General features: G+C 44.5%; 2 protein-coding genes across 5 annotated transcripts; one reads left to right on the top strand and one right to left on the bottom strand.

Annotated features, from left to right (window-relative positions):
* Positions 1 to 38,550: 38,550 nt before the first annotated feature.
* RCL1 (RNA terminal phosphate cyclase like 1) lies at positions 38,551 to 92,388 on the bottom strand. 4 transcript variants are annotated; one of them, XM_040357437.1, is made up of 10 exons: positions 92,144 to 92,387; positions 80,193 to 80,264; positions 63,966 to 64,141; positions 61,739 to 61,813; positions 56,830 to 56,954; positions 53,362 to 53,487; positions 52,895 to 53,051; positions 43,527 to 43,630; positions 42,812 to 42,988; positions 38,551 to 39,030 (listed from the first exon to the last, which is right to left on the bottom strand). In XM_040357437.1, exons 1-9 carry the CDS (start codon positions 92,277 to 92,279, stop codon positions 42,841 to 42,843), a joined length of 1,119 nt encoding a protein of 372 aa, XP_040213371.1. In that variant the 5' UTR covers positions 92,280 to 92,387; the 3' UTR covers positions 38,551 to 39,030; positions 42,812 to 42,840. The 4 variants fall into 4 exon arrangements, with proteins under 4 accessions (XP_040213371.1, XP_040213380.1, XP_040213360.1 ...); XM_040357446.1 differs by lacking the exon at positions 38,551 to 39,030 and adding an exon at positions 41,742 to 41,951 and having other exon boundaries at positions 92,144 to 92,388; XM_040357426.1 differs by lacking the exon at positions 38,551 to 39,030 and having other exon boundaries at positions 41,744 to 42,988.
* Positions 92,389 to 120,389: 28,001 nt separating this feature from the next.
* On the top strand, positions 120,390 to 140,943 carry AK3 (adenylate kinase 3). The gene is made up of 5 exons (XM_040357414.1): positions 120,390 to 120,714; positions 133,792 to 133,911; positions 136,581 to 136,753; positions 138,547 to 138,665; positions 139,687 to 140,943. The coding sequence occupies exons 1-5, from the start codon at positions 120,567 to 120,569 to the stop codon at positions 139,787 to 139,789; spliced, it is 663 nt and encodes a 220-aa protein (XP_040213348.1). The 5' UTR covers positions 120,390 to 120,566; the 3' UTR covers positions 139,790 to 140,943.
* Positions 140,944 to 144,179: the final 3,236 nt, after the last annotated feature.

The raw sequence follows: 144,179 nt of genomic DNA, 5'->3' as shown, positions 1-144,179 counted from the left end.
GCTAAGCACTGATGGGGTAATCTGTTATTAGTATTGGCGGTAACATTGGCAGGTTTCTCTAGTGCTTACTAAGGCCCAATAAAGATGCAAAGGGCCAGGAAACCTGCCGACTGCTGAAATGTTGCTTTAAAGCTTTGCGATTTATTATGAAATAAAGGATACTGGAACCACACACAAAGGACTTATGTGTGGCTGTTGATAGATCATGTTGGTGACATGTTTAAGACAATTTTGAAAGTCTTTAAGGCCGCATTCGCATAATAATTATATTATATTGTGGGAACACACACAATCCTGTTCGGGTTGCCACAAGGTAAGGGCATAGCACACTTCTTGCAATAGTACGATTTGGTGCTATTCATTCTTAATGACACATCGGTCTAGGCGTTCCCTGATGCTGGATCCAGACGACAGCTGTCGATGGGTCAGCTGAAAGAATGATCTCATATCAATTGTGACCAAGACATCTTCAAACCGCCCTCTTCTTGCAGGCGCTGTTGGATTGGTACCCAAAACTGTTTCTTTGTGAGTGGAAATTCCTCTGCCAGCGGATGCAAAAGCAGAATGCAGCATTTCTCGAAGCAAGGCCTGGAAGTGCTGCATTCTGATAGCCCTCTGTGATGGTGGTAACATTTCCGCCATGTTTTGTTTGTACCGGGGGTCCAAGTACGCTGCCAGATGGCCGCCAGATCAGGTCTATTTATAAGGTAGGGGGTCCATGTCCATGTGCTGAAATGTCTCAATTGGCTGTCCTGCACCACCTGCCACCCAGTACTGGTCCTTGCCCTTTATGCTTTTTATATGGGGGTCCCTCTTAAAACACTTGAGCATGAAGGCCCCCATTTGCACCAAACTGGAAGCGCTGTACTGGCCTAGCTCCTGCTCATCATCCAGGATAATGTTGTCCTCGTTCTCCTCCCCCCATCCACGGACAACACCAGGGATCCCAGAAATGTTTAAAGCATGCTCTTCTTGATCCTCCTCCTCCGCCCCGACACCATCCTCCTCTGACTCCTCTTCAGACTCCCGTTGTTGACTTGTCTCAGGTGGAGAATCACGGTGCTCCAACCTCACCCTACACTGACAAAAAGTATATGAATGTATTACACACTATCATGTACTGCAGAGCAAGTAGCACACCTATACCAGTGCTTGAAAGAACTTTTGTGGACCGGTTAGGGAGCGATTTGTGTCGCTAAACTCTGTCCCTGCTGGAAACGCCAACCTCGCCCTACACTGACAAAAAGTATATGAATGTATTACACACTATCATGTACTGCAGAGCAAGTAGCACACCTATACCAGTGCTTGAAAGGACTTTTGTGGACCTGTTAGGGAGCGATTTGTGTCGCTAAACTCTGTCCCTGCTGGAAACGCCAACCTTGCCCTACACTGACAAAAAGTATATGAATGTATTCGACACCAATATACTAGAGCAAGTAGCACACCTATACCAGTCCTTAAAAGGACTTTTGTGGACCTTTTAGATAGCTATTTGATAGAAATGACCGTGTGTAGGCTAAAACGACGTTTAAAACAACGTTTTTAAACCCGCGCATGCTCAGAAGCAAGTTATGACGCAAGCTTGAATGGAACAGAGTGCCGCCATACACGCCGAACATAACCGCGCTTTGCTAGAGCATTTTGAAAAAACGATGGTGTGTAGGCAACGGCGTTTTTTAGAATAAAGTTTGAAAAACTGTGTTTTTTTCGTGAGAAAAAAAAACGTTTTTTTAACAAGACAAAAAACGACCGTGTGTACGCGGCATAACAGCGGCACAGACAGCAATAAAGACCTGACAGGTGTTTTAAAGCGGAGTTCCACCCAAAAGTGGAACTTCCGCTTAATCCACTCCTTGCCCCCTTACATGCCCACAGTAACAATGAGGATGACGGCGCGTCGCTGGACCGTGGAGCAGGTGAGTGCATGTTTATTAAAAGCCAGCAGCTACACTTTAATCCACCTGCTACTACAAAAAAAATCAATCTACTCTAAACAAAACTAAGAAGTTTTGCCTTCAGTCATACTTTAAAGCGGAGTTCCACCCTCATTTTGTATTCCTCACCATCCAGCACTAAACTGTACACTTGTAACTAATTGATATATATATTTTTGGTGGATCACTTAGTGTATTTGAGGTTTCCCTTTAGAAGTCTTGCCAGAATTAATACTTAAAGCGGATGTGCCACTAAAAAAAAATATTAAAAGCCAGCAGCTACAAATACTGCAGCTGCTAACTTTTAATATCAGGACACTTACCTGTCCTGGAGTCCAGCGCCGTCCGCAGCAGAGGACGAGCGATCGCTCGTCACTCTGCTGCTCCCCCCGCCATCCTCAGTGAGGGAACCAGGAAGTGAAGCACTTCGGCTTCACTACCCGGTTCCCTACGGCGCATGTGCGAGTTGCACTGCGCCGCTGATTGGCTCCCGCTGTGCTCTGGGAGCCGAGTGTTCCCAGAGCACAATGGGGGGAGGACGGGAGGTGACGTTCTGCCCGCAGTAAACCCGAAACTGTGTGGCCGGAAGTGGGTGCAAATACCTGTCTTTAGACAGGTATCTGCACCCCCCTCCCCCTGAAAGGTGTCAAATGTGACACCGGAGGGGAGAGGGTTCCGATCAGCGTGAGTTCCACTTTAGGGTGGAGCTCCGCTTTAACTCTTGCTTATCCTTTCAGGTCATGTTCAAGTGGTATTATATTGTACATATATGTATATAATATACTGTTACTGCCAAATTGTCTTAACTTGTATTGTTGTGGAGGAATTCTTCTGCTGAGTCAGGACTGTTATCAAAAGCTCAGTTGATCTACAGTATTACCTCCTCTTTGCAACAAGATATTCTTTGAGTTATTCCAGTAAACATTAATAGAATATAAATTCACCGATTTGTTTGACTTATTACTTTAAGGTGGTGCAAAGATGTCTGAACCCAGAGTGTCAGGTGGGTTAGAATGTTCACAGGGTCATGGTGGTGCAGATGAGCAGGTAAATCTAAGCAGTCCTCAAGGGGGTTGTGCTACATCAGCTTTAAAGTATAACTAAAGGCAATTTTTGTTTTGTTTTAGATTGGAGAGGGATTAGAACACCTGTCAAGCTATGGGACAGGAAGCGATAGGAAATCTCCAAAATGGGAGACAGATGCCAAAAAAAACCTCCTCACTCTATCCATAATTAAAAAGTTTTGCCTCTCATGCCGCGTACACACAATCATTTTTCGGCATGTAAAAAACAAAGTTTTTCAGCTTCTAGAAAAAACGAAGTTTTTTCCAACTTCGTCATTGAAACGACATTGCCCACTCGCGATCATTAAAAAAAATGCTCTAGCAAAGCGCGGTGACGTACAACACGTACGACGGCACTATAAAGGGGAAATTCCACTCAGATGACGCCACCATTTGGGCTGCTTTAGCTGATTTCGTGTTGGTAAAATACGATACGTGCTTTTCTGTCTGTTACAGCGTGATGAATGTGCTTACTCCATTACGAACGGTAGTTTTACCAGAACGAGCGCTTCCGTCTCATAGCTTCTGAGCATGCGCGGGTTTTTAACGTCGTTTTAGCCCACACACGATCATTTTATACAACCCGAAAAACTACATTGTTTTAAACATCGTTAAAAAACGCAGCATGTTCGAATATTTTTTTTTTAGTTTTTCAGAACCCGAAAAATTATGTGAAGCCCACACACGATCATTTTAAATGACATTTTTAAAAAAATGAGTTTTTTACATGCTGAAAAATGATCGTGTGTATGTGGCATTAGGTCTTTGCCTTTAACCACTTAAGCCCCGGACCAATATGCTGGCTAAAGACCCAAGGGGTTTTTACAGTTCGGGACTGCGTCGCTTTAACAGACAATTGCGCGGTCATGCGACGTGGCTCCCAAACAAAATTGGCGTCCTTTTTTCCCCACAAATAGAGCTTTCTTTTGGTGGTATTTGATCACCTCTGCGGTTTTTATTTTTTGCGCTATAAACAAAAATAGAGCGACAATTTAAAAAAAATGCAATATTTTTTACTTTTTGCTGTAATAAATATCCCCCAAAAACATATATACATTTTTTTTTCCTCAGTTTAGGCCGATACGTATTCTTCTACCTATTTTTGGTAAAAAAAAATCGCAATAATCATTTATCGGTTGGTTTGCGCAAAATTTATAGCATTTACAAAATAGGGGATAGTTTTTTTGCATTTTTATTTTATTTTTTTACTAGTAATGGCGGCGATCAGCGATTTTTTTCGTGACTGCGACATTATGGCGGACACTTCGGACAATTTTGACACATTTTTGGGACCATTGTCATTTTCACAGCAAAAAATGCATTTAAATTGCATTCTTTATTGTGAAAATTACAGTTGCAGTTTGGGAGTTAAACACAGGGGGCGCTGTAACATTTAGGGATCACCTAGTGTGTGTTTACTAGTGTAGGGGGGTGTGGCTGTAGGACTGACACCATCGATCGAGTCTTCCCTATATAAGGGATCACTCGATCGATGCGCCGCCAACAGTGAAGCACGGGGAAGCCGTGTTTACACACGGCTCTCCCCGTTCTTCAGCTCCGGGGAGCGATCGCGACGGAGCGGCTAAAAACAAATAGCCGCGCCGTCGTCCCGGATCGCTCCCCGAGCGGACCCGACCTCCGCATGTACCGGGGGGGGTCCCGATCGGACCCCCCACCCACGTCTAGCAGAGGACGTACAGGTACGTGGATGTGCCTGTCCGTGCCATTCTGCTGACGTAAATGTACATGAGGAGGTCGGGAACTGGTTAAGGAAAGACAACTGGAGCTCTGGAAGTGGACTGGTTTTAATGGAGATGTCATAAATGTATTCCTACACATTTACTCCAAGGTCAATTTCAAATTCTTTGTAAATTCTTTTTCCCTTTTCTATCTAAAGCGAAGCATGCATTGTTCTAGAAACAAACATTTGAAAATTCAGCAGAAAATTTGGCAGAAGCTGACTGTGCTGGCCAATGAACATTTTTGTAATTGTTTTGCAAAAATATGTTTTTTTCTTTAAACCAAAATGTGACCTCTGATGATGGAGGCACAATCTAATAAAAGAAGCAGATTCAGAATTAAAAACTGTAATATAATATAATAACAGCTTCCATAAGGTTTAGGACATTTTATCATGCAGTTGTGCCCTACTCTTAGTTAATAAAATAGAAAGTGAAAATAAAGCAAGAGAATGCAGGTTTTTAAGGCTGTTTAATGTTTGAATAATCAAATGTGTAAGCACGACTAACAAATGTTCTTTTCTTTCTTTTTCCATGTTGCATATTCAAAGCATTTATGCATCTGTACACTTAGGAATAGTTGTCACAGGCTCCTTCAACCAACAACTGCTTTCCAAGCCTGTTATCTTTGAAATCCAGGGTTGAGTGTGTGTAAGGAGATAGGAGGACCTTCTAAGTGCATTGTGCACTATTTGAAGTTGCCTCATTATTCATATCTTTAAGCAGTCATAGTACAAGACCTGTTCAAGACACTGCAAGAAAATAAAAAACAGAATCCGAAAGGAAAAGTAACCAAGCATATGAGACTGCACAAACTCTAAATTAAAAAGAAAGAGAAAGAAACCCCACAAAACTAAGGCTTAAAGGAGTTGTATGGGTTAGTCTTTTTTAAAATAACAAACATGTTATACTTCTCTCCATGACGCAGCTCGTTTACCGCTTCTGGTAACCCCCCTCGGAAGCGCTCTCCCAAGGGGGTTACCTTGCAGGCGCACTCCTGAGTCCTGTATCCGGCGTCTATAGCTGCCGACTACAGGACTCACCCTCGCTTCATTGTAGTTGATTGACAGCAGCGTGAGCCAATGGCTGCACTGCTATCAATCTATCCAATGAAGAGCAGGCTGAGAAGAGCCAAGAGCAGGACTTTTGAAGGCTCAGGTAAGTAAACGGGGGGGGGGGGGTTAAGGTGAAAAAACATGAATGTTTACAACCCCCTTAATGTACACAGGATGCTTTACAAAGTCTTTAAGGCCGCATTCGCATATTAATTATATTACATTGTGGGAACACACACAATCTTGTTCGGGTTGCCACAATGTGAGGCATCGCACACTTGCAATAGTACGATTTGGTGATACATTCTTATTGACACATTAACACACCCTGACAACAATGGTGCACTTACAGAGCACCGCAACATGTGGTAATGCACTAATGTATGTGTAGCATTACCCCCGGAGGAGCTGCTGGTTTGTTTTGGGTGGCACATTTACCTCATGGCTCTTCCGAATTCCTAGGGGTGAATGGTGCATATAGCAGTAGTAAAGGAATGTCCGCAACAAGTGTCTTTTCTGTGCTCTTTATTACCCAGCCGGGTAAAAACAATGAACTGGTGATGAAAGGATAGAGTTTGAAGGAAGAAGGAGAACAGCAGATTCAGGCGTAGTATTTGGAACAGTCCTGCTCCCATACGTAACACTTTCCGTACCACTCCTGCCTGAGTGGGCTTAGCGTACCCGGACAGGCCTCTCTCACTGACCTGGCAGCCGGAGTATCACTCAAACCTTTTTAGGATAAAGTCTCTGCCACAGACCATCCTGAAATGGACGTCAGGGAGACACCTCTGCCACAGGTCCTCTCTGATTGCAGTTACAGAGGCAATCCTCCTTAGGTGAATTACGTCTGGATCTCCTTCTTAACATCGCCCAGGTACCGACTGACAGGTGATCAATCCTTCAGTGTCTGGCTACCTTGATCCCCGGGGGTTTGTCTAAATTCTTTTGGACCGCCAGCCTCTCATTGGCGCTCCTCAGACGGACTCCCCACCGAACAGCTATACCACCTGGGATCCTCAAAAGTGGGAACCCAGTCGATCACTGGGTCCCCGTTGCTGCTCAAATGTTCCGGACCAACATGGTCCAGGAACACTGCGTGGCACGCACGCACGCACGCCCCAGCCAGGTAGGCGGTAACGCCGGGGCGCCGTGATGTGGTCACCCTAAAGGTGGGTGCCACACTGGAAAAAGAAGACCTAGACTCAATGGCGTCTGTTCCATAAGTACCCTCTCCCAGCATGCCCAGCGAGGACACTCCCTCCTGATTGGCTGCTGGTAAAGGACACCCAAGCCTAAACTCCACTGCTGTCACCTGTCGTCCTGGGGTGGGATAACACCCCAGCAACAACAGAATGAGCCCAAAGCTGAAACAGAGACCCTATTCAAACCTTGTAATTGGAATCAGAGTCAATAGCACTCTGATCACCCTCTAAATTTCAATAGCACCGCTACTTGGAAGTAACCAGGCGCTACACATGCAATGTCAGAAAAGTTGCAGGTCCACTTTCTGGGAAGCTGAGGTTCATGCCATTTCATTAATTTTTGAATGGAAAAAAAATCCACAAACCAGTCCAGCACACTAATAGTCCCAGCTTTCCGGCGCACTAATAGTCCCAGCTTTCAATGTCCAATGCACCACCAATGTTTTGGATGTATAACTCAGAGCTACACAAAACAGAGGATCCTGCAGCTACCAGGAGAGATCTGGGAAGATCTAACGCAGCTCAAGAGACAAAAAACAGTAGTTCGAAATACTCATTAACAATGTAGTAAAAATGTATTGAATAAAATGAAATAGCACACTTATATGTAAAGCTCTTCACAATCAGCACAGACAGTGAACTCACCAGGATTGAGTTAGCCATCAGGCTAAATGAAGCATTGTCTTCTTCTGCTTCCTGGCCGTCATGAGAGGGAACTCGGATCTCACAGATGTAAAAATCATGCCCTCATGGGAGCCTCTACCTACTAATGTAATGGGCAGTAACACGTATCAAAGGAACACTTTTCACATTTGAGGTGTCCTGCACTGGGGGGAATTTACTAAAGCTGGAAAAGACAGGATTTGGAGCAGCCGTGCATAACAACCAATCTGCTTCTAGCTTCAGCTTGTTCAGCTAAGGCAAAATTAAAAGAAAAACTTGTTTTTCATTTTGGATAGAGTAAGGGAAGGTTATAACCAGGGCAGGACTTAGGGGTGGCGGGGGCCCCTGGGCTTGAGTGTTGAAGGGGCCCCCTGGAGCAGAGAATTGGGGGGGGATCGAAGTTGTCCCTTCCGCAGCCACAGTCCTCCACACACCGCTCCGGTTCCTCCTGCTTCCGTGCTGCCTCCTCTTGCAGTGCGGGAAAATTAACCCTTTTGCGGGACTGCGGGAAGAAGCTGTCTGTGCGGGAAAGTCCCGCAGAATCCGTGCATGTTGGGAGGTATGCGCAGGGCCGCCATCAGGAATTTTGGGGCCCCTTACACAGCTTAAGGCATGGGCCCCCTGGAGCAGAGAACCGGGGCAGGGGGGTGCTGCTGCCTGAAATTGAGAAGCGGGGGGGCTGCCGTAAAATGGGAAGCGGGGGGGGGGGGGGGGCCTTTACAAAAAAAAGAAGGGGGCAGCCATGGGGACCTCTGGGCCCTTCCTTTAATAAAAATAAAAAAATAAACCTCTGGGCCCTTTAATAAAAAAAAAAAACATTTATAAAAAAATACATAAAAAAAGGGAGGTTGCCTCTGGGCCCCTGGGGACCTCTGGGCCTTTTAATAAAAAATAAAAAATATAAACAAAAATAAAAAAATAAACATTTTAAAAAAAAAAATAAAAAAAAAGGGGGGGGTTGCCACATGGGGCCCTGGGGACCTCTGAGCCCTTTAATACAAAATATATATATACATATATATATATATATATATATATATATATATATATATATATATATATATATATATATAAAAATGTAAACATTTTTATAAAAAAAAAAAAAAAATGGTGGGTTGCCATCCGGGGGCCCTGGAAACCCCTGGGCCCTTTAATAATAATAATACAAAATATATACATTTTTTTTAAAGGGGGCCCCCTATTGGGCAGGGTCCATGGACTTGAGCCCAGTCAAGCCCAATGGCAAGTCCGGCCCTGGTTATAACCCCTGTCAGTTTTTGTACGTTTTTCAGCATTTATGCATCTGTACACTTAGGAATAGTTGTCACAGGCTCCTTCAACCAGCAACTGCTTTCCAAGCCTGTTATCTTTGAAATCCAGGGTTAAGTGTGTGTATGGAGATAGGAGGACCTTCTACATGCATTGTGCACTATTTGAAGTTGCTTCATTATACATATCTTTAATTTAAATACAAACAGATTAGGCTGTCATAGTACAAGACCTGTTCGGGACACAGCAAGAAAATAAAAACAGAATCCGAAAGGAAAAGTAACAAAGCATATGAGATGGCACAAACTCTAAATTAAAAAGAGAAAGAAACCCCACAAAACTAAGGCTTAAAGGAGTTGTATGGGTTTGTTTTTTTTGTTTTTAAATAACAAACATGTTATACTTATCTCCACTGTGCAGCTGATTTACCGCTTCTGGTAACCCCCCCTGGGAAGCGCTCTCCCAAGGGGGTTACCTCGCGGGCGCGCTCCCGAGTCCTGTATCCAGCGTCCATAGCCGGCGACTACAGGACTCCCCCCAACCTAAGCTTCATTGGAGTTGATTGACAGCAGCGCAAGCAAATGCAAATGGCTGTGCTGCTATCAATCTATCCAATGAAGAGCGGGCCGAGAAGAGCCAAGAAGCAAGTGCATTCTCGACGCAGGACCTTCGAGGGCTCAGGTAAGTAAACGGGGGGGGGGGGGGTAAGTAATGGATGTTTTTTCACCTTAATGCATAGGATGTTTACAAGCTGTTACAGGTATTTGGCGTTTCAAATGCCTCTAAACATCTTTCCTGAACACATTTTTTTTGCTGGGAGCTGTGTCCGTCCATGGACGTCAGAGAAAAGGATTTTACGGTGAGTACAAAAAATCCTATTTTCTCTTATCGTCCATGGACGGACACAGCTCCTTAAGTCTTGACAAGTGGGACGTCCCCAAGCAGTGTCAAAACGAGGGGTGGGAAATATATCAGTAAAACCAATTTTAACTTCACCCCAAAACAAGCAGAGCTCCTGAAACGGAGGAGATGCAACTTCAAACGGCCACCTGCAAACACTAGCGGGCGAAAGAAAGCATCAGAAGATGCACTCACAGCAACTATGTAAATTCTGGAAAGGCTGTGAACGGACGACCAAGTCGCCGCCTCACACACCTGAGACCGACGCATGTTGTCGGACCGGAAAAGGGGGGCCCGCCCCTTAAGAACACAGGCCTGTATGACAGCCTACCTGATCCACTGAGAAATGGTGGGCAACGAGATTGTCAGTCCCCTTTTGTGGACCAGACACCGACACAAAAGAGTCAGATCTTCCGAAACGGAGCCGTAGCAGGCTAGTATACCCGCAAAGTGCGTACCACGCCTAAAGTATGAAAGGCAACCTCCGTAGGATGCGGCTGCCGAGGACAGAAGGATGTGAGAAACAATGTCCTTATTCTGGCGAAGAAGCCGAAACCACCTTCGGAAGCAGGGAAGGTCGCTGACGCACCACCACCTAAGGCTATGATGGATCAAACATGGCGGCTTGCAAGACAAGAGCGCCAACTCAGAAACCCCTCTAACAGAGGTAAAAGCCACTTAAAGGGGCCACTTCTGAGATAGTGTCAAGAGAAAATCTCTCTGATGTTTCCAAAAGGAAGATTCCCGAAGAACCGAGAGCGCCAGAGTCAAAACTCATGGGGGAAAAGATGGGCCAAGGGGGAAAGGTATAGGACAAGCCTCCTCCACAAAAAAGGTACCCACCAGGGAACGCCGCAAAAAGGCCACTGAAAGAACACAGCCAAGGCTGAAATCTGCCCCCAAACGGTGCTCTAAGCTAATTTTTTGATCCACCAAGCTGTAAAAACAGCAGGCCGATGGACCCCGAGTACGTCCGTGGACGTCACTCCATCTCTTCGCACCCAGAGATGTAGGTCCGCCAGACGCGACGGTAGGTTCACCGGAAGAAGACTACTGTGCCCTCAGCATTGTTGAGGTGACCGAGTCGGACAGACCCCGGTCCCTTAAAGTCTGGCTTCCAATAGCCCTGTTGAGCAAGTCAGTGACTGTACAACAGGAGGAAGTATGGGACCTCGAGACAGAAGGACCTCCTGCCCTGGCAACCGCCAGTGTACCTCCGCTACCAGGCGGCTGAAATCGGGATCTGGAGCTATTAAAATCATCAGGATTCCTCAGCCTCCACTCTGTGGAGCAGCCGGGGAAGCCACTACAATGGGGAAAGGCATAAAGTCGCAGAGACAGACCCCACAGGGCCACCAGCGCAACTTGCGCGTCTGTACCAGATCGCTAGATCTGGCCACTAACCTTGATACCCCTGTGGCTGAGACGAGTGGCTAGGAGATCCATGCCCTGCGAGGCTCACCTCCTGCCAGGGAGTTGACTCCATGTGCCAAGACCAGTTGTCCTGGTTCAACATCGGGCGACTCCAGTAGCCCGCCTGCCGGCATACCTGATGGTAGCCCGAAGCCACCGGTGTGGCCTTGTCAGGTTGAATCAAGATCGGACGACCTTGCAACCCCTTCGACCACGAGGAGAGGCATAGCATGACCGCCCACAGTACTAGGGCAAATAACGGTAGACAAGGTCTACGGCACCTGGTATTTCCAGGCGGACTCCCACCCAGGTGCTAACCAGGCCCGAGCTTGGGAAGTTACCGAGATCCGACGAGAATGGGCGCCTATAGGTCTGTGTGGCCGTAGGTCCACTCAAGTCCAGCGACTCTCGGCCGACCGGACCCCCCAGGCGCCCTCACAACCCTAGAGGTTGGCGTCCGTTGTAATCTCCACAGAAAGGAAGAAACCACCTCCCGGACCGAAAAGTCAGGGATACCAGCCACCAATTCAGAGACCAGAGATTCGTACCACTCGGACAGCATTTCCCTCTGGAAAAAAACACGAGCGTGGAACTGGGCATAAGGTACCGCCTCGGAGGAGGCTACCCACAGACCTAGAATTTGCTTGCAAACGGAGAGACCAATTGCGTGATGTCAATAATCACCACCGACTGAAGAGTCTGCAAGTTCTCCAGGGAGAAAAAAGACCTTCGCCACTGAGGAGTCCGGAAGTCGTAGGCACTCCAAACTGAGTCGGAACCAGGGCCGACTCCAAATGTTTAACACCCACCCGAATTCCCGGAGGGTCCGAAAACCCACAGACACAACCTCTGAGTCAGGAAGTTGTCTAAGTAGCCACGACGGCAAAGCCTCGCTGTCCCAACAAGGATAGGATAAGTGCAAAACTCCTTGGTGAAAATCATTGGTGCTGGCGCCAGTTCAAAAGGAAGGACCACAACTGACCGTGGGCATCCCCATGGCGAGGCACAGAAAACCTCTATGACTTGCGCAAAGTGGAACAAGCATGTATGCGTCCTTATGTCCAAGGACACCAGAAAGTCCCCCGGATGGAGTGCAGCTAAAAGCTATATAGGTAGCAGCCCCATGGTGGGTCGTACCTATGACCTTCTGCACCGAAGTGCAAGTGGCTACCCCACTGAACGAATGGAATCCGAGCGGACCTACCCATCATTCACAACGGCCTTTAGGTCCTTGAAGCCCAAAATCGGATGGACCATGCCCATCCTTGGGACCGAGAGCGGATTTGGATAGAGTCCCTCAAAACACTAGTCCTGCGGAAAAGATAAAATCACACCGCAGCTTAGCAAGTCCCATGCTGCTCAAAGGCAGACCGAGCCGGGAGAGGGAGACACGAGGGAAGAAAACTGTTCGGTGGATCGGAAGGGACCCTATCTAGTACCCCGAAGATACCACCTCGCAGACCCACTGTCGGAGAGCAGGGAGGTTTACGAGCTGTTAACAGCAAAGGCGACCCCCCACTTCAGAGACAGGCAGGGGAAGCTACATACATTGGCGGGTTCGGGTGCCGGCGCAATTGGCTTACGCACCCAGGGATGGATCAGCCCCCCAGCTGAGCCCTTGTCGGCCCAGGAGGTTCGCCCGTGGCCCCTGACTGACGGAAAAAGACCGCTTTGGTGTGGAAAAAGAAGGACCCGGCCCACGGCGGGGCCCCTTCCCCCTGGAGGCCTGAGGGAGGAGAGCGCTCTTCCCTCCAGTGACATTCTTGATAATGTCAACCAGCGAGGACCCAAAGGTCTCCCACCCAAAAAGGGTAAATCAGTCAGGGCGTATGTTAGAGGCCTGGCCAGCATTCCAACCAGAGAAGGCGCCATCTCAGAAACCAAAGCCCTGGATATCAAGGGCGCGGCATTCAATGAAACATCACAGACATATACAGGGCCCTGGACCCGTAGGTCGGTTAGCCTAACAACTTCGGGAGAGAGTCGGCGCTCCTTTACTGTATGGTGCAAAATGCTCACTCAGTGAGCGACTGGGATCCAGAGTAGTGGCCACAATAGGCCGCAAGACAGACCCCAGCATGATAGACATGGAACGGGTCAGAACTTCGGATCTTCTCAGTCAAATCCATACAAGCCGGGGTGTCCCGAAATAGGGGGGGTGGTCACCTATACATGACCCCCGAAGGGTCCACCACTGGAGGAGAAGCCCACTCTCTTAAAAGGCTCCCCTCAAGGGGCACTGAGCCGCCAGGCGGTGAGGGACTACAAAAGCCAGTGGCTTTTCTCATTCCGCGTTTTAAAAATTAGCAAGGAAGGGCACAGAAGGAAAACCTACACAGAGCGGTCTGATTTGTGTGATCCCAAAAAAGACAGAGCCCTCAGCGGAAACCCAGCTGCACTATCCAGCTACAGGGAGTCTCGTACAGCAGTGAGAAGCGCACCTCTAAGTGCCTTATCCTGCACCCCCAGGTATCTGGTCCATGGCTCCATCTGTGACAGAGCATTCCCCAGGGGATAAGAGGGGGCGGGGGGGGACACTCCTTTGACCCCTGCCCGTCCGCAGTCCCCCACCCTGGCACCAAGGTGTCCAGGACAAACAGCAAAAAAACATCTGTGGGATCCCAGGTGGGGAAGGACCAGATACTGACCCCAATAGAGCAACCCATACACATAGTGTGTATGTATAAAATGTTATTGATTTACAGAAGCTCCAATGCCCTATGTAGGGCAACTCACCCTTCGCTGCGCTGGTCGGGGGTATCCCAGGGGACTCACCGAGGAGGAGACTGCCCAGCGCGCCATCCGCCCACAGCACACGGCGTGTGGGGAGGTAAAAATACTGTGAGGAGACTGCGGCATCCGAGGGACCTGTGTGTATCGTAGGATTCAGCACTAGGGGTCAGCCAAGATGGCCGCCGAACGTCCTCGGAGCGCGGCTACGGCAAAATGGCCGCCAATGGGAGTTTTCAATAAAATTGAAAACCACCCGAAAAATGGTGCCAGAGCCGGCCAAATGGCGGCAAAACGCAGCATTTAAACAGCAAAAGCCTCTAAGGCTTTTAAAAGTGAAAAAAAAAAAAAAAAAAAAAAAAAAAGAAGAGTACACACAGAAACCTCACAGAAAAACTCAGGCCAGACACAGTCCCCTCAGGGAGGCCCCCCCCCCCCCGACAGCGGCAAATGTTTGCAATGCAGCAGAGGGAAAGGAGCAGGGAAGGGAGGAGAAAAGGCCCCCCAAACCCCGGGAATGCCCAGCCGTACCAACCCACCTAAGCGGGAGGGACTGTACTTACCTCAGAGCGAGCATTCGCTGACGCATTCCTGACAGACCTACAACCGCACTGGAGGTAGCTGTCGGCCCGGTCCACTGTGAGTGAGACAACACCACAGCCCAGTCATATGTGGCCACCTCAGGAGTCATGAGGTATGGCGTGGCAGACCAAGCCTCTTTGCAAAGGTGTGCCCACGCATGCTGGTCAGACTGAGAAGACTACAAGGATCTATAATATCCAGCCTGTCTCTCAGCCGACAGTTGAAAGAAGATTCTTTAAGAAAAAATTAAAATAAAATAAAATTTCTCCTCAAGGCGCTGGGCCAACAAGGGAGCCATACGTCCATCTCCTTTGCTATGCAGAACGAAACTGAGGCTGCATGCTGCAGTGAGGAGGGTTATGTCTGGAGGAACCACCCCCTGGGCGGGGCTGTTCAACTCTGTTAATGTAACATGTATTTAACCATTTAACAGGTTTCTGCCTAGTCCTCTCCTGTAAACAGGGAACATAACCCACTTGTCAAGACTTAAGGAGCTGTGTCCGTCCATGGACGATAAGAGAAATCATGTAACATACTATTAAATTTATCCTCAAGTTCTTCACATGCCAGATCATATGAGAGTGTTTTGTTAATAGTAAGCCCTTTGGGAATAATGTTGCACTTTTAGAACTTTTGCAGATTATCTATAAATTCCTTGAGGGGGGGGTTATCAAAACTTGAACTGCAGTGTATACTGCAACCAATAAGCGTCTTCCATTTTCAAAATGTAACTGAAAGCTGAAGATAGAAGCCGATTGGTTACCATGCACAGCAGTTCCAGATTTTGTCTGCCCCGGTTTTATTTCCAACTAGCTGAATACCCGGCGTTGCCCGGTCTTCCTATCTTAACCTTTTGGGGAGGAAAATCATAGTAATATAAATATACCCATCTTTTATATAAGGGTGTAGGTAAGGGTTAATTTAACTGTCATATATTTTTATTTGGCATAGAAGTAATGTGTACCAGGCATTATTGAAATATCTCCAGGCGTACAGAAGTTATGTGCGAACATACATTTCCCATTGATTTGCATGGGACTTTAAACAAAAACCCCGACCCTCACAAATGGGGGTAGTTAAGGGATAAATTAACTATCCTATAGTTTAAGTGGACATATAAGTAACATGTGACCAAGTGTTATCGAAATATGTACAGCCGTTTGGAAGTTATGAAGTAACATGTATTTCCCATAGAGTTGAATGGGACTTTAAAGAAAAACCCCAACCATGGCAAATGGGGGTGGGTAAGGGTTAAACCACCTATCCTATGTTTGTTGCTGACATAAAAGTAACATGTGTGCCAAGTTTCATGTTAATATCTTTAGCCGTTTGGACGTGATGCTGGAACATACATACACACGTTGAGTTTTATATATATAGATAGTTTTTATTGAAAGAAAAAGAATATTACAACAATACAGAAGCATCGTCTGCCCTGGTTTTAAACGTATTCCCTTGTTTCTTAAATTAGGAGTCTTTCAAATTTTCTATAGTTTAGGATTAGTTCACCTTTACAACAAATCTTCCTGTGCAGGTCAGGGATGTTTATGAATAAAAAAACAAACTGTGCAGCTCTGACCAAGTTGAACAATGCCCTTGCTATGGGTATAGGCCAGGGGTCTCAAACTGGCAGCCTGTCAAGTCTCTGGTGTGAGGCTGGGTTGCTGAGAGGGCGCCCCCCTGGGAGTGATACTGGGGATTCAGTGCCCAAAGGTGCATGGGTTGCCAGTAATGCTGCAGACTGACTGGTTAGCAAAAGGTGGCTGGGACGTGCTGGGTAGTGATGTTGGCAGCCGTGCAAGAAGTCCTGAGTAAGCGGTAGCAGGGTAAAACAGGAGCACGATTAGCAGCCAAGCCACGGGTCATATACCGGGAGACAGTCCGAGATGAATACAGTAACAAGCCGGGTCAAAGACAGTGGGCAGTGGATCGAGGAATAGTCAGCCAAGCCAAGGTCGGAGTGAGGAGATAGACAGGAACACAGGTCAAGCCAAATGCAGGGGTAAAGCCAGGGGTTTCAAGGTATACAAGGCACAGGAACTCAGGAAGCTGGCGATAATCCAGCAAAGTGTCAGTGGCAGGTTTAAATAGCTTGGGCAATGTTCCAAAAAAATGTATAATAAATATATTGCGCTAAACCTAAAAAAGAATATATATGTGTAGGCAGCCAGCACAACAAGGAAAATTGTAAAAGTGAATGTGAAAATAAGTGTAGCGCCAAAATGAAAGACCCACTTGTGAAGTGGATCTACTAGGACAGGAAACCCTAGGGCAATGTGTTCCTCCAAGTGGACCTCTTCCACTGAGGATGGACAGATTAACCACAACCGGGTGACCCGTAAGTGATGAAAATAAAATTATATATATTTATCCACAATATCTACAAGTGATATCAACCTTATACGTGAAAAGTAAATATAGTGACTGTAGTACAATAACTCATACCAAAAAGGAAAAAGAAACCAGTGAGTAATTATCACAGCATAGGTATAAAAAATATAGTTCTTAGGTGAATCAACACCATCAAAGTACTTCAGGTGTCCCAAAATTGGCAACCAGAAAACACTTTCACTATGTTAGCTTGTGAAATTACAACGCATAGAATAAGACTCCCAAATGATGATAGTACCCCTCTGCGATCATGGGTATACCCAAACAAACTGGCCTGAAGCCCAGAAGTTGGTGTATTATTGATGGATTGAACAATAAATAATCACAGTATATTTGGATGATACAATATACCAATCATATACATTGATAAGGAAGCCTCATGCACTTGGAGGATGCAGTTGAACCACCCCAGCTAAAATAGCTGTAATGTAAAGTCACAAAAGAAGATTGTATCATGAGTCCATCCACCCTGATGGTGGCGTAAATATGATCCTCCCTCCTTGTAGACTTCGATGGATCTGTTTACTTCAAGGAACACAATCCAATATGTTTGAAGACATAGGTTAAATGAGGTACTCTTACCAGATCCGGTGGACCCCCAACCCACCGTACGATGGGGGGGTCTTAAGGGCTTGTGTGGGCCGATTGCCCTCTCTGATCACAGTCAAAATGGTATCCTCTGGTCGATTATCCTTGGCGTGATGGATGCCCAATAGGCGCAGATTGCACCTACAGCCAGGTGTTCCGGATACTCCAGTTAGCCAAAATAATGTTGTTCAATCAATCTCAGCAGTGAGGTAGAAAGGAGAAAAGGAAAAAACTCCTCATAGTGTAAAAATGGATAAAATGTTTAATAAAATCGCTTTCAAAAATCACATCAGTGACAAAAACTCCAAAAAATCCAGAACATTCCATAAAAATTATTCAATAGAACATGCACACTTGAAAAATAGCAAACACAGCAACTCCACCACCCTGGATAGATGGACAGGAGTATTTCAGTATTGTGCAAAGATAGGGGTGGTAGGACCAGCGTATCCTAGGGTTTCCTGTCCTAGTAGATCCACTTCACAAGTGGATCTTTCATTTTGGCGCTACACTTATTTTCACATTAGCTTGGGCAATGTGCCTACAATTGTCAAGGCGTGCGCGCGTGTCCACGCGCCATTGCACATCTGCGTGTGCACAGGAACACGTCTGGCTTGACCATGATGGTTACTGGCGGAATTGCCCACACCACGGCCATTTCCCTGACACGGCCCTCTAGCTGTTGCGAAACTACAAGTCATATGAGGCTTTGTAAGGCTGACAGTTACAAACATGACTCCCACAAGCAGAGGCATGATGGGACTTGTAGTTTTGCAACAGCTGGAAGGCCGCCAGTTTGAGACCTGGTGTAGGTCATTTACATACCTCCCAAAGCCTGACTGGATTACTCTTAGGAGATTGCCAAGTGCGGCCTAGTCATTACTGTTCACCTCCTCCATCATAGGAGCACGTTCTTTCTTTGATTCAACCCTCCTCACTTGTGCTTTCTCTCCCCTGATATAATAGTTCTGAGCTTAGCATTTAAAAGCTTGATCCTGTGATGGAGGAGGTGAACTGTAAAGACTAGGCAACGTCTTGGGAGTATTACAGTCAGTATATAAATGGCCTACACCCAGGCCTGCTGTTAGAAATAACACCTCTCCTGCTCAGCAGGTGCCCTGGCCCAGTACAGGAGGGCTGGCTGTACTGCCTTATCAGGGGCCCTGCCTACACCTATAGCGGCCATCACTAAATGGCAGACTGCAGTCCGAACACGGACCAAGCGACGCTCTCCTGTCTGAACTGTCAGGCCGCCAGTGTACAGTGGCACATCCCACTTCTCCACTCAGCAGTCATTGGTTGCTGGGACCGCAAGCATCCCCGCAACCAATGATGTCACGTGTGCGCCCTGCTTCCTGCTGCTTACTATTTCGTAACTCTCGGCCGGGTGGGACGATATGCCCGGACATCACGCCCCCGCCCCATGCTGTTTTTCATCTCACGGCTCTTACTCTGTCTATTAGGTCCTACTGAAAAAGCCTATCACGTGGTTATACGCATCTAGGGGAGGAGTAAAGCATTGTGATGTTTTACCGGAGTTGCACCTAGCAAGTTGGAGAGCCGGATGTGTTATCACATACGTGTTTTTTATATTTATCTCTTGTAAGTGTAATTTAAGTGGGGTTTAATAATAAAGATTGCATATGGAAGTACACTATGTCTGTCCTTATACATAATCAGAGGAGACCCGCGAGAACAGGATCCCATATCCCATTGAGGAGGAGAGGAGGAGTGGAGCCATTTACCCGGGTTGTGAGGAGACAAAGCTGTTTTTTATATACACGGAGGTGAGCAGGCACTTTGCTTGTTGAAGGATTATAACAGTACAGTATTTTAAGATCAGTCATTGGATATATTGAAGGAGAACATTATTGATTCATAGAGGACATTTTACATTTATTTATATTCATTTTGTGTATCAAATTTTCACATTGTATTGTTTGCATGTAATCACATATTAATTTTGCTGCACTACGTGGAATTTTATTCACATTTATCATTTGAGGTGTTGTAAAATCACTTACACAGTGTTTGGCGGGTCAGCACTATATATATTTTTTTTAATTCTTTATTTTATTTTATCAATATATAAATACAGGTTTCAACATTTCACTTCACGTATAAAGAAATAAAATATATATCATATGTTGATCCTGAATATCCCCTCCTCCTCCCACTCCAAAACCTCCCCCCTCCTCTAGTTAAACATTCCTATTTTTTCAATGTTTTTTATTTGATTCTATATGTATACTGTTCCCGTTATGGTTTTAGACTCTTTGGCCTCGTACACCTGATAGGATAGCCAGAGGACAACGGTCTGAAGGACCGTTGTCTTAGGTTAACCGATGAAGCTGACTGATGGTCCGTCGTGCGTACACACCATAAGTTAAAAAACCGATCGTGTCAGAACGCGGTGACGTAAAACACAACGACGTGCTGAAAAAAACGAAGTTCAATGCTTCCAAGCATGCGTCGACTTGATTCTGAGCATGCGCAGGTTTTTAACCGATGCTTTTGCATACTAACGATCGGTTTCGACCTATTGGTTAGGCGTCCATCGGTTCAATTTTAAAGCAAGTTCTCATTTTTTTGACCGAAGGTTAAAATAACCTATAGGGCCTACACACGATAGTTTTGGACTGATGAAAACGGTCCTTCAGACCGTTGTCCTCTCCTATCGTGTGTACGAGGCCTTAGATTCTCAGCATAGCTCCATGTTTTTTTTTAAACTCTTTCCCAACAGTTTAATTTATCGTTAGACCATATGTTTTTCTTCTCTATACTATATTTTAAGCCTTCCATGGTGTAGGTTTCTTCTACCGAATCAATCCATTCCCAGATTGAGGGGATTTCAATCTCTTCATTCTCAAGTGTGGTATCAATGACTTTTTGTATTGTTTTACCACTCCCTCCCCTCCATGGAATAAAACTACCCATGGGTCTTTTGTTATTTTTTTTTTGGTGATATTCTTTATTAGGTGTAATACTTTCTCCCAATATTTTTTAATTTTGGGACAATCCCACCACAGTTGGGCCATCGTTCCTACTGCTTTACAACCCCTCCAACAGTCCACCGATTTGCCCAATTTAAATTTACTAGTTTTATCGGGGTTGATTACCACCCTATTAGACATTTGTAGTTCATTTCGGCAGTTCTGATATCTACAGCAGAGGTGTGGGTCAATTTCAGAATTTTTCCTATAGTGGTTTTATCCCTTTGTGACCCCAATTCCCTTTCCCATTTTTTTTATGTATGGAGAGGTATCCAGTCTGTCCATGTTTAACAATAGTTTATATAACCTTGATATACTACTTTTTGTACTGTCCGTTATACATAATTGTTCCAACAGGGTAAGCTCTTCTCCTGATCTAATTGGTTGAGGTAGTTTCTTGACAAAATGGGACAGCTGGGTATACTGCCATTCATTTATCACCATTAAATCTTCCTTGTGCTTCAACTCTTGAAGTGATATGATTTCCCCTTTTTTTATTATATCCCTTAACTGTGCTTTATCCTTTTTTATCCAATTTCCTCCAATTCTCTTTTTCCCCAGTGCAAAATATTCATTTTCTTTTAATGCTTTAAGTGGTGAATTATTCTCCCTATTAGTTTGTTTATACATCAGGTCCCATATTTTAAGTGTATTCTGTGTCATTGGATGAGTGTTTTCATCTAGTGCTCTAAACTGTGGGGGATTCCAGATTATAATTTCCTAGTTGTGCGTTACAGTTCTTCTGCCAGGGGAAATTAAACTCATTCTGTAACATCCATTCTTCTTGCTTACCGTATTTATCGGCGTATACCGCGCACTTTTTTGCCCTGAAAATCAGGGCAAAATTGTGGGTGCGCGGTATACGCCGATACCCGCTTTCCTGCGCCGAGTTTTGAATACTGCGCCGACATATACCGAGCGCAGTACACTCGGGTATAGTCGGGAAGTCTCGGCACCTTCCGCGCTGACGTCCTGGACGTACAGGACGTGAGCGCGAGTGTTGCCGAGCCTGCCCGACAATACACGAGTGTACTGCGCTCTGTATATGTCGGCGCAGTATTCAAACTCGGCGCGGGAAACGAGCGGGGAGGACACGAGGACGCCGCAGAAGGACGCCGGACCAGACGAAGAGGACACCCGAAGCCCGCAGGCGGACCCCGGACCCGAGGAAGAGGACACCTGAAGCACGCAGACGGACCCCGGACCCGACGAAGAGGACACCTGAAGCTGCAGAAGGACGCCGGACCCGACGAAGAGGACACCCGAAGCCGCAGACAGACGCCGGACCCGACGAGGCCGCCGATGGACGCCGCGCAAGACACCAAAACTGTAAGTACAAAATAAACTTTTTTTCCACAGGATTGGGGGCCACTTTAGGGGTGCGCGGTATACGCGGGAGCGTGTTATACCGCGATAAATACGGTACTTATATTAATATTTAGGATCTCAGACAACTAGATTAATTTTAAAATTTGATATTTCACCATATTGTTTTAATATTTATATTAGGTTAGGAAGTGTGGTCCTCGGGTTAATGATATAAAACAGAACATCGTCTGCGAAGGCTGCAAGTTTGTTCCTCTCCTGCTACCATAAAACCCTTAACGTCAGGATTGTTACGGACAGTAGCGAGTAATGGATCTAGGGACAACACAAACAGGAGGGGAGACAGTGGACAGCCCTGTCTCGTCTCATTTTTCATCTCGAAGGTGGGGATAGTGTGCCATTTATTTTTATTGTTGCAGTGGGGTGGTGGTACAGTGTTTTAATCTTGGCCCGATTCCCAAAATTTCTAGTGTTTGTATCATGAGTCCCCAGTCTACCTTGTCAAAGGCTTTTTCAGCATCTATTGACAGGAATAGACCTGGGGACTCATTTTCTTTTATCTTCTGGAGTAGGAGTAACGTTCTCACCCTCCCCTTCCTTCCTGGGATGAATCCCACCTGGTCCGGGTGGACCAGTGTGGTCATCAAACATTTCATCCATTCTGCCAAAACTTTGGCGTACAATTTTGTGTCTGCGTTAAGCAGCGATATGGGCCTATAACTAGAACAAAGCATACCATCTTTCCCCTCCTTCGGGATTACTGTTATCGTAGCAGCCAGTGCCTCCTTGCCCATTTCGTATTCGACCCCCAACCCGTTCATATACTGACACAGCCTGGGGGTCAAAATCTCTTTATATTTTTAGGGTAGGTTATTTATAAGGTAGTATGTTGTAAACCCATCAGGACCAGGGCTTTCCCCTGGGGCCGAGTCTAACAAGGCTTTATTTATTTCCTCTTCCGTTATGGGTTTATCTAATATAGGTCTTTCATTCTCATTAATCTTGGGCAATCTGGCATTTTCTAAAAATTCCTTTATTTTCTCTCTTTTCTCCCCTGCCTGTGTTCCCTTCTGTTCCACAGAATAAAGCCCCCCGTAATAGTTTTTAAAAAAGTTTCCGCTATATCCTTTGTTGCGTACACTATTTGTCCTTTCTTATTTTGGATTTTTTTCAATATAGTCTTTTTCTTATGCAACATTTTAGCTAAATGTTTACTAGTTTTGTTTCCCCACTGGTATCTTTCTCTAGCTATTTTATTCAATGTCTTTTTGGTCTCTTGTTCCATAAGTTCCTTTAGTTCATCTCTTTTGATTATTAACTTTTGATACAACGCTTGATGTTGACCCTGATGTTTTTTGTGTTCTTTTCCCGCTTCAAATATTTCTTGAATTATTATTTTAATTTTCTTTTTTCTCTCTTTTTTTTCCCTTGCCCCCAGTGATGTCAAAATCCCCCTGATGTAGGCTTTGTGGGCCTCCCATAGGGTTGACCCTGTTATCTCTTTTATGTTGTTTATTCGAAAATAGTGTTCCATTTCTTTTTTCACAAGTTCTGATCCTTCCTCCTCTCCGAGTAGTTCTTCATTTAATCTCCAAGTATAGGGATGTCTTTGATTTCCAGGTACATTCATTTTCATTCTTACTGGGGCATGGTCCGATATCGTGGATATTTCTATATTCGTCTCTATTACCTTTTCCAGTAAACTGTGGTCTACTAGTATGTAATCTACCCCCTGCTTGTAGCGGGGGGTAGGGAAAACTGGAGACAGAACGCAGGGCCCAAGTTGGCCAATTTCAGCCCCCCTTTACTCCACTCTCCTCCCACTATCCCACTCCCCCTCCAGTGATTTCTTTGTGAGAATAACTCCCCAGTCTTATCGGCCTTTTCCACATAGACCACTTCCTTTTATGTCTCATTTTCTTTTTTTGCCCAGCCTGGCAAGACTGGCAGCTGTAGATCAAGTTTGTTACAAAATCCTATCAGCTCTTCAGGGAACCTTAGTCTAGCTGATCTTCCCTCTTTCTGGCCTATTAAACGAGCCGTGAATCCCCATTATATTTAATGTTCTGTGCCCGCATATGCTCCAGAAGTGGTTTCAGGAGTTGCCGTCTTGCAAGCGTTTCTGGAACTAGATCTGTGAAAATTTGTAACTCTGTCCCTTCATACTGTATAGGTGGTTTTCTCCTTAATTTCGTCCAGATTTCTGCTTTATCTTCATAAAACCGGAACCTCACTATTATATCGCTCCGCCAAATCAGCTTCTACGCTTTTTAATTTTCCCGTCCAGTGTATTCTCTCGATCCTGTATTCCCTTGTCCAGTATGAGGTTAAATATTTTGTTCATAATTTTTCTCAGATCTTCTCCTCTTTCCCCTGTGAGTGAGCGGATCCTCAGATTTTGTCTTCTATTTCAGTTTTCTTGGTCTTCTAGTCTGTATAAGATTTTCCTCTGGTTTTGTTGCGTTAATCTGACTTGCTCCTTTAGTTTACTTCTTGGGCGTGTTTATCTGTTTTCTCCTCCATCAGCACTATATTTTATAACATATTTATTCTTTATTTTGCGCTTATTGTTTTCTAATGATATGCTTTGCTCAATATCCCCAAAGATTATGGATTTTCTGTGGCTTCTTCTATACACATAGCTACTGCGCCTGGTAAATTATACTCCTCTCCCTCTTTCTCTATGTCCTCCTATGGCTAAACACTAAGGCGGCGGGATATAGCATGCTGATTGATTACATTTATTAAGAAACTCAAAAAAATCTTAGTTTTAATATATATTAGTATAAAATATATCAAATTTATAAATTGCTAATACTTGTAAAATTAAAAAATAATAAAGTAAAAGCTAGTGTCAATCATCTTTGACTCTGCCAACACCATACTAATACACAAACATACACAATTAATGTTCAATAAAGATTTATTGGGAGCTGTAAAAAAGTTTTTTGATATTTATAATTTAATTTGAAATGCCCTTCTGAAACTGGGTGTTTAACTGCTTGCCGACCAGCCGCTGGAGGCGGCTGGTACGGCGCATCGTGTAGGCGAGATCATGTAGCTATACGTCATCTCGCGAATCAGCCAATAGGGGGCATACGCCCCCCGCTCGCTCCTGGTGCCGACGCACGCAATCACCGCCGGGCACCCGTGATTGCTCGTTACAGAGCGAGAACCGGGAGCTGTGTGTGGTCCTGTCAGGGGGCGCGCAGACCATCATTTGTATGGGGTCACACCTCATTTGCATGGGTTTGCATGGGTCAAGTCCACTTCCACCTACGCCGGCCTGCGCCTTTGAAACCTATACCACGCCGATCCGCAGCGTTGGCAGCACTGGCTTCCTTAATTCCACGCTTGCCTCTCTGCGTCGGCGTGGCGTACGGCGTTTGGGTTACGGCTGCGTAATGTGCGCCCAACTCTCTGTGAATCCGGGCCATTGTCTAAGGACTAACTATCCGATGGTACCTTTCTGCCTGCAAGCAGAGATTTGTGTGCTGACTCCGCCTCCTGAAGCTCTTCCTTTCAAGACCTCTGTAGTTCAGAAGGCCGGCTCTGTGAATGAGGCTCCTTCACTTGGGACAGAAATATTTATTAATAATATCCCTCAAGAATCTATGAAGATAAATTAATTCCACTTTTTCAGACTGCTGGAATATTGTAGAAGTTTTCTCTCAGACTGGGATCCCCGATTAATCAAAGCACTCTGTAGGTGTGAATTCCCACTGTTAATTGAGTTAAAGGAGACATCCAGTCAAAGTTCGTTTGGCTGGGCTTCTCATATGGATCACAGAAGTGCAATTTGTTTTGCACTCCTGTGACCCGTTTTCAGCAGAGAGCAGACTGAAGTCCGCTCTCTGCTGACATCACCCGTCTCAGTGAGCCACTGAGAGCCTGAGATGCCCACTGCCCGCCCCTCCACAGCTCAGCGCTCCAGTGAGCAAGAGAGTGGAGAGCTGTTGATAGACAGTCAGTGTAGAGGCGTGTGGGAACCGATACTGCATCCACCTAGGTAAGCATGAAACTGAAAAAAAGAAAAACACACCTTTACTTCTCTTTTAAGTCTCCTATTGTTTCTGCCTGTTGGTGAATTTGGCTAACTCTTGAAGGTTCCTACATGATGGGATTAACCTTGTATCAACTCATTATCTAACCATTGTGTGATGTGTTGGATAATATTTGGTTTTATTGTGCATGTGGTGACTAACCTACTTTTGAAGTGTAAAAAAAAAACTGTAGTTCTGTTCAATAAACAGTCGTTCCTTTGGTTTTACCTCAACATCTTGTCTATGTACCATGCTTGGGGTTAAAGGGCTGGTATTGGCTTCTCAGTCTGCTAAAAGGGTTGTTGAGGGCAGGAGGCACTGTTCAGCAGAAGCACCCAAGCTGGGTGCCAGGTGTTTTGGTCCCAGCCCTTTAAAGTGGTTAACACAAAAATGTATGTCACTGCCAGCCCCTCTATTATAACTAGGCATAACACACAGGGTAAACATTTTATTAAAACAAAGCTTCAAAATACATTATTACAGCTATCTTCAGGCCAGTCACGTGACTTCCGCCCGGTCTCCTACTTCGATCCAGGGCTACTGCGGGAGGGGCCGGGATCTCAATCTGATATCAGCCAGGGAGGTCATGTGGCCGCTCAGCCCCTCCCACAGTAGCCCTGGATTGGAGCAGGAGATTTGGGCGGGAGTCATGTGACCGGCCTGAAGATAGCTGTAATAAGGTATTGAGAAGCTTTGTTTTAATAAAACATTTACCCTGTGCATTATGCCTAGTTATGATAGAGGGGCTGGCAGCGAAAATTTCAAATCTTTTATTTTCTAATAATAGCGGCAGGAGGGGGGGGGGGGCGTTGACAGAGACACAGTCAGGAGCTGAAAGGCAGGGAGGGGGTGAGTATGACAGATGAGAGCTGCAGATGACAGAGGCATGCAAACTGACTACAGGCTTAGCAGCCATGATTATCATGGTCAGTACAGAGAGGGGAAACACAGAAAGTGGCAGGATCAGTCAGGTTTTTTACAGTTTAGAGAGGGGCAGATTAGACAGCACGAGCACTGTACTGTTAAATCTGCTATAAGGGAACAGATCTCTTTTTTTTTCTTTTTTAGGGTTAGAAAACACTTTATTAAATTTCCCTTACCACTGATTGCAACCTTGGAAAGATTTACAGAGAACACATCCTCTTCTTAGTGTGCATGTGGCCCATGGCCCCATTCACTCCTATAATCTGTTCTCTGCATGAGTACAGCTTACCTATGGCATAAGATGTACCCATACCATAACGCGTAAGCACCCAGTGGAGACATATTGGCTGGAACGACTGTGGGGGCACTAAGCAGGACCCCACAGTGAAAATGGCTAAACTTAGGAGGAATGTATTTTAGCAATTGGGCATGCATCGGGTGGGGGAATTGATCAACACCTTTCCCCACAAGCCTATAGCAGGTTGACGCACAGGCAGCGCAGCAGCACGATTTGTCACTGATTACCGATCAGTGTACCGGCTCAATGCCGGCACCATTTGACTGCTGTGACCAATCATAGCAGATCGCACAACAGTTGTAAACTTCCTTTCATGCCATCCATTGTGTTGCTACCAGTGATTGCGAACACATGGTTCAGACAGGGTCAATCACAGCCCATCATAACAAAACATAATGAATCGATTTCATTCAGTAAAATGCTTGCCTATAGTAATGAAATTCACTGCTATAAGCAATCATTATGGGGGACGGGGGGGGGGGGGGGGGATAGAATCCTGATCACTTCCTTAGGGTGGTACAATGTTACTACAGTAGCATTATATTGCTTTGGTAATAGTGTGTTAAAAATAAATGCAATAAAGAATGTTTATTGTTGTGTCACCAGTTTCTTCAACAAAACCCAGTACCACTAAAAGAAAGCTCTAGTTGTTTGAACAAAATTACAAAAATGTAGTTTGAGTACAGTGTTGTATGACCATGCAATTGTCATTCAAAATATGACAATGCTGAAAGCTGAAAATCGGCCTGGGCAGGAAGGCGGTAAATCTACCCCGTATTGAAGTGGTTAATGGACAAATGTCCTATTTTGGCATTTTACGAAGCATTTTACAAAAAAACAAAAAAAAAAACACGTTTTAGAGTTGTTAAAAAAATTACACATTTTATGAACGGCTCTTTTTTCTCTCTTATACTGGTGATAAGTTGAGTATTAAGCTGTGATTGATAATTTTTCCATGCTTCTTTGTGTGGGAAGGAAAAATAAAAATACACCTTGCAAGATATGTAACAAACAGTTTGTACTCATTTGTAAGAACATGTAGTAACTGGCTTTAAAATCTCACATGACTACAAGTATCTCATGAATCGTTTTCAGTCTGTTTGCCTCACTTTGCTGAAAAAAAAAAACTTCATGAAGGATTCTCAAGCTGAATGCTTGGCTCTTATTTACATAATCACTCTTTTCATACTTCTTGAAACCATACCAAAATGCAAACGTTTTCCCTTTAGATCTGAATAGAGCAGTGAGAGGCTAGAACCCTCATCAAATTTTTTATTACCATCTGTATCCGTTTTACAAACATTTTGAATCATCACCAAAACAGAAATAGGAGTCAAAATCTGCCAACGGGGACATTTGTTGCTGCGACAACTGTCTATGAAAGGATTTCCTTAAGTTGGAAAGATATCCTTTCACTTCCTGTTGAGCCTACAGGACAGGAAGCAAAGGGAAATCTCATGGAGACTCAGACGGCAAAGAAAAAAACATTATTATGCGTTGTGGTATGCTGCATTACTAAAAATAGTGCATGAAGCTTTTTGGTGCTTTAAGGCCCTTTCACACATGCTGTCCGATCAAGTCTGCCGATCTGTTTTTTAGGGGGAACTGATCGGACGCTCCATGCACCTCTATGGAACGATGGATGTCAGCTGTGATGTGTCCGCCGACATCTGGCGCTATCCGATCCGCCAAATCCAGACAGATGGAAACCCTATTTTCCACCCGTCTGGCAGATCGTATGGAATCAGATTAAAACAGACAGCCGGATCGGTTTTCAGCAGGACTCCGACAGGTCCATCTCAGCACAGTGAGCGGAGATGGACCTGTCATCCGCCTGCTCAGCGGAGATCAACGGATCGATCCCTGCTGAGCAAGCGGAGTCTGTCAAAATGGACGTGCTCTGTGTGAAAGGGGCCTTAGAAAGCCCATGTATTTTGGGCTGCTTTAACACATAGGGATTGATTTACTAAAGCTGGAGTTTGCAAAATCTGGTGCAGCTGTGCATAGAAACCAATCAGCTTCCAGTTTTTTTTTGTCAAAGCTTAATTGAACAAACTGAAGTTAGAAGCTAATTGGCTAGCATGCACAGCTGCATGAGACTTTGCACTCTTCAGTTTTAGTAAATCAACCCCAATGCACGTTAACACGCATCATAACCTCAACATGCCTGTAGTAATGTACTAAACAAAGATATAAATTGGCCCTAAAAGATGAATTGTTTTATGGCAATCTGATTCAATCTTTACACCATGGGTGCTCAACCTGTGGCCCTCCAGCTATTACGGAACTACATGTCCCATGAGGCATTGCAAGCCATGGAAAGTTGCAAGCATGACTCCCAAAGGCAGAGGCGTGATGGGACTTGTAGTTCTGCAACAGCTGGAGGGCCACAGGTTGAGCACCCATGCTTTACAGCATACTGGTTGCTAAGGGTTACACATACCATGATTTTCTGATACACTGGCAAATGGAGCCATTTTCTACTAATACATTTTGATATAACTATGGTGCTTCACAATTCTGTAGCAAATTTTAGCTGTGTATGCCACATAATCAGTATTTTGGAGTTGTTTCTATATTTAATCTTATAAGGATTCTGCTGGGGGTCTGGTAGCAGTTAAAATAAAGAAAACAGCATTTCTTTGGCACATAAAGCTACATTTGGCATTTTTGTAGCTTCACGGCATATTTCTTGGATAGCATACACACATACATTTCAAACAAATATAAAGGTATAGTACATTTTAATTGCAAAGCTCTTGTTTAAGGCATGTGCAACCCAAAACGTGCTCATCTGTAATCTGCAACCTAGGCGCCGTAAGGTGGAGCGAGGCTAATTATTTTTATACCTGTTCTCTCCCAAAAATTGCATTTAAATATTATGTGAAATGTATACTACAGCTATACAGTATATGACAAATAATAGTGTAGCGCTCAAAACTAAAGTAATAAAATAATAAACCACTGTGAAAATTGATATAGAGATATTGACATAGCATATCAGTCCATCTTGAATATACCATGATGGTGTGAATCAACATCAACACAAATATAAAGTCTAAAATGATAAATCTTGAAAAAACTACTTGATCGTGAAGTGCAGTCAAGGAATGTAAGGTTGGCACGCTTAACAGGTGGGGTGGACACAAGTACCTTACAGCACATGGGTCAAACAGGTATAATGAGGACTTGGCCTCAATGTAGTAATCTGTAAATGAAGCAATAGATGGAAAGTAGACCTCAAGGATGGATGAAAATCATAATTCAGACAAACAAACTCCAAAGCATGCAGCAAATGTTATATCATTCCATTGGCATTCAACATGAAAAACAAATAGATCCACATAGCATAATATTGTAAGGTCTTTTATTAAATAAAAAAAATAAAAAAAGAAGGAGGGAGGGGTTGGTTCACACTTACAGAATTGCAGATAAAAGCAAGCTTTTTCTTGGAAGGTAAAAAGTGTTTGCCATGACATAATGACATCAACTCCGGTTTAGGGTGGAAGGAAAAAATGTTTTTTTCGATCGTTTGCTTTTAACCACCTCAATACTGGGCACTTTCCCCCAAAATTTTCAGCTTTCAGCGCTCTCAAACTTTGAATGAGAATTGCACACTGTACACAAACTTCATTTTTTTGTTCACACAAATCGAGCTTTTTGTTTTTTTTCCCCTTTTCTTTTAATCACCACAGGGGTTTTTATTTTTTATGCTACAAAAATAAAATTTCAAAAGAAAAAAAAATTCTTAGTTTCGGTTTTAAAATTTTGCAAATAGGTAATTTCTCTTCATAAACTTTAAACAACAATTATGCTGCTACATTTCTTTGGCAAAAATAACCCAAATCTGTATTTTATTTGGTCTGTGTGAAAATTATAGCATCCACAAGCTATGGTAGCAATGACAAATGTTTGATCGGCCAGCAGAGGTGATGGGGGACTGACAGATGTTTCGTGCACTGTGACAGATGTTTTATGGGGACACTGACATGTGTATGGGGACAGGGGTGACAGTGGTGCTTGGTGTACTGTTTTTTGGGGGGGATCTGTGACAGAGCTGCAGATTGAACTGCGGGGAAAACTGTCACAGAAACACGCATCTCTGTTTACATTGTGACAGCTGTGATTGGACAAAGCTGTTACATGATCGGGAGGGCCAATCGCAGCGCCCATATCCCGATTTCTGCTCGGCTGGATCCTGTGATCATAACACTTGTTCTGAGGATGTTCCTGAACATAGTTAAAGGGTAAAAAGGAGAGATTTGGGGTTCTTTGACCCCAGATCTCTCAAAGAGCACCAGTCATCCTTATTTATATTACCCTCTACAGTGACTGTTTGTTAGGACCATCATGTGTGTGCCCCCACCCCCAGCAACACATGGGGACAGAAGTTTAAACTTCCTCAGGCCTGTAGCCTCCTGCTAAAAGATAAGGGACACTCTGATGGGCAGTCCCCAGCACAGTTTCATACCCTCCTCTGCAGTGACTTCCAATGCCCTAACAACCAGTGACATAATGTAAAAGGGGAGAATGGAGGAGTGTGAACGAAATTGCTAGTACAGAGGTATCTGTGTAAGAATTAAGTCAGACAAATAGAAGGTAATTAGGGTAAAATAAAAAACCTCCAATAATAGAGAGTATGGACTAAGAAAGTCTTAATCCATACTCTCTATTATTGGAGGTTTTTTATTTTACCCCAATTACCTTCTATTTGTCTGACTTAATTCTTACACAGATACCTCTGTACTAGCAATTCGTTCAGCGTCCCTGCTGCTTCTTCCTTTTTCTATATTGATTTTAAATCAACTGCAAGTCCCTCCAGGTATGCCTTTACCAATTAATTTTGCTGTCAGATAATTATTTTAACAACGACGATTGTTAGAAAAACTTTCTTTTTTTCCCCTAATATTGATTTTTTCATTATTAGATAGCTACCACAAGAGGGCTCCTGGATTTGTAGTTGCTTTCAACATGCCTCTCAGCAAATAGCTTGGGGTGTCTACTTTCCAAAATGGGGTCATTTGGGGGGGGGGGGGGGGGGTTTGTGCCATTTTGGCATTTTATGGCCTTCGAAACTGTGATGGGTAGTGAGGAGTGAAATCAAAAATTTGCGCCCTTAGAAATGCTGAAGGCGGTGCTTGGTTTTTGGGGTCCCGTCCGCGGCTAGGCTCCCAAAAAGTCCCACACATGTGGTATCCCTGTACTCAGGAGAAGCAGCAGAATGTATTTTGGGGTGCAATTCCACATATAACCATGGCACGTGTGAGCAATATATCATTTAGTGACAACTTTGTGCAAAAAAAAAAAAAATCAGTTTATCATATTCCCGCAACTTATGTCAAAATATAAAATATTCCATGGACTCGACATCCCTCTCAGAAAACAGCTTGGGGTGTCTACTTTCCAAAATGGGGTAATTTGGGGGTTTTTTTGTGCTATTTTGGCATTTTATGGTCTTCGAAACTGTGATAGGTAGTGAGGAGTGAAATCAAAAATTTACACCCTTAGAAAGCCTGAAGGCGGTGATTGGTTTTTGGGGTCCCGTACGCGGCTAGGCTCCCAAAAAGTCTCACACATGTGGTATCCCTGTACTCAGGAGAAGCAGCAGAATGTATTTTGGGGTGTAATTCAAAATATGGGGGGAGTATGCTTTGCGCGTGGGTGTAAGCATTACTGGCACTAACTAGCTACCTAGCGGCACCAGCGACACTAATACAGCGATCAGAAAAACGATCGCTTAGTGACGCTGGCAATAGAGGGGGTGAAAGGGTTAACTCTAGGGGCAATCAGGGGTTAAAACCTTTATTATAAAATGTATGGGGGTACCTAACGCTATAAAAACCTGGCGGGCGAACCTCAAAAAATAACTAGCTACCTAGCGGCACGAGCGACACTAATACAGCGATCAGAAAAACGGTCGCTTAGTGACGCTGGCAAAAGGGGGGGGGGGGGTGAAAGGGTTAACTAGGGGGTGATCAAGGGGTTAAAAGTGTTAGATCCAGGGTAGCCCCCCCCAATAAAGGTTTTAACCCCTTGATCACCCCCTAGTTAACCCTTTCACCCCCCTTTTGCCAGCGTCACTAAGCGATCGTTTTTCTGATCGCTGTATTAGTGTCGCTCGTGCCGCTAGGTAGCTAGTTTTTTTTTAGGTTCGCCGCCGTGTTTTTATAGCGTTAGATACCCCCATAAATTTTCTAACGCTATAAAAACATGGCGGCGAACCTAAAAAAAAAAAAAACTAGCTACCTAGTGGCACGAGCGACACTAATACAGCGATCAGAAAAACGATTGCTTAGTGACGCTGGTAACCACTGTGTAACCAGTAAATGATCACCGCTATTTGGTGACAGTGTGACGGGGGGGGGGGGCTGGGGTTTGTGTGCCTATGTGTACAGGTGTCAGTGTAGTGCTTGTGTACTCACTGTGTGATGTCTCCGCTCCTCCGCCGGCAGGAGGAGCGGTGACATCACTTCCTCCTCTGCCTGTGTTTACAGTGCAGGCAGATGAGGACGCGCATTGGCTGAGAGCTCGGACAGCCACGGGGACCGCCGCAAGTACCCGGGGGGGGGAGTCCCGATCGGACCCCCGACCAACGTCAAGCAGATCACGTACAGGTACGTTGATGTGCCTGTCCATGCCATTCTGCCGACGTAAATGTACATGCGGCGGTCCGGAAGTGGTTAATGAATGAATTGATAAATAATTTCTGTCTTATCTCTTTAGAGCAATTCATTGTGATGGTCACGTCATAAATCCCCTGATGAAGCGAAAGGATTGGAGAAACTAGTTGGGAAGACCTGACCACTGGCTTGTATCTTAATGTATCGCTCCCACAATATCTGTATATTGCCCTTATGTCTGAAAACTTTTTTACCTTTGTGTAACCAATAAAAAAAAATTATTTTTGTATATCTGCTTCGTTTGGTTTCTATTTTGGCACCGCAATAATCCCACACTCCTCCATTCCCTCTTTTTACTCAATCAAGGGATGAGGTGCCATATTCTTATTTGGAATATCGACCACTAACTACCCACTTTTCCAGTGACATAATGTATGTGCCCTGCCCCAGCATTAAAGGACAACATAAGTTTAGCTTCCAAACGTGTAGCCGAACCTCTCACCCTCTGTATGTCAGTATCTATATACACACATATATACACACACACACACACACACACACACACACACATTAAGATCAGAGTCATAGCAAAAGGAATATTTGGACCTCTGCTGACCAGACCTCCTTAAATCCTAATTGAAAGCGGAGATCCACCTAAAATAAAAATACAATGAACAATGCAACGCATACTAGCTCATTATGAAATACTTACCTTAGAACGAGGCGTCGGTACCTCTGCCGGTCCACTCCAAGGGAGATGACATTTCCCCTTGGCGTGCCTTCCGGGTATCGTGGCTGGAGCCACGATGTCGTCACTCCCGCGCATGTGTGCGGGAGACTTCTTTCCGGCAAGGTCCGGCGTCTGCCGGGCCTTAAGCCGAGAATCCCCGGTGCGCATGCGCCGCTGCATTCTTCGGCTCATTGCAGGTAAAAGTAAAAAAAAGAGACTATACAACCACTTTAAGCCTCCCATCCTCCATTTTTTTTCCAACAGGATCCTGATATGGTAAAATAAATAAATAGGACACATATGAATACATAGAAATAAAGAACTGTTTCTTTTCCTTATAACCCTGACTGCATTATCTGTTCTTGTCCATCAAATGGTTAAATGGAAACCGGTCCTCATCTGGCTTTTTAAAAGACATTAACTGAAAATACACAGTCATGTAAAAAAAAAGCAATTTATGGATTCAGATAGAATGTCACTTCCTGGGTTGGGTCCAGAATAGTAAATGCCACCTCTGTAGGCACCACAGCCAAACAGCAAATGCAGGCCATTATTCCCTGCTGGCTGTCAGTGACACTCAGAAAATAGTTTTTGCCTTGGGATAGACTGGCATAAAACCTCAATTAGGAGGAACAGTTTAAAACCCCACTCCAGGTGGGAAATCCCAGAGCAATGCTCAATATGAGGGGAGGGAGACGCAGATCAAGCAGACCACCACCGGACGTGAGGCCCTATAGCTACCTGTAGACCAACAGAACTAGATGCATATCCCACGGACACAAGGGAGGTTTGACCGGTGGATTTACCCCCAGTACCCCCTGAATGAATGTCTGGACTAGGGAATGAGATGCCAGCGGTCTCTGAAAGAAAAAATGGATAGAGCCGAGATCTGACCCTTAATGGTACTCAGGGCTAGTTTCATATCTACCCCTAATTGACAAAAGGCTAGAATCCTACTAATGATATATTTTTCAGGATTCCCCCGCCCTCTGGATTCACACCAGGAAATATATGCCTTCCAGATAATAAATGAGCCTGGAGGCTGGCTTCCTAGCATTAGAGTGGAGAGAACTGGACCCGAGAGTCCACATTTCCTCAATATGTAGGTTTCAACAGCCAAACCGTCAAATTGAGTTTTCGTAAAGGATAGAACACTGGACCCTGCGACAGCAGGTCTTGTCAAAGTGGAAGAATCCAAGGTTCCCACTGCCATCCTTACTGTTTCATTGTACCAGGACCTTCTGGACCAATTCAGAGCCACCAAGAGTATTGGTATTCCCTCTTTTTTGATTTGATCTTGATCTGTAAGAGCGGAACTGGAGGGAATGCATAGGTCAGAAAAAACTGATCCCAGGGAATCACTAGTGCATCCGTTCCGAAGAATAGAGGATCTCTTATCCTTGACACAAAGGTGTCCAACTTCCTGCTGACCCTGGAGGCTAGCAACTGGAGGCTAGCAAGTCCACATCTGGGGTCCCCCATTTCTGAAATATAGTCTGAAAAATATTGTGGTGGAGAGACCATTCCCCTGGCAACAGTTTCTGGCGGCTTAGGTAAACTAAAATAAAGTGCTAGTACCACCCTATCTCCAATAGAAGCACAACTCAGCGCTCAGGAAATTGCAATTAAGATAAATTACCACAGACTACAAGATAGAATTAATACAAATAGAGCAGCTGCTTAAAATACAAAATATATTAGAAATAAACAGTAAAAAAATAGAAAAATTAAACTTCTGATAGTCCCAAAGTTCAAATGCGTTACTGTAGCAGCGCTACTTTCAAACCATCGCTTGAAAGACTTCTATATATCATATATAGGAAAGCAATAATGGTGCAGGCGGACAGAAGATCAGAAAAGTTCCTTATATAGTGCTCCTTTCACCAAGGGGGGGCAATCACCACGTGGGGGGAGTTTACTCCCCTTTTGAGGATGCACTCACCACAATGTAAACAAAAAGAAGCCTGGAATATTTATCCACTTTTGTCCTGGAAAATTGCACTCTCCACCGGTTGGTAAACTTGCTTGGTCACACCGCAATCATATATAAAGAAATAAACTTATATAGTGCGATACCTTTTAAAAGATTTGAGCCCCATAAACATCCCTTATAAAATATGCGTACCAAAACATGAACAAATCTCAGTATTTCTCAGTATTTTACTGTGCCTCCACTCGCCATGACAGCAAAGCCGCTCGTGCTTTCTTTGCTGTTCCTGGTCCCGGAGCTTCCACAGTGTCTCTGGTCAATCGATAAAAAGACCGTAAAAATGGATAAGTGAACGTTTGCTGTGATACAAAAATGTTAAGCTGCGTAATATAAACGGTGAACAGATTGGAAAAAGAAAAAAGAATCGCGCTAAACCTCCTAAACGCTGTGCATAAGTGATATGACAAATAAACATTCATATATGTGAATAAAGAGAAAAACAGTGATTGTTTCCCAAAAACATATAGAAGTCCTTGTATCATGTGATAGGATGATAAATGAGTCCTCAGATTAGAAGCCAGATACTTTCCAAAAGGGAGGGCCAATAGATCAAACAATCAAGAGAAAAACAAAGAAATTAAATAAAAATTGTCTATAGAGAAAAAAGGAAGAAAAGCAAATCCTCCTCCACCCATGTGAAAAAATGTCTAAATGGTGTAGTCTTGAGTGATGTACATATATGGTATTGATGATGGATGACAATCCAACAGAAAGAGGCCTCCACCGAAGGAGCACACAGATCTGCTTACCAGATCCCGATGGTCCCTTATTACAGGGGACCCCAGATCGCATGTATGGTAATACAAACAGCGGGGCTTAGTGAGATACAGGCAGCCTGGTATGGGTCATCTCCACAATCCAATTCTCCAATGATGATGATCACACATACATGAAGAGCCAAAGGTATGCCTCGATAGTGTAAAACCTTTTAAAATTTATTGGAGAGTAATCATATGTATAAAAACTCACACTTTTGCAGTAAAAAAGAAGCCTCGAGTCTGCTGTACCGGCCGGATACAGACAGACCCGTCAGTTGGGAAATCCTTGAGCAGTCCAGGGGGTGATGCCAGTAAGCCGCTCGTTCCGCCCGACTAGTTTCGTGAAAGACTCACTTCATCAAGGGGCACGGATTGTCAAACAGGATTGTGTAGTTCACTTAGCAGCAGCATTGGATGCATTCATGTAGTCTTTTGGTCATTGTTCCAACATATACATATTACACTTAAAGGAGTTGTAAAGGAAATTTTTTTTTTTTTTGCTGAAATGACTGTTTACAGGGTATAGAGAGACATAATAGTTAACCGATTGATTTTTATCTATTTTTAATTATTTTAAAAGCAATCATATAATGTACCTGCAGTTTCAGTTTTGTTTTTGCATGCCGTTTCCTGCTTATGTGATGTACAGAGATTTAGAGCCAATACAGGGCAGTGATGGTTTGTAAAACGAAACGGATTGGTGTTGAGGGGTTTTAGACACACCGTAATCACACCTCCTTGATTAGTGACCACAGAGAGAAAGCTCCCATGACTTTTTTAATCAGGAAACAGACAACCAGGAAGTGTTCAGAACAGAGAAGGATTACAGCAACATCAGAGCAAAAACGATCAATGAGGACATGAAACCAGGACTGCAGTAAGGTAAAGAAAGCTATTTGGCTAAAAAAAAAAAAAAAAAAATTCGTTAGTGACCCTTTAAGCCTCTTTCACACAATGTGCATACGTTTTTTTTCTACAAATGTTCTGCAAGGAAGTTGTTATGAGGCATAAACCCATAGTGGGAAGCAACTTCACGAAAAACAGATTACAGGGCCATTGATAGTTGATGTGGATTATTTTCGGAGAATTAAGATATCATTTAGGGTCAACTTTAAAACGGCAACTGCATTTATTGTTACCACAAGCATATGGCCAGTGCGATGGCTCAAACTTAATATACCTGTGACCAGCATCCAAGGAGACTTCTGTAGGTGCAAAGTAACACAGCCTGGCACTTGTTTGAGAAAGCTTTACATACAACTACATCTTATTTGTGTAGTCACAAATGTAAGAGGGTATGGTATACATTAACATATGCTAGAAGATCAGCACAAAGTCCATACAAAATATTTTTATTAGCAGTAAACAATACAGCTCATACAAAAATTAACTTTTCATGTCCAAGTATTGTTCAGAAAAAAAGGTTGTATAATTGTTTGTCAAGAAATGTCTCAATGAATTTATACATAAGGCTGCATTCACACAGGTGTAGAGACATGTTTGGCTTTTGCACTCAAAGACAATGTTCTGTGCAGCCTTGACTGTACAGTCACTGCATTTCTGAGCATATCACAGTCCATCTTCATGCACAGAACACTGTCTGAATCCAGAGATGTGCACCTTTTACTTTCTGCATGTAGATAATCTTTGTCCAGAGCTGTGCTTCTATTACTGTATGGATGTAAACCCTGGCATGTGTGTCAGGATCTGCACAGTCCTTGCGTTTCTCAACATGCCACCGATTTTGACAGGCGGACTGCATATAGAACGTGTTCACAAAAACAATCCTCTTAACAGAGGTACAGGTCCAAGCACCTGTGTAAATAATTATTTATGGTTTTAAACTCTGATCGCACAGAGAGAAAAAAAAAACTGACTGAAGTCACCATACCTTTGGTGTGCTTGTTGGCGAATACAGACGTGCAGAGGTGGCCACTAGGCAGTAAAAGAGAAGTAGGTGAATGCAGCATTGGTCCAATGCTGCATCTGTCCCCCGTCGGCTTTAACACTGAGAACCGAGCGATAAAACACTGCCCATCGCTCGGTTATCACAGCTCTCAGCACTGCCCGCCTGCGCTCACTGGAGAACTGGGCTGTGGAGGGTGCAGAAGAGAGGCTGAGCCAGGCATGTGGGCAGATCTCGACTTCACTGTCGCAATCTTGCACGAGCCTGGCCGGCTCTGACGTCAACAGGCTTCAGCCCGCTGTCTGCTGAAAATGGGTCACAGGAGTGCAGAACTGCACTGCACTCCTGTGATCCACAGAAGTACAGCTAAATGATCTTTGGCTGTACTTCTCATTTAAAACTATTTATAGCCATGCCCAAGTATTTGATACGTGTTTGGGCAGCTGGTGAAGATTCTCCAGCTGTTTTGTCTTTAACCACCTGACTAAGAAAAGTGCAGTTCCTAATCACTTTGTGGGTGGTGCACTGGCTTGCGGTTTAAAAAAATAAAATAAAAAATAGTACAGCTGCATTGCATGGCATGGCAGTTATAAATCTACTTTAAATTGATCTTTAACCACTTAAGCCCCGGACCAATATGCAGCCTAAAGACCCAAGGTGTTTTTACAGTTCGGGACTGCGTCGCTTTAACAGACAATTGCGCGGTCGTGCGACGTGGCTCCCAAACAAAATTGGCGTCCTTTTTTCCCCACAAATAGAGCTTTCTTTTGGTGGTATTTGATCACATCTGCGGTTTTTAGTTTTTGCGCTATAAACAAAAATAGAGCGACAATTTTGAAAAAAAAGCAATATTTTTTACTTTTTGCTGTAATAAATATCCCCCAAAAACATATATAAAAACATTTTTTTTCCTCAGTTTAGGCCGATACGTATTCTTCTACCTATTTTTAGTAAAAAAAATCGCAATAAGCGTTTATCGATTGGTTTGCGCAAAATTTATAGTGTTTACAAAATAGGGGATAGTTTTATTGCATTTTTATTTTTTATTTTTTTTTTACTACTAATGGCGGCGATCAGCAATTTTTTTCGTGACTGCGACATTATGGCGGACACTTCGGACAATTTTGACACATTTTTGGGACCATTGTCATTTTCACAGCAAAAAATGCATTTAAATTGCATTCTTTATTGTGAAAATGACAGTTGCAGTTTGGGAGTTAACCACAGGTGGCGCTGTAGGAGTTAGGGTGCACCTAGTATGTGTTTACAACTGTTTGGGGGTGTGGCTGTAGGAATGACGTCATCGATCGTGTCTTCCCTATAAAGGGAATGACGCGATCGATGCGCCGCCATAGTGAAGGACGGGGAAGCCGTGTTTACATACGGCTCTCCCCGTTCTTCAGCTCCGGGGAGCGATCGCGACGGAGCGGCTATAAACAAATAGCCGCGCCGTGGTCCCGGATCGCTCCCCGAGCGGACCCGACCGCCGCATGTAGCGGGGGGGGTCCCGATCGGACCCCCCACCCGCTAATAGGCGAGGACGTACCCATACGCCCATGTGCCTGTACGTGCCATATTGTGGACGTATATGTACATGGGCTGGTCCTTAAGTGGTTAAACGATAACTAAATTGGTACATCCACATTGTAGAATAACCTTAGTAAAACCAAATAAAAATTGTGGTGCCCATAAGCTTAAAGCAGAACTAGTGAATACTTACCTGTCCAAACTATCCCTCACTGGCACCTTTTTCTGAATGCCAGTCTTCGGGCCACTTCATAGGCTGGCGGGGGTTGATGTCACTTCTGTGCATGCGCAGAAGCTAGTCATTCTGGCACTGTAAGCCGAGCATGCAGTTGAAAACAGCAAGCAGGCAGGGCGGGCATTTTATTTCCAAAGAGGCAGTGCAATGTCTCTTCTGCAATAAAAGCCTGCCTGCTGTTTATTCCCGATTTAAAGTGGTACTAAAGTATCAAATAAAAATATGTTTGATCCTTATGCCGCTAGCATTAGTAAATAGACACAAAGATATAATATATATTTTCTTGCTTTAACTTTTTTTTCCCCCTTTAATTTCTTCAATTGCTTCCTGGACTAGGTAAAAATGTCATACATCCCAGGTGCCTTCGTAGGCATTTTTAATTTATTTTTTGTCATCGGTAGGAGGCAGCTTTCTCAGCCAAGCACGCTCATCTGAACACATTTATGAGCAAAGGGCAGATGAATTCCAGGATGCCAAATTAATCATCTGCCCTTACTCAAGATGGCCACGGCCAGAAATGCTAAGGGATGTTTTCCAAAGTGATTTAACAAAATAAAGCACAGATGTGGATGGATGGGCGAGTTTGCTTTGAATATTAAAATTTAAATAGCTATTTTGGTTTGTGATGCTCAGATATTTTAGTTCCACTTTAAATCAGATATGTTTTAGTTTCCAGTTTCCACTGTGCATGCACGCACGCATTTAATATGATGAAAGAGAATCCTTCCAACTAAAACATCTGAGTAGGCTGGTGCAAGACTACTAGCAGTGCTCATCTACAGCATTGCAAGGCAGTCAATGGGGGAGGGAAGTAAGTGATTAACAAACAAGCCAGGTTCCTACTTAAACACACTGAAAAATAGTTATTGTGCAAGTTTATTTCCTTTTCAAAGAAGCTGCCAGCAGCATATTTGGACTTTAAAATATCCATGAAGGTACAACACGAGACTATTCTATTACTTCCTGTTCAGGAAAGATCAGAACTTTTTTTTTCCACCCAATATGTGTATTCGTTTGTCAAATCTTCACAAGTGGCACTAATGTACTGCACAGTTTTCTGGGGAAAAACTGGCAAAACATAAAAATAAATTTATTGAGATACTATCAGATTTTTCCATTCTGCAATTAAAAACCAGGTTTGGTCAATTAAAAACAGAAAATCAGCACAGGGGGCTGTACTTACAATCAATGCAAAGTGTCCCATGTTCTGCAGGCTGCAGTTTTAGTTTAAATCCTCTGCCCTCAGATCCTCTCAGCTATAATCTTCCATTGTTATATGGGTTATTATGAACCGATGGCCCTGTTGCATGCACTTGTCAAGAGTGCCAACTATGCGCTTTTCACCCCCATCCATTCACAAAAGCCAGATTATAGTTGTCAGCAATGAGACATGCTCTAGACATGTAGGAACACCATACTCTTGACGAGTGCAGGACAGGTCCCTTGGCGCCTTATTAACCTCTGCGGTACCGGAAGAATTTGGCTGTGGGGGAAGGGGGTGGACCAGATAACTGCTGTCTGCAGTACAAGGGACACTTCTCATTTATTGTAAACAGTGCCTTGTGTCCATTTAAAAAAAAAAAAAAAAAATAGACCAAACTTAGGCTTTATATTTAAATCAGATTACTACATCTAAGGAAAAAATAAAAAAATAAAAAAGCTTGCACTTGCATTGCAAAAGTAAACTAAATATGACAATTTCAATAATATTGAATAGCTCCCTATCACCAGAATTATTTTTAATCTGTTATGTGAAAAGTCTTTTGTACATATATGACAATGTGTGTTTTAGATTACCCAGCCCTTTGAGGGAGGAATTGCAGGATGACTCCTAAGTAATAAACAAAGAAGACTTGTTTCCCAACATCTCAGTACTGGCCCAGTAAGCCGTTAGAGTGCACAGCCAACGGGACATTTCAGTTGCTCACCAAGGCGCTCACAAAGCCCAAGTTCCATGTTATTTTATAGTCTTGCTAAGATTGGAAAATCCAACGCCGACACAGGTCAACAGCACTTTCTCTGCTCCTTTACGTTCTTCATAGGTCTTGCTCTCAATTTTAAACATGATCTGGAAAAAGCTCCTCAAATGCCGCAAAAACTCAATCCTGCCAAACACACAGGAAAACAGAGTGAAAAACATGAATTCCCCATTTCAGCAAAATAGGAACACTCCCTCCTTCAGTTACTTGGCAACACTATGCAGCCTTTAGCCAGCTTTATGGATTTAGTCACTTATCAAAAGCTACAGTTTAGAATTTAAGAAAACACCATGAATTGGAATAAAAACTAGCATTTGTTAACAGGAAAGATCAACCAATAAGTATGCAGCAACATTATGCTTCCTATGAGGTTTATATTCTGTTCAGTGAGACAAAGTGCAGTCAGTCTTTCGATGGCACCACCATTCTTCAGTTATCACAGTACTGTACCAATTACATATACAGTACCGGTACCATGATAACCGAAAAAGGACAGTTCACATTCTCAGACTCCGCCAGGGAAATGCGGTTCTACAGTGTAAAAAAAAAAAAAACACAAGTGATCACTAGAAATTCCCACCATCCCCAGCTAAAAACATAAAATCTAGGGCTATAAAAGGAATTATCTGGATCAGCAGTCAATATATCACAAAAGCAAACTCACGTATAAGGAGACAAAGGTCCAAGCAAGACTTTGGAAACATCCTGCTGCCCCAGGGTCATAAGCAGCATCACCAAGCTCTGATTCACTGAATCCACACATCCTCCCTGAAAAACACAAACACGTGAGTCTTTAGATTGTGGTCAAGGGAGAGCAGGCCCCAGGGCTGGGTACAAGAACAGCAACAGCAGAAAATTTATTGTAAACACTGATTTCTTACACAAATGTCGAAGCTTCAACAATCAGAGCAAAACTATCTTGTGACAAAGACAAGTATCCAAGGGCATTTAGTTGTAAAAAATAAAAAAAATAAAAGGAAAAAAGAAACACCAAATCAATAAAACTAGCAGCAATATTTAAGATATTCTGGCTCAGCAATTATGGTGTAGCTTCACTGCCCCTTAGTGGTCAAAACTGAGAACTGCATTATTTTGAAAGAACAGAAGTTTTTTACTACGCAGTCTCTTTATATAATCCTCAGGGCTCGTTCACACAGGCACATAGCCGAGTTTGACAGGTATGCATGGGCAGATAACATGGCCCTAGGCACACAGACTCTGCGTACCTTCAAACTGTGCGGGCAAGTCTGTATATAGCCGATGTGCATCCTTTCACTTTATATAGGCTATCTGCACACAGCTCATTGTTAATACAAAAAGTTAACAAATGGCTCTTCACGCTGAGAGGACTTAGCGCCTGTGTGAACGAGCCATTAAGCAGGTGAAGGTAGCTTATTAGAATTTAGACCATAATACTGATATAGGTACATAGCAAGTCATGAGCAGATAAAAAGGATCAATGAGATCATACAGCATGCAGTTGAATGTTGACTGAAGATGAATATGTGCAGCAGCCAAAAACCAAGCAGTTTTTTTTCATGATTTTAAAAAGACGAAACAGTAAAGTTAGTCCAATTTTTTTGTATAATGTGAAAAGATGATGTTATGACGAGTAAATAGATACCAAACATGTCACGCTTTATAATTGCACACACGTGTGGAATGGCGAAAAACAACAGTACCTAAAAATCTCCATAGGTGACGCATACATTTATTTTTTTATGGTTACCAGGTTAGAGTTACAGAGTAGGTCTAGTGCTAGAATTATTGCTCTCGCTCTGATGATCGCGATGATACCTCACATGTGCGATTTAAACCCCATTTACATAAAGTTTTTTCTCTTATTTTTATATTATTAAATTGTGTTTAAAAATTAAATTAAAAATGTGATCACTTTTATTGCTGTCACAAGGAATGTAAACATCCATTGTTAAAGTAATGTGGTGACAGGTACTCTTTATGGAGGGATCAGGGGTCTAATAAGACCTCCAATCCCTCCTTTGCACTTCAAAGTATTCAGATCGCCAAAAACTGCAATTCTGAATACTGTATATATTTTTAAATCCGGCGATATTGGCAGCAGAATAAACCGTAAGTGACGTCGCTTCCGTGTTTACATTCAGGAGACTGGAACACAGCCGTTTATGTCTTCGTTACAATCCGTTTCTGTGTGCCGGAAGTGGCGCATCGCGGATCGGGTCTCCTGGTGAGACTAGAGGCCCAGTAGGAGCGGCGGAAGGGATAGATCGAGAAATTGATTAGAGAATGGCAACACTTACCCTCTGCACTGCATCTATGGAAAAGCAGCATTGTCACACTAAATGGCTTTCCTGATAAGACTACAAACGCCTCCCCTCCTCTACAACATAAGTGGAAGGTGTTTTGTAGTTCACAAAAAAGAGTGGATATCACTTTTAGGACAGCAGATTTCTGGCAGGCTCAACAGATTTTTCCGTACTTTCAGTAATGTACTTTGCTTGAAAAGAGAGAACTAATGCTGTCACCACATCTAAGGACTGTTGAGTTGCAATACACAAAGATTCTACAAATTAAGAGTGTTTTTTTTATTTTTTCTCAAATAACTTTTTATTGAAAAGGTAAGATTGTTTACAGCATACAGGAACATACGAGTATGACACAGCATAAGGAGATATAAGGGAATAAGGCACACATCTGCTTGTGTTACGGGTATTCAAGTAGTAAGTAATGCGGACCGTCTATGTTATTAAGACGGTTTTTATCAGTAGAATAATAAAAGTTCGACTGAATTATAAGATTTCAAATGTAAACCTATTAGACAGAGTTAGTAAATATAAAATTACACAAAATCCTAAAAACTCTGCATAGATATTAGTATTAAGCCCCCATGTACATTGGGTGTGTAGCCATGGTGCATGGAGCTGTTGGTGGAGGGAACAGGTGTCCTATGCCCTGCAGCTGACAGCTGCTGTACCCGGATGGTGCACCAAGCAGCATGAACGTTAGAGCATGTACCCAGAAGGCAGGAAGTCTCTATTCCATGCATTAGTTCCTGGGAGCATACTGTGCTAAACATGCACTTCACAAGGGTTGATTTCCAGAGGAGAACACAGTAAGTAAACGGCTTCATCCATGAGAACTGGGGCATGACCGTTACAACTGCAGTACCATGCAGCCTGGAGCTATGCAATTTAAAAAATTGTGCCCGATGTACTTTTTGCGTGTTGCTGCTCACTGAGGTTTTCCTCAGTGAGCAGATTATACAGGAGTATGGAAGTTGTTTTAGGCTCAAAAACACACACACATTGAACTGGATGATCTGTCTTTTTTTCAACACCATTACCTTTGCAAAAAACTTATCAGCTACACAAGGCTAATGATGAAGGGAATTGCAAAGCAACAAAAAAATTCCTCATTTTTTTTTAAAGGTGGCACAAAACCATTAACACTAAAAATGAGCTACATAAAACCGAGCCTCTGAATAGTCTATGTAGCAAGAGTGTAGACAAGTGCCCTGTGTTAACTAGTTTGGAGGCAGTTCTTTATGTAAGAGTTACGAACGATATGTTTCCAAGTGCCAACAGCCAGAACCCTCTGCCAATGAATACAATTTAGTAGAACAATGCAGACATAAAGTCATAGCGTGGACATGTGCATCGACTTGGCAATAAGCAAAGTTTAAATTCTAAACTGACTGAAATAATTGCCAGATTCTGTTGCATGCAACTGGAAAACTTGTCCATTAACCTAAGACATTAATCTAAGACACAAGTATTTGAGATACCACATATTGACACATAGAACCCTTTAACAAAAAAAATATTTTTCTTCATTTTGGATACGAGCAAGGGAGGGTTATAACCAGTCAATTGCTTTTTGCCATCTGTGTTCGATTGGGAAGATTTGCATTCACTTCCTGCCCTATAGTCAAAACAGGAAGAGGAAATCCTTGCAATGGTAGCTCCCCAGGTCACCAGAACTAGTGTCCATTGCCTAAGATTTCCCCTCCCCTCTTTTACTTTCAATGATAAAACAGGACAAGTGGAGAGGATGACTCTCCTAAAGGGGGCACAGACAGCAATAAAAAAACTAAAAGAAAAAAAAAAAACTAATAGGTGTTCTAATCCAAAGCTATGCCATAAGCGACCCTTTCCAGCATTCCATACAGGAGGTATAGTCATTTCGCTGCAGCTTGTCCCTGCACTTTAAATAATTTAGAGTCACCCTGTCACTAGTTGGTTGTGCTTTCTGGGCAAGCAGTCTTATACTGGAATTAACTAAAACCAAATATGAATGAAGGTGCTTCCTACAAAGTAATGTTACCTTGAAATTTCAATGTCTTCTGATGTTGGATAAACAGCAGCGGTCTTCATACAAAACACTTTTAGACACAAAGGAAGAAGCAGCACAAAAGTGACACTGATGGAATTTTTTCTTGGTTTAAATTTGCATCTGGTTGTGACATTCTAGAGCCAGGGATGATCCCTGCCAGCACAGAGACCTTGGGCAGCTGTCCTGGGAACAATGACAGAGCAGATCATACTGTGCAGTCTGTATACAAGCATAAATGTTTGTATTCCAAGCTCTTCATTGCATACTGCAGATACCAGCAGTAATAAAAACACAAAAACACGATTGACATTTCTGGGAAAACCTTAACACCAACAACCTGATTGAAATGACATTACATGCTTTCATTAGGTTTATCATGAACTATTTTAGAGATATTTTTGTGAGGATTGAAGGGGTTATTAAATCCACAACAGTAAAAATCAGTGTGTATTTGCAGTAAATCATGCTAGTTATACTCACTGTGGAAGCTAAGGAGTTAATCCTGCACATTGTGTAAAAGGCTGTTTGGTCGGGTCTTCTGACCCTCCCCTTCTTTCACAGTACCCAAAGACAGTACAGAGCCTTGGGGGCAATCTGCTCATGTTCAGTTTGGTGTGCATTGCTAGAGAGTTTTTTTTCTTGGGTGGGTGCATGTGTTCAGCAAAAGGGCCAATCAGCACTGTCCAGACAGTCAGGGGTCCTGCAGCCTCATAGGTCAGTCATAAGAATGAAAACTCCTCCTACAAGCTTTAAAACAGACATAAAAGGACTGCTAAATACCGCTGATGAGAAAAGGTATTTAGCAGTTTATATTTACTAAAAGAATTGCATGTACTGTGGGAGATCAGACAAAATGAATACAGAGTCCTGGGTTTAGTAACACTTTAACTTGTTATTAATGCACCTAAACATCATATGATCTACTTGGATGCGTTCATCTTAGGCTGGGGTTCACACTAGTGAAATGCGGGAACACTGCAAATCCACTGTGGTTTCCCCCATCGCACCCGGCTCGCACAGCAGTTCACACTGGCATATGCGAACTGCTGGGGAGTGTCAATACATTGTTAATGACACCCCCATTTCAGCTCGCATATCACACTGTGAACTGTCTGTTGGGAATCCGATCTTATAGGTGTGAACACCCATGCGATCCGATTCTGGTGCAGACGAAAGAAAAGGGACCTGTGCGAGTTTGGTCTGAATGCGATGCGATTTCAGCCATACTATCTATGGCTGAAATCGCATGGACGTCGCATGTGATTTGCAGTGCGAATCACATGCAATATCACACAGCGCACTGGCGTGAACCGGCCCTAAAAGAGTTAATACCCTGAAAATCGTTTCAGTTTCTGGTATATGCTGGGGAGTTAAAGCAATTGTAAAAGTTCACACCATCATTTTGCAGAAATGCACGTGATAACGCAATACATTTTGAATGCGCCGTCACAGAAGAAGAGAACAGGAAATTATCAGCTTACAAAAGTTCTGGTAGGATTAACTTTTTTGGAATTATTAAATATAGTATTGAAAGTGTTTTGTTATATTGATACAGAAAGGCCCCTTTCACACTAGCAGACTGATCAGACCCTCCACTCTCCTCTATGGAGTGGAGGGTGTTAAAAGACGTGTTCCAATATGATTTGCCTTGACCCTAGAACCATTCCTATGTAGTAACGGAAAACAAAGCACAAAGAAGGCGCCTCTGGGCGCAGTCGTTTTTACAAGAAAGCTTTAATAGACATAAGTGGTTCCAACTCACATTTGAGTAGAAAATACAGGCGTGGCAATATGTCAGGATGACACTTCAGATTCCTGAGCCATGTAGTTCCTCGGCAGCCGCGGTGTTGTTCCGACAGATGAATACAGCCGGCTCCAGCAGGTGGCCCCAGAACGAGGCATAGAAAGAAGGGAACAGCAGGCAGCAGGGGATGACGTCACCAATAATGGACATGTTTCGTGTGCACTGCAATGTATGGTCAGTCGCGCTCCTTTATCAGACATGTTCCCTGCATTCCACACCTCGTTCTGAGGCCACCTGCTGGAGCTGGCTGCATTCATCTTTCGGAACACCGTGGCTACCGAGAAACTACATGGCTCAGGAATCCGAAGTGTCACCCTGACATACCATTACCATGCCTGTATTTTCTACTCAAATGCGAGTTGAATTACTTAGGTCTATTAAAGCTTTCTTGTAAAAACGACTGCACTCAGAGTCACCTCTCTTTGCGTTTTCTTGCAGTCCCCTGGAACAAGGTTTCTGTTCCACTATGATGGCAGCCCTGCATGCTTCCTTTGAAAGTTTTTTACCCTTTTTTACCACATCTACATAGACTCTTTAAGACTGTGTACACCCCACGGATCGATCTCAGATCCAATATAGATCATTTTATTTAGTCTTATTGCAGATTCCATTGGGACATATATGGTTACCAAGTTATTGCGCCTCTACTTGCTTTATTAAAACGGAAAACAAAGGAATAATAGGGGTGGAAATAGGCCCCAGAGAACAAAGCATCAGCATATGCGGATGACCTACTATTCCATCTCTCAAAACCACTAGCTAAATAATTGCAAAAAACATATCCTCTTATATGGAATATAGAATCATTGTATTATTTAGGAGTACATATAAACGGCAGATGCAAAATTAATGTATGAACGCAACTACGGTCCCTGGTTATAGAGATAATAGAGAACTTGAATAGATGGAGGCCACACACTAACCTGGTTTGGTAGGATATTTACCCTTAAAATAAATGTAATACCCAGACTAATATATATCCTGAAAATCGCACCAAAAGCACTCCCCCAAACTTTTTAATATACACGCAGATTTACATCTTTCGTATGGAAGGATGGAAATGCTAGAATAGCATACAATATGCTGCGTAGAAGGGAAGGGAGGGGTGCTCCCAGACATAGCTCTTTATTATAGAGCAATGCCTTTAGGATGCATTTTAAATTGGTGTCATGACTCCCCATATAAAGCGTGGGTCTGGATAGAGGAAAGTCTGGTTGGCAGAAACTTAGCAGGAGCACCATGGATACCATCCAAGGCCAGGGGACTATCAAAATGGATATCACCACTAACATTGAACACATTGGTGTGGGACAGAATGCATAAAACTGGCAAATAGGCGCCTAGAACATCCCCACTGGCCCCATTGGGAGGGTATCCATGGTCCCCCCCCCCCCCTAGCGAGGAAAGGGGAGCGTTGGGCCCATGGAAATCCGACAGGAATACAATGCGTTCAAGGTACGCCCCAAGGGGTATCTTAATGTCTCAATCTGAACCGATATCGTCAAGGGGGACATGGCGATGGCAGGGTGGATATTACCAAATGATGATTTTTTTTTTTAATAAACTAGAAGCCCCACATAAGGACTTTGAAATTGTTTTTTTGAGTGGACAAAATACCACAACCCCCCATTTTAGCAAAGAATAGGAAAAGGAACTGGATCATATATTTACACTATCACCAAAAAATAAATAAAAAATTATAGAAGCAACATATTCATCCTCTATAAGCGCATCCAAGAGAGGTCATACAAGTTCATGGCCAGATGGTATCGAATCCTGACGCGATTAGCACAGATATACCCATCAGCAGATGACCACTGCTTGAGGGGATGTAAAGAGGGGGGCCCCTTTCTCCATATTTGGAGGTCCTGACCAAAAATAAGAGGATTTTGGAATGAGGTGATCCCATGGATCAAAAAAAATATCCAGCATACCTATAGAGTCAACAACTTTGCATCTCTTGTTTTATGGGACTACCGGAGCCAAAAAATCCTATAAAAAAAAGTGTCACACCACATCTATTAAATGCAGCCAAGAAATGAATACCTAGGTACTGGAAACAGGAAACATGTCCCATCCTTGAGGAATGGAAAAGGGAAGTTGAGGTAATAATGAAAGCAGAAAGGTGGGTGTCCAAGACTAGAAACCAACAGGAGGAATTTAGGAAAATATGGGCAGGGTGGAGACATTATGCTCTAGAAATAGAAAGAGGCCAAATATATCAAGATAATAAATACACAACCCTGCCACCGATTAAAGGAGGGGGAGGAAGGAAAAGAGGAAAGGGAAATGGGATAATGTCATAAGTTTTCATGCCTCCAAAAGGTAAAACCTGAGGTTATGATAAAGACGTGACAAACTACAACATTACGATTATGTATTTGATTAAATGTTATACATGTTGACTGTAGGGGGTGGAGCACCCCAAATTGCTCCCCCTTCTCCCCTTGTGCGCCCCCTCCTTTTTTCCTCTAACATGTTTATGTTTTGGGGGGGGGGGGGGAGGCAGGAAGAGGGGATACCTCACAAAACAGATCACAATAGTAGAGAAACACATAGCTGTGCGACTTCCAGGAGGTTTCTCTTTCTTTGAACTCTTGCAGGAGCCAGGGACAGGCTACATCCCGTCAGCACCCTATATACCCCCTCCCCATCGAGTCTGAGCGGCACACATACATTTTCATTTGATGCCCATAGAGAAGAGCGGGCTGTGTCTGTCTCTGCATAAGCAGAGTGGACATGGCCCAGCCATCTGCCTGCTCCCCAGGTATCAGCAGACAGATTCCCTGATGAGCAGGAGGATAATGGGGCCTAAAAGTGAGCAAATAAGAAGTTCACTGCTAGAGTTATGCTAATCTTTACACAACTTAATGACAAAACTCCTACAAATCTACCCTATGGGGCTGCAAAAGGGCAGCAATAATGTTTTTAGTGCAGGCTAGAAAATTAATGTTAAACGTCAAACTGTCTGGGCAAGAATTTTTTTTCTTTCTAATATCACATTTAATATTGCACCCAATTATTACACCTCCATATTCAAGCACGTCTATATTGTAAATTATTTTTAATAAGTTGCGGATATAAGAGAACTAAAACCAACCAAATGCTGGACTAAAAACATGGCAAACTGACTCCGGAATAAAGGCGGATAAACAAAGCCTTGCAATTGACACGAGTATAGAAAGCCAAGCAGACGCTGACATTTGGAAAGTAATACAGGGAGTGTTTCCAAGACCAGTCAGTACACTAGTTTAGCATTACTAGGCCCTCCCTACTGCACAAGCCTGAAAAACACAACCATTGCCCAGATCTGCTAAAAAGCACTCACATTCTCACTTTTTTTGCGTGTGTGGGGGTTTTTGGAGCTATTTCACTCATCACACATAGGGCAGCCCATCCACCTGAATGAGCTGCCCTCCACACAGCAAATAGCTTTTTTTTTTTTGGAGCTTGGTGCATTTTCTACTGCAATTTTTGGTGCAGCGCATTTCTGAAATGCAAGGAAACAGATGTGAATGGAGCCTGAGCGTTTGTCCACTCCCTTCTACTTGTATAAAGATGGTCATACACTATGCAATCTGATTGTGTATTTAGTGAGAAGGGTGATCGCTGATTGATTAAATTTCATTTAAAAACGTGCAGCTGGGAGTGGGTAGGTAGATGATGCAGTATGTGTGCTGAGGTCAGCTGGTTAAACTCCTTTCTGTGTCATGACCTCTAGTCTGTTAGGAAGACTGAAGCAATAGATACATTTGGAAACATGGATGGAGGACAGCAAGGTATGTGTCTGTAGATTTTATGGAAAGTTTTCATAAAGAAAAAAAAAACGACCATATCCTTTAAGACACAGCAGGCAAATATAAAAGTTTTGAGCGTGAAAGAACATTGAGTCCTAGGAGACAACCGAATCTACTTACTCTGTATACTTCTTCCAAGAGAAGCTTAGCGCAGTTCTTCCCCAGATCTTCAGGTAGCACAACAGAACCCTGTCCCTGAGGGTTTGATGCAAGTTCAGCACTTAGGAAGTATCCTTCAGTTGTTTCTGCCACTAATGATAAACCAAAGCCAGGAGACCTGGAAATGAAAGACAACTTTAAAAAGGCATCTTTAGATATATACTAAGCTTAAAAATGATACAGCATAAGCGTTAAAGCCATTACCTATACAGTTGAGCTTTATATTAAAAAAAAAAAAAAACACAACCACATAATACAAGAGGAATACTGAAAATCCCTCACCATTTTGGGATTTATTGTGTAAAATTCCCAGTTATACCATATTGTTCCAACTGCAGTGTTAATCATAACAAAAAAAACATGTTTTCTAATGAAAAGTATCTTTTGATCCTGATGTTTACAACAAGAATATATTCTGTAATTCTTACTTCCCGGAATGAGTCCCTTTCAGATGATCTGTGTGTATATAAATATCTGGAATAAATCTATTTAGAATACTTCTAGCCGATTCCACAATTCGGTTGCCAATTTGTGGAGAGACTCGAACTGAATATCTGTTGGTCAAGGGTTAAGGAGCCAGCAACAGCACAAAAAAAAAAAAAATACAAAAAAAAGGCGGCTCATCACCACACAAAACTAAAAAGGTCTCCAAAACACACAGCTGCTCGCATAACCAGACAATGCTTTAATGTGTCATTATTACTTCAAGCATGAGAATAAATCTGAGATTTCAATCCCCACCCAAGAAGGAGTTTAAATTATAGCAGTCATTTGTTGTTGGAAAGAAAAAAAAAATGTGATTCTCTATACTATATTAACTCAACAAAAATAAATTTAGCTGCACAATCTCTCCCCCCCCCCCCCTTTACTTTTTATCCTTACCTGGTGGTCCTGCCAGTATCATTACTGCGAACACTCATTCACCAAACGATATCTATGGTGGAGCTGCACTGTCACTCTAAGACTACAGAACACCCTCTCTAACATATGGGGAGGAGTTCTGTAGCCCATAGAGAACAAGGAAGGTGGATAACTACTGCAAAGTTCATTCTTTGCAAAAGGTCTTAAAAAAGACATTGGTTTTCTGGTAAGATCAACTTTTTTTTATTGTACTTGCCCTGAAAGAAGAATGCTAATGTAGCCATCACATCTAAACGCTGGTAAGATGCAATATACATTTTTGATCTTCAGTTTAGATATACTGTAATTTCACTTGGCAAATTATTGGAAGCAACAAAAAAAACAAACACACACAGGGCCAGTCTGCATCCTTTACAAGTGGTGTATTCCTCTCACACCACACTGAAATCCACCATATGATTAAAAGGGTGCTGCAACGACTCATAACTGCCTATGGTGTACAACATAGATGAAAGAAATCAGCACATCGACAAGCTTTTTTTTTAAAAAGTTCAAAGCACTCTACTTTTGTATGATCACAACATTTCGAGACCTGGCATATCATAATCCGCAAATTGTGCAACCATAAAATAAATCATCCATCAATAGCAAAGAGATCTCCCCAGTGCCCCCCGACTCAACTTTCCCTCCTAAATGGTAAAATAAGTATTTACAGCTATAATATCAAACCTGTTATTGCAATATGAGCATAATAAAAGATATAAATAATATATAATGTGCAATTTGTGTTTGAGACAATGCACATGCATATTAGCAACACAGGCCAATACATGCAAGCAGACTAGTACACCTAGCAAGGCTATGCGTATTAGCATTGCAGGACTACCAAATGTATTGTAATTCTCATCTACAGAGGGTATAGTATATCTAGGCTTTTTGCGCAACTCTCCTAAGCAGCAGAACTTTGAGAAGATTTGAAAGACCAGGGAAAAATAAAATAAATAAAAAGAACAAGAAATAAAAAGGAGGCACAGAAGCAAGAGAGGACCATGTATGTTTAAAGCGGAGGTTCTGCGGGTTTTGCTTTTTTTTTTTTAATTTTTAAATGTGCAATGCATGGTAATATAGCTAGCTAGGTACTACTCACCTGCTAGCCGCTCGTACGTCCGTCCGCTCCGTTTTCGTATAAAATAACTTATAAAAAATACTCCTGTGCTTTTCCATCTTGCTTGTGGGCATTTTGAATCCCACAAGCAAACACTTCCTGATTCCTTGACGCCCTCATCACATGACGCGCTTTGCGAGTCATGTGACCCGCTTCCGGCGTCAAGTGACACCTAGCTATTTCGGATGGTCTCCTGTGAGTTGTGAAACGTCACTCCCAGGAGACCTTGCGCACAGATCCCATTACGCCTAGAGTCGTCGGGGAAAAGGAGCGACACGCCCACTCCCCGCAGGGAAGAAGACCTGGAAGTCATGAAGAATACAGGTAAGGGTACAGATTTAAAAAAAAATGACAACGCTACAAGGATTTATTAAGGCTGCAGATAGGATAGCTAGAAAGTTCAGTTTGAGGGTGAACCTCCGCTTTAACTTGAAGATATTGTAAACTGAAAACCAGAGTTGCATCAATAATAGTGCCCCCCTCATATAGCATGTGCATCAATGTATTGCATGAAACCCATACACTGTGCATGCTTCCAAAGGGAAGAGCCAATAGGCAGAGTTAGTGCACAATGTATCGAGAGACATCATAGGGAACTAGAAATTAAAAAGAAAAAATGTTAGACTAGTGTTCATTCAAGAACTATGTCAAGGAAAGGTTTGTATCTAAAAGGCCTAGTGCACTTTTTTCCCCCCTAAATTAAAGCTACCCAGTGTACCAATAAACTATAAAGGTACCTCTGCTGCAGAAAAGCAAAGCTATATATCCTAGAGCAGGCGTTGCCTCATCCTTTAGTGTCTCCTATTGAAAAACTTTCCATTAATTCATGCTATTCGTCCTGGAATTTGGGACGTGATAACTGTTTGTGAACTAAGGAAGTAGTTCAGCAGCTGACTTCATTAACACACACCATGCACCTGCCCGTCCCCTCCAGGAGATTGCCCCCACCCACCTCTGCAGTTTTATGCTTCTCCAGCGAAGGCGGTCAGTGAGCGCTGTTCCTCTATACACTCCACTGATTGATCATTTTGTATGTCATCTTGTATAGATAATTCATCTGGCAGAGTGTGCAGGAGCTGAGCGATTACATAACAACCATTGTGTGGCAGAGCTGTAGTACTGAAAACAGGAGAAGAGTGTCCCTAGACATCTGTAAAGCTCACCATACACTACACAATCTAATTGTACAATCCCCATTAGACATACGAGCAACTATGTAATTCAAGGGCCTGACCAATTGGATAGGCATGTTATATAGTTTTGGTAAATCTAAAAAGGATATTGTACAACAATTGTACAACTGGATTGCATCGAGTATGGCCACCTTTATACACCTAAAATCAACTAGTAGCACTTTGGGTGCCATCAATGATTAACGGCACCTCAAAAGCAGATGCAAACATTTTGTTGAGAGCAAAAATGCACATACCCCAATGTGCCAACATTGCCCCATGAGCTACTTTGCCGTGTTTTCCGCATGTAGGGCAGTCCATTGAAATCAAGACTGCAACAACATTTTGAACGGAGAGGTGAAGATTCAAAGCTTTAATGAACAAGGTAAGGGAGAGATAAGCATATTTGCATGACTTGGGCAGGAGAAAAAAAAATAAAAAACACCATAGGCTTCTATTGATTGTGAAAATTCTGAAATTCTGTGAAATTGTGAAATTCTGCCAGAAAAGGTGAACTAGGCCTTAAACTCCCCAGGACTGCAGCATGCCACTGTTGGATGTCTCTCCAGACTAGATTTCAATGTGGTCTAAAAGAGACAGGCAGCATCTGATGTAAATACTGTGGAGCCATACAGAAGACTGTCAGTATAATATAGTAATGCATAGAATTTCTAAAGTTGCTGAAGTAAAAAGGATACGCTACTCCTCGGATACGCTTTATTTTGCCGGGATCTGTTAAAAGAACTGGTCTCAGAACCTTTCTTATTGGACAGGAAAAGATTACCTCCCCTCCTCCTCCAGGAGGCATTCCTCTCTTCACAATCTAGAAAAGACAAAAAATAAATAAAAAATAGGACTTGTGTACTCACCATAAAATCCTTTTCTTACAATCCATTAAAGGAGTTCTCCAGGCTAAAACTTTTAACCCCCGCTGTGCCCGGCTTGTAAAACTATACATAATAAACTTTCACTTACCTGCCTACGATCCCCCGTTGTTCCGATATCGCCGTCCCGTTCTCTGGTCCCTTCCACTTCCTGGGGGTCGGTGACTCACAGTGCGCTCAGCCTATCAGCGGCCGCAGCAATGTCCCGTCGCGGCCGCTGATAGGCTGAGCGCACTGTGAGTCACCGACCCGCAGGAAGTGGAACAGACCGGGACGGCGATATCGGAACAACGGGGGATCGTAGGCAGGTAAGTGAAAGTTTATTTTGTATAGTTTTACAGCCCGGGCACAGCGGGGGTTAAAAGTTTTAGCTTGGAGAACTCCTTTAAGGGGACACAGGAAGTCTTTAATCCAAGAGTTATATTGCCACCTACAGGAGGTTTGGACACAGGCAAACAAAATGTTTGGGCCAGTTAGGTATAACCATCTAACCATCAGGATGTCTGCATGCAGCATAAATCAACATAACCAACGTGTGCCATTATATCCTCAAACAGCAATTAACACAGAAAATACTAAACAGCGTCACAGAAATAGCGATGCATAAAAAAAAAAGTCCCAGAAATCCTGAGAACAGAAAAATGTCCAGGAAAGAAGAAGAATCCAGTGGAATGCAAATCCTCCAAAAATCACACAATACACCCATGGGTAGAAGAGAAATCGGCTGCTTACCATCTCTCTCAGCATATGGTCAAACAGGGCTTTCAGAGTTAATGAGGCGTAGCCCTAGCCAATGGATTGCCACTGCTCCAGACAACCATGAAGCATGTAGAAATACATAAAATCTATCCATCTACTTACAACATCCAAAAGCCTGAAACTGCTTCACAGCGCATATATTACAAGTGCATAGATTTCCTATGGGCTGCTTAGGATTAATTCCCGCTCATCCATCCAATTGTTTGCAGTGCATGATGTCACTCCCGAGGGCCCCACCCAACTTGTTTCATCAGATAACGGTTAGGGGGTAGTGCTGTTTGGCAATTTACTGAGATGGAGTAAATAGTATATATGCATCTTTTTTGGGCTTCGCATCACAAGCTGGTGCTAGCAGATACACTAAAGAGGATATATGCAAGCGCAAAGATTTTTTTATTCATATGCAGCATAAAACGGAGGGGTATGACTTATGCCCTTAATGGTCTTGAAGAAAAGGATTTCACAAGTAGTACAAAAATCCTAATTTCTTTTTCTTCCATTGAGAGATTTAGAAAGTCTTTTAGGATGTCCAAAAAGCTGTTCAGCTGAGAAGTGGGCAACACAGCAAACACTAAAAATCCTAAGAAAAACAACAGAACTGGGGACTAGGCCTGCAGCTCTGGGAGCAAAAACAGGGGGGCCCTAATGAATACAGGACTGTCCCCTCCATGTGTAGAACTTGGTGCTAGGGGTACAAGGAGCAGCCTTGGGTACTCACAAAAACACAGGCAAGCTGGTAGCAGGTGAGGATCAGATAGCTGGAGGTGACCAAAAGTGAGTGGCTCTTAGCAAGCAGCAGAGTGACATGGAGATGCTTAGTTAGCGCTCTATGGCTAGAAAGAGAACAAAGTGTACAAGTGGATGACATCCACATTATATCCCAACAGCATTAACCCCTTTTCTTAGTGGAACCCCACAAAAAAAACGAGAATTTCAAGCAGTGGCCTATGTAGTGGAGGTAGCACCTAAGGTTAGCCCGATCGACCAACTCACAAAAGGTGGCAAGACCAGCAGTTCTGGAATGCTAAAGTGTTTTGTGTGTAAAAGAACGAGTCTGGAAATCATCCTACACAAAACCCAGTGCTTAAAGGTCAATTCAGGCTATCCTTGCAAAGTTCGAGGTCCAGCAGAATCAGGAACTAGCACTCTAAAAGCATGGCTATGATGGAGGAAAGCTCTACCAGAGGTGTAGAGAAGAGTCTTGATTTAAGAAAAAGGTCAGAGAGAAAAGGGAAAAAGGTGCAAGCAAAAATAGGTTAGTCTTTCACATTCTCCTATTCCATCCACTAGCAGACAGCAGTATAACCTGAAGGTCAAAGACTTCCTGTGTACCTCAGGCGGTATTAACTACTTAAGAATCAAGCCTCTTATGGTTTGAAAGATTGGTGGTTTACATGGAGTAAATTTATACCCAACATGTAATGCTTCAACATTGTGCCCACTTGTGGAATTGCGACAAAAGTTTATTTTTTTTAATTAAACATTATTTCCCAGAAAAGTGTACAGACAAACTTTTATGCCGCGTACAAATTTTTTTTTGGACTTGATTCTTGTCAAGCCTGTACGACGGCACTATAAAAAAGGGGAAGTTCCATTGGGATGGCGCCACCCTTGGGGGCTGCGTTTGTAAAAGTTTGGTGAGAGACGATTCGCGCTTTTCAGTCTGTTACAGCGTGACGAATGTGCCATCTCCATTACGAACGCTAGTTTTACCAGAACGAGCGCTCCCGTCTCATAACTTGCTTCTGAACATGCCCGTTTTTTTCACGTTGTTAAAGCCCACACATAACCGTTTTTCATGACATGAAAAACGACGCAAAAAAATAGAGTATGTTCTAAATTTTAAATGGCCATTTTTCACGTCATGAAAAATGCTCTGGAGCCGACACACTGTCGTTTTTAATGACATTAAAAAAAAATGCATTTTTCACATCATGAAAAACGGTTGTGTGTAAGCAGCATTACCCTTAAAAATCTCCATAGGCAATGTTTAAAATTTTCTACAGGTTACATGTTTAGAGTTACAGAATTAGTGCCAGAATTATTGCTATAACGATTGCGGCAATACCTCACGTGTGGTTTGAACACCGTTTTCATATGCGGGCGCGACTTGCGTATGCATTCTCTTCTGCGCGCGAGTTTGGTTTTAAATATTTAAAATTTTCAACATTTTTATACCGTCCTTTAAAAAAAAAACTTCCACTTTAAGGCTCACACTGGGGCGCTTTGCAGACGCTATAGCTCTAAAAATAGCATCTGCAAAGCACCCTGAAAGAGCCGCTTCTCTCACTCCATTGCGGGGGTTAAAAGTGCCCCACTGGCAGCCGAAAAGCGTCGCAAAAACTACGGTAAAGTGTTGCTAAAAATAGTGGTGCTTTACCGACCATGCCACTCCAGTGTGAAAGTAGCCTAAGAGCATTGGGCGAAAGTAACGGTTGACATCGCTTCAGCCCTTTAATGCTATGAAGCCGAGCGGGGACCCATCTTTCCCTCACTCTGCATCCATGCATTGAGTGGAGGGGACGCAATTGTCGGCTTTGGTAAGCGGTGGAGACAACCGGAGCATGGCTATAGGAGGCTCTCCCGCCCCCGATAAAAAGTGTTCTTGCGGCAAGTCCACCACCGAGACCACTTTTATCTTAAAGCGCACAATCCGCGGTTTTTATAATACCAGGGTTATGGCAGCTAGCTGCTGCTATAACAATGGTATTTAGCATCAAACTAGCAAAGTATAAAGACGGCGGCGGTGGACGGCCATGTCTTGGTAGGTTTGCAGTTGTGCCATACTTTTCCCAATTTCGGGTGATGGATTAAACAGCGAGATGTTCAAAGCTTGGGATATTTATTAAAACATAACCCTACTTTAAACTTCTCCCAAACTTTATCCCTGACCTGTCTGGTGTGTTCCTTGGCCTTCAGGATGCAGTTTGTTCACCAAGGTTCTCTGACAAACCTCTGGAGGGCTTCATAGAACAGCTGTATTTATGCTGAGATTAAAATTACACACAGATGAACTCCATTTACTAAAAATTGAAAACCATTTATCATTTTCCTTCCACCACAAATATGTGCCACTTTGGGGTTTTATGTGATGGGCAAACACAATAAAATACATTTAAAGCGGGGGTTCACCCGAAAAACAAATTTTTAACATTAGATTGAGGCTAATTCTGGGAAGCACAATCGGGTGTTTTTTTTTTAAAATCAATGCAGTACTTACCGTTTTAGAGATGGATGTTCTCCCGCCGCTTCCTGGGTATGGTCTGCGGGACTGAGCGTTTTTATTTGATTGACAGCCTTCCGACCGTCGCATACAGCGCGTCACGAGTTGCCGAAAATAGCCGAACGTCGGTGCGCAGGCGCCGTATAGAGCCGCACCGACGTTCGGCAACTCGTGACGCGCTGTATGCGACGGTCGGAAGGCCGTCAATCAATTAGGAACGCCCAGTCCCGAAGACCATACCCGGAAGCGGCGGAGAACATCTCTCTAAACCGGTAAGTACTGCATTGATTTTAAAAAAAAAAACACCTGATTGTGCTTCCCAGAATTAGCCTCAATCTAATGTTAAAAAAAAAAAAAATTCGGGTGAACCCCCGCTTTAACATTTTTGGTTGCAACATGAAAGAAAAAAAAGAAGATGCAATCAAGAAGCCCAGGACCTCTGCGACCTGTTGGTGCAGTTGACCACAAGGGAAAGGCAGGTAAATTTGTGTCTGCCCCTCTGTGGCAAATGAGACTAGAAGCGACAAGGATTTTGCGACTTTCGGTTACTGGCTTGTAAAGCATCTGATCAAACTGATCTTGTATTTGAGGGCTGCACAAGCAGCCGTGAGCTTGTTATAACCACTTGCTTGCAGGACATTTTTATACATTTGGTGGTCAGCAAGTGGTCAACAGAGAGAACACTACCACCCTATGCCTTTACTTTGGATAATGTGCACATCATACAAGGTGCAACCTTACCTTCAGTTCAAAATGTTCACCATCTATTCCAAACTTTTTCAGCAAAGGAATAGTTGTGGCTTTAAGGGTATCCACCTTTGAAATAAAAAATAAATAAAGTATAAATATTTCATGCAATTAGGATCTCATTTTAAAAAGAAACGTTATGGTTAATCCCATTTCTTTTTTTAGATTTACAAAACACAAAAAAAATACTTAACCACTTAAACCCCGGACCATTTGGCTGGCCTAAGACCAGACCACTTTTTGTGATTTGGCACTGCATCACTTTGACAATTGCGCACTCGTGCAACATGGCTCCCAAATAAAATTGATGTCCTTTTTTCCCCCCACAAATAGAGCTTTCTTTTGGTGGTATTGATCACCTCTGCTGTTTTTATTTTTTGCACTATAAACAAAAATAGAGCGACAATTTCGAATTTTTTGCTATAATAAATATCCCCAAAAAATATATATAAAAAAAATTAAATATATATAAATGCCGATACATATTTCTGGTTGGGAAAAAAAAAAGAAAAAAAGAAAATCGCACTAGGCGTTTATTGATTGGTTTGCGCAAAAGTTATAGCGTCTACAAAAAAAGGGGATAATGTTGGGGCATTTTTACTAATATTTAAATGTACTAGTAATGGCGGCAATCAGCGATTTTTATCATGACGACATTATGGCAGACACTTGATGCCATTTTGGGACCATTGACATTGATGCAGCGATCAGTGCTAAAAAATGCACCGATTACTGGGGGTTAATCACTAGGGGACACTGAAGGTGTCAAGTGTGTCCTAGGAGAAGCTTCAAAACTGTAGGGGGGGGATGGGCTATGTGTGACACAACACTGATCTTTGCTCTCAATTACAGAGAGCTGTGATCAGTGTCCTGTCACGAGAAAGAATGGGAAAATGCTTACATCAGCTGTGAGACGATAGCAGGTATCCCCCGCGGACATCGCGTCCGCGGGACCCGCAGTCGGACTCACGGCAGGCCACAATGCCGCATCTTAAAGGGGACGTACAGGTACGTCCATCTGCCCACAGGAGCCATTATGTCGACGTATATAGTCGTGCACTGGTCCTTAAGTGGTTAACAAAGGGACATTTTATACAAGGTGCACAAATGTTTGCAGAGCATACTAGCTTGTCTAATGAGAAAGCACTAGCTCCACAGTACAGTGGTAGTACATCTGAAAAAGCTTAAAGTGGTTGTAAAGGTTTGCATTTTTTTTTATTTATTTTTTTAAACATGTCATACTTGCCTTCACTGTGCAGCTCGTTTTGCACAGACTGACCACGAATGGTATTTTCTGGGGTCCCCCGGCGGCTCTCTGCTTCTACCTGCCTGAGATAACCCCCTCTGGGAAGCGCTCTCCCAAGGGGGTCACCTTGCGAGTGTGCTCCGAGTCCTGCATTCAGCGTCCATAGCTGCCGAGTACAGGACTTGACCATGTCCCACATGTCATTGGATTTGATTGACCGTAGCACAAGCCAACGGCTGCGCTGCTATCAATCTATCCAATGAAGAGCAGAGAAGCCTAGGCAAAGGAAGAGGATGTTCACGACGCAGAACTTTCCAGGGCTCAGGCAAGTAGAAGGGGGGCTGGTGATAATATTTTTTCATCTTAATGTATAGGGTGTATCAAGGTGAAAAAACATGAACCTTTACAACTCCTTTAAAAGAAAACATTAAAAAATAAGGGGAGAGAAACAGTCCTCATTTTTTAAGCAACAGGTGCCAAGCCTTACTCTAGCAAGTTACCTCACAATATCAACTGGCTGAAATGGAGCCAAGAAAAAATGTGTTTTGAACTGCAGAGTTTAAATGGCAGGAAGAGCGCTCCGATGGTCTACTATGGTGTTTAAACCATCTAAAGCCAGATGTAAGATTTTGGGTTGATTTAGGCATTTAAAAAAACAAATGAGACTGCTTTATATAGGTTGTGTGTTCTATAATGGTATATAATCTTTGTTTCAAAGATAACATGACAAATCAGCTAAAGAAGCTTGCTTTGCAACTCCCTTTGATCAAAACCCTTCTACTGAGCACTCAGGGATAAATCACTCGAGAAAAAAAACCAAAAAACAAAGCTCTCACTTGTTCACTGTGTAACTTGTCAGTCAACATGATATAGCAGAAAAGAGGGCACAGAAAAACAATGAGGGCATTAATTCCCAGACTGTAAACTAGCTTGATTGATTAAAAGAAAATCTTTCACTCTGGGTTAAGATCTTACCGAGGGATCGACTTGATCATTAGTGACCCCACGAAGTGTAATCCTTAATGGATGTTTCATAAAAGGGGCTAGGCAGATGAGACTTTCCAAATAGTAGCCAATTGAACGTTGGTTGTTGCAGTCATGTTCTAAAGTTCCACCAAAGAGGAGACCTGGCTGATAGTACAATGATGTTCCTAAAAAATAGATAATCAAAATTAATACAAACAGTGACATTCATTAATAGGGTTGTGTGATAGTAGCAGCATGGCAACACAACATAGATATGTAAAAAAAATTGTGCATTTTATTTTTTTTTTATTTTTTATCAGCCTTTTCTCCATGTCATTTAATGACAGATGAGCAAAGTCAAACATTCATGGAAAATTATATAAAGAACATTTATCAAAATGGATAAGGCATGCAGCTAAAATGGGACAAAATTCGAGATTTTCCTAGCTTGTGACGGAAAATATTGATTATATGAAGACAGGAGGCGAGTATCTTATGCATTATCTATCTTTAATAATGCCCATAGCAGAAATACAGTAAACATTTATTGTAACTTAAAAGAAAAAATTCAAAGAACTACCCTTCCCAGCAGCCCCTGGGCCAGCGTAGCCCCTCCCAGACCGTAGCCTATATAAGGGACTGTCTGAGGTAACCTATTCCTCTTTCTTCATGCGAATTAGTGTAAACAGGAACTGAAAGTCCAATTAGACATCTCCGCGGCTGCCGGGAACCTTCCGACCGGAACACAACATCTGAATCTGGAGGAAACGAAAGGACAAGGCCAACACGGACCAACTTCATCCGGACCAACTTCATCCCAACGGGGACTATAGGAAAACCAAAACCATTCGGAGCCGACCGGTCAGTCGTCTTCAGGAACATGGACCAACGGATTCAGTCAACGGCATCCCGACTCCGGATCTGGAACGTAGTAGGAGCCTCCATCTGCGGTGAACTAAACCCATGGATCGAAACGGAACAGCAATCCCGACGGGGTTAGTGAAAACGAACTCCCGGGGCGTATCAGCCTCCGACTTGCAGGGTGTGTGGTTCAACAGTCTAGAACGAGAGAGAGACAACCTCGTGACAGGGTTGGGTCGGGAGGGAAGATACTCGCCTCCTGTCTTCATATAATCAATATTTTCCGTCACAAGCTAGGAAAATCTCGAATTATACCTCAGACAGGAGGCTCATATCTTATGCAAGTTCAAAGCTATAACAATGCATATATAGATGATAACAAATGAAACAACTACAAAATTGATATAGATATGTGTTCCTCCGATCCAAGCAGAATTGGCGGAAAGCAATCGTGGTTACCAGTCCGCCGCTAGCCGTAAATCCTATAGGGAGCCGCCCGGGGTTATGACCTAGGAGCCACCGCTCCTCTGGAGGTGTGGGCGCCCACGGGGTTACGTAAGACCCTGCCATTTCCATGATTGATCGTACCCCTCTGGCTAGCGTAGCTGAGGAAACCGGAAACTGAGGTTTAGCGTAGGAATGAGGAGTAGGAAGAGATGCGAAGATCGCAGTGGGACCGTGAAGGACTAAGAAATCCGTAGATAACGGAGTACGATGTGCGGGGAAGAACGGGTAGAAAAAACCGATGAAGTCCCGCCGCTGTCCTACGCACGACGGAAAAAACCCCGACTCCGAGGCGGGGTCCGACGCCTGGAATGGCCAACGTCGTGACACCCGATATGCGTCTGACAGAATCAGACACGAGGGGGCAGTAGCTCAAACGACAATAACCTCCGACAGAGTGAGATTGTCCCCCCAGTCCTGGCGCGTGGTCAGGATCACTGATCACCTCCCAAGAGCGTTGATACCCTGGGTGTGATGGGCGTTGAAACTTAACGCTTACTAAGTCGGTACACCATGGGTGTTATCCCACCGGTAGTAAGTCTACAAGGGAGCGGTAGTCCGAGTTCGTAGCGCGGAAGGCGCAGGGGAGCTATAGGACCTCCCGGACTCAAACGAGTCCACCAGGTAGTTGGTCATCTCAGACGAACGGCTTCATGAGGTTAACTTGTCGTTGATCACCAACTAACCCAGCGTCCTCCGGATGATCGAAATGTATATCTAGTCCCAAGGCCTAGATCAAGGCAAGTGGAACCCCCGTTATAAAAGAAAAGGTTGCTGTCCGTGACCGACACCCCGAAAACCCAACCATGCGAAGAGAAGTAGGACGTGCGTCGTGAATAGAGGGTGCAGATCCCCGTACAGACTGGGGAAAGAAAGGATCCCATAAGGGAGCAAGAGCCAGGAACACTGACCGGTGCAGTCGTCAGTCGATGGAATTGGGCGGGTAACGAGAATTCCAATCTAACACCATAGCGGAAGTGCCTGGGGTACATTTCGCAGCTGGAACGATGTCGCGTTCCAGGCAGAAATGTCAGAGATCTTGCTAGATCCGTTAGGATTTTGGGTCAAGGACCCCCCAAGCGAAGGTCGTACTGGACCGCGGATACGGTGTCCATACGCAAGAACACACCGTAGGTGGACGTGTGTGGCATTAGAGTCCTGATGGCAAGACGGTCGTCAGGATTTCCACGTGTGAACGTGCAGCAGAGACTCCGCTGTGGGCCACGCCCCTCCTGTGGACAAGGGACCGCATCGAGTACCCCAACCGAGGTGGTTGGCAACCTATTCCAAGATGAATCCGTCGTGGAGTTGCAGGTGGACCTGCCGTGCCGTCTGTCGACCTGACGTAGCCACCACCGTAGTTCAATTATGGCTTCCGTGTCCAGAGTGACGACGTCTGCACAGTGAAGCCCCTGGCAAAGACGTAGGGACTGAGACTCTGAAGGTCTCGATAGTGAAAAGAAGCTGGACAAATGGCCTGGATTAACGCCGGAAACAGGCCGACCAGGCGAGCCAGTCCGCGTAAGGATACCCGTCGTTAGCCCAGCACGATACTGACCTCGTGCAGATGGCGGCCAAGTGGTCATGGGTAGCCGAAGGATCACTAGGTTGGTGTCCACCAAGAACCCTAAAACTCTACCTCCTGAGATGGGGAGAGGAGAGATTCCCCGTGATCTATGGGGAACTGTCCCGGAGGCGTGTTCGTTCGCCAGGCGAGGGGTACGAGCCATTAAGAGTAGGTCGTCCAAGTAGATAATCAACCTCACCCTTTGTGTCGCAGAATGTCGTCACTGTATACAGTAATTACGAGAGATTTCTCAAGTTACTACCGGGCGATAACCGCCCTCCTTTCCTGACCAGGAAGACGTTGTTGGGGAAACCCGGGGAGAGCGGGTCCGCCTCCACTATCGCTTGGGTGAACCAGAGGCCCTGCAATTCGTTGTCTATTAGGGCGGTGTTCAGGTCTGAAGACCGAGGAAAGAGGGGCTAGGTCCATCTCCGGTCCTATAATCCTGATAGACCGGCACTGTACCGTGTTAGACTTTGATGACGTTTGGTCTCATCCGGGATGGAATAGAGCCCTGCCGTCTTGGAATATCTTAATCAGCGTGATCCCGACTAGCCTGCCCTCGGTGGTCGGACCGGGGTCTGATTCGGCTAGGTGAGACAGCTGGGGAACAAGCCACGTTAAGATTCGAGCGGCGGTGTCCAGTCGGACCCGTAGTGTCCACGCATCCCAGGAGGCGACCGCCCGTTGGGCCCAGCCCCGATTTGGGACAGGTCAGTCGGCTGTTCAGCGGCGTGGCCTGCTCACTAAGGTGTGGGATGATGGTGATAGGTCCCAAAGATCCAAGGCCCTGGTCTGTATGATCCGAAGGACCTCTCTATTCCCAGCTTGGGGGATTTCCCGTGTATGGTGGGATACCCCCAGGGTATGGGGTTCACCTCGGGAGTGTGCACAGCCATAAATGGTAAAGGAAGGGGGTTACGCCCTGAAAATGATTCGGTGAGTTTTTCGACCGATCTCCGGGTCCATTATGTGATATATTGGATCACTTTGGGCAGAGGTGCCCAGTCATCGGAGTGTGGATGGCATATCGCCCCCGGATCTATAATGGCTCTCTACGAGAATCCATAGTGTCACCCTGGGAACAGGGTTGGCGTCGTCATAGAGCGCCATGTGCCCACTGCCCTAACACTCATCATCATTCTCATCATCTACAACCTCAGACTCAAGGTGTTAGCCGCCTCAGACTCCGCGGACAACTCTGGAAGAGTCCACGAATGGGTCTGGCTTAGTCCGTCTAACGGATCGCTGCCTCTGCATGTGCATCTCCCCGAGGCTCGGGGGTCGGTCGGAGTCTGGGAGGGCAGTGGGTCGGCAGTCCGGGTAGGGTACTGCCTGGGACATATTATTTACTTCCCCTGTCGGGGAGTCAAGGGCCACAGAAACGTGGCAGCGTTTTGGAACGCCCAGCCCTTCTCAGGGGCGGTAGACCGTTGCCGGATGGTCCAGGCATATGGTGTGCAGGCCGGGGTAACCGATGCCATGGTCGTAAAGATTGGTCTACCGATCAGTTTTGGCAACTGTGTAACACTGTTGAGATTTGGCCTCCTAGGACTGTGTCCACCCTATCCGGGGTACCGGCATGAACAATGCCATGATATTCATTAAATTGTAGAATCTTTGTACAATTCAATACAATTTTTTATACATATTTGTATAATTTATTTATATAATGAATATATAATTTGTATAATCCATCTATAATTTATTATTTGTAAAATTGAATAATGGATTTAGTTATATATTATAAGTAATAATATATATTAATAATAATATCATTAATAATAAATGTATTTATTCATTCAATCCTTAGATAGTTATTTAATACATTATTTATTAGGAGTATGTTGTAGGGAATAAATTCCCCGTAGATAAACATGCTATTTCTTTATTTGATTTATTGATCTATCTACATATTGATTATTTATTTATTAGGATAAATAAGGTATATGTTCTAGGGAATAAATTCCCCAGAAATATAATTTGAGTATATATTGAATTATTTATTGTAGATTCGGTTATTTAAATTATTTAATTTATTTATTTATTTATTTATTTATTTATTTATTAGATATTGATTCATTGGAATGAAATAAATATATTTATATATATATATATATATATATATATATATATATCTGAAAAGATGTACTGCCATCTAGTGGTTGAAAGCATGGTGAAACAGCAGCAGGTTCCTAGCTACGACACCGCTGGGAAGGACATCCTGCGGTGTGAGGGGAGCCTGACGAGATTCTAACTCCAGAGGCGAAGTCTCGCGAGACTACGGCCTCTGGAGTTCTTATTGGCCCGAGGTTGTGAGGAACCGAACGGTCGATGAGAACCGTTCTCCCCCGTCTCGCTCTCGATACCGAGAGAGGTATCGAAAGAGAGGAGAGGAGGAGAGAAGCGGCCGCGGCGGAGACCCCGCCCCCCACCTGAGCGCGCGAAGGGGAGCGTGGGGGGACAGTTGCCCAGTCATGGCGCCTGCCGAGGGAGCGAATGAAAAACAGCGCGGATCCCGCACGGACGCCGCAGTGCTCCGGCGTCAAAGAAAGGGAAAAAACCCGAGCAAAGAATCAAAGAATTGGAAACAAACAAACGTGGCCTCTCAAACATATCTGCCTGACACCGCTCCGGTGTCAGGCAGACAGAAATAAAGCGCAGAAACGGGGGATAGCAGGGAGAACCCCCAGTATTCCACATCTTCCAAAACTACAGAACAATCCATTCCGACAAAATACCTGACACCGGGGCATTCGGTATCAGGGAGGAATTCCAGGGAAACTCCCCATGTTCCACAATACCTCAAACATATCAGTCAAGACTGAACAAAATCACCTGACACCGGGGCACTCGGTATCAGAGACCATATATACAATCAAACAATAAAGGTACATGAAACACCTATCTTGTAAATAATAAAGATACAAGAAGTACCTATCCTGTAAATAATAAAGGTACATGAAATACCTATCCTGTAAATAATAAAGGTACATGAAATACCTATCCTGTAAATAATAAAGGTACATGAAATACTTATCTTGTGTGCTCTGCCATGAGCAGAAAGAAAGAGGAATAGGTTACCTCAGACAGTCCCTTATATAGGCTACGGTCTGGGAGGGGCTACGCTGGCCCAGGGGCTGCTGGGAAGGGTAGTTCTTTGAATTTTTTCTTTTAAGTTACAATAAATGTTTACTGTATTTCTGCTATGGGCATTATTAAAGATAGATAATGCATAAGATATGAGCCTCCTGTCTGAGGTATAATCCTAATTTGGACTTGGGTTATGTATACACAAGTGCTAAAAACATGTCAAGGATCTAGAGTTATTAGAGTAACGTATGAAGAGAACTGGATGTTTTTGAAAAAGATGCAATAGAAGAAAAATAAGAAAAATCGATAAATGTATACGTTCTAGAAACACTTTCAAAACAAAAAAAAATTCAGCTGGAGGAGTTTTACTAAGCAGGGTTTATAATTTTTTTGACAGAAGTTGCATGAACATATGGATATATAAACACACACACACAAGCTCTGCAGTTAAATGAAGTTATGTTACTTATAAGTAAATATGAGTAAACTGTACGGATCATAAGTGCACATGCAATGTACATCCACTTCAATATGCATGCAAAAAAAATAAAAGCCATTTAATTCAAGAAACTGGTATAAAAAGATTTGTACTGTCACAGTTTGTGTAAATCGGGTCATGCATAGCTAGTCAGAACAGGGAATCCAGATTTTCCCATATGCCAGTGAACTAAACAATCTCTCATCAAGCTTTATTTCTGATCCAGGGTATTTTAAAGTTTTAGTTTCTTTATACGGATAGATAACTGGCAATACATAAGCTGGATTGTGCAACATTTCACTACAAAACAAAATCTCCTTTAGTCTTGCAGAAACTTGTCTGAACACTACCATTAATGCAAGAATGAGGAAAATATGACATTAGAAAAGCAAGAAAAAAAGTTTAACAGTTGCAAAAGACACAACAATCTTAAATAACTAGGGGCCAAACCTGTGCTGCACATTGGTAGGTACAGTGTTCACTGCGTGTCTCTTCCTTTTATCCATTATTAAACTGTAAACTCATCCCGTGTGCTGCTCTCCTGCGCAAGTGGCGTGATAAACATGTTTTTTTGCTTTTAATAGTCCCACGAAAAATGTTAGCGGTGTGATTGTACTTTGCTCCCTAGTGCTGCCAAAACAGTTTAACCACTAGAGATACATTTTAGTGTCAACACTTTTCAGGGCTCTCTACTTTTATGAACACAAACCTATCATATAAATGAAAAAACAAACACCCACCAGTCCTACCTTTAGCAGCACACTATTCCCTACCACCATGCACTCAAATGACTTCAGGGAATGAAGGGAAATGTGACATCTTACAATGCAGCACCTGAGCAGATCCTTCATCCTCAGCAGAGAAGATTAGAGATGTGTGAACAGGACGTTTCACATTTCTGACAGATGCACTTTAAATCTATAAACCAACTTTACAAGGCAAGTGTATATATTTAAATATTTTTTTGCTGGAGCATTACCAATAAACAGGCTCTAAACTATACACAGAAATAACGGTCAGCCTAATAAAATGTCATCTGATTTTCAGAGTCAACATTGGTTCATATTGCTACTCGTTCCTGCCCCATTACAAAGCGTCACTCCTCTGCCAACACTGTTTAAATAAGATGCCTGCAAAACAAATATGGACAAAGAATACTTGGAATATTCTTTAAATAAACAGGACTATGCGCTGCCAAATTTCTTTGTTCAAGGGAATGGATTGCCACTCAAAACAGATGACGAACTGGTAGCAATCACTGGTACAGTGCTCAGAGTCCAAAAACTAGGCTCACTATGCACAGAACACCGCTGACCGTACCATACATGTGCGACACATGATCCCTCCATCAAATAAGTGTGAACTGACCAAAATTCCACATCTCTCCGATTTTTACAGGATGCTTGCCAATTAGCATATCAAAAACTGCTGAACTAAATGTAAGCAAGACAATAAACGGAAAGCCCGCTGAAATTAAAATGGAAACAAAAGACCAATACAATTCCTGAAAATCATTTTATTTTTTACTATAAAAAACTATAGTCAAAACTGTAACCCTATTTTGGATAGAGTACATGAGTTTTAACCTGTCAATTTATTTTTTGGAATCTGTGTTCCATTGGGGAGATTAATTTTAATTTCCTGCCCCATAGCCAAAACAGGAAGCAAGAATAAATCCCTGCAAAGAGAATCCCTTGGGGACCCCAGGTCACCAGAACTAGTGTCCTCAGTTTTTTTGGTAAAACCTAACTCAGCCTCTCAACCAGGGTGACATGGAAAGCTGGTTGAGAGAGGATGTAGATCACACTCCCCATGTGCCAGTCTACAACAGTTCGGAGCTCTGCTGGTCTCAGCCCTGTAGAGATACAAGACTGAGACTGCCAGAGCTCCGAACTGTACATTGGCACAGGGGGAGCGTGATCTACAGCCTCTCGCCACGCCAGGATGCCATGGCACATTGGAGCTTGAGAAGCAGCTTGATCATGGGGAACAAATGACACACAAGAGCAGTGGAAAGGGAGGTTTCTTCCTGAGGCCTGACTGACTCTCCCTACAGTGCAATACTAAAAGAAACGGCTAACCCGCCAGTTAGCTATGAGCTCTCGAACACGGAGCTCCAACCTACTGCTATAGGGGAGAGAAAGCATGTTTTGAATGGGGGGGGGGGGGGGGGTGGTTGTTTAAGCACAGAAAGAGCTCACTCCTGTGATGGCAAGGGTTTTCCCAGCCAGGCCTCATAAGGTATGTAAATTGCCTACACTTAGCAAGGGAATGGTTCAACTTTGGCCAAAGCTGCACAGCTTGTGTTACAGTACCTGTTGCCGAGAATGTGTTTCCAGCACGACAGCATCGCGCCGATTCTCGGCGACAGGGTGCCGACATCTCGCACTCGCCGGAATAGACAAAGCACATTCCAGCGAGCGCGTCATAGAAGCGACGGGAGATCCGACTTGGATTCCCGCCAATTCTAGCTTCGGCGTTTGGTATGAATCCTGAGAGGGAGAACTCCCACGCCAAATTTTAAATGAAAAACCGACATGGGTTCCCCCCCCAGGAGCATACCAGGCCCTTAGGTCTGGTATGGGTTGTAAGAGAACCAGACGGCGGTGAAAAAGCCGCCCCCCCTGCTAAAAGAGCTAAAGAAGACAGGGGGGGCCCCCGGAGCAGACTAATAAATTACTTTAAAACCCCTGTGCCGTGTGTTTTACTTTTTAACACTTTGCCTCCAGGTGAATGGGTAGGGGTACGATGTACTCCATATTCATTCACTTAAGGTGGGGGGCAGGTATCTGGGGCCCCCTTATTTAAGGGGGCTTCCAGATTCCGATAAGCCCCCCCGCAGACCCCGACAACCAACGGCCAGGGTTGTCGGGAAGAGGCCCTGTCCTTAACATGGGGACAGGGTGCTCAGGGGGGGGGGGGGGCGCTCGCTCGTCCCCACTCCTTTCCTTGCCGGCCAGGGGGGTCTCCTTACAACCCATACCAGACCTAAGGGCCTGGTATGCTCCTGGGGGGGGGGGACCCATGTCGGTTTTTTATTTAAAATTTGGCGTGGGAGTTCTCCCTCTCAGGATTCATGCCAAACGCTGCAGCTAGAATTGGCGGGAATCCAAGTCGGATCTCCCGTCGCTTCTATGACGTCTTTGTCTCCATCGCGGCAAGCCAGCTCGGCGCTGGCTCCCGCGAAGGGGCTCGTAGGTGGTCAATCTCGCCGAGAAAGGGAGCGAGATTGACACAATATCGCGGTCACCTACTGTATCTACAGACATCTCTTATCAGCACATGCAGCTTTCTGGTAAAGGTGAACCATGCCTTTAAAACTCAACACCAGCTTTCTTTTGGTGGCATTTGATCACCTCTGCGGTTTTAATTTTTTTTGCGCTATAAACAAAAATAGAGCGACAATTTTGAAAAAAAAATATATATATATATATATATATATATATATATATATATATATATATATATATATATATATATATATATATATATATATATATATATATATATATATATATATATATATATATATATATATATATATATATAATTTTTTTTTACTATAATAAATACCCCCCAAAAAAGATATACATTTTTTATTTTTTTTCTGTTTAGCCGATACATATTCTTGTACATATTTTTGGTAAAAATAAATAAATAAATCGCAATAAGCGTTTAACAATTGGTTTGCGCAAAATTTATAATGTTTACAAAATAGGGGATAGTTTTATGGCATTTTTATTAATATTTTTTTGTTTTTACTACCAATGGCGGCGATCAGCGATTTTTTTCGTGACTGCGGAATTATGGCGGACACATCGGACAATTTTGACACATTTTTGGCACCATTGTCATTTTCACAGCAAAAATTGCTATATAAATGCAGTTTACTGTGAAAATGACAATTGCAGTTTAGTAGTTAACTACTAGGGGGCACTGTAGGGGATCTGTGTTTCTAACTGTAGGGGGGGCGGGGCTGATCGCCTTTCCCTATATCAGGGAACAGACGATCAGTGACATTGCCACTGTGAAGAGCGGGGAAGGTGTGTGTGCGCGCACACACACACACACACACACACACACACACACACACACACACACACACACACACACACACCTCTCCCCGTTCTTCAGCTCCTGTGACCGATCGCGGGACACCGGGTCGCGGGCGCGCGCCCACGACTGGGCACTTAAAGGTGATGTACAGGTACGTGTCTGTGCCCAGCCGTGCCATTCTGGCAACGTAAATGTGCAGGAGGCAGTCCTTAAGCGTTTAAGCTAATAACAGTGGTTAAGCAAATTAAATGTTACCATGTTTTTATTGAACACACCATGTAAACATTCACCGTGCAGGTGGAAAAAGTATGTGAACCCTTGGATTTAATAACTGGTTGAACCTCCTTTGGCAGCAATAACTTCAACCAGACGTTTCCTGTTGTTGCAGATCAGACGTGCACAACGGTCAGGAGTAATTCTTGACCATTCCTCTTTACAGAACTGTTTCAGTTCAGCAATATTCTTGTGATGTCTGGTGTGAATCGCTTTCTTGAGGTCATGCCACAGCATCTTAATCGGGTTGAGGTCAGGACTGACTGGGCCACTCCAGAAGGCATATTTTCTTCTGTTTAAGCCATTCTGCCGATTTACTTCTATGCTTTGGGTCGAAGTCCTGTTGCAACACCAATCTTCTGTTGAGCTTCAGATAGTGGACAGATGGCCTTAAGTTCTCCTGCAAAATGTCTTCATAAACTTGGGAATTCATGTTTCCTTCGATAATCGCAATCCGTCCAGGCCCTGATGCAGCAAAGCAGCCCCAAACCATGATGCCCCCACCACCATACTTCACAGTTGGGATGAGGTTTTGATGTTGGTGTGCCTTTTTTTCTCCACAGTGTTGTGCGTTTCTTCCAAACAACTCAACTTTGGTTTCATCTGTCCACAGAATATTTTGCCAGTACTGCTGTGGAACATCTAGGTGCTCTTGTGCAAGCTGTAAATGTGCAGCAATGTGTTTTTTTGGACAGCTGTGGCCTCCTCTGTGGTATCCTGCCATGAAACCCATTCTTGTTTAGTGTTTTACGCATTGTAGAATCACTAACAGGGATGTTAGCATATGCCAGAGACTTTTGTAAGTCATTAGCTGACACTCTAGGATTCTTCTTCACCTCATTGAGCAGTCTGCGCTGTGCTCTTGAAGTCATCTTTACAGGACGGCCACTCCTTGGGGGAAAAAGCAGCAGTGCTGAACTTTCTTCATTTATAGACAATTTGTCTTACCGTGGACTGATGAACAGCAAGGCTTTTGCATATACTTTTATAACCCTTTCCAGCTTTATGCAAGTCAACAATTCTTAATGGTAGGTCTTCTGAGAGCTCTTTTGTGCGAGGCATCATTCACATCAGGCAATGCTTCTTGTGAAAAGCAAACCCAGAACTGGTGTGTGTGTTTTTTTTAGGGTAGGGCAGCTGTAACCAACACCTCCAATCTCATCCCATTGATTGGACTCCAGTTGGCTGTAACCTCACTCTAATTAGCTCTTGGAGATGCCATTAGTCTAGGGCAGGGATAAGCAATTAGCGGACCTCCAGATGTTGCCAAACTACAAGTCCCATGAGGCATAGCGAGACTCTGACAGCATCAAGCATGACTCCCAGAGGCAGAGGCATGATGGGACTTGTAGTTTGGCAACAGCTGGAGGTCCGCTAATTGCTTATCCCTGGTCTAGGGGTTCCCATACTTTTTCCACCTGCACTGTAAATGTTTACATGGTGTGTTCAATAAAAACATGGTAACATTTAATTCTTTGCATGTTATTAGTTTAAGCATACTGTGATTGTCTATTTGTGTGACTTAGATGAAGATCAGATCACATTTTATGACCAATTTGTGCAGAAATCCATATCATTCCAAAGGGTTCACATACTTTTTGTGGCAACTGTACAATATTTAAAAAAAAATAGTTTGCCATCCTCTGTGCTCTGACACTTTATTGCATCAGGAAACCTCTGTTTCCATACAACCACAAAATGACCTTTTGTTTTCTAATTTTTTCGCTTTTTAATTTAGAGTTTGTGCAGACTTTTCCTTTCGGATTCTGTCTTTTTTTCTTGCAGCATTATGAATAGGTCTTAATCTGTTTGTATTTAACCACATCCATACCAGCCCATTGTAAAAGGACGTCCACAAAAGGACCTCAAACGATCCGGGTGGACGTCATATGACGTCCTGGGCTTTGTGGGGGGATATCTGAATGATGCCTGCAGCTAGAGGCATCATTCAGATATCCTTCTCTTCTGCCGGCGATTCTGCACGACGTAAGAACGATCATAGCCGCTAGATCGTTCTTACAGGTGGCGGGAGGGGACACCCCCCCTCCCGCCACCATCCGGTGCTTCTCGGGGCTCTCCTGTGCCATCGGGGGCCCGGAGAACGAATCGTCCAACGCTGGCAGGAAGCATAGAGATGACTGGTGACCAGATGGTCACCAGTCATCTCTATGACCGTCGGAGGACCCGGGCGCGATGTGATGACGTCACGCCCGGGTCCCCGTAAGTAAACAAAGCCGCAATTGCGGCTGCTAAGCAACACTGATCATGAGATCGGTGAATTTTTTTTCACCGATTTCATGCTTGTAAGCCTGGAGGAGAGATGTGGGGTCTTATTGACCCCGCATCTCTCCATAAAGAGTACCTGTCACACACATTCCTATTACAAGGGATGTTTACATTCCTTGTAATAGGAATAAAAGTGATAAAAAAAATAAAATTAAAAAAAAAAAAAAAAAGTGTAAAAAAAGAAATAAATATGTAAAAAAAAAAAAAGAAATAAAAAAAAAATGTTTTAACGCCCCTGTGCCCAGTAGCTTGCGCGCAGAAGCGAACGCAAGTCCCGGCGACATATGTAAACGCTGTTTAAACCACATATGTGAGGTATCGCCGCGTGGGTTAGAGTGCGTGCAACAATTCTAGCACTAGTTCTCCTCTGTAAATCTAAACTGGTAACCTGTAAAAAATTTCAAAGCGTTGCCTATGGAAATTTTTAAGTACCGAAGTTTGGCGCCATTCCATGAGTGTGCGCAATTTTAAAGCGTGACATGTTAGGTATTTATTTACTCGGTGTAACATCATCTTTCATATTTTACAAAAAAATTGGGCTAACTTTACTGTTTTGTTATTTTTTTTATTCATGAAACAATTTTTTTCCAAAAAAAAAAAGGCGTTTGAAAAATTATTGCGCAAATACCGTGTAAGATAAAACGTTTCAATGACCGTCGTTTTATTCCCTAGGGTGTCTGCTAAAAAAACATATATAATGTTTGGGGGTTCTGCGTAATTTTCTAGCAAAAAAATTATGATTTGTACATGTAGGAGAGAAGTGCCAGAATAGGCCTGGTATGGATGTGTGTATAAAAGCCCTGTATGGAAGCGGTTAAATTAACGATATGTATAATGAGGCAACTTAAAATGGCACACAATGCATTTAGAAGGCCCAGAGGGGTTTTCTTTACGGTTTACCCTCCTATCTCCATATACACACACACACTTAACCCTGGCTTTCAAAGATAAAAGGCTTGGAAAGCAGTTGCTGGTTGAAGGAGCCCGTGAGAACTATTCCTAAGTGTACAGACGTATAAATGCTTTGAATATATAACATGGGAAAAAAAGTAAATTTGTTAGTCGTACTCGCACATTTGATTATTTTGAACATTAATACAGGGCATTTTTACTCCCTTCCTGCCCAGGCCAATTTTCAGCGCTGTCGCACTTTGAATGACAACTGCATGGTTATGCAACGCTGAACCCAAATTAAATTATACATTTTTTTTTTTTAGACAAATAGTTTTCTTTTGGTTTGGCATTTAATCACTATTGGGCCTCTAAAAATGTTTTTTTTATTTTTCTCCTTTACTGATGTGCGCTGATGAGGCGGCACCAATATGCAGCACTGATGATCAGTGCCCCGATTATCAGTACAGGTCTCCCGTGAAGAAATGCCACTGATCGGCTCTGCTCTCCTCACACACTGTCAGTGTGAGGAGAGGAAAGCCGATAACCGGAATTTCCTTGTTTACATGTGATCAGCTGTGATTGGACACACCTGATCACATGGGTAAAGAGCTGCATCATGGGCCGTTTACTGAGAACGGGGATGCGCTGTGTCCCAAGGACACAGCACGCAGAGAGTGGGACGACATCATACGTCGTCGCACTCTAGAATAAGAGAGCCACCTTGTGCCTGTCAATTGTCTATACAGTGGCGGGAGGTGGTTAAAGCATGCCAGTCTAGAGAAGCATAGTACAGGCTCACACTATGTTTTATCCAAGAAACATTGTGCATCTGAAAACTACCATTTCCAGCAGTCAAATGAAGCAAAATATTATGTGGATTGTTTTTGCACTGAGGGCAGTGACTCATTTCAGCTTTCATTTAGTGGGACAACACAATGCTTGAGAAAAATGGAAATGCACATACAAAGCACCATTGGCAAGCCCTACCTGATCTAACTATGTTGATGTGTGTAGTTTACGGTCACTTGGAGTAGCTGCAGTGGTTGGCTCCTGTAATTGAAAGATATGGCATAGAAAACCATTTTAACCCCTGAAATTAAAGGATAAGTTCACCTTTGGTAACAGGTTACATGTCCCACACATTTTTAGGGTGGAACGTGCAACAAGTTCCCAATGTTGCAACCACAGTATGGGGAGACGTTGCCTGTACAAGCTGTCACTTTTTGAAAGCAGCACGGCTGTGTCATTTGATCTACAAGCCCGGACATTCTTTGGGGGGCTGTCTGTTTGTAGTTCTCAATGAAATACCACAGAGCTGTGGAGCACTGTGGTAATTCATGGATTCTTCCTGTCAGTGTATCTGCTTGCCTGTGCGGGATGTATGGGCTCGCTGGTTCAGTGCTTTGCATGTTCCAAAAAAAAAAAAATCTTACCTGCAAAAAAACATTGCGCCTATACTTTTTATTTTTTTAGTGAACTTATCCTTTAAGCCTTTTAGCCATAGAAGGCACATTTATTGGCAGTTATACACAACATCCCAGGTGTGGTCCCAGATGTACTGAAAGGCTTATTTTTCCTTCCGTGGATGACTGTATGGAGTAGCCCAACTCCAGCCAGAGCTCTGCATATAGGAAAGGATTAGAACCCCTATCAAGTTAATAATGCTATCTAACTTTATTGCAAAGATTTTCCCTCAATATGTATCTGAATGACACCCCTACAAGAACTGAGGCAAATGGCGGTCACCAGTACAAAAAGGCACACAGACGGGAATAAAAACATAACCAAAGGTTCTAACACTTTTTTCTGTACTGCAAACCATTTTTCTGCTGGTATCCCTAGAATTGGCATCACATTATATGCCTTTGTCTATCTTTCAATCAGACAAAGTGAAGGGAAATCTCAACAGTTGGAGTTGGACTAAACTACTTCACAAATCTGCACAATTAATCAATCTTGGTGTCATTTTAGGTCATTACATAGTATGCCTATCACATGGAGACACAAAACAAAGAGAAAACAGACTGTTACGCCAGATCTGTAAAGGGAATGTTAGTACTTCCGCTGGCACAATAACAAGCACTGAGAAATAGGAATTCTGGGTGTGGTTACTCCTGCATAAGCCATTTGGAAGAACAAATTGGGGTGGGATCAGAATGTAGAATACAAACTTGTCTCAGAAATAACAAAAACTAAATGTCACTTACACCAAACAGGCACTTACCAGTTTCATTGATCTCTATCCTTGTACCATTGGTCACCTTGTCCATTAGTCTAATAAAGCTTGCTTCAAAATCTACAAAAAAAAAAAAAAAAACACATTAATATATAAAGCTGCAGGAAAGTTTAGATCACATTTACCAATACACAAAACAAGATTCCGACCACCATAATATTGTTATCCAGGAACTGTATAAATAGTACAACATATTGGTGGCAATTCAATAAAGCATCCGTGTCATTTTTCTGGTGGCATGGGCCTTTAAAAAAAGCCTGTGCCACGATTCACAAAACCCCTGCCCCAGTTTTGGTAGCTTTATCCAAACATGTGACAGATTCAGGTAGTTCCTAATAGTGCCCCTTTGGCAGTATAGATGCACTGTATTAAAGTGGTAGTAAACACACTTTTTCATCTTTTACCTACATATAAGCCTGTAATAAGGCTTACCTGTAGGTACTGTGAATATCTTCTAAACGTACACTGTAAAAGTTATTCAGAGAGCATGCAGCTGGTGACATCATTGGAGCATGCGATCTGAAGGTCTGGCATACCATGCCAAAGCTTTACAGCCAATGCCGTTAACGGTGGCTCCCAGACACATGCATGGGAGTGACTTCATCGTGACCCCGGCCACTCATGTAGCCAGAGGCCACAAACCCAGACGGAAGCCCTCTGTGGTGACAGCGTGACGCAGTGATGCATACTAGCACAATATGACATTGCCTTGCAGTGAATTTTTATTTCCTTTTACCTGTGTTACCATCACTTTCAAAAAAGAAGTTTAGACCAACTCTAGCTTGGCATACAGCGACAAACAAACACTTATCAGCACACACTATGTAGCACAGTGGCATGTTTGCTGCCACTACCCACCTCAACCATCAATGGTCATTACGGACACCGTCTGCTTCACATTTACCAGGCTCCTGGAAACCAGTGCAGACAGTGGGTGGAGCCCGATGAGGAAACTGAGGTACTAGTCTCCCATCAAGTCCACTCTGCTTTTGCGATTACCAGCAGACAGTGGGCAGAATCTACAGCCAATAGCAAAAAAATATATAAACCCCAGTGAAGCCCACAGCAAACCTCCAATTAACTGGTCCCATCACCATCTAATATCAACCAGGTCCCCGAAGTTCTGTCCTTCCCCTACGCCTAGTAGTCCTGCCTATCCAAGGCAATTACCACAGCCACCCCCTCCTGGAATCAGTACCAGCTCCCTGAGGGTCAAAACTAGAAAAAGGTTTGATTTACTAAAATTGGAGATTGGTTTCTATGCAGAGATGCACCGGGTTTTGCAATCAGCTTCCATGTTTTTTTCTGTCAAAGCTTAATTGTACAAACTGAAAGTTAGAAACCGATTGGCTACCATTCACAGCTACACCGGATTATGCACTCTCCGGTTTTAGTAAATCAACCCCCCTTTGAAAAACAATATGAGTGGAAGGGATTTTAAAGGCACCAAAATAGACAACTATTTTAACCACTTAAAGACTGCCTACCACATATAGACCGCAGCAGGGCGGCTCTATTGTGCTAAACAACCAACCTGTATGTCGTTTCATGCAATAGTATGGGCGAGCGCTGCATGGAGGAGGAGCTAATGTGCGTGCCCCAGTAGGCCCTGATGTCCGCCGGCCACCTGCGAACGCTTCACAAAGAGGCAGAACAGGGAAAACATGGAGAACATCTGCTGTTCCTAGTGATTAGGAACAGCAATCTCTGTTCCTGTCAGCACCCCCACCCCTTCACACAGTAAGAAAGCACCAACAGGGAACACATGTAACCCCTTGATTGCCCCCGATAACCCCTTCCCTGCCAGTGTCATTTATACAGTAAAAACTTTTTTTTTTTAGCACCGATCACTGAATTAGTGTCACTGGTCCCCAAAAGGTGTCACTGAGTCAGATTTGCCAGACGCAATCCCGCTAAAAATCTGATCCCCCATTACTAGTAAAAAAATAAAAAAATAAAAAAAAAAAATTAAAAAAATTGGTCGGGCTTTTTTTGTTTATAAGCGATGAGTGAGGGTAGGGGGTGCTAAAAAACTAAAATTGGAAATATACCTGGATGAATAAATCAAACAATTAAAGTCTGTGTTATTTCCATAAAGTGCTCAAACAAATGTCCAAAGTATTGTACTTAAAAGTCCATGCATAGTTCAGAAGAGTGAAAAAAATCCAAAATAAATGTGCAGTGAAGAAAATATGCTGTGCATAAAAAACAATTCCTATCTGGAATAAAGTTGCGTGAAGTAGTAACATTTCAAAAGTGAAGCCTTCACCAGAACACAAGAAGTTCACCCGACGTGGCAAAAAAACTACTCGGGTGAACTACTTGTGTGAACTACTCACGCAACTTTATTCCAGATAGGAATTGTTTTTTATGCACAGCATATTTTCTTCACTGCACATTTATTTTGCATTTTTTTCACTTTGGACATTTGTTTGAGCACTTTATGGAAATAACACAGACTTTAATTGTTTGATTTATTCATCCAGGTATATTTACAATTTAGTTTTTTAGCGCCCCCTACCCTCACTCATCGCACATTATCTTCAGGTTCCTGAATTTTTTGGGGAGCAGCTTTATTTTATTTATCACTTTGATTAGCATCAATTTAAGAATTTACATTTATTATATATTTGACCCTCACGGTCTTTTTATACTTTGGTTCTGTGGCGCAAGATTGTACATACCCATTTTTTTGTTTATAGCCCACAAAATAAAAACCACAGAGTGATCAAATACCACCAAAAGAAAGCTCTACTTGTGGAGGGGGGGGGGGGGGAGGAAGAGATCAATTTTTTTGGGGGTACAGTGTTGCATGACCCCCCGCAATTGTCAGTTAAAATAACGCAGTGCCGTAATTCGAAAAAATGGCCTGGTCATTAATCCTTCCGGGCTGAAATGGTTAAAAAGTATACTGGAACATCACTGTTTAAAAGAAGAGCAATAAATTCAATTGTCACAGGCCAAAAAGTCACATACCCCACATAAAGAACAAAATCAAAGCTCAAATAAATCTATAGATGGAGAATATATACACTCACCCCTTTAACCAGTCCTCGCCCGCCGGTCGTCATATGACGTCCTGGACTTTGAGCGGGGATATCTGAATGATGCCTGCACCCAAAGGCATCATTCAGATATCGTCTTTTAGAGCCGGCGATTCTCTACACCATAAGAACGATCATAGCTGCTGTTGCACCACTTGATCATTCTTACGGGAGGCGAGAGGGGATGTGTCATCCCCACCCTCCGGTGCTTCTAACGACTCACTGCTGTGATCGCGAGTCAGTGAGCGGATTCGCCGGCCCCGGATGTTGACCATAGAGATTTCCGGCAGACCAGATGGTCGGAGTCTCTATGATCGACGCCACCTCGGCTGGGAAGCCAGGATCTTTTTTTTTTTTTTTTTTTTTTTTTTTTAATGATTTCAGGCTTCCCAGCCGAGGTGAGAAGTGGGGTCTTATTGACCCCATATCTCACTGTAAAGAGGACCTGTCATGCTTATTCCTATTACAAGGGATGTTTACATCCCTTGTAATAGAAATAAAAGTGATCACATTTTTTAAGAAGTGTCAAACAAAAACTAAAATGTTTTTTTTTAAAGCGCCCCTGTCCCCGTGTACTCACACGCAGAAGAATACGCAAGTCCCACCCACATAGGAAAACGGTGTTAAAACCATACATGCAAGGTATCGCCGTGAACGTTAGAGCGAGAGCAATAATTTTGGGCCTAGACCTCCTTTACAACTAAAAACATGTTACCAGTAAAAAAAATTAAAGCGTCGCCTATGGAGATTTTTAAGTACTGAAGTTTGGCGCCATTCCACGAGCGTGTGCAATTTTGAAAAGCGACAAGTTAGGTATCTATTTACTCGGCGTAACTTCATCTTTCACAATATGCAAAAACATTGGGCCAACTTAAAACTTTACCGTTTTGTTGTTTTTTTAAGCGCAAAACTGTTTTTTCCCAAAAAAAATAAAAATAAAAAAAAACTTTAAAAAAATTGCTGCGCAAATACCGTAAGATAAAAATTTGCAACAACCGCCAATGTATTCTCTAGGGTCTTTGCCAAAAAATAATAAAAAAATAATAATGTTTGGGGGGTTCTTTTTTCTAGCGGAAAAAAAAAAAAATTACGATTTTTACATGTAGGGGAAAAAAAAAGTCAGAATTGGCCTGGGTGGCAAAAAAAAATAAATAAAAAAATTTGAAGGAACAATTTGAAAACACATCAAATCTCAATGGGGAAAAATCTCATGCTGGATATCTATACTTCTATGGATTGGGTAATGTGTTATGAACGAAAAGATTCCACATCATTTGATGGACGTGTCAGGGCATGCGCCTAATGAGAAGACAGATGGTGGCCTGGGGTATTTCCTCACAGATCTGGACCAGAGCATCACTGAGCTCCTGAACAGACTGTGGTGCAACCTGGTGGCATCAGATGGAGTGAAACAATGTCCCAAGGGTGTTCTATTGGATTTAGGTCAGGCGAGTGTGGGGGCCATTTAATGGTATCAATACCTTCATCTTCCAGAAACTGTCTGCATACTCTCGCCACAAGAGGCTGGACATTGTCGTGCACCAGGACCCACTGCACCCGCGTAGGGTCCGACAATGGGACCAAGGATTTCATCCCGATGCCTAATGGCAGTCAGGGTGCCATTGTCTAGCCTGGAGGTCTGTGCATCATTCCATGGATATGCCTTACCAAACCATTAGTGGCCCATCACCAAACTGGTCTTGCTCAACGATGTTACAGGCCGCATAACATTCTCCACGGCTTCTCAAGATCTTTTCATGTCTGTCACATGCTCAGGGTGAACCTGCTCTCATCTGTTGGGAGCATAGGGTGCCAGTGGCAGACGTGCCAATTCTGGTGTTCAATGGCAAATGCCAATCAAGCTCCACGATGCTGATCAGCGAGCACAGGGGCCACTAGAGAATGTCGGGCCTTCAGGCCACCCTCATGAAGTTGGTTTCTGATTGTTTGGTCCGACATTTACACCAGTGGCCTGCTTTAGGTCATTTTGTAGGGCTCTGGCAGGGCTCATCCTGTTCCTCCTTGCACAAAGGAGCAGATACCGATCCTGCTGGTGGGTCAAGGACAGTCTACGGCCCTGTCTAGCTCTCCTAGAGTAACTTACCCATCTCCTGGAATCTCCTCCATGTTCTTAAGACGGTGCTGGGAGACATAGCAAACCTTCTGGCAATGGCACATATTGATGTGCCATCCTGGAGGAGTTGGACAGCCCATTTAACCTCTATAGAGTCCAGGTATTGCCTTGTGCTACCAGTAGTGACACTGACCCTAGCCAAATGCAAAACTAGTGAAAAAAAAAAAGTCAGAAAAGATCGAGTAGGGCAAAAAAAAAAAAAAAAATGTCAGTGACCTCCACCTGTAAAATCATTCCCGTTTTGGAGGTTGTCTCATTGTTGCCAATCTAATGCACATTGTGGGTTCATATGGTGTCAAGCGTGTGTGGCGGCAACCAGGTGAGGAGTACAAAGACAAGTGTGTCTTGCCTACAGTCAAGTATGGTGGTGGGAGTGTCATGGTCTGGAGCTGCATAAGTGCTGCTGGCACTGGGGAGCTACAGTTCATTGAGGGAGCCATAAATGTCAACATGTACTGTAGGGGTGCAACGGATCAAAAAACTCACGGATCGGATCATTTTCGGATCAGCAAAAAAAATAAAAAAAGTCAGTTTTTATCGGTCCAAAAAAAAAAAAATTTATATATATATATATATATATATATATATATATATATATATATATATATATATATATATATATATATATATATATATATATATATATATATATATATATATATATATATATATATATATATATATATATATATATATATATATATATATATATATATATATATATATATATATATATATATATATATATATATATACACACACACACACACACACACACATATATATATATATATATATACATATTATAGTTATTGTCAGAACTGGGGGGGAAATAACATGCAGTAGTAAATAATCTTGTTAAAAGTACAATCTTGATGTTTTTACAGCAAGTCCTGTCCAAACAGCCTCACTTGCTTTAATCCACCTCTGTTAATTGCTACTGTGCTCTTCCCCCCCCCTCCTCTCACACCAGTGCTTCACTGACATTCCCTGTCCAAGTCTGCTTGTCAGAGCCCAGTGCACAGCGTGACATGCCTCCCCGGGGAGGCGTGTCACGCTGGGCTCTGGCAAGCAGACTGGGTGGAGCAAGATGGCCGCCGCTCCGGAGCTAGGCCGAAGCCGGGGACTTTCCTAGGCCTAGGCTCCGGAGCGCTCCGCGGATCGCGGGGTGTGCCGATCCGAACAGGGTGACCCGTTCGGATCACGGATCGGTGACGATCCGTTGCACCCCTAATGTACTGTGACATACTGAAGCAGAGCATGATACCCTCCCTTCTACGAGTGGGCCGCAGGGCAGTATTCCAACATAACGACCCCAAACACACCTCCAAGACGACCACTGCCTTGCTAAAGAAGCCAAGTGTAAAGGTAATCGACTGGCCAAGCATATCTCCAGACCTAAACCCTATTGAGCATCTGTAGGGTATCCTCAAACAGAAGGTAGAAGAGTGCAATGTCTCCAACATCCACCAGCTCTGTGATGTCATCAAGGAGGAGTGGAAGAGCAATCCAGTGACAACCTGTGAAGCTCTGGTGAACTTCATGCCCAAGAGGGTTAAGGCAGTGCTGGAAAATAATTGTGGCCACAAAATATTGACACTTAGGGGTGTACTCACTTTTGTTGCCAGCAGTTTAGACATTAATGACTGTGTTGCATTATTTTGAGGGTACGGCAAATTTACACTGTTATAAAAACTGTACATTGTAGCAATGTAGCAATCTTCAGTGTTGTCACATGAAAAGATAAAATATTTACAAACATGTGAGCGGTGTACTCACTTTTGTGAGATACTATAAATATCTTACATAGAAATGAAATGTTTGAGAGTCATGCCCAAAATAAGAGGTAAATAGAAGTTTCTTGCATGAAGATTATCATGCCCAACATGTTTTGAGACTTGCTCTGAGGAAATCCAACGGACCTTCATAATAAAAGATGGAGAAGTAAGAGATACCTACACCCACAAATATTTTATCCATTTGCCTGCCATCCTCTCACTTTTTTGTGTCCTCTACATGCCTTCGTTCTGCCCCTTGTCTCCAAATGAAATGTATATTTACACAGAAGCAGAGGACCTACAGTTCTGATTTGAGCTATATGAAATTAATAATCAATGCCCGACTACATTCATATGTATAGAATACAACAGTTGTGGAGGCGCTGCCACAATAAACACTAACCTGAAGACCTGGGTTTGTCAAGACAGGTATCCAGTAATTATCTTGTGAGTGATTACTGAACATCTGCTATTAACCATGGCTGTGCGCTGACAAGCTTTTGATCGCTTCAAATGGGTTTTGCATTCCTATACAAGTCTATGGGGGATGCAAAACCTGCATGTTAAAGTCTTACTTCAGGTTAAAAATAGTTTGTTTCAACCAAGATGGTCCAATTACCATTAAGAGATGCAGCGGTTTGTTGTGCTGTATAAACTGTATGTACCCTTAGCTACATACAGAGCTGTGTTTCCAGCATCAGGATGGGAACTCTCCATCCCGCTCCAGGGACCAAATCAAGTCGGGCTGAGCGCTGCTCAGCCATTCACAGGGAGCTTTGTATTTTCATAATACAAAGCTTTCTGGATTGGCGGAGGAGGGGAGACAGCTTGGTCCAAACAAACTAAACTTCTCTAAAACCTGGAGTCAGGTGTTTAATGCAGGGCTCGACAAAATCCGGGCGCCAGGTCGCAATTGCGGCAAGAAATTGTGACCTGGCGTCTGGCGCCCGCCAGTGATTAAGGCCCCGGATTTGCGGCCTACAAGGCCGCGGCCTCAATTACCGGCCGTCACGCGATCAAGCGCGCACGGAGGCACAGGATCCTGCATCTCCGTGCGCCCCGTGGCAGGCCCCCGACGGCCGGTAATTGAGGCCGCGGCTTTGCGATGTCCCAAGCTTCCTTCTGTGACCTGGCGCTATCTGGTGGTGGCCGTTGGCATTACAAGTAAAACAACAGTTCTAATGTGTAATTTTTCACTGTTTTTACTGCCATCTCCTTCCCTCTAATTAGAACCCCGAAACATTATATATATTTTTTATTTTAACACCCTAGAGAATAAAATGGCGATCGTCGCAATACTTTCTGTCATGCCGTATTTGCGCAGCGGTCTTACAAGTGCACTTTTTTGGGGGGAAAAAACACTTTTTTTTAATTAAAAAATAAGACAGCAGTAAAGATATCCCAATTTTTTTTTTAAATTGTTAAAGATAATGTTACGCCGAGTAAATTGATACCCAACATGTCACGCTTCAAAATTGCATCTGCTCGTGGAATGCCGACAAACTTTTACCCTTTAAAATCTCCATAGGCGACGTTTAAAAAATTCTACAGGTTGCATGTTTTGAGTTACAGAGGAGGTCTATCGCGGCAATACCTCACATGTGTGGTTTGAATACCGTTTACATATGCAGGCGCTACTCATGTATGTGTTCGCTTCTGCGCGCGAGCTCGTCAGGACAGGGGCGCGTTTTCTGGCTCCTAACTTTTTTAGCTGGCTCCTAGATTCCAAGCAAAATTTGTGAAACCCTGGTTTAATGCACCAGTCATTGAGCTCTCAGTGATCCCAGAGGCACCTCAAACCAACGCTATTGAGACTAGCCCTTGGCAAGATAACTCTGTTAGGTTAGAACTTGAAGATGTTTGCAGAAAAGACATGGTATAAACACTCATATCGGCATCAGTTCATGTCCTGTGCAGGCACTCCTAGCATTAGGTAGACCATGCATTACGCAATTTTCTTCCCTTCCAACATGAGTGGAAAGAATCTTGATTCCCCCATCAACACAGTTGATCCCGCCTACAGCACTATTGTATTCTGACAGCAGGGAGTGTGGGAAGTCTTCCCTGCCAGCAGAACACAATTAGTGTTGCCGGCTATAACCAGAGGCACTTATTTGGGAAAAACCCACCAGACTGGTTCCACATAAGTCGATCGACTTGAGTGGGTGCCCATACCAATTTGGCCAGTCCCTGCTTAACCGGCTGAATTTTGACCCATGTATGGCCGATGTGTTTGACCTGGGAAACCCTCCTGAAGTTACAGATTTCTCCTCTCCCAAGGTAAACCACTGAGATAGTCATTTTCCATTTCTAGCCACTGACCATCTTTATTTCACCACCCTGTAAGGAAACCAACACCAAGAAAGGAAGAACCTGAACTGTAACCTGCTGCTGAAAGGTTTACATTGTTATAAGCCTGCAAAGGCCACTTTCATCCATCAGAAAAATTGATGAAATAGCCAACATACACACAGAAAGAAGACCTCCTAATGAGCAACATTGGCACCAGCAAAATTAGGCTTCAGGATACAAATAAAAAATATTCCTTTAAAGAGGACAAGGCCTTTCTGATGGAACTACTATGGGAAACAACAGGAGTATATCACTAGCTAAAATAGCAGTCTATTTCAGCATTGTCCAATTTAAAGTACGTTATTGCATTTATCATGTATGCTGTGGAGAACCCAGCAGAAGATACAGTGAGAAATAAAACATGTCATAATTACCTGCTGCGTGTAAAAGTTTTCCTCCTCTTCTTGGGTCCCCTGCCGGCACTTCTGGCTGTCCCCCCCTGCCGATAGGCCCCCCAGCAAGCCCCTTATGTGCTCGCTCTCAAATCCCACTGTGTGTCTCTACAAGACACACAAAGCAGGGCACAGCCCTGCCCCCCTTCCTGGTTGTGACAGAGCAGCAAAACAATGGGGCAGCAGAGAGCCAGGGCTCATGTATCTGCGGTTTTCTGGTCATGCATTCAAAGTCAAGAATTTATAAAGCTTGTCTGGGCTATCGGAAAAAAAGGGGGCAGAGAGCTGAGGTTACACTCTGCAGAGCTCAGTGAGGAGAGCTCTCAGAGCCGATTGGTGAGAAGAGACACACCCCCCTTCACACAGCACACAGGAACAGAGCTGAGGCTGTCTATTAGCTGGAGATCCCTCCTCTGTCACTTTTTCTCTCTTGGTGTCAGGAAAACTTGTCAGAAGTGACTCATGTCGATAGAGAAAAGGAGCAGCAGACAGAAATGACAATTGGTGCTCTGAATTGAGACAAGTACACACTATAGAGGGATGTGCTTTGTTCATATGTCATGTCTAATGTTTACAACCACTTTGAGGTAGTGGTGGGCAAACTGCAGGCCTCCAGTTGTTGAGGAACATTTCACATGAGGCATTGCAGGACCGACGGTTGCAAGCATGACTCCCAGAGGCACGATGGGACTTGTAGTTCTGCAACAAGTGGAGGACTGCAGTTTGTTCTCCCCTGCTTTAAAGTGTTTGTAAAGGTTAGTAGCCCTGATCCTCCATTTCTCGGGTCACCTGTCGGCACTGCTGGCCCGTCTGCCCTGCCCCTATAGGAAGTGTAGGGGCACTTGTGCGTGCTCTCTCGCAAGCTGCCTGTGTGTGTCTGACACACGCGCACGCAGCGTGGCTCGGCGGCCGACACCCACTCCATCCTCTATGGCTGTGACCAACAACGGGAGCCAATGGCTCCCACTGCCATGTCTCAGCCAATGAGGAGGGAGAGCTGCTGCTCTTGTGCACATCACTGGATTGGGCAAATAATTGGGGGGACTGTGGGGAGCAGCACACTGAAGTTTTTCTTTTATCTTCAGCCTTTACAACCACTTGATACTAAAGTTTTTTTTTGGTTAGAAATAACAAACATGTCTATATTTACCTGCTCTGTGTAGTTATTTTGCACAGAGCAGCCTAGATCCTCCTCCTCTTGGGTCCCTCTTCTGCTCTCCTCCCTCCCCCCCCAGCAAGCAGCTTTCTTTGTCCATTTAGAGACGGAGCTGTGGCCTGGCCCCCTCACTCTTTTCATTGGTGCATCAACTTTGACTGACAGCAGCAGGAGCCAATGGCGCTTCGCTGCTGTCTCAGCCAATAAGGAAGGAGAGTCCCGGCCAGCCAAGTCTCTCGTGCAACATTGCTGGATCAAGATGGGGCTCAGGTAAGTATGGGGGGTGCTTTGTGAATGTCTTGGCGGGAAGGGAGCCGAACTTCCAAAAGGACTTTGCTGCAGCAAAGTCCCCCAGAAGTGGGAGAGGGTACCTATCAAAAACCGATATCCGCTCCCCCCAAAAGGTGCCAAATGTGGCAGCAGAGGGGAGGCGGCAAACTTTAATGCACATTATATTATATAATTTAAAAAAAAAAGTTTCTTCCCTTACAACCACTTTAAGGGCTCACTTGTGTGCCAGCCATTGCTTCCCTCTGAAAAAAGATCCATGGTGGATTGCTTTTTAGAGGTGTTTGGCAGATGAGGTGGTGATAGATCACCTTCCCACCGCTCGTTATAACCCTGAAAATATCAACCCACTGCAGTTGCCGTGAGGCCCCTTGCACTTGAATGGGCCACGTTGACAATGGTGTCGCCCGTTGATCGCAACATGTTGTTTAATATTTTCTGTGGCCACAAAGCACCATGGCATGCATGGGATACCATATGGAGGGCCTTTTAGGATAGCAAGACAGCAGCTCTAGCACTGTCCTCTGGTCGCCCTGATTGTAAATGGCATGATGTAGCTGACAGAGCTGTGTAAATGTGAGGTATGGATGGCCATGTCTTTCATGATGCAAGTATGAAGGTGGCACTGGGGCAGCCCATACCTTCTCCCACAATGGCAGCCATACACCAGCTAGTGACACTTAGAGATCCCCATGCTGTAATGTAGGACAGTCCAGAGAGAAGAGATGGGAAGCCGCCAGACATTTTGCAGCGCACATGAAAAGAAGCACAAGGCTCGGTAATCATCGTCCTTACCCCTAAGCCCGGGACTCTCATCCTTCTCCCGGATCCTCTGGATCTTCACCGGCCTCCCGCTCAGGGTGGACAGCAGCAGGCGCTGCCGGAAGAAATTGCAGCCCTCGAAGCGAATGCAGTGCCCCTGGCTCGCCATGCCGCCCTCACACAACCTCCGCCCGGATAGACTGCCAGAGAGCACACAGCCAGCACACGTGGTTTGGAACGGGAAGTCGTATGGAACGCTCAAAGCCTCGGGTCAGGGGTCATGTGAACAGGGTGGATGAAAACACTGCAAACACACACGCCTTTTTTTTCTTCTTAAACAAACTTTATTAACAACCTTGGAAATTGGAGAAAAGGACTGATTCACTGACTAGGCTACGGCTGGTTCTGAGAAGAGTCTCGGGCTGTAAAGATTTTTAGCTAGATTCAGAGAGAGTTACGCCGGCCAGATACGCTTAAATTAGGCTAAGATACGAGCGCCGTAAGTCTTATCTTAGGGTGCATATTTACGCTGGCCGCTAGGTGGCGCTTCCGTTGTTTTCCGCGTCAAATATGCAAATGAGCAAGATACGCCGATTCACGAACGTACGTACGCCCGTCGCAATTAGTTACGCCGTTTACGGAAGACATACGCCGGCGTAAAGATAAAGCTGGTCTCTAGGTGGCGCAGCCCATGCAAAGTATGGACGTCGGAACAAGCGTATCTTTTTAAATATATATATATATATATATATCGTATATATCATAGGATTTTTTTTTATTTTTTTAAATATACATTATGATTTTATATAGACTCCATGTTTGGTCTATATAGTCCAACTTCCACCCCCTTTTTTTTTCCTATTTTGAACAAAAAACATGTATACATATTAGGGTTGTCCCGATACTGAGCATTTGGGCGAGTACTTGTACTCGCGCAAATGCTCCCGATGCCAGATCCGATACCTGTAAGGGGGGGAAAGAGAGGCGGCATGCAGCAGGAAGTCCGTGGGCGGAGTCAGCGGGTAGTCAGTGGGCAGAGTCAGCGAGCAGGTAAGCTGGCGGGGGGAAAGGGGGCAGCTGCATCATCCATTGGTGACCAGAGCCGTCGCATTCGGTAACTGAAGTGACGCTCGGTGTTGCCACTGTACAGTCAGTGGTTTAACCAATCCTGAGTCCCGACACCCATCTTGGTACACCCTGCACTCGGCCACATTAAGCCAGCAGCGGACATCTTGTTACACCCAGCCTATATAGTTCGGGCTGGGTGTAACAAGATGTCCGCTGCTGCTTTTATGTGGCCAAGTGCAGGATGTAGCAAGATGGGCGTCGTAGGCAGCATAGAAAAAAAGTTTAGGTTCCTTTCATGTCATTTATTTCAGTGCCTGCCCATAAGTGCCAGCCATCTGTCAGTGCCGATCCATCAGAACCAGCTATCCGTCAGTGCCTATCCATCAGTGCCACTGCCAGCCATCAGTGCGTGCCATCTATCATTACCTTCTTTCAGTGCGTGCCACCTATCAGTGCCAGCCATCAGTGCGTGCCACCTATCAGTGGCATCTTTCAGTGCGTGCCACCTATCAGTGCCATCTTTTAGCGCCAGTCAATCCCTGCGTGCCACCTATCAGTGCATGCCACCTATCAATGCCATCTTTTAGTGCGTGCCACCTATCAGTGCCATCTTTCAGTGCCAGCCATCAGTGGGTGCCACCTATCAATGCATGCCACCTATCAGTGCCATCTTTCATTGCATGCCACCTATCAGTGCCATCTTTTAGTGCGTGCCACCTATCAGTGCCATCTTTCAGTGACAGCCATCAGTGCGTGCCACCTATCAGTGCCATCTTTTAGTGCGTGCCATCTTTGAGTGCTTGCTATCTTTCAGTGCCAGCCATCAGTGCGTGCCACTCATCAGTTCTGCATAATCAGTGCCACCCATCAGCAGCGCCCATCCATCAGTGCCACTGCCAGCCATCAGTCAGTGCCACCTTTTAGTGCCCATCAGCCAGTGCCATCTATCAGTGCGTCACATGACATTAAAAAAAAGTATTGGTAATCGGTATCGGTGAGTACCTGAAAAAAGTATCGGTACTTGTACCCGGTCTTAAAAAAGTGATATCGGGACAACCCTAATACATATGTATGCATTCACATGTATACCCAGCCATTCGCACCAAGATCTGAACGAAATAACATTACAACAGATAGCTTCTCCCATATGCGATCCTGGTCACTTGCACTGGGCTGCATTCTGGCACTGAAAAATGGGACTTGCCACTAATTAAAAAAAAAATAATAATTTTTATGTTACAATGTGGTGATCATTTACATACATTGTCTTCTTTGTATATGGTTCCTGATCACACAAAACCATACTTTTTTCATTATATATATCTTTATTTTATTACAATTTTAAGAGACCATCATAGTGGCTCTTGTTTACCTTCTAAGTAAAATATTTAATTTTTGATTCCCAACTGTGTGTTTCCTGCCATTCTGTTCTTCTGGCTGGGTAATAAGTTCTGTCAGGCATGCCTGTGCCACCTGCTGGCCTTTAGTGAGAATGCAGCTACAGTGTCAGCAGGCATCAGGTCCTGTATTAAGCACATAAACACTCTCCCTATAAAAAATCTCACTTTTCTTTGGTTGAAAAAACACAAGAAGTAGTTGTCAGGGGCCATGGACAATAACATTTCTGATTCTGGAATATCCAGTAGCTTTAAAGTCTAAGATTAGTCAAACTTTTTTTATTTTATTTTATTTAATTTGGCACAAGGGACATTACCAATGAGCAGTGTCCATTAAGCTAATATCTGCTGCTTTAGTTGAAATTTACCTACTCTTGCTGTTACTAGTACTGTTCCTTGTGCTTGTAGGCAGGTATAATCTGCTGTCTCCACTGCAGGTGATGCTCAACCGCAGCGGCAATGCAGGTGAAGAAGAAGTCGTGGGGAACAGGGTTCCTCTATGGTTTCATGAGTCACTGGGGCAACAATCTGATTGTATGCTTGTTGCCTATGTGACTCTGGTGGCCATATTAGGTGTGGCCAGGGCTGGACTGGGACAAAAATTTGTCCCTGGACTTCATCCACTTTGACAGGTCTCTCCCATGGTGGCCGGACAACTCCCGCACCCCCCCCCCCCGTCCACCCAAACCCCCTCTCCCCCTTCACTAGCCACTAGCTGTTCTACTTTATTAGATATTGGTACTCTTATAGGCAGTACCAGTGGGGAAGCTAGACATTATTTCACCCGGGGCAAAGAATCAGTTTGGTGCCCCCCCCCCCTTATGGGACAAGATTAGGCAGAGGTGAGAAACTCCCAGGCCATAGCTGTTGAGTCAGCTATCTGTCCCCTTCCCCCATGCTTCTCTGTTGCCCCCAGGTAAGCGCTGCGGGAAGGGAGAGACATAGGAGTGAAGGGGGGCAGCGGTCCGCTGTCACTGAAGCCGGCCCACTGAGCCATCGGCCCACCGGGAAACTCCCTGTAGTCCCAATGGCCAGTCCATCCCTGGGTGTGGCTAAGTCTATTTAAGACCCTGGCCCCTTGGTTTGGCACACTTTATATGAGTGAGAAGTGTAGGGAAAGGTACCCCTTCTATTGGGGACAGTGATAGGGAAAGGTTCCTGACGAGGAGGGAAAGCGTAGGGTGGCATCTCTCTGGATATGAAAAGTTAACTCTGGAAGCTCCCCCTCCCGCTTTCCGCTCTGTGTACTAGTTTAAGGTAGGAGAGTGGTGGGGGAGAAAGAGGACATGGCTGTGAGGGGGTTTGTGAAGGGGCAGGGGACATGGACAGACTGTATATACACACACACACAATACAACATTTAAACGGGCAGGGGACATGGCTGTGGGAGGGGGGTAATGTGAAGGGGGGCAAAGGACGTGGCTGTTGGGAGATGATGTGAAAGAGGGCAGAGGACACCGTTGTGGAGGGATAACTGTGACGTGAATTGGGGGACTGTGATATAAAAGGGGGGATTGTGATATGCAGAAGGAACTGAGGACACTGATGTAAAGAGGGGATTTTGATATAAGAGGAGGGGGGCTGTAATGTGAAGGATCTCACAAATATGGGATTTAGACCTTAGCTGGAAGACAAGTTTACTGATCGAACCTCCATGAATTTTAATAAATTTTCCCCTACCTCTTGGGAGTGAGCAACAAAGAGTGTGTTCCTTTCTTTTATAAAACCTGATCTTCCCTTTTAGATTGTAAGCTCTAACGAGCAGGGCCCTCTGATTCCGCCTGTATTGAACTGTATTGTAACAGTACTGTTTGTCCTAACGTTGTAAAGTGCTACGCAAACTGTTGGCACTATATAAATCCTGTATAGTAATACTGTACATACAGTGCAGAATGAACTTAGCCACCCTCTAATAGGAAGTCAGATCACAAAAGCACAAAAAACATATGTTATAGCACAGCTGTTTTTAAGGTGCCTCTTCTAGCCAAGGGGGACAATTAGAAACGTTTGATTCAATTGTGCAGCTGTTCACACTCACATGTAGGTGTAGGAACAAATGCCGCAGGTATGCAAGGTAATAGTGAGTAGAATGGAATTGCTCAACTTCTAGTATAACATCATTACACATTATATCGTGACCACTTAGCTAATCCCATCAGGACATGGTAGCTCATGGCACAGCCAGCAGCATCCTAAATATGAGCATTTGTCCAGGTCCAGGGATATTCAGTTGTTGAGCAGAGATACCGCAACGGGAGGCACTTCCGGCGATAGATCGCCACAGATTTCGCAGCGATATACAGTACGCCATGTCTGGCCCCTCCTCTGTCCCCCCCGCTGTCTTCTGGGAGACACACAGGTCCCAGAAGACATCAGGGACCAGTGAGGACACGCAGCGTGACTCATGCATGCGCAGTAGGGATCCAGGCTGTGAAGCTGTAAGGCTTCACTTCCTGATTCGCTTACTGAAGATGCCGGTGCCTGCACCCGGGAGCTGAGGGACAGATTGGGTGAGGACATTGTGGGAGGACAGGTAAGTGTCCAGACAGGTAAGTGTCCTGGAGCAAATACCTGGATTAAATAGGTATCTGCTCCCCCTTGAAAGGTGCCAAATGTGACACCAGAGGGCAGGGGGAACCGGAAGTAAAAATTTTGGGTGAAACTCCGCTTTAATACAAATGCACTGCCAAAAGATGGCCATGCATGGCTCAGTTGTTTTCACTTAGTCAGTGGCCTTAAAAAAAAAAAAATGAACTGATTCCCTCTTCCACACATTGGCCCAGATTCAGCTAGAATTTGCCCCTTTTTTACGGAGGCACAGAGCAGCGTTTTTGCCCTGCGCCCCCGCAAATTATCTGCGCTGCGCGCGATTCACGGAGCAGTAGCTCCGTAAATTGCGCGTGCGGTCTTTAAAATTGCCCTGCGTAAGGGTGCCTAATGTAAATGATCCCGTAGGGGGCGGGAATCATTTAAATTAGGCGCGCCGAGCGTAGAGCGCATGCTCCGTCGGGAAACTTTCCCGACGTGCATTGCGGCAAATGACGTCGCAAGGACGTCATTTGCTTCAAAGTGAACGTGAATGGCGTCCAGCGCCATTCACGAATCACTTACGCAAACTACGTGAAATTCAAATTTCACGACGCGGGAACGGCGTGTATACTTTAGCATTGGCTGCCCCTACTATTAGAAGGGGCAGCCTTACGGTAAAGACGCCGTACGGAAACTCCGTAACTTGCGTACGCAGGGCCCGCGCAACATTGTGAATCAGTGTTAGTATGCAATTTGCATACTATACACTGAGCACAATGGGAGCGCCCCCTAGCGGTCATCGCAAGAATGCAGCCTAAAATCTGCGTGGCATAAGAGCCTTATGCCACGCAGATTTTAGGCTGCAGTCGGCGTTACGATGTTCCTGAATCAGGAGCATTCGTAACGCCGGAGCAAGTCAGCAATTGCGCTGCGTAACCTATGGTTACACAGGCGCAATTGCTTCTTGAATCTGGGCCATTGAAAGTAGATGGTGAAATCCTCCCCACTGTGTCATTGTATTCGGACAGTGGGGAGACTCCTCTGCTGTCAGAATGCACAGATCAGCGCTGCAGCCACTTATCAAGCATTTTTTTTTTTCAACAGATGTCAATCCATAGACTGGCTTCTGTTGAGTAGCAGTGGCCACACATTGAATTTCAACCAGACAGTCCCTGCTGAACCATCCATTGCATCCTAAACAGTGCCTGCATCTGATTATCTGCATTGTTTGGGAGTGCAATTGTATTAGAGGAGAAGTATAAACTATATAAACCTCACACTGAGCAGATCGTTTTGCTTGCCAGAGCCATTGAGTGTGTGACACTGTCTTGTAATGTAACTGAATGCAGAGAGAGACCAGCTATCAGAATTCAGCATTGATGTCGGGGGACCCAGCAGCTATCAAACACCAGCCAAACTCCCCGCCGCACCTCCAACACTGAGGCTGACAGGACACCGGCTGCGAGGGCGGAAGAGCGGTGATGTGGGGGGCAGAGATAGATGATGTCTTTCGGCTTGCCCGCTCGCCTCTTCCGATCCACTAATCCATCTCTCTTATATGCCTGCCGCCCAGGTCCTATGCCGGCCGCCGGGTTCTGTAATGCCGCCCGCCGGGTGTCTCATACCGGCCGCACCTGTAGCTCAGCTGCAAAAAGGCCACTACCCGGTAGTGGGCCGCGGCCCGGGGATTGACCACCCCTGCTCTAATGTATGGAAATCTCAGTAGGCTTCTATATAACAACAATACCGGTCTCTGATAAGCAACTTCACATATAATACACATCAGACTGAAAATAAGACATACTATATAAAATGAAACTTAGCACGGATGGTGGAAACCCCTCCTATAGATATTGGCTATAGAAAAATGTCTTCATCAGTTTAGGCCAATATGTATTCTGCTACATAGTTAAAAAAAAAAAAAAAAAGCAATAAGCGTATATTGATTGGTTTCCGTAAAATGTATAGCGTCTACAAGATAGGGGAAAGAGTAATGGCATTTTTAATCAGATTTTGTGATCAATTTAAGTTATTATGATATAAAATCATGAATGGGGGGGGGGGCCTTTTGGTGGGCGGGATTTTTTTGGGGGGGGGGTAGCATTTCATTCTTGGGCCCAGGCAGCAGAATGTCTTGGGCCGGTCCTGGGTCCATAGGTAGGGGCAAGGGGGTCAAGTGCCCCCCCCAGGGATTGAATTGACACATTCAGCACAGTGGCATTGCTATGGGGGTGTGGGCAGCCAGCGGGGAGACACCATCAAGGTGCTGGCAATCCCCCCATCAGTGTAGTGTGACTGCTGTTTTTTTTCCCTGCTCAGTCCAGCAGAGAACTTGGTGGTGCTGTGTCAGGAGAAAGGGCGACCTGCGGGCTGTTAGATGTTTCCCCCTGCTCACCCCCCCTTTCTACTGTCAGGGAGAAGAGAAGGCAGCTCTCACCAGGTTCCCCGCCCAGCTTCCTGCCGCTCTGTTTTTTTCCTATAACTGAGGGCCAATCAAACAAGACTAGGAGAGAAGAGCATCATGGGACATATAGTCCCGAAGATTGGCGGCCCCATTTTCCTTAGGAAGGAGGCTACAGCTCGATCAAGAGAGAGATTGAGAGACTGCAGCCTGGAAAAAAGCTGAGGGAGTGAGTGATACAGGACAAAGAAAGAGGCGTGTGCTGGGCAGAAGCCATAGAGAGAGAGAGCTACGCTACCCAGCGCCAGAGAAAGAGCTGCGCTACCCAGCATCACGCTACCCAGCACCAGAGAAAGAGTCACACTACCCAGCACCAGAGAGCCACGCTGCCCAGTGCCACCAGAGAGAGAGCCACACTGCCCAGTGCCACCAGAGAGAGCCACGCTACCCAGTGCCACCAGAGAGCCACGCTACCCAGCGCCACCAGAGAGCCACGCTACCCAGCGCCACCAGAGAGAGCCACACTACCCAGCGCCACCAGAGAGAGCCACACTACCCAGCGCCACCAGAGAGAGCCACGCTGCCCAGCACCACCAGAGAGAGAGCCACGCTACCCCAGAGCCAGAGAGCCATGCTACCCCCGCACCACCAGAGAGAGAGCCACGCTACCCAGCGCCAGAGAGAGAGCCACGCTATCTAGAGAGAGAAAGAAGGAGCCATTGCCAGGGTACAGACATGCTACAATACTGACCAGAATTGCCCCCGGGGGAACCCAGAGTGAGCGATCGTCCAGCCGGAGGGATCACTGTTGCAGTTTCGCTGGGTCTGGTAAGAGGGCCTGACGGTCAATATCCATTACTTATTATAGGGACTGTACTATGCCTGCAGTCTCTGACCACGATAATGACATTGTCGAAAAGGGGCGGCGCATGGGTGACCCTAAAATTATGTCCCCCCCCCCCCCCCGAAAAAAGTTCTGCAGACGCCCATGCCTGTGTCTATTGTTGCTGGCTGAAGGGGATCTATTTTCTGCTTCTCTTGGCATCATTAACAAATTCCATACAAAATTACTTAGTTTACTTGGTTCTGTATGGTAATGTGAGGTGGGCAGGAGGAACCAAGGAACGGTGTTCAGAGGCGGGTAGGGGCAGAGATAAGGGGTAACTCTGAGAACCTGTATATAGTCTCTAAGAAAAAAAAAATGACTTTAAATATCCCATTCTGTATTAGGTCAGTAAGAGACAGACACTTGCATCTAAACTCCATCTCTCCACCAATGTTTAAAAATAGAACAAACATTCAGATGGCATATGCATGTGTTTGTGGGACCGATGCCAAGACATTCTTGGTTCTGAATATAGTACGAGTGCATGCAATCTATCAGCTCAATATGTAAGATTACAGGGCCAGATTCACGTACAATTTGCGCCTTTGGAAACTTACACCGCATTCACACTGTAACGCAGCGTATTTTGCCGCAACAAATTGCGGCGTATTTAACCCGCGATTTGCCGCGACAAAATGGGTCTTTTTTTTTTTTTTTTTTTGACAACACATTGTTGTCTATGGCCGAACGCCAATGCCGCCTGAAAAAAAGGGTCCGGGACTTTTTTTCAGGCGGCAGGCATACAGCGTTTCGGCGTTGGCGTGAGATGTGAGCCATCTCCATAGACACCAATGTGAAATCTCCCCTCCAGCGGCACGAGCGTCTGGCGTGAAAACGCCTAGATGTGAATGGAGCCTTAAGCCATTTAAGTTACACCACTCCGTTTCCTAACTCCCGCCGTGCTTTGCGCAAAGTGACGTCATTTTATCGAACGGCGATGCGCGTAACGTAATTCCGTATTCCCGGACGGCTTACGCAAACGACGTTAAATTTTGAATTTCGACGCGGGAACGACGGCCATACTTTAGACAGCAATACACTTGCTGACTAAAGTTAGGGCACCAAAAAAAACGACTAACTTTGCGACGGGAAACTAGACTAGCGGCGACGTAGCGAACGCGAAAAACCGTTTTGGATCCGCCGTAACTACTAATTTGCATACCCGACACTGGTTTACGACGCAAACTCCCCCCAGCGGCGGCCGCGGTACTGCATCCTAAGATCCGACAGTGTAAAACAATTACGCCTGTCGGATCTTAGGGATATCTATGCGTAACTGATTCTATGAATCAGTCGCATAGATAGAAACAGAGATACGACGGCGTATCAGGAGAAACGCCGTCGTATCTCATTTGTGAATCTGGCCCACAGGTCCTTGTTTATCATAAGAGCTGTCTGTACTGCCTGATACTTTTAGGCCCCGTACACACGGCCGAGGAACTCGACGTGCTTGGCACGTCGAGTTCCTCGTCGAGTTTTGGGATGAAGCCGCCGAGGAGCTCGGCGGGCCGCCTTCTCCCATAGAACAACGACAAAATAGAGAACATGTTCTCTATTTTCTCGTCGAGCTCCTCGGCGGCTCCATCGAGCAAAACTGTACAGACGACAGAGTTTCTCGGCAGAATCCGGGTTTTGAACCGAGTTTCTCGGTGAATTCTGCCGAGAAACCTGTCGTGTGTACGGGGCCGGAAGGATTAGTATGACTTTTTTTTTTTTCCACCTTAGAGAACTCTATCGAGAGACTTATTCAGTTTTGCGTTCATTCGCTATCTCAATCACAGTTCGCATCATTGTGGTATTTCTTCTGGACTTTTTTTGAAGGATTAGTATGACAGCCAGGCAACTAGCATTTCCAGAGGGGAGTAGGAATGACAGGTTTTCTTTACAGTTGCTAGCTGTGTCTAATGACCAGTTATTTGCTTATTTTCATTAAAGGGTTGTAATACCTTACATATACCCAGTAAAGTGACTGGCCTCAAGTGATACACAGAGATGAAATAAAGCCTCCTACATAAGTTGCATCTGTTAATCTGCAGCCCTCTCTCCTCCACAGTCGTTCAAAGCCCAGAATTCATAAAGCTTTGTCATGGTCTTACCTCTCTCCTGTCTCCTTCGTTTTGACATGTGCTGGCGGCCATCTTGGTTTTCTAGGTCTCTTGTAGCCTCCCACCCTGCGGCTTCCTCCTTTCCCACTGGGAGGAGCTGGATGCCTGCTCATATATATAGGAGGTCTGTGGCTTCAGTTCCTTGCTTGGTCCTCCTGTGTTCAATGCTTCTAAGACTGCTGCTGCTTCTGGTCCGAGGCTTCGTCTGACTTCCCTGCTGGTCCTGATCCTGGCTTCGTCTGACTTCCCTGCTGGTCCTGATCCTGGCTTCGTCTGACTTCCCCTGCTGGTTTCCTGATCCTGGCTTCGTCTGACTACCCTTCTGGTTCCTGACCTCTGGCTTTGCAAGACTCTGCTTCGGTTATACCATCCGTTTAGGACTTTTGCTTTACAGCTTGATTTTCAATAAGCCTTCTTATTAGTCATGGTCTTACCTCTCTCCTGTCTCCTTCGTTTGCCATTGAGCTGGGCGGCCATCTTGGTTTCTGGGACTCTTGTTAGCATCCCACCCTGCGGCTCTCCTCCTTCCCACTGGAGGAGCTGATGCACTGGCTCATATATATAGGAGTTCTGGTGGCTTCAGTTCCTTTGCTTGGTCTCCTGTGTTCACATGCTTCTATAGACTGCTGCTGCCTTCCTGATCCTGGCTTCGTCCTGACTTCCCTGCTGTTTCTGATCCTGGCTTCGTCTGACTTCCCTGCTGGTTCCTGATCCTGGCTTCGTCTGACTACCCTTCTGGTTTCCTGACATCTGGCTTAGCAAGACTCTGCTTCGGTTTCACCATGCGTTTGGACTTTTGCTTTACAGCTTGATTTTCAATAAAGGCCTTATTTTCACTTTCTCTTGTTGTCACGTCTGGTTCATGGTTCCGTTACATTAGGACCAAGCCATGAATTTTGACGGTACAGGGCCATTCTCGCTACCCACGCTGGTTGCCAGACTTGATCACGTGGGTCCCTGTTGGGTCAGTTCGCTGTGGTGTTGCAAACCCTGCTTGAACGCACAGCTCATTTCGCTCCCGTTGCCGATGGGTCGGTTGTCGCTCCTGGGGCCCGCCTCCTACTGCCCGCTCCGGTTTGTTGCGCCAGAGTCTACCCGACACCTGTTGTTGCGCCTGCTGTGTTTCCGGGGTATGACCGGTTCCTGCCCCCCCTTCACAGCGATTTGGGGTGAGAGCCATCTCAGTGCCGAGGTTTTCCGTAACCAAGTGGGCATTTATTTCGATGGGTTGCTGCCACATGCCTTTCCCACTGAGAGATCAAAGGTGGGCTTCTTGATCTCGCTGCTTCTCGGACAAGGCCTTGGCCTGGGCCAGCCCTTTATGGGAGAACAACAATCCGGTGGTTGCCAAGTTTTCCGGGTTTTGTTGCTTCTCTTCGGAAGGTATTCGATGTGCCGGCTCGCGCCGCCTCTGCTGCGAAGCTCCTTATGTCCGTCAGACAGGGTCACGATCCGTAGCCGAATACGCCATTGAGTTTCGTACCCTGGCAGCAGAGGTGGGCTGGAATATGAGGCTCTGGTCGCTGCTTTCTCTCATGGTCTCTCGGGATGTCTTGAAGGATGAGGTTGCAGCTAAGGACCTACCAGTGGAGCTCGAGGGCTCTTATTTCTTTCCTGATTTTGATTGACACCAGACTCAGGGAGAGACCTTCCTTTAAGGAGAGCCTGCGGAGGCCTCCTAACAGTTTTGGCGTCTACGTTTGCTGTCCCCACCCGTGCCTCCCTCTCCTCCCACGCCTCCTGGGGTTGACTTGTCTGGGGGTGAACCCATGCAGCTGGGGTTTGCTCGCCTGTCCGAGGGGGGAGAGGTACTCCGGAGACGCAAGGGCCGATGCTTGTACTGTGGTCTCGGTGGGGCATTTTCGGTTGGCATGTCCGAACCAGTCCGGGAAACGCTCGCACCTGAGATCCTGTCGGGGGCTAGATCTTGGGTGGAGTCTCCTCGTCCCCGGTTTCCAGTGTTGATAAACCACGGATCACTGTTGTCCTCTCTGGGTCGGGGCTCGGTGACGACCCAGGCGTTGGTGGGACTCTGGTGCTGGTGGTTTTTTCATTGATAGTGCGTTCGCTGCCGCCAATTCCATTCCACTGCAGGCTCGAGGTTCCCCGCTGGCTCTAGAGGCGATAGACGGCTGACCCCTCCAGCCGTCACACGTGACTCATGAGACCCTTCCAGTGGGATAGCATTGGTGCCGTTCACAGTGAGTCGGTCTGCTTCCAGGTTATTTCGTCTCCACACTACTCGGTGGTCTTGGGGTACCCCTGGCTCCAGAAGCATAATCCGACTTTTGACTGGAGATCGGCCGAGATCCTCTCATGGTCACCACAGTGTGGGGCTAGTTGCATCCTGGGCCTGTCAAGTTGCTGTGTACTTCCTCGGACTCTCTGTTGCCATCCTGAATACGAGGAGTACCAGGGATGTATTCGATAAGGTGCGCGCAGTTGCCCTACTCCGCACCGCCCATACGATTGTGCCATAGATTTACAACCTGGTGCCGTTCCTCCTCGCGGCATGGGTCTATCCACTGTCGGTTGCGGAGAATGAGGCCATGGAGGAGTACGTGAGGGAGGAGGCGCTGTCCCGTGGTCACATTCGCAAATCCTCGTCCCCCGGGCAGGGGGCTTGGATTTTTCTTTGTGAAAAAGAAGGGCGGTGAGTTGAGGCCTTGCATCGATTACAGGGGCCTTAATCGCATCACGATCAAGAACGCTTACCCGATACCCTTGATTTCCGAGCTGTTCGATCGCCCTTAAGGGGGCCACGGTCTTTACCAAACTCGACTTGAGGGCGGCATATAACCTGGTAAGGATGAAGGCGGGCGATGAGTGGAAGACCGCGTTTAACACCAGGACCCGGTCATTATGAATCCTTGGTTATGCCCTTTGGGTTTGCAATGCGCCCGCAGTCTTTCAGGAATTCATCAACAATGTTTTCCGTGACCTGTTGCAGCAGTGTGTGGTGGTCAATTTGGATGAAATCTTGGTATATTCTGAATCCATGGAGGCCCACATTCTGGATGTCAAGCGAGTGTTGCAACGGTTACGAGAGAACAAGCTGTTCGTAAGCTTGAGAAATGCGAATTTCACGGTCCCAGGTAACCTTCTTAGGTTACATCATTTGCGCTGAGAGGTTCTCCATGGACCCTGAGAAGGTTTTCGGCTGTCTTACAGTGGCCCCAGCCAGTGGTCTTCATTCCCTCAGCGCTTTTTGGGCTTCGCCAATTATTATCGGAAGTTCATCAGGGATCTACGCCACGCTGGCCAAGCCTCTCACGGATCTGACCAGGAAGGGCAGTAATTCCCAGGTCTGGCCGCTCGAGGCCATCCGGGCTTTTGAGGCCCTAAAATCCGCCTTTGTGTCGGCCCGATTCTGTCTCATCCCAATCCTGGGTTGCCTTTTGTACTCGAGGTGGACGCATCTGAGACGGAGTAGGCGCCCTTCTGTCTCAGCGTAGAACACCAGAGGGTCCGCTGCTTCCTTGTGGGTGTTACTCCCGGAAACTGTCACCCGCGGAGTGCAACTATCAATTGGTGACAGGGACTTTATTGGACCATAGTGCAGGCTCTCAAAGAGTGGAGGCACTTGCTCGAGGCTCGGTGGTTCCGGTTCCTCATCCTGACGGACCACAAGAATCTGACCTTACTTTCTGAGGCCAAGAGATTGACACACTCGTCAGGCCAGATGGGCTCTGTCTTGTCACGTTTTAATTACGTGGTCTCCTGACCTACCCGGTTCCAAGAACATCAGGGCAGAGGCCTTATCACGGCAGTACTCCGAGCTGTCCATGGAGGTATCTATACCGACTTCGGTCATACCTCCAGAATCAGATCCTGGCCGCCATTCGCACCAGCCTGACCTCTCCCTTGGTGAGCAGATTTTGGCGGCTCAATCTGGTGCTTCCCTCTGGAGACCCAACGGCAGATGTTTTTGTGCCTGAGGAGTTGCGCACTCGGTTGTTGCGAACCTACCATAACTCCAAGACCGCGGGGCATCCTGGTAAGAATCAGCTGTCCTTGGGCTCTTTCACGGCTGTTCTGGTGGCTTCCCTACGTTCCGACATCGCCGCATATGTAGCGGCATGCTCCGTTTGTGCCCAAAGTAAGTCCCCATCGGCACCTTCCGTTGGGCCTGCTGCAAGCCCATAGCCACCGGGGAGCGCCCATGGTCACACCTGGGGATGGATTTCATTGTGGACCTCCCTGCATCCCGAGGCCATACGGTCATTCTCATGATTGTGGATCGGTTTTCCAAAATGTGCCACTGTGTTCCTCTCAAGAAGTTACCTTCTGCACAAGAATTGGCCACGATTTTTGCCTGGGAGGTCTTCCGGTTGCACGGTTTGCCCAAGGAGATAGTGTCGGATCGGGGGAGTCAGTTTGTGTCCAGGTTCTGGCGCGCCTTTTGCTCCCAGTTGGGGATTCATCTCTCCTTCTCCTCGGCCTACCACCCTCAGTCCAATGGGGCCGCAGAACGATCCAATCAGGCCTTGGAGCAATTCCTTCGTTGCTATGTCTCCGATCACCAGGACAATTGGGTTGACCTCCTGCCTTGGGCTGAGTTTGCCAGGAACACGGCGGTGAACTCTTCCTCTGGGACGTCTCCCTTCATGGCCAATTATGGGTTCCAACCTGCCGTGTTACCGGAGGCATTCTCTCCCCAGGATATTCCGGCTGTGGAGGATCACCTTTCCGTCCTACGCGCCTCTTGGGTACAGATCCAGAAGTCCCTTGAGGTCTCTGCGCAGCGCCAGAAACTCCAGGCTGATCGCAGACGAGCGCCTGCTCCTTCCTACCAGGTCGGAGACCGTGTATGGTTGTCCACTCGCAACCTCAACCTTCGAGTGCCCACTCCAAGCTGGCTCCTCGCTTTGTTGGTCCCTTCCGAGTGCTTCGCAGGGTAAACCCGGTAGCCTGTGCCCTTGCGCTTCCTCCTGGCATGCGGATCTCCAACGTGTTTCATGTCTCCCTGTTGAAGCCACTGGTGTGCAATCGCTTCACTTCCTCGGTTCCTCGGCCTCGTCCGGTCCAAGTGGGCAATCATGAGGAGTATGAGGTGAGCAATATCCTGGACTCACGCCTGGTCCGCGTCGGGTGCAGTTTTTGGTCCACTGGCGTGGTTATGGTCCAGAGGAGCGTTCCTGGGTTCCCTCCGCAGAGGTCCATGCTCCTGCCTTGCTCCGAGCCGTCACGCACGTTTTCCTCAGAAACCGTTTTTTGCACCGCGGAGGAGGGGCCCTTGAGGGGGAGGTACTGTCATGGTCTTACCTCTCTCCTGTCTCCTTCGTTTGACATGTGCTGGCGGCCATCTTGGTTTCTGGGACTCTTGTAGCCTCCACCCTGCGGCTCCTCCTTCCCACTGGGAGGAGCTGGATGCCTGGCTCATATATATAGGAGTTCTGTGGCTTCAGTTCCTTGCTTGGTCCTCCTGTGTTCACATGCTTCTAAGACTGCTGCTGCTTCCTGATCCTGCTTCGTCTGACTTCCTGCTGGTTCCTGATCCTGGCTTCGTCTGACTCCCTGCTGGTTCCTGATCCTGGCTTCGTCTGACTACCCTTCTGGTTCCTGACATCTGGCTTCGCAAGACTCTGCTTCGGTTCACCATGCGTTTGGACTTTTGCTTTACAGCTTGATTTTCAATAAAGCCTTCTTATTTTCACTTATCTCTTGTTGTACGTCTGGTTCATGGTTCCGTAACATTATTTTCACTTATCTCTTGTTGTACTCTGGTTCATGGTTCCGTAACATTAGGACCAAGCATGAATTTTGACGGTACAGGGCCATCCTCGCTACCCACGCTGGTTGCCAGGACTTGATCAGCAGGATTACCTGTTGGGTCAGTTCGCCGTGGCGTTGCAAACCCTGCTTGAACGCACGGTTCATTTCGCTCCCGTTGCCGATGGGTCGGTTGTCCGCTCCTGGGCCCGCTCCTACCTGCCGCTCCGGTTGTTTGCGCCAGAGTCTATCCCCGGACACCTGTTGTTGCGCCTGCGGTGATTCGGGGGGTATGACGGTTTCTGCCCCCTTCCACAGCGATTTGGGGGAGAGAGCCAACTCAGTGCCGAGGTTTCCTTAACCAAGTGGGCATTTATTTCGAGTTGCTGCCACATGCCTTTCCCACTGAGAGATCAAAGGTGGGCTTCTTGATCTCGCTGCTCTCGGACAAGGCCTTGGCCTGGCCAGCCCTTTATGGGAGAACAACAATCCAGTGGTTGCCAAGTTTTCCGGTTTTGTTGCTTCTCTTCGAAGGTATTCGATGTGCCGGCTCGCGCCGCCTCTGCTGCGAAGCTCCTTATGTCGTCAGACAGGGTTCACGATCCGTAGCCGAATACGCCATTGAGTTTCGTACCCTGGCAGCAGAGGTGGGCGTGGAATAATGAGGCTCTGGTCGCTGCTTTCTCTCATGTCTCTCGGATGTCTTGAAGGATGAGGTTGCAGCTAAGACCTACCAGTGGAGCTCGAGGCTCTTATTTCTTTCCTGATTTTGATTGAACACCAGACTCAGGGAGAGACCTTCCTTTAAGGAGAGCCTGCGGAGGCCTCCTAACAGGTTTGGCGTCTACGTTTGCTGTCCCACCGTGCCTCCCTCTCCTCCCACGCCTCCTGGGGTTGACTTGTCTGGGGGTGAACCCATGCAGCTGGGGTTTGCTCGCCTGTCCGAGGGGGAGAGGGTACTCCGGAGACGCAAGGGCCGGATGCATGTACTGTGGTCTCGTGGGCATTTTCAGTTGGCATGTCCGAACCGTCCGGAAACGCTCGCACCTGAGATCCTGTCGGGGGCAGATCTTGGGTGGAGTCCCTCCTCGTCCCGGTTTCCCTGTGTTGATAAACCTCGGATCACTGTTGTCCCTCTCCTGGGGTCGGGGGCTCGGTGACGACCCAGGCGTTGGTGGACTCTGGTGCTGGTGGTTTTTCATTGATAGTGCGTTCGCTGCCGCCAATTCCATTCCTCTGCAGGCTCGAGGTTCCCGCTGGCTCTAGAGGCGATAGACGGCAGACCCCTCCATGCCGTCACACGTGACTCATGAGACCCTTCCAGTGGGGATAGCCATTGTGCCGTTCACAGAGAGTCGGTCTGCTTTCAGGTTATTTCGTCTCCACACTACTCGGTGCGTCTGGGGTACCCCTGGCTCCAGAAGCATAATCCGACTTTTCGACTGGAGATCGGCCGAGATCCTCTCATGGTCACCACAGTGTGGGGCTAGTTGCATCCATGGGCCTGTCAAGTTGCTGTGTACTTCCTCGGACTCTCTGTTGCCTCCTGAATACGAGGAGTACCGGGATGTATTCGATAAGGTGCACGCAGTTGCCCTACCTCCGCATCGCCCATACGATTGTGCCATAGAGTTACAACCTGGTGCCGTTCCTCCTCGCGGCAGGGTCTATCCACTGTCGGTTGCGGAGAATGAGGCCATGGAGGAGTACGTGATGGAGGCGCTGTCCCGTGGTCACATTCGCAAATCCTCGTCCCCGGCAGGGGCTGGATTTTTCTTTGTGAAAAAGAAGGGCGGTGAGTTGAGGCCTTGCATCGATTACAGGGGCCTTAATCGCATCACGATCAAGAACGCTTACCCGATACCCTTGATTTCCGAGTTGTTCGATCGCCTTAAGGGGGCCACGGTCTTGACCAAACTCGACCTGAGGGCGGCATATAACCTGGTAAGGATCAAGGCGGGCGATGAGTGGAAGACCGCGTTTAACACCAGGACCGGTCATTATGAATCCTTGGTTATGCCCTTTGGGTTGTGCAATGCGCCCGCTGTCTTTCAGGAATTCATACATGATGTTATCCGTGACCTGTTGCAGCAGTGTGTGGTGGTCTATTTGGATAAACATCTTGTATATTCTGAATCCATGGAGGCCCACATTCTGGATGTCAAACGAGTGTTGCCAACGGTTACGAGAGAACAAGCTGTTCGGTAAGCTTGAGAAATGCGATTTCACCGATCCCAGGTAACCTTCCTAGGTTACATCATTTCCGCTGAGGGGTTCTCCATGGATCCTGAGAAGGTTTCGGCTGTCTTACAGTGGCCCCAGCCAGTGGTCTTCGTTTCCCTGCAGCGCTTTTTGGGCTTCGCAATTATTATCGGAAGTTCATCAGGGACTTCTCCATGATGGCAAGCCTCTCACGGATCTGACCAGGAAGGGCAGTAATTCCCAGGTCTGGCCGCTCGAGGCCATCCGGGCTTTTGAGGCCCTAAAATCTGCCTTTGTGTCGGCTCCGATTCTGTCTCATCCCAACCCTGGGTTGCCTTTGTCCTCGAGGTGGACGCGTCTGAGACGGGAGTAGGCGCCCTTCTGTCTCAGCGTAGAACACCAGAGGGTCCGCTGCTTCCTTGTGGGTTTTACTCCCAGGAAACTGTCACCCGCGGAGTGCAACTATCAGATTGGTGACAGGGAGTTATTGGCCATAGTGCAGGCTCTCAAAGAGTGGAGGCAACTTGCTCGAGGGCTCGGTGGTTCCGGTTCTCATCCTGACGACCACAAGAATCTGACCTACCTTTCTGAGGCCAAGAGATTGACACCACGTCAGGCCAGATGGGCTCTGTTCTTGTCACGTTTTAATTACGTGGTCTCCTACCTACCCGGTTCCAAGAACATCAGGGCGGATGCCTTATCACGGCAGTACTCCGAGCTGTCCAGGAGGAATCTCTACCGACTTCGGTCATACCTCCGAATCAGATCCTGGCCGCCATTCGCACCAGCCTGACCTCTCCCCATGGTGAGCAGATTTTGGCAGCTCAGTCTGGTGCTCCCTCTGGGAGACCCAACGGCAGATATTTTGTGCCTGAGGAGTTGCGCACTCGGTTGTTGCGAACCTACCATAACTCCAAGACCGCGGGGCATCCTGGTAAGAATCAGCTGTCCTGGGCTGTTTCACGTCTGTTCTGGTGGCCTTCCCTACGTTCCGACATCGCCGCATATGTAGCGGCATGCTCCGTTTGTGCCCAAAGTAAGTCCCCTCGGCACCTTCCGTTGGGCCTGCTGCAACCCATAGCCACCGGGGAGCGCCCATGGTCACACCTGGGGATGGATTTCATTGTGGACCTCCCTGCATCCCGAGGCCATACGGTCATTCTCATGATTATGGATCGGTTTTCCAAAATGTGCCACTGTGTTCCTCTCAAGAAGTTACCCTCTGCACAAGAGTTGGCCACGATTTTGCCTGGGAGGTCCCTCGGTTGCACGGTTTGCCCAAGGAGATAGTGTCGGATCGGGGGGAGTCAGTTTGTGTCCAGGTTCTGGCGCGCCTTTTGCTCCCAGTTGGGGATTCATCTCTCCTTCTCCTCGGCCTACCACCCTCAGTCCAATGGGGCCGCAGAACGAACCAATCAGGCCTTGGAGCAATTCCTTTGTTGCTATGTCTCCGATCACCAGGACAATTGGGTTGACCTCCTGCCTTGGGCTGAGTTTGCCAGGAACACGGCGGTGAACTCTTCCTCTGGGACGTCTCCCTTCATGGCCAATTATGGGTTCCAACTGCCGTGTTACCGGAGGCATTCTCTCCCCAGGGATATTCCGGCTGTGGAGGATCACCTTTCCGTCCTACGCGCCTCTTGGGTAAGATCCAGAAGTCCCTTGAGGTCTCTGCGCAGCGCCAGAAACTCCAGGCTGATCGCAGACGAGCGCCTGCTCCTTCCTACCAGGTCGGAGACCGTGTATGGTTGTCCACTCGCAACCTCAACCTTCGAGTGCCCACTCCCAAGCTGGCTCCTCGCTTTGTTGGTCCCTTCCGAGTGCTTCGCAGGGTAAACCCGGTAGCCTGTGCCCTTGCGCTTCCTCCTGGCATGCGGATCTCCAACGTGTTTTCATGTCTCCCTGTGAAGCCACTGGTGTGCAATCGCTTCACTTCCTCGGTTCCTCGGCCTCGTCCGGTCCAAGTGGGCAATCATGAGGAGTATGAGGTGAGCAATATCCTGGACTCACGCCTGGTCCGCGGTCGGGTGCAGTTTTTGGTCCACTGGTGTGGTTTATGGTCCAGAGGAGCGTTCCTGGGTCCAGATGTCCATGCTCCTGCCTTGCTCCGAGCCTTCCACGCACGCTTCCCTCAGAAAACCGTTTTTTGCACCGCGGAGGAGGGGCCCTTGAGGGGGAGGTACTGTCATGGTCTTACCTCTCTCCTGTCTCCTTCGTTTGACATGTGCTGGCGGCCATGTTGGTTTCTAGGTCTCTTGTAGCCTCCCACCCTGCGGCTCTCCTTCCCACTGGGAGGAGCTGGATGCTGGCTCATATATATAGGAGGTCTGTGGCTTCAGTTCCTTGCTTGGTCCTCCTGTGTTCACATGCTTCTAAGACTGCTGCTGCTTCTGGTTCTGATCCTGGCTTCGTCTGACTTCCCTGCTGGTTCCTGATCCTGGCTTCGTCTGACTTCCCTGCTGGTTCCTGATCCTGGCTTCGTCTGACTTCCCTGCTGGTTCCTGATCCTGGCTTCGTCTGACTTCCCTGCTGGTTCCTGATCCTGGCTTCGTCTGACTACCCTTCTGGTTCCTGACCTCTGGCTTCGCAAGACTCTGCTTCGGTTTAACCATCCGTTTGGACTTTTGCTTTACAGCTTGATTTTCAATAAAGCCTTCTTATTTTCACTTATCTCTTGTTGTACGTCTGGTTCATGGTTCCGTAACAAGCTTTTAGAAAAAGGTGTCAGAGAGCTAAAATTACACTCTGCAGAGCTCAGTGAGGAGAGCTCTGAGAGCTGATTGGAGGGAAGGAACCCCCCCTCCTTTTCACACAGCACACAGGAACAAAGCTGAGGCTGTCAATCACAGGCGGTGTGCTGGAGATATCTATCTCCCTTCATCTTTTTCTCTTGGTGTCAGGAAAATTTGTCCGAAGTGACTCACACAGATAAAGGAATAGGGTAGCAGACAGAAATTACACTCAGGCTGGCCATACATTATACAGTTTTCTTATTCACCTTCTTTTAGATTTAGCTTCAACTACTGTATGTAGTGCAAAAGCCTGCCTGATTGCATACCAATTGAAAGTGTTTAGGTTTGACCTCATATTATATAGTTTTGGTAAATCTAAAGGAAAATTGTACAAGAAAATTGTATAATGTATAACCAGCCTTAAAGCCGGGGTTCACCCCCCCAAAAAAAAATTAACATTACATCTAGCACAGCCAGCATAGTAAGGGCATTTACTTTCGGCAGGTAATTTTTTTTTTTTCTCCGTACCTACCTTTATATTCTGTTTTTGTCTAGGGCTTCCGGGTTCCGATGACTGCGGGACTGGGCTTTCCTATCTTTCGGTTCGATGATTGGCGGCTTGTGAAACAGGTCACCTGTCGCACAACGCGCGTCACCAGATGTCAGGAAATAGCCGAGCTGCGAGTCGGCACTATACGGCGCCTGCGCAGTCAGCTCTACACAGCGGGCGCAGGCGCCGTATAGTGCCGACTCGCAGCTTGGCTATTTCCAGAAATCTTGTGACGCGCGTTGTGCGACAGGTCACCTGTTTCACAAGCCGTCAATCATCGAACCGAAGGATAGGAACGCCCAGTCCTGCAGTCATCGGAACCCTGAGGCTGGGATAGGAACGCCCAGTCCCGGAGTCATCAGAACGCGGAAGCCCTGGACCAAATCAGAATATAAAGGTAAGTACGGAGAAAAAAAAAAAGACCTGCCGAAAGTAAATGCCCTTACTATGCTTAGTCTAATATTAAAAATTTGTTTTTAGGGTGAACCTCCACTTTAAGGCCCGTACACAATATATGAAAATCTGAAGTAAAATTTCGTCCGACGAACGATGTGCCGATTTTAACATCGTTAGTATGGTGCTTTCAACAGCTGATTCCGTTTTTTCGTCAGACAAATGCTGGATGTGTGGACTATAAATTTTTTGTTGTACGTGAACTCAAAGTCCGATTTTAGTTTATTTTTTCGTACAAATAAAACGTACGTGCAAGACTACGCATGCTCAGAAACGAAAGAATACGTACAAAACTAGTCAACATGTGACATCGCTTCTGAAGTTGTATTCTGTCGTACAAAATTTCCAGGTTGAAGGCGTGGGGGGTACTGCCAAAAATTGACCAACTTAGCGCTGACACACAATTGTTTGCAACCCACAGAAACCAATCACATATCAAATCAGCTTACTTAGTGGACCCAAACCCTGATCGATTTACCCGTTTTCCAGAACAGTTATATACAGGACAGAGACTTGCCAAAAACACATCAGATGAAAGCAGCTGGGTATGGCTGTTTTCTAGCATCAACCTTGTCTCCTTGGTTGCTTGTCTCCATGCCAGCCAGCCTCTCTTATTAGGAGAAATCTATCTCATAGGTCAGCAAACACAATTGCATACCTCCCAACATTTTAAGATGGGAATGAGGGACACCTACCAGCAAACGTATGTTGGCATGGGACACGCCCCTTGCCACACACCCTTAAAGGAGAATTAACCCAAAGAAAAGGTTAATTAAATCCACAAGACCTTTTTTTTTTTACGACTACTATTCCTTTATATTGGCTTTTAAAATGTACAAATGCAGCCATTTAGAATTTGGAAGAAAGGTTTAGCACTGGGAAACACTTTTTAAAAGATAAAAAGTGCATTTTTTATATAGCTATATAGATCAGACCACAATGAGGGACAAATGAAGGGGAAACGGGGACATTGCTCCAAATCAGGGACAGTCTGGAGCTATGCAATTTCTATTGTTCCCCCAGTATTCAGTGCCACCAGTTATGCCTTGCCTCCCATTTATATTGGCAAACTGTACGCTTGGCTAAGTCATGTGTCATGAAATGCTCTTCAGCAATCTGCATTTTACCCTAAAGTCACATATGCCCATCCAGCTGCATCTATGGTAGCCTAAGGATGTGAAAAGCTGAAACCCAATGAAAACAATAGGAAGCCCATGCTGTAAGAATAGTCATACATTTTCATACCTTATGTCAGATGGGACGAAAATCTGAAATGTGTCCAAACTTGCACACCAAGAAACCACATGCCTACCCTTTACTATTCTACTGCTTCAGGCAAGCCTGAAATTCTCTGCATAGTATATCAAAGGTCTAGATGTGGCTTTTCTTTTTGTTTGCCAACGCATACAATACTTATTTATCAGTAGTATTGCTTTGATATCTTTTTGCCTAACCCATAAAGTACCGAAGTATCAACTGGAATGCTTAAAGTGGATGTTAACCCACTCTCATCGTTTCTAAACTACTGCCATAGTGCTGATCTATAAGGATATACATACCTCCTGCATGTATCCTTACCTGTCAAATGTTTCCCCTTTGTCTGTTATAAGAGCTGAAAAACTGCAGATTCTGTGGGTGGATCTGTTGTCTGGAGCTCGGTGGGTGGAGTCGTGATGTCAGTAGACTCCCCGCCCACCTTTACACTCCCCTTGTCTACATGCATTTTCTCCTGTGTATTCCTTACACTAAATTCTGCTATGATCACTAACATCCAGTCAAAATCCAGAAAGGTAACCACATGACTTCAGAAAAGGAGTGGGGGATGGGAATTAAAAATAATGCACAATAGTAAGAGGTATTCAGCGCTGGAAATAAAATTAAAAAATAATAATAAATAAAAAATAAAAAATATGCAGGCCAGCACTACGGATAAATTCATAAAAATTCCCAAAGTAGATATAAAGTGAAAACAGTGCAGCGCAAACAGAGGAAAAAACATAAACAATACTATATTAGAAAAAATATAGTTCATAGACAATCCATGTGAAGGAAAACGTCCATATATAAAAGTGAAAACAAGAAATCCAAACAATTTTCTATCATGAAGTGTTGGTGAATGTGGGTGACCAAAGCAATATCTTCCACCGTGCAAAAGATGGCCTCTCACCTTAAATATTTGACCTTAAAAGGTCACTGGGCATATCAATAACAACCACGGAATCCTAGTGAGACGTCCATAGGATGATAGGCAACTCAATATTGCAAACCACTCTAATCCAGCAGCATACTCCACCATAGAAGACAAAAGAAAGGAGATCTAGTGCTCTCTGTTACAAACGTTTAATGAGATGACATACTTAAAATAAAACTCACATGTAATGACACTCCAATAGATCGTGCAGCGCAATGCAAAGACAAGCAAGCAGCGGCGATCGTAGGTGACGTCCGGGGGGGGGGGGGGACCCACGCAGGAATTTTAAAAACATGTAACCAATAAAAATAATTAAAGCGTCACCTATGGGGTTTTTGTAAGTAGCAAAGTTTGGCGCCATTCCACGAGCGTGTGCAATTTTGAAAAGTGACATGTTAGGTATCTATTTACTCGGCGTAACTTCATCTTTCATATTATGCAAAAATATTGGGCTAACTTTATTGTTTTGTGTTTTTTTTTAAGCATAAAACAGTTTTTCTTTTAAAAATACTCGTTCAAAAAATTGCTGCGAAAATACAGTGCAAGATAAAAAGTTGTAATCGCCGCCATTGTATTCTCTAGGGTCTTTGAAAAAAAAGCATATATAATGTTTTGGGGTTCTATGTAATTTTCTAGCACATAAATGATGATTTTTCCATGTAGGAGAGGAATGTCAGAATTGGTCTGGGTGCCCCAGAACACCTGATGGTGCTCCCTGCATGTTGGGCCTCTGTATGTGGCCACGCTGTGTAAAAGTCTCACATGTGTGGTATCGCCATACTCGGGAGGAATAGCAGAATGTGTTTTGGGGTGTAATTTGTGGTATGCATATGCTGTGTGTGAGAAATAACCTGCTAATATGACAGAAACGAGATTTTTTTTTTTTTTTACAGAATTTTCAGTCTTTTTTCTTTTATAGCGCAAAAAATAAAAAACCCAGAGATGATCAAATACCACCAAAAGAAAGCTCTATTTGTGTGAAAAAAAGGACAAAAATTTCAGATGGGTACAATGTTGTATGACTGAGTAATTGTCATTCAAATTGTGAGAGCACCGAAAGCTGAAAATGTATCTGGTTAGGAAGGGGGTTTAAGTGCCCAGTGGTCAAGTGGTTAACCCTCTTGGGCATGGAGTTCACCAGAGCTTCACAGGTTGTCACTGGATTGCTCTTCCACTCCTCCATGATGACATCACAGAGCTGGTGGATATTAGAGACCTTGCGCTCCTCCACCTTCCGTTTGAGGATGCCCCACAGATGCTCAATAGGGTTTATAGGAATATGACGCAGACCACATGCACTTAACTTCTTTGGTCGACCATGGCAAGGCCTGTTCTGAGTGGAACTTGTTTGCGCCCCCTGCAGCCAGTGGCCAGGGGGCGCAAACAAACTGAAACAATTAAAAAAAAAAAAAACATCAATTGCAGCCACTGTGCCATCAATTGCTGCAACTGTGCCCATCAAACGCTGCCACTGTGCCCATCAATTGCAGCCGCTGTGCCAAAACGCTGACACTATGCGCATCAAATGCTGCCACTGTGCCCATCAAATGCTGCCAGGCGCTGTAATTCAGGCACCCGAAAAGGGGCCAGGCGCCTGAAAGGGGGCGGCAGCGGCGGCCCTGGATAGATTTATTTATCCATTGGGCATAGAGGGGTTGGCAGGAGAAAGGGGGCGGCGCCCGTGCACCGTTATGGACGCACCGCCACTGGCTGCAGCTCATTTTCAGGGTCTTGGCAATCTTCTTGTAGCCTAGGCCATCTTTATGTAGAGGAACAATTCTTTTTTTTCAGATCCTCAGAGAGTTCTTTGACATGAGGTGCCATGTTGAACCTCTAGGGACCAGTATGAGAGAGTGAGAGCGATAACACCAAATTTAACACATCTTTTGTTGCCAGTGGTTTAGACATTAATGGCTGTGTTGAGTTATTTTGAGGGGATAGCAAGGACCCCGGCTATAAAACGCTCTACCCGTAAACATCCGCTCGGAAGAAAAATATCTAGCCTTCAGGAAGAAGCTTAAGACCCATCTCTTCTGAAGACACAGGCGGACACTGGCTGCAAAAGTGCCTTGAGGCGATTTAGTTCACGTTTGTAGCGCTATACAAGTTACTATTTCATTCATTCACTGTTATATAAGCTGTACACTCACTACTGTACATTGTAGCAAAGTGTCATTTCTTCAGTGTTGTCACATGAAAAGGTATAATAAAATGTTTACAAAAATGTGAGGGGTGTACTTTTGTTGTCTGGTTTCCGTTAGATTTACCAAAATCAAGTAGTGCAAGGGCCTGCCTGAATGCATACAAATTGAAACTCTTAGGCCCCTTTCACACTGGGGCGGGGGCGGCGTCGGCAGTAAAGCGCTTCTATTTTTAGCTTTTTTAACGTAAATTTCGTGGCACTATTCGGTGGCTAGCAGGGCGCTTTCCCCCCCCCGCTAGTGGCCTGAGAAAGGGTTAAAGCCACCGCAAGGCGCCTCTGCAGAGGTGATTTCCCGGCGGTATAGCCGCGGTGCCCATTTATTTCAATGGGCAGGAGCGGCATACACACCGCTCCAAAGATGCTGCTAGCAGGACTTTTTTTACCGTCCTGATAGCGCCTGCAAAGCGACCTGAAACAGCGGCAGCCGCTGTTTCAGCTCGCTTTGCATGCGCTATTTTTAGCGTTATAGTGCCTGCAAGTGTGAAAGGGGTCTTAAAGGAACACTAAAGGTTTGTTTTTTTATTAGATCAATTGATTGCTGTAAGCTAGAGCATTTAAATATCACTTACCTTGTTTTTCCTTTTGACCTCCAAAATACAGGAATCCAGGTTTGAAAATGCCATTTCCTGTCACTCCTCTTCTTGCTTTCCACCAGCACCTGAGCTGTTTTGCATGGTGGAAAGCAGAATGTGCTCACCCCCTCCCTATGACTACAGCCCTGCGTGAAGATACTCTCTTATCCCTCACAGGCATGGAGGCTAAGCCTAATGGGAACTGTAGTTCCCATTAGGCCATGATGTAGCAAGAATGAATGCGCACCGCAAACCAGGAAGTCAGTGAGAATAATGATTCAGGAGTGCTGGAGGTGAATAAAACAGCTCGATTTCAACAACAGGTATCAGACTAGTTATAATGCAAAACATTACTTTTTACTTTATCAGCTACTGTCAGACTTTAGAGGAAAATATTTTTGTCTTTACAACCCCCTTTAAGGTTTAACCTCATATTATATGTTTTTTTGTAAATCTGAAGGAAAAAATCTAGTATATTTTTTGATTACCTATAAACCAAAAGTAAATAGCTTTTAGGTAAATTTTAGATTACTCATCTATCAATAGTAATGATGAAGTATATTTATGGATTACCCATGAACCAATAGTAATGCTTAGGTATATTTTTGGATTACACATTAATAAATGGTATTTTTTTTTTTAGTATATCTATAAACCAATAGTAATGTTTATATAAATGTTGGATTAACCACCTATCAATAGAAATGATTGAGTATATTTATGGATTTCCCATTTACTAATATTAATGCTTTGGCGTATTTTTGGATTACACATTAATAAATATGGTAATACTTATGTATGTATTAGTTTACCTATACACCACTAGTAATGCTTAGGTATATTTTTGATTCCCTGGCTGTAAACCAATAGTAATTAAGTATATTTTTGGGATCACCTCCTTACCTTAGGTGTATTTTTGGATTACACGTGAATAAATAGTAATACTTTAGTTTACCTATGGACTAGATCTACTTTTGGATTAGCCATTGACCAATAGTAATGCTTAGATTGCTCACACCCAATTCGTCCTTGTAAAATGATCAATAGAACAGTGTGCCTCTGCCATAAAACGTGCGATAATCCAATAAAAGAGTGAGTAGTGTGTGATCAGTTTGCGCCTGCGCAGGAACTTGCACGTTAGCCGGAACCATATCGGCAGATCACCGGCAGGCTCACATAAGGAGACACCCTCCTCCCAATGAGTGATCAGTGAGAGTGTATCAGACAGGAGGCGTGAACAGAGAGCCATCATCTGGTCTCCGCCCCCTGCAGGACGTCATAAGTACAGGAGGGGAGGAGGAGGAGCCCAGAATACCAGCACGGACGGGGGGGTGGAATAACTTAGTCCCTGGGACTTGATCACAGCCCTGCCTTCTCCATAGAGCGCCCTGCACTTTCTATAATAACAGCCTTGCAGAAGATTTTGTCATCTACTTTGTAAGTTTGTGCAGCACGATGGTGGCGCGTATGTTGTTCAGGGCGGTGATCATGGGCCCCCCTGGGTCGGGGAAAGGCACCATCTCAGATCGGATCATCAAACACTTCGCCCTCAAGCACCTGTCCAGTGGGGATCTGCTGAGGACGAACATCCAGAGGAAGACAGGTACAGCTGTCAGGGCTGGGAGGGGTCAGCTGACCACACTTTACAGAAGTTTTCATGGAGGGGACACGTGACAGCAGGAGCAGAGAGGTGACACCACAGTCAGAATTCCAATGACTTCCGTGTCCCTGCACCACACTGCTTTCACTTTCCTATGCAGATGACTGCTACTCACAGCTGGCCTTGTGTGCCCAGATCAGTGTTTCTCAAGGCGCCCCAACAGGTCATGTTTTCAGGATTTCCCTCAGATGAAATGGCCGTGGTAATTAAAAAGGCAGTGAAACTGATCAAATCACCTGTGCAAAATAATGGAAAGCCTGAAAACATGACCTGTTGGGGCGCCTTGAGGACTGGAGTTGAGAAACACTGGCCCAGATCATGAAGCCTGCTGCCCCATTCCATTCATCTAATATGCTCACCTACAGATAGCCAACGAGTGGGTTGGCTTTATGGTGGCCATACACACTTCAATAAAGTTTTTTTTTTTTATGATCTCTTCCAATAGTAATAATCCATTTATAGTTGACAGCCCACGTGGAAAAGTGGATTTCAATGATCGTAAGTTATTGATTGCATCTTCATTTCTGCCATGTAGTCTAATAAACTGCTCTCTTGGGCCCCCGTTCACATCGATGCGATACGACATGTCAAATTGTACGCCAAATCGCAGCCTAGTGCTAGCACTGGCAGTGTCCCAGTCGGTGAAACGCCAACTTTGCGCCGCCACACCAAATTCCAAAAGTAGTTCCTGCATTACTTTTGGGGACTTCAGTGGGCGATTTCAATAGACCTCTGTGCATGAACCCGTACAGATGTCTCAAATCGCCCCCCCCCAAAGTCGCACTGAAATGTGGCTTTGAAACCGTGTAAGGCTCGATTCACACTAATGCGTTTTTTGGTGCATTTTGCAGTAAAGCAGGGAATTTTTTTTAACATGGGTTCCTATGGAACATGTTCACATCAATGCTTTTTTGTGCCTCTGCGTTTTTGGAAAGGGTCGGGGACTTTTTTCCCCGCAAAAAGCAGCGTTTTGCATGTAATAGAAGTCAATGGACCCGCATCCAAAACGCAAGTACCGTGATTTTGATGCGATTTTTGCGTTTTTATTTTTTTAACCTGGTTTTTAAATTAAATGTAAAAAAATTAAAATTGATGTAAAAAAAAAAAAATTAAAACGCAAGTAAAAAAACGCGGCAAGCACTGCAAAAACACTCAAAAGCAACATGCATAGGTGTGAATCGAGCCTAAGTTCAGCTGAACGATTTCAAACCTGACTTCAGTGTGAACAAGGGCTGAAATACAATCGTATTCATGAACAAAGTATCTCAGAAGCGTGTAAGGCTACCATTAGTCTTTTATTTAAAGTGAATCTAATGCCGCGTACACACGACCATTTTTCACGATGTGAATTTTTTTTTATTTAGGTCATTAAAAACGAATGTGTGTGGGCTCTAGAGCATTTTTCGCGACGTAAAAAATAGCCATTAAAAATTTAGAACATGCTCTAAATTTTCAAGTCGTAAAAAATGGTTGTGTGTAGGCTTTAACGACGTGAAAAAAACGCGCATGCTCAGAAGCAAGTTCTGGAAAAACTAGCGTTCGTAATGGAGATGGCACATTCGTCACGCTGTAACAGACTGAAAAGCACGAATCGTCTCTCACCAAACTTTTACTAACACAAAATCAGCAAAAGCAGCCCCAAGGGTGGCGCCATCCGAATGGTTCTTCCCCTTTATAGTGCCGTTGTACATCACTGCACTTTGCTTGAGCATTTTTTTTTCACGATCGTGTGTAGGCAAGGCAGGCTTAACAAGAATCTGTGAATAAAAATGTAGCGCCAAGTAAAAAGAGAACCCTTAAAGAAGGATCTCTGAATAACACGAAAAAAGAAAAAAACCCAGTGTGGGGTGGTCTTTCATCAATTTTGAAAGACTGTATATAGTGTTAACAAGAATCTGGTAAAAAAAACAAAACGTTTTTTTATTTTTTTTTATTTTTTTCAACACCATTAAAAATGGTCGTGTGTACGCGGCATGAAGGATACAAAACTAATTGTGTGTGTGTGTGTGTGCGTGCGTACCGTGTGTGTATATATGCAGTTAAGCATGCTTGTTATACTCACTGTGAAACCCAAAGGGTTAATCCTCTGCATTGTGTAAAAAGACCGTGTTGATCCTGTATGCAGAGATCCTCCCCTCCTTCCACTGTCCCCTAATAATTTCCTGATAAAACAGTCTATGGAGTCAAGCTGCACATGCTCAGTTTGGTGTGTATTGCTAGAGTTTTTTTTTTTCTTGGGAGAGTACACGTGATCAGCATAGGGCCGATCAGCACTGTCCAAACAGTCAGGGGTCTTGCAGTCTCATAGGGTGCCAAAAAACTCCTCCTACAAGCTCTAACCGGTTGCCGACCGCCGCATGTACATATACGTCCACAGAATGACGCGTACAGGCATATGGGCGTACATGTACGTCCCCGCCTTTCCGCGGGTCGGGGGTCCGATCGGCCCCCCCCCTCGGTACATGCGGCGGTCTGAACCCCGCGGGGAGCGATCCGGGACGAGGGCGCGGCTATTCGTTTCTAGCCGCCACCTCGCTATCGCTCCCCTGAGCTGAAGAACTCAAACTGCAGCTGTCATTTTCACAATAAACAATGCAATTTAAATGCATTTTTTGCTGTGAAAATCACAATGGTCCCAAAAATGTGTCAAGATTGTCCGAAGTGTCTGCCATAATGTCGCAGTCATGAAAAAAATCGCTGATCGCCGCCATTAGTAGTAAAAAAAAATTAATAAAAATGCAATAAAAATATCCCCTATTTTGTAAACGCTATAAATTTTGCGCAAACCAATCGATAAACGCTTATTGCGATTTTTATTTTTTATTTTTATTAATAACTGAGGGAAAAGGTATTTAGCAGTTTACATTTACTACAATAATTCCATGTTCTGTGTACTGTGGGAGACCAGATATAGTAAATGCAGGCTCCTGGGTTTAGTAACACTTTAATGCATAGAATCCATTAAGGTAAAATATCCTTCTGCCTTTAGACCCACTTTAAAGAGTAACTGTACTTTTTGTTTGGGGGGGGGGGGTGGACATTCTCCCTGAGTGTTCTGTGCACATTGCAGGGATTCCTGCCTTTTTGTTGTTCTTCTGATGAAATAGCGGTTTGGGAGTGATTGTATAATTGGCAGTCAGCTGCTGCACATGCAGGGCTATGATGAGGAAAGTGGCAGAGTCTGCATCCCTTTTTAGACATGATTTCCCTTTGAGGGTATTATACTGTGGAAATCACTGTAGTAGGCACCGCCATTACAATTTCACTGCTCTCGCTGGCTTCTGAGTCTCATGCTGAGCAGCTGCTTACTAAGCACAGGAGGTCACTCACTCGGCACAGGAGCCATTCAGAACACTTTTTTCATTTACTCAATGACGGCAAAATGCTCCCTGATTGGATGAGGTGGGGAGTATGACATCACCACCTCCGTTGTTGGGGTGTAACATGTTCCCACTGCTGGAGCCGCTGCCCTCTCTACCTGTGACAACAGTATAGGGAGACGTTCCCCGTACCAGCTGTCCCTTTTTTAAAACAGCGCGGCCTTGAGGGGCTCTGTCCACAAGGCTGCATTATTCATTTACACAGCTCTGTGTATGAATGAACTACAAGTCCTGACATTTTTTGCAGCTGTTGGCTTGTAGTCCTCAATTCTGTAGTCTTCTTGTCGGTGTGAAACTGCCTGCCCGTACGATGTATGGGGCAGACAGCTTACACCCAGTCTACTGATTCCTGGTGCAATGCTTTCCAGGCTCCAAAAAAAAAATGGTAAAATGTTTTTTTACCTGCAAAAAGTGGACCTATACTGAATACTGAATTTTATTTAAAAAAGTCTATTGTTTAACCTCTGTCAATGGGGCATGCTGGAAAATTGTACTCAATCAGTGGCTGCAGCTGCTGATCAACATGTTCTGACAGAACTGGTCTTTCATCCTAATGCTGGCCATACACATATAGACTCCCGGGGATTAGCTGCGGATAGGGAGCACCATTTGAAAGCAATGAGACGCCGACCGCTCCTGCAGCTAATGGCGGCTGCCTGCGTGTTATCGCTCTTGGAGCGATTACCTGAGAATGATCAGCCCTGGATGCAGACTACTGGAAGCAGTTTTTTTGAAGACCATTAACCACTCCTGGACCGCCTTCCACGCATTTACTGTGCCAAGGCAGTCCGGCTGTGCGAAACAATGTACCTGTATGTTGCTTCCTGCAGTAGCCCCTGGGGGCGTGCCGATTGGACAGAGTGGGAACCAATCGGGAAGGTCCGGTGAACGTGATGTCTGCCGGACACCTGCACCCTTTCCTCAGAGGCAGAACGATCTGCCTATGTAAACAAGGCAGATCGCCATTCTGACGGGACAACATAGAGATCTTGTGTTCCTGCTAGGTAGGAACACAGATCTTGGTGTTCTCCCAGTCAGAGCAATCCCCACGCAGTTAGTAAGCACCCCCCCTAGGGACACACTGCTCGGTTTGTGGGAAAAAATGACATATACGTTTTTTGTTTTTTTTCTTGTGTACAGCGTCGCTGGCCTGGTCACGAGGGGGGGGGGGGGTAAAACCTTTCCGGGGCTAAAGTCGTTAACAGGAAAAGAGATTGTGAAAATAAACATACAATAATTATTTAGAAGGATTACGATGTGCCCAGTTGTACCTAGAACATTTTTCTGATGTGCAAATCATTTTTTGCTCTAATGGCAAGCCCTTCTTTTTCTATAAGCTCTGCTAGAATGGTTGTGAGAAGGGAGACATTTAATCACATTAGAGATGCTTCAGAAGTAATCTCTGACCCTGGCATGTTTGGAATGAATGTACCATTGATCTTGAACCCCCCGTCCCCCCCCTCCCCCACTGGAAGCATTCATTGCTGCAGGGTCTGTGTTCAGACAATGCCATCCCTTTAATGACTCTAACTTTAGGCTAAAACATTTCTACCCCCTATCGTTGCTAAAATACTACAAAAAAATCCTCCACTTAAGCTGGGACTGCACAGAATTGTGCACATGCCTTAAGCAAATATTCTACTCCCCAAGGCCCCTTTCACACGGTCGGATCTGCCAGTCAGTTTTTTAGGTGGACCCATTCGGACCATCCATTGCCCTCTATGGAGCGGCGGATGTAAATGGACATTTATGCTCACTGGTATCCGATCCTATCCGCTAAAAACAGACGAATGGGGGATCCATTCGTCTGGCGGATCGCATCGGATGACATTCGGATGTAAATGCACAGGCGCTCCTTTTACATCCGACCCCAATAGAGAAAAGCAGGCTGTGTCTACTCTGCATAAGCTGAGCGGAGACGGTATTGTTATCCGCCTAAAGCGCCCTTGTCCCAGTGTGCTCGCACACAGAAGCGAATGCATACGTAGGTCGCCCCCCGCATATGTAAACGACTTTCAAACCAGAAACGTGAGGTATTTGGTATTTCGAACGTTGGAATAAGAACTAGCATTAGACCTCTGTAACTCTAAACTGGTAACCTGAAAAAAAGTTAAATCGTCGCCTATGGAGATTTTTAAGTACCTAAGTTTGGCGCCATTCTACGAGTGTGCACAGTTATAAAGCATTGAGTATCTATTACTCGATGTAGAATCATCTTTCACATTATACAAAAAAATCGGGCTAACTTTAGTGTTTTGTTTTTTTATTAATTCGTAAAAGTTTTATTTTTATTTTTATTTTTATTTTTTTATATTGCATTTGAAAAATTGCTGCGCAAATCCCGTGTGACGTAAAAAGTTGCAACAACCGCCATTTTTTTATTCCCTAGGCCTAGCCCAGGCGTAGGCAACTTCGGTCCTCCAGCTGTTTTGAAAGTCCCAATATACATTGCAAGACCCTGACAATCACAGGCATGATTCCTAGAGGCAGAGAGAGTCATGATGTGATTTGTAGTTTCATCACAGCTGGAGGGCCGAGGTTGCCTACCCCTGCCCTAGGGTCTCTGCTAATGTATATCTAATGTTTGGGGGTGCTGATGATGATTTTTACATGTAGAAGAGAGATGTCAGAATTGGCTTTGGAGGCAAGTGAAGTGGTTAAACTTGTAAAACCATGGACAAGCTGTGTTCTTACCACCCACCCCCCCTTTAACCTGAAAAGTCAGCTGGACAGGGGTGTACGGATACTGAAGCCACATTGTCTCACTTTACAGTAGAGCTGCACGATTAATCGCAATCTCGATTCACCCACCCCCCACCGATCTCCAGGCCGGATGACCTGCAATTTTCGGGTCCGGCCATAGGAAAGTCCCTGGCTTCGGCCTAGCTCCAGAGCGGCGCCCATCTTGGTACGTCCGGCAGCTGTCTCGTCAGGAAGTGACGTTTCGTCGCCGCCATCTTGCTCCACCCCACACTCCTGCACAGTAATGTTAGTGAGAAGGGGGCAAGCGGACATCTTGTTACACCCAACAGTTTTAAATTTCACAGTTCTTTTCAACACAAAACTGAGCTTATGTGCTTAAATACAGTATATGTAAATCTGACAGACTGTTTACATGTTAAATTTTAAAAGCAGCAGCAAACCTCTTTGATTTTCACATTTAAGTAAATGTGAAAATCGGGTGTTCCTTCACATTAGCAAGCGTGCATGCACAGTAGGGAATCAGGCAGTGAAGCCGCAAGGCTTCACTTCCTGATTCCCTCAATGAGGATGGCAGTGGAAACAGCCGAGGACCGAGCGATTGCTCAGCTTCGGCTGCTGACATCGCTGGATCGCTGGACAGGTCCATTTTTTAAAAGTCAGCAGCTGCAGTATTTGTAGCTGCTGGCTTTTAAAAAAAAAAAATCTGCGTAACCTCTGCTTTAAGAAATGTCTGGATTCTTAAATGTACATAATATAACTGAGTACTAACATTTATAGGTAAAGTTGATCCGGGGAATATCGGATTGCCTCTCGGGCGATCAGGGAGGATTGTTTTCCCCTGCTTAGCAAACTGGATCATGCTCGGCTGGGGTTTTTCGCCTTCCTCTGGATCAACTGTGGGTATAGGATTGAGTATATGGGATTGTATTTTTTTTTTTTTTTTGGTTGAACTGCATGGACTTGTGTCTTTTTTCAACCTGACTAACTATGTAACTGTAACATCATGATTTATGGTCAGTTACATCGGAAGGCTATTCTAGGGTATTGGAGGACAGAGTGAGTCTTGTTGGAGATAAAGATGTACCACAACTATGAAGCAAAGGTATACAGATTATTTTCTCAGGAACCCTTTGGTTGTGGTTCAACTGGCACAAACTTGCTGCATGTATAAAATAAACCTTATTCCTGTTGAGATAAATATCCAAATGGCACATAAGTCATGCTAGTTACACTTGTGCAATGACCACATCTGGCTATGTGGCCATTGCCTTTTCTTTTAATTGTAGGCGCCACAGGAGGAGTGTGCAGCTTTCCTTTTCATGTCCGCTGGCTTACCAAATGTTGGATGGTGCCACATGAGCCTATTGGGTGCTTACATACATTTTCCAAGAATCTGATCGCTTTGTGACAAGCTCTTGTATATTGCTGTCTTCTGTGGCTGGATCTGGAGATGTATGACCAGCCTTATAAACACAATACATGCCTGGAATTGGTATTCTAAACTCTTATTTATCATATAGGATTTATCATACATAAGCACAGTGCTTTACTACAAGATAAGAGGGTTAGGAGGACCTGCTCCTGACAGCTTGCAATCTAAAAGTATGTTTGTGTCACAAAATAATGCTTGAGTATCTGAAGCGAAGGCGCTGGCCTGTTAAAATTCTTTATCACTTCCACATGTGTGCTCATTGTATGTGTGTTTTTTAGCCATCCCACCACCTGCACAAACAGAAAGACAAGAGGAGAGCTGTGGATGTACTGATTAACATTCTTTAGGTCCTGTAACATAACGGCGCGTTTACAATTGGGCTGTCTGTAAAAAAACAGTCCACAGTGGATTGCCTTTCACAGAGCAGCAAGAGTGGCTGACAGGCCCTCAGGAGGCAATATTGCTGTCTCCTTAAAGGGTTAGTAAATTAATTTTTTTTTTTTTTTTCCTTTAAAATAACAAACATGTGATACTTGCCTCCACTGTGCAGTTCGTTTTGCACAGAGTGGCCCCGAACCACGTCTTCTGTGGTCCCTCAGCGTCTGTCTCTGTCCTCCCCCGCGATTACTGACCACAGTCGTGCGAGAGACCTCGCATGGTGGTGAGTAATTGCGGGTGTGCTCCCGTGATACAGCGAGCGGCCATAGCTACTCACTGTATCACTCGGCCCTATTCCTCGGCGCAAAAGAACAGCCGAAGGTCGTTTCGCTTTACTTCTCCTGTGAGCCGCTCCTCAGCGAGCCGCTGAGAGGCTGAGCCAGCTGCTCCCAACCCCTCCACAGCCCAGCAATCCAGTGAGCGAGGGGGGACAGAGCAGACAGCGGTGACCCTGAGAACCGATCGATTGGCAGTGTTTGATCGCTCAGGTCTCAGGGCCGGTGGGGGACAGATGCAACATCAGATCCTCAGACACATGCCAGTGTTTACATCCGTACAGGAATGGAAGCACAGCCTTGGACACATTATCTACATCCAGAAAGTAACAGATGCTGCATCCACCTAGGCAAGTATGATTCTGCAAAAACAAAAAAAGCTCATACTTCTCTTTTTTTATGTAATCTTATTTTATGCAAATGAGACACATTTTCTTAGACATTACAAACAGTGGTAAGGTACACCAACAATAGGTATTGTGTGTGTCGGAACAAAAACATGTCTTAAGTTGCATATAAATGGATTGAAAACATTTTTATCAGGCTCAACATTACAAGTTAAAGTAACCTTCATCCTCATTTTTATATATATATTATAAATGCAGCAGCTTTTAATGTTTGCAGCAGTAGGCGGACCTCCGCTTTAAAGCGGAGCTCCACCCTAAAGTGGAACTTCCGCTCATTGGAACCCCCCCCTCCGGTATCACACTTGTCACCTTTCAGGGGGGAGGGGGTGCAGATAGTGCGCCACGACCCCTCCCCCCCCCCCACGTTGTGTTCTGGGAAACACACGGCTCCCTCACCGAGGATGACAGTGGGAGCAGCAGAGATTGCTCATCTTCTGCTGCAGACGTCGCTGGACTCCAGGACAAGTAAGTGTCCATTTATTAAAGGTCAGCAGCTGCAGTATTTGTAGCTGCTGGCTTTTAATATTTCTTTTACAGTGAAGCTCCGCTTTAAGTATATAATAATGGTACACCAAAATGAACATTTCAGTACAGAAAATTCAGGATGCACTTGGCTGAAACCAAAATTGACGGGTTAAAAAAATTATTGTGTGTGTGTGTGTGTGTGTGTATATGTGTATGTGTGTGTATGTGTGTGTGTGTGTATGTATGTATGTGTATGTGTGTGTGTGTGTATGTATGTATGTGTATGTGTGTGTGTATGTATGTATGTATGTATATATATATATATATATATAATTACAATTTTTTTTTCTCTCATGAGTTTAAAGGAATGTGAATTTATTGTCTGCCATTGTCGTCACCTTTTTGAGGCGGTGCTGCATATTTGGTCAGTTAAAAAAACGCACCTGCCCATTGAGAACGCATCAAAAATTCACGTGTTGCATTTTTGAATCGCATGACCTATGAAAAACACACCATCACTGGTGTTTTTCGGCAGCCATTATCGGCACTTTCTTTTTCTTTGGGCACACCCCTGAAAACCCTATTTGCAGACAATATTTCAGTGCATCACTAGTATATAGTACATGTTTTTAAATGGTGTCCGTGTGTTTAAAAAAAAATTATTTCTCTCCTGACCCACTTGTGCTTCTTTAATTAAAAAGAGAAATGTGTTGCCCATAGCAGCCTATCACATTTGGAATGGCTTTATAAACACAATGGTGTGACCTGTGCCGGGCACGTGGGCGGACAGTGTACAGTATTTCAGTATAATATCCTTGTCTTGTGTGCATGACAGTTGTATGGTAAACACAACTCAAACATACCAGCCAACTGCACAGTCCTATTTAACGTTCACACCTCTTCAGATAACAAAATGGCGGTAATGACCTCTAGACAACTTTTGCAGCTTTAACTGAAGTTAATATTTAAACAAAGCAGAATACTGATTGTACCTAAACTTAAGATTTGCAATAAAATTGAACCCATAAATTGTTAGGCTGGCCACTAACAATCTGATTCGTGATTTGTTTTTACAAAATACAGAGCTGGCTATAGAGTGTGTGTGTGTGTGTGTGTGTGTGTGTGTGTGTGTGTGTGTGTTTCTTTCCTGCAGCCACAAGTTGCAGAAAAGAAAATCGCTCAATTACCTCATCAGCACAGTCAGTGTTGATTGTGGGGGGAGAACCCTTCCATATACCCAGTGAAGTGACTGGCTTCAGGTAATGCACAGAGATTAAACAAATCCTCCTACATAAGTTGTATCTGTCTGTCTGCAGTCTTCTCTACATCTGTTCAAATTTCTGAATTATAAAGCTTGTCTGAGCTGTCAGAAAAAAAAAAAAAAGATAGAGAGCTCTGAGAGCTGATTGGAGGGAAGGGAAACACCTCTGTTGCACAGAAACATAGTTGGAGATGTCAATCAGCTGAAGGTCCCTCACCTGTCACTATTTTTGTCTTGGTATCAGAAAAACTTGTCAGAAGTGATTCATGCTGATAGAAGAGGAATGAAGCAGCAGAAAAAATGACACTTCTCTCTGTATTGAAACAAGTACACACTTTAAAGGAATATGCTTTGTTCATATTTGATGTCTAAGTGATCACTTCCTTCTATAAAGTCCCAAGGTGCTGTATTGTGCGCTTCTGTTGTTTAACTTTTGGTCACAGCCATTAACTACTTCGCCCCAGGTTGACGTCATATGACGTCGGGGACTTAAAGTGGTGATATCTAAATGATGCCTGCAGCTGCTTCCCCCAACTTGCCCATGCAATCGAGGAGCCGGAAAATGAATCCGCCGGTGGTGGCGTTTTATCATAGAGGTGAATGTCTCTGTAACCCTCGGAGGCCAGGAGCGACGTCATGACTGTTACTTTTGGCATCGACAGATGTAAACCCTCCTGTTATTTTTGCTGGGAAGCCTGAGATCAATTTTTTTTTTATCTCAGGCTTTTCAGCATAGAGGAGAAATTTGGGGCCTTATAGACCCCAGATCTCTCTGAAAAGTGGACATTTTAATTCCCTATTCCTATTACAAGGGATGTTTACATTCTTTGTAATAGGAATAAAAGTGATGAAAATAAAATAAAAGGGAAAGCGTAAAAATAAACAAATCAAAAAAAGCGTAGCCTTTAGAGATTTGGCGCCATTTCACGAGTGTGCGCAATTTTAAAGCGAGACATGTTCGGTATCTATTTACTCGGCATAACATCTTTCACATTATACAAAATAATTTGTATATGTGTGTGTGTGTGTGTGTGTGTGTGTGTGTATATAGATATATAATTTTATGAACGTGTTCTTATTTATAATTTTTTTCCAAATGAAATTGCGTTTGAAAAATTGTGCAAACACTGTGTGACATAAAAAGATTGCAAGGACCGCCATTTTATTCCTAGGGTCTCTGCTATATATATATATATATATATATATATATATATATATATATATATATATATATATATATATATATATATATATATATATATATATATATATATATATATATATATATATATATATATATATATATATATATATATATATATATATATATAATTTTTGAGGGTTCTGAATAATTGTCTAGCAAAACAATTATGATTTTTTTTTTACATGTAGGAGAGAAGTGTCAGAATTGGCCTGGGTGGCAAGTGGTTAAAGTTGGCCATACACAGCTGGAATTTTAGCCATTTCCGGTGAATTGGCTGAAATTTGAGCTGTAGGTCACACTGTCAACACCACCTGGCTTGACATTCTTTGATTGAGAAATTGAAGGAACTGGCCGGGGGAAAAAGTCAGCCAAACAGTGACTGCAGCCAATCATCTGCAGTCTTTGTTTAGGTATTCTGACAGATGACGCATGCGGAAGATGCGTCCATCTGTACTGTTTAGCATGGATAGAGGATTCCATGGATTTCTCTTTAATCCTGCTGCCAAGCAAACGCAGGTAAATACATAAAATATTGGACATGCCTCAGTTTTTACAATGCAGCGTGCAGATGTGACTAATTTTTGGATTTTCATAGCACGTCTGTTTTTATGTGCTACAAAATGTACATAATGCTCAAAGATCCATTTGTGTTTTAAAAAGCTCCACACACTGTGAATTCTCCTCTCTGCATCACCTGCAAACATTGGAAGAATGGGTGGGTTATGGGTCATTGAAAATATTTGTCTGAGCTCTGGTAGTTTCATATTACATGCAGTAGTTTTTGAAGGAGCAGATTTTTAAAGCCGTGTTGAAAAGGTCATATAAAGTTTAGACATGTCGTGTACACACGAGCGGCTTTCCCTCCGAAAAAAAAAAAATGATGGGTTTTCCCGACAGGATTCCTCTCAAGCTTGCCTTGCATATACACAGTCACACAAGTCCGGTGAACTCTTGACTGCCAAGAACACAGTGACGTAAAAGACTACAACGAGCCGACAAAATTAAGTTTCATGCTTTTGAGCAAGCGTCGAATTGTTTTCGAGCATGTGTGTTTTTTTCCCGTCGGAAAAGCATACAGACGAACGGTTTTCCTAATAGGATTTATTTCCTGACGGGGGAAAAAAGAGATCCTGCTCTTCTTCCCCCTTTTTTTTTCCCGGCAGTTTTCCTGTGGGGGAAAAAGTCAGGCATACAAAAAAGCTCTCGCTGCAGTTTTTTCTGACGGGAAAACCGGTCGTGTGTACGGGGCATCAAAGTGCAGAGCTGACACTGGGGGATAAATTGGAGTTCGACAATTCCTTTTTCCAGCTAAGGAATGACTTCAAACAAAAATACAGGATTACTGATAGTAGAAGATTCTTTTATTGACTGAATTGTCTCTTATGGGAAGTAGAACGCCTGTTTTATCATTTGTACCAGACAAAAAAAGTTTAACCTTTTTTCATTATTCCACAGAAATTGGGGTTGTTGCTAAATCGTACATTGATCAAGGCCAGCTTGTTCCAGATAATGTGATCACCAGTCTTATTCTACAAGAGCTGCACAACATGGGAGAACACAACTGGCTGCTGGATGGTAAGCATGATGCTGTTGTACAATAGATTTTCATTTTGTATATCGGAGTCTCCACTAGCAGCCAAGAGATTCCGCAGGCTAACCAGATGAGTATGGGGGATCAGGTTAAACACGTTTTTTTATGTAGGCAGAATTTCTGCACTTGCTACAAGACCTAGACCAGTTATGGTGAACCTTGGAACCCCAGATGTTTTGGAACTCCATTTCCCATGATACTCGACTACACTCGAGTTCATGAGTACTTGAAATGATATATTGTACAAAGTCCCACAATTGTGACGAAACGTGCTCGTGCTCAGTTCCAAAATGAACAAATAAGTGCTCTACGGTTTGGTGCACAGATCAGGTGCACCACATGGATGTGCACTCACCCTAGACGTTGACCACCTATCTCTAGTGTGGTCACTTGTGCTTTGTGGGGAATCGGACCCCTAGGTGGTATCTTTACTGGCCGGTCACACTGCAACTACTCCATGGATGGAGAGTGAAATGACAGAGGAGGGAGCCCATAGCATAAAAACGTAATTTATTGATAAAATATGGCAATAAACATAGGTACACTCACATGTTTGGTGCCTAATAAGCCTGGCACCTGGTGTGTTCAGCATGTGTTTATTTAAGGGAATGATCTGGCTGGTAACTGCTCGGTTCCCTGACTAGATTTCTCAGGAGGATGTGGTGTCACAATGACACGATCAAGCCTCGACACGTTTCAGCCAATGAGAGAGGCTGTCATGGGAAATGTAGTTCCAAAACTTCTGGGGTGCCAAGGTTCGCCATCACTGACCTAGACTTTAGACCGTTTTAGTGCGCATGCATTTCCCTCAACAATGGACAATTGGACAGACCATTCCAACTCAACTTAAAGTGGTTGTAAACCTTTGTGTTTTTCCACCTTAATGCATCTTATGCAATAAGGTGGAAAAACCCCTTGCAGTCACCGGCCCCTCCAAGCCCCCACTTTACTTACCTGAGCCTTGAATTTCTTTGGACTAGATCCAGTGTTGCTTTCCCCAGGTCTTCTTGGCTCTTCATGGGATAGATTGATAGCAGCGCAGCCATTGGCTCCTGCTGCTGTCAATCAAATCTAATGATGCGGGGGCAGGGATATGGACACTGATTGTATGGCACAGGAGCTCGCCCGCAAGCCAACATCCTCGGGAGAGAGCTTCCCAGAGGGGGTTAGCTCTTGTGGGGAGGAGCCCCGAGAGCCACCGTGGGACCCCAGAAGACGAAAGGTGTATTATTATTTTTTTATTTTTTTTAACGTGAACCCATAGTATCACTTTAATTGAGCAGCCGTTTTTTCCGGTGAGTGTACTGCCATACTAGAGCACGGAACACTTGGATATTCATTTGATGAACTTTATTGGATTGTCAAATTATTTATCATAACTCGCTGACCTGATGAACTTGATATTCAGCGGATGTACACCTAATATGTTCACTGTTTTTGATTATTTTTAATATTGAACTTTTGCACATTACATTTTTATTTTACGCATAATTTATGTTAATTAGAGCACTGCAATTTTTATGATTTTGTGTATCGCAAGGCTTGACAAATTTGCTTTTGAATCTAGCAGCTAGCTATAAAAGTTGGGACCCATGTTTTTGTTTTTATTTTTATTTTTTTAAACTAACAAAGCTTTATTTTCAAATTCAAAACCCTTATATAGCCCTGATGTGTATCTAGGTGGGCCTAACAACCAGGATTTTAAAAGAAGGGCAGTCGAGTAGAGTAGCTAAACAGGCAGTGCGCTGCCATAGAGCCTACAGGGGGAAGCCAGCATCCCTATTTTTATGCATAGTTTTGCCCCCTTGTAAAAATAAGGACGGTTGCCAAACCTGATAGGGCCCCCCTACTGACCCTAGGCCCTCAGGCAGTGCCTGAGTGCCTTAATGGTCAGTCTTCCCCTGGGGCCGGCAAAAGCCCAGGCACCGGGATGCAATATTTATTTGCCATGGTGACCTGGCGCCTGGGATTTATTGAGCCCTGGTGTATTCATATTTCCTGCAGGCTTCTGCTTTTTTTTTTTTTTTTTCTCAAAAAGAATGTTTATTGACACATCTGACAACAATCACTGCAGGCTTCTGCTTGTGCTAAAAAATATCCCTGCTGTGTCTCTGCACTATATTGCCCTAAAAGGCTGTCTTTCGGCTTTGTGAAGACTGCTACTGAGAAAAGTTGCACCCTCCCTCCTTCTGCCCTCTCCGCCATTCAGAACTCTTAATACTATTGTCCCACGATGCACCACATTCTGTGAATGGAGGAGCAGTTGAATGACACAATCTCCTCTGCCCCTTCACAGAAGATGATGCATTGTGGGAATGTAGTTCTACGAGAAATATGAATAGTGGAGGGGACAGAAGAGGGTGGGCAAGTGGCGCAACTTTCCTTTTCAGCGCAAGAAGATGGCTGTTCAGGGTATATAGCAGCTGTGAAGGAGACCCTGCAAGGGTGATTGTTGGCAGAAGCCGTTGCCTGCAGGTAATAGGATACACATTAATGCACATAACTGATGTATTTGGTACTCTATCCCCCAAAAAATTATACTGCACTTCATCTTGCACATTTTCGACTGCATTTGGTCATGGTCACCTAATAATACAATGGGTGCTTTTATTGTAGCTAATCTGATATTATTATATTCTATCTTTTTAATTAGGATTTCCAAGAACTGTCCCTCAAGCACAGGCTCTCGATAATGCTCATCAGATAAACACTGTCATTAATCTGAATGTGCCATTTCAGACCATTAAGGACCGTCTGACAGCCCGGTGGATCCACGCTGGTAGTGGCAGAGTATACAACACTGAATTTAATCCACCCAAGGTCTCGGTAAGATGAACCTATATAACTATGGACCTTGTGTATCAACTGGTTCTTACTAGGACCTAGAGTTATTTCTTCAGAGCTACCTAACTGATTTAAACTTTCAGGGTTGTTCTGATGCTGGTTACTGGGTAAGAAGAAGTAACATCAGTGCTTTCAAAGAAAGCGACTCGCGCATTGCATGCCCGGCCATGAAGCCGAAAGCTGTCACGGCCGGGTGCCCAGAGTGTGAATGGAGGCGCCGAGGAGAGGGGCAGGGATAGGAGCGACGCTCCATGCGGCCGCATCGCTGGACCGTGGAACAGGTAAGTGTCTGTTTATTAAAAGTCAGTAGCTATACTTTTTGTAGCTGCTGACTTTTAATAAACAATAAAAGGCTGTTGAAGATAGTTATAGGAGGACAAATTGTAATCATATAGTGTGCATATGTATGAGATTATCCGAATTAGGCGGTTGGTTGGGTTATATGGGTGGGATTTAGGTTGAACTATGTTGGTTCTCAAGGTTGGGCCCTGCGTGGCCACTGTCGGGGTAGGTATGTTGCCTACCTGGATGTATGTTAAGTGTTGTAATGTATGAAAACCCAATAAAAATAATAATAAAAAAAAAACATTAAAAGGCTGGAACTCCACTTTAATGGTCTCTTAAAAACCAGCTTCTTGTCAAATGTTCTTAAAGCATTCTCTTTTCTTTTAGTTTGTTTAAACTGTAAGAGCCCTTTCACACTGAGGCAGTTTTCAGTCGTTTTAGAACTACAAATGGTGCCTGAAAACTGCCTCCCATTCACTTCAATGTGTGCTTTTTCACACTGGGGTGGTGCGCTTCAGGACGGTAAAAAAACTTCCTGCACGCAGCATCCTTGGGGTGGGTTTGGAGCGCTATAAACAAAAGGCTATAAAAATGCCCCTGCCCATTGAAATGAATGAATTTGCAAGCGCTGCAAAACTGTTTTTTTTTATTTTTATTTATTTTTTATTTTTTTTAAGGTCACGTTGTTATGTGACCTTTAATAAAAAAACAAAACAAAAAAAACAGCCAGATGGTGCACGAAAAGCTTCACCAAAGCACTGCATAAACTACCGGTGCTTTAGCGCTACTTCAGTGTGAAAGTAGCCTAAACGTGACTAGCACTTGGGCACGTTTTGGTGTTTTTTATGCCCAAAAGCTCCTATACTGAATGCAATTATTCTGCATTCAGGAAAGGAGCTTTGACTGCTTCTAAACTCTCCTGCTCCTAAACTCCTCTAAAAGCCTATGTGTGCGTGGACATAGTCTTTTATTGATGTGCGTTCAGGGGCTAAGTCCCCATGCACACGAGAAGCAAATGCAAACACCTGTAAACTCAAATTTTCAAAGGCAAAAACCGGCGTTTTGAAACGCCAGTTTTTGCCGCGAATTTTGCGGCGTTTTACCGCGTTTGCGGCTATCAGCATCCATAACAAAGACGTTGTAGACGCTCCCAAAGCTTTGAAACGCAAAAACGTTTGCGTCTGAACCCAACATTTTGCGTCTGAAAAAACGAGCCTAAACCCAACTGCTTTAAAACGCAAAAAAATGTGTTCAGGGGCAGTTGAAAAAAATGCCCAAATGCCTCTGAACTCGAGTTTACCAGCGTCTCGTGTGCATGGGGCCCAAGGCAAAAAAAATGCCAAAAGCCCCAAAAAATTCAGTTTAGGAGCAGAAGTGTGCATGAGGCCTAATGCAAGAGAGTGCTGTTTGCATTTGTTTAGGGACAGGACCGGGAAAAACAACCTATTTAAGAAATTACAATCCATAAACTGTTTTATAATTTCTAACAGGGAATTGATGATATTACTGGAGAGCCTCTAATTCAACGCGAGGATGACAAGCCAGAAACCGTTACCAAGAGACTGAAAGGTTACGAGGCCCTTACCACGCCTGTTTTGGAATATTATCAGTAAGTTATTTTTTTTTGTATATGATATTCTAGAAAACATCCAAGAGTATTAAACAGTTGCTTTTTCTGTTACAGTTTTTTTTTTTTTTTTTTTAATTATAGATGTAGGTAGGTATGTAGATATGCACTACAGGAATTGACACAAAAAAAATGACAAAATATTACATGTCAGTAGTTGTGTTTCATGGTAGCAATTGCTGGCTTAATTCTTTCAAGGGGATTCATGTTTTAAATGGGCTATGAAACGTGAGTTGTGTGTCAAACTTTCCTTTGTGTTGGTTGGTCAACATTTTTATAAAACCATGCTTGGTTTATAGAGAATAAAGGCCCAGATGGCCAAAGAGAAGAGACAAAGAAAACATTAAGTGAAGATAGTTCAGGGAGCAGTGGGGGGCAGCAGGGACAATGGAATGGAATAATGCAAAATTGCTGACAATGCTTTTTTTTATTTATTTTTTATTTTACGTTTTGGTCAGAGGGAAGATGGATTAGAACACCATATTTTTATTTCTGCCCCTGTCCCTGTTAGGGAGATTTACCCTCTCTATTTATTCTCTTAACTGTTCTTATCAAAGGTTAAGGTGTATAAATCCAAATTTTTGGGTTGTGCGCGGAACAGTAATAGAGGGGAAATCTTTCAAAGGGGTCACTAGTTCTGGTGATCCGAGGGGCCCCAATGGATACCCTTAAGTTGCAGGGATTTCCCCTGTTTTGGCTATGTGACAGGAAGTGAAGATAGATTTCCCTACTGGGAAATTGATGGCAAAAAAAAACCTATCCAAAATGGGGGAAAAAAATGCCTATATTCCTACTTTAAATGTAAAACTTTTGTTTATTCTGTGCAAAATGATTTCCCAGGAACTAGTGATCAAAGCCCTACCTGGAAGGCTACAAACCCTATCCATATCCAGCTAAGATGGTTTTTGCTTAAAGATTGTGTATGTTGAACAATCTACACTGCTCATGTTCTCTATAAACAGTACTTGAATGTTTTTTTTATTTTTTATTGTGGTCTCTCTAGAAACAAGGGTGTATTGGAAACATTTACTGGGACGGAAACCAACAAGATCTGGCCCCATGTTCTTGCGTTCTTGCGCACAAAGCTGCCTGAAGTCCAGGAGTAACTGGTGACAGAGCACAATGGACGCTGGACTGTAAATCTCATACCACTCAATGTGAATGTTTTAACCTTAGTAACCTTTAGTCTTCACACCAGCTGTTTTATTGCATTTTAATGTTATTTTTTTTTAATAACATATTTAACTATAGTTTTTTAATAATTGAGCTGGGAGATCATATTTTATGTAATGTCCGATTTTCAAATAATTGAATTTTTTTTTTAACCAATCATCATCAAATGACAAGAGGATTTTAGGCCAGAAAGTGTCTAATATTGCTCTTGGAGACACTTTTACTGACCGTTTTTATTCTCGACTGCTCAATTTTAGTTCTTTTTCTGCCAACATTAGAACGGATGATGGAGAGCCTGTATTTTGTTTTTAATATACCTGTATATGTGTTCAATCTGGAAGAAAAAGGATCTTTGATTAATTTACCCCTTTGTAAATGCAGGGTGAAATCAGCTGGGAATATTTTTTAATATCTGGATACATCAACAAAGCAGGCAGAAAAAAATATTTAAAATGTGACTTTTTTTTTTTCTCAAAGTTAAACTTGGGCCACAAAAATGTTTATCTACATTCCCAATGTTTACAAAGGATATAAATCCACGTTGCATGCTTCAGATGCCCTTTCAAACCAAGATATTACCTTTTTTAGAAGCCGCTGTGACATCACTGTTCTGTAAATAATGTTTGCAGAGCTGTAGGAGGGACCCAAAGGGCCCACTTTCTACAGGCTCCCTGAAGAACACTAGAAGAACAGGGTGGAGACCAGACCCTTCACCCTGCTCAAGGAGAGAGAGCAGCAGTGACTGGTCTTTATTGCAGGAAGCTCCACCTGCAGCCCCTGTAGAATATTAGAAGTGGTTAGTGCAGCCTTTCTCAACTAGAGTTTCCTAGGGGTTCATTGAGCTTTGTCTGATTGACCATTTTGGTTTTGTCTGCATAGTTTTGGGTCCATATTCACTTGGCCCAGCCAGCAACATAACGCCAGAAATCTTTTTTTAGGTGTGTCTAAGGATGGCATTCTGACCACCATATTGGGGGTGGGAGCATTCTTCCCATTTACTACCAATGTAACGGATGAAAAGAGGTCCTGGACTGCCGCACTCCTTAAAACGATATCTTTATTCAGCAAGTGAAATAAAAAAAAAAAACAACAATGTTGCAGTCAAAAAGAAGTGAACAAAAGGAAAAGGATGGCTGACATGTTTCACATCGTGTGATGCTTACTCGTAGCCAATGTAACGGGTAATTTATTGGTTTAGCTGTAAAATTATTTCAAAGGTTCCTCTGGGGTAACAAACTTGAGAAAATCTGGGTTACTGTTTTTTTTAAACAAAGCAGTCCCTCTTTATGTTCTATGTTGACTTGCAGGGAGGGTTTCCATGAATGATGGAGATTCTCTTATGAGAAATTGGGTCCTCCTGTAGCTCCAGCTTTTGCTGTAGTCACCAATTTTACAGTAAATTATTTTTTTATTGCAATTTCAACAGAATACATAACCAACAGTAGAAGAAAAATTGACTTTTGCATATTAAAAATGTTGGCTAACAAGGATCCATACAGTGGGTAAAATTTATTTGACCCCCTGCAGATTTTGTAAGTTTACACACTCAAAAAATTAAGGGTCTAATTGTTATCATGGGTGTATTTTAAATTCTAGCGACCTAATAACAAATAATCCAGAAAAAACACATGATACAAATGTTATAAATTGAGGTGCAGTTCAATGAGTAAAATAGGTATTTGATGCCCTACCAACCAAAAATAATTCTGGCTCCCACAGACTGGCTACAGTACGTGCTCATGTGGTACACAGATTAGTCCTGTCAATTTAAGAAGTGCTCCCAACGAAAACTCATGTGTATAAAAGACACCTTTCTACAGAATATTTCTTCCATTAAAACCTCACCATCATGGGCAAAACCAAGGAGCTGTCAAAGGACATCAAGGACAAGATTGTAGACATGCACAAGGCTGGAATGGGCTACAAGACCATCATCAAGAAGCTTGGTGAGAAGGAGACAACTGTTGAAGTGATTATTCGCAAATGGAAGAAATACAAAATAACCATCCATCGCCCTCCGGTCTGGAGCTCCATGCATGATTTTACCTCATGGGGTAAGGATGATCATGAGAAAAGTAGGGGTCAGCCAAGAACTACACGGGAGGAGCCTATGAATGCTCTCAAGGCAGTCAGGACCACAGTCACCAAACAAACTATTGGTAACACAATACGCCACCACGGATTGAAATCTGCAGTGCCTGCAAGGTCCCCCTCAAGAAGGCACATGTACAGGCCTAACTGAAGTTTGCCAAAGAACATCTAAATGATTCGGAGAAAGTGCTGTGGTCAGATGTTACCAAAATTTTAACTCTTTGGCATTGACTCGACTTGTCATGTTTGGAGGAAGAAAAATCCTGACTATGACTCTAAGAACACCATCCGTACAATCAAGCATGAAGGTGGAAACATTGGCCCGGATTCACATAGATCGGCGCATCTTTCTGCCGGCGTAGCGCATCTCATATGCGCTACGCTGACGTAACACAGAGGCAAGCACAGTATTCACAAAGCACTTGCTCCCTATGTTGCGCCAGCGTAACGTAAATTATTCGGCGTAAGCCCGCCTAATTCAAAGTAGGTGGACGGTGGGCGTGATCCATTTAAATGAACCGTGACTTCATGCAAATGATGGGCCGAACGAACGGCGCATGCGCTGTCCCTTGGACGTCTCCCAGTGCGCATGCTCAGAATCACGTCGGAACGAATGCCTAATACGTCGAATCACTGAACGTAACCTACGCCTAGCCCTATTCACGTAGTACTACGTAACAACGTAAAATACGACGGCTGTTCCGTGGTCCATACCTTTGCATGGGATGCGCCTCCTTTATGTTGAATAACTTTACGCCTTACATAAACGGCGTATATTTCTGCGACGGGCGCAAGTACGTTTGCAAATGAGGGAGATACACCGATTCACAATGAGGCGGCCAGCGTAAATATGCGCCCAAGATACGCCGGCATAGGAAAGTTACGTCGGACGGAGGAAGCCTATTTTCAGGCATATCTAGTTCTATGGGCACGGCGCAAAGATACGACGGCGCACATTTACTTACGCAGTGTATCTGTAGATATGTCGGAGTAAGTGCTACGTGAATCCGGGCCATTATGTTTTTTCACTGTTAAAGGTACAGGCCCACTTTACCGCATTCAGGGGCAATGTATTGTAAAATCTTGGATGAGAACCTTTTTCCCTCAGCCAGAACACTGAATATGGGTCAAGGATGGGTCTTCCAGCATGACAATGACCCAAAACATACCGCCAAGGCAACAAAGGAGTGGCTCAAGAAGAAACTAATTAAGATCATGGAGTGGCCTAGTCAGTCTCCAGACCTTAATCCTAGAGAAACTTTATGGAGAAAGCTGAAACTTCGAGTTGCCAAGCAACCGTCAAAGCTTAAGGATTTAGAAAAGATCTGTTAAGAAGATTAGACCAAAATTCTTCCTGAGATGTGTGCAAACCTGGTCACCAACTACAAGAAACGTCTTCCCTCTGTGCTTGCCAACAAGGGTTTCGCCACCAAGTACTAAGTCATGTTTTGCTTGGGGATCAAATACTTTATTTTATTCACTGAACTGAGGGAGGGTTATACCTATAACCATTCAATCAAATTAAATCATGTCCACCAATTTCACCCACGGTGCCAAAATATTCCTAGGTCCATCAAGGTCTAAAGCAGTGGGATGCAGGTTCTACTTATGATGTTCGCTAGGGGGATATGTTAAATCAAATGGAATTTCCGTGTTCTTGGCAAGTCCAAAATAAGCTTATAATATAAAACCGCATGGAAACATGGACTGAATGTTCTGACAATCTGCAAACTGTTCAGTGTTCCTAGCACAGGCAACTTCTTTTACATTTGCGTTAAAGCGGAGGTTCACCCATAGCTTACACATTTTCCCCTTGGCTTCATGCTCTTTTTGTCTAGGGGAATCGGCTATTTGTTTTAAAATATGATCCGTACTTACCCGTTGACGAGATGCATCTTCTCTGCCGCTTCCGGGTATGGGCTGCGGGACTGGGCGTTCCTTCTTGATTGACAGTCTTCCGAGAGGCTTCCGACGGTCGCATCCATCGCGTCACGATTTTCCAAAAGAAGCCGAACGTCGGTGCGCAGGCGCAGTATAGAGCCGCACCGACGTTCGGCTTCTTTCGGCTACGAGTGACGCGATGGATGCGACCGTCGGAAGCCTCTCGGAAGACTGTCAATCAAGAAGGAACGCCCGCTCCCGAAGACCCATACCCGGAAGCGACGGAGAAGATGCATCTCGAAAACGGGTAAGTACGGATCATATTTTAAAACTAATAGCCGATTCCCCTAG

This window comes from Rana temporaria, chromosome 1 (assembly GCF_905171775.1).
Source record: "Rana temporaria chromosome 1, aRanTem1.1, whole genome shotgun sequence".
Taxonomy (NCBI): domain Eukaryota; kingdom Metazoa; phylum Chordata; class Amphibia; order Anura; family Ranidae; genus Rana; species Rana temporaria.
Note: the sequence above shows the minus strand (reverse complement) of the source record. Positions and strands in the feature narration are given on the sequence as shown.

What these genes read in the sequence shown, in the direction of transcription:
- AK3 (XM_040357414.1), top strand. Translation starts at nt 120,567, where the DNA reads ATGGTGGCGCGTATGTTGTTCAGGGCGGTGATCATGGGCCCCCCTGGG. An exon ending in GAACATCCAGAGGAAGACAG is followed by an intron (nt 120,715 to 133,791) that starts GTACAGCTGTCA and finishes ATTATTCCACAG; the next exon opens with AAATTGGGGTTGTTGCTAAA. An exon ending in CCTGTTTTGGAATATTATCA is followed by an intron (nt 138,666 to 139,686) that starts GTAAGTTATTTT and finishes TGGTCTCTCTAG; the next exon opens with AAACAAGGGTGTATTGGAAA.
- RCL1 (XM_040357446.1), bottom strand. Translation starts at nt 92,279, where the DNA reads ATGGCGAGCCAGGGGCACTGCATTCGCTTCGAGGGCTGCAATTTCTTC. An exon ending in ATGATCAAGTCGATCCCTCG is followed by an intron (nt 61,814 to 63,965) that starts GTAAGATCTTAA and finishes TTTATTTCAAAG; the next exon opens with GTGGATACCCTTAAAGCCAC. An exon ending in GGACCTTTGTCTCCTTATAC is followed by an intron (nt 42,989 to 43,526) that starts GTGAGTTTGCTT and finishes TGTGTTTGGCAG; the next exon opens with GATTGAGTTTTTGCGGCATT.